At 42.6% G+C, this 143,602-nt stretch overlaps 6 protein-coding genes across 19 annotated transcripts; 5 read left to right on the top strand and 1 right to left on the bottom strand.

The window, feature by feature from the left end:
* Window positions 1–13,349: 13,349 nt before the first annotated feature.
* crabp2b (cellular retinoic acid binding protein 2, b) lies at window positions 13,350–16,467 on the bottom strand. Its single transcript, XM_046360955.1, has 5 exons — window positions 16,342–16,467; window positions 16,108–16,222; window positions 14,821–14,999; window positions 14,312–14,428; window positions 13,350–14,171 (listed from the first exon to the last, which is right to left on the bottom strand). The coding sequence occupies exons 2-5, from the start codon at window positions 16,187–16,189 to the stop codon at window positions 14,121–14,123; spliced, it is 429 nt and encodes a 142-aa protein (XP_046216911.1). The 5' UTR covers window positions 16,190–16,222; window positions 16,342–16,467; the 3' UTR covers window positions 13,350–14,120.
* A 3,796-nt stretch (window positions 16,468–20,263) lies between these two features.
* mrps21 (mitochondrial ribosomal protein S21) lies at window positions 20,264–24,916 on the top strand. The gene is made up of 2 exons (XM_046362511.1): window positions 20,264–20,406; window positions 24,351–24,916. The coding sequence occupies exons 1-2, from the start codon at window positions 20,324–20,326 to the stop codon at window positions 24,529–24,531; spliced, it is 264 nt and encodes an 87-aa protein (XP_046218467.1). The 5' UTR covers window positions 20,264–20,323; the 3' UTR covers window positions 24,532–24,916.
* Window positions 24,917–31,052: 6,136 nt separating this feature from the next.
* LOC124042827 (circadian-associated transcriptional repressor-like) lies at window positions 31,053–35,662 on the top strand. The gene is made up of 5 exons (XM_046360954.1): window positions 31,053–31,311; window positions 32,266–32,609; window positions 32,728–32,882; window positions 32,996–33,140; window positions 33,265–35,662. The coding sequence occupies exons 2-5, from the start codon at window positions 32,268–32,270 to the stop codon at window positions 33,679–33,681; spliced, it is 1,059 nt and encodes a 352-aa protein (XP_046216910.1). The 5' UTR covers window positions 31,053–31,311; window positions 32,266–32,267; the 3' UTR covers window positions 33,682–35,662.
* Window positions 35,663–44,132: 8,470 nt separating this feature from the next.
* rprd2a (regulation of nuclear pre-mRNA domain containing 2a) lies at window positions 44,133–85,638 on the top strand. Of its 5 annotated transcripts, XR_006840361.1 has the most exons (12): window positions 44,138–44,527; window positions 56,619–56,748; window positions 61,695–61,843; window positions 62,030–62,082; window positions 62,338–62,464; window positions 62,793–62,968; window positions 64,747–65,092; window positions 68,666–68,896; window positions 72,914–73,090; window positions 76,340–78,518; window positions 83,616–83,706; window positions 85,369–85,638. XR_006840361.1 is itself a non-coding variant. In XM_046362502.1 (10 exons), the coding sequence occupies exons 1-10, from the start codon at window positions 44,305–44,307 to the stop codon at window positions 78,175–78,177; spliced, it is 3,450 nt and encodes a 1,149-aa protein (XP_046218458.1). In that variant the 5' UTR covers window positions 44,138–44,304; the 3' UTR covers window positions 78,178–79,429. The 5 variants fall into 5 exon arrangements, 1 of the variants encoding a protein (XP_046218458.1); XR_006840360.1 differs by having other exon boundaries at window positions 83,616–85,638; XR_006840362.1 differs by lacking the exons at window positions 83,616–83,706; window positions 85,369–85,638 and adding an exon at window positions 79,071–79,429.
* Window positions 85,639–86,211: 573 nt separating this feature from the next.
* On the top strand, window positions 86,212–109,040 carry celf3a (cugbp, Elav-like family member 3a). Of its 7 annotated transcripts, none has more exons than XM_046362508.1 (14): window positions 86,229–87,395; window positions 87,928–88,200; window positions 88,768–88,850; window positions 102,835–102,883; window positions 103,596–103,721; window positions 104,086–104,165; window positions 104,351–104,494; window positions 104,690–104,825; window positions 105,034–105,174; window positions 105,390–105,449; window positions 105,561–105,665; window positions 105,856–105,999; window positions 106,217–106,365; window positions 108,202–109,040. In XM_046362508.1, the coding sequence occupies exons 2-13, from the start codon at window positions 88,056–88,058 to the stop codon at window positions 106,342–106,344; spliced, it is 1,341 nt and encodes a 446-aa protein (XP_046218464.1). In that variant the 5' UTR covers window positions 86,229–87,395; window positions 87,928–88,055; the 3' UTR covers window positions 106,345–106,365; window positions 108,202–109,040. The 7 variants fall into 7 exon arrangements, with proteins under 7 accessions (XP_046218461.1, XP_046218460.1, XP_046218459.1 ...); XM_046362506.1 differs by having other exon boundaries at window positions 86,790–87,395; window positions 103,593–103,721; XM_046362505.1 differs by having other exon boundaries at window positions 86,212–87,395; window positions 105,390–105,665.
* An 8,850-nt stretch (window positions 109,041–117,890) lies between these two features.
* Window positions 117,891–136,053, top strand: cers2a (ceramide synthase 2a). 4 transcript variants are annotated; one of them, XM_046362500.1, is made up of 11 exons: window positions 117,891–118,270; window positions 123,889–124,071; window positions 124,336–124,453; window positions 124,723–124,841; window positions 125,358–125,415; window positions 125,562–125,612; window positions 125,867–125,959; window positions 127,797–127,925; window positions 128,200–128,306; window positions 128,655–128,808; window positions 134,552–136,053. In XM_046362500.1, the coding sequence occupies exons 2-11, from the start codon at window positions 123,890–123,892 to the stop codon at window positions 134,699–134,701; spliced, it is 1,161 nt and encodes a 386-aa protein (XP_046218456.1). In that variant the 5' UTR covers window positions 117,891–118,270; window position 123,889; the 3' UTR covers window positions 134,702–136,053. The 4 variants fall into 4 exon arrangements, with proteins under 4 accessions (XP_046218456.1, XP_046218454.1, XP_046218455.1 ...); XM_046362498.1 differs by having other exon boundaries at window positions 117,891–118,333; XM_046362499.1 differs by having other exon boundaries at window positions 117,896–118,048.
* Window positions 136,054–143,602: the final 7,549 nt, after the last annotated feature.

Raw genomic sequence — 143,602 nt, 5'->3', positions numbered from 1 at the left:
TGGGCAAAATTATAGATGGACTATGTTCAGGTGCAGTAATCTGGTGACAGCTGGTGCTTAAAGCTAGTGAGTGAGATATGTGTTTCCAGTTTCAGAGATTTTTGTAGTTCGTTCCAGTCATTGGCAGCAGAGAACTGGAAGGAGAGGCGGCCAAAGGAATAATTGGTTTTGGGGGTGACCAGAGAGATATACCTGCTGGAGCGCATGCTACGAGTGGGTGCTGCTATGGTGACCAGTGAGCTGAGATAAGGGGGGACTTTACCTAGCAAGGTCTTGGCTGCTAGAATCCTGACTAGAACCAAACAATTTGATCATATTACTCCAGTGCTAGCCTCTCTACACTGGCTTCCTGTCAAAGCAAGGGCTGATTTCAAGGTTTTACTGCTAACCTACAAAGCATTACATGGGCTTGCTCCTACCTACCTCTCTGATTTGGTCCTGCCGTACATACCTACACGTACGCTACGGTCACAAGACGCAGGCTTCCTAATTATCCCTAGAATTTCTAAGCAAACAGCTGGAGGCAGGCTTTCTCCTATAGAGCTCCATTTTTATGGAACGGTCTGCCTACCCATGTCAGAGACGCAAACTCTGTCTCAACCTTTAAGTCTTTACTGAAGACTCATCTCTTCAGTGGGTCATATGATTGAGTGTAGTCTGGCCCAGGAGTTGGAAGGTGAACGGAAAGGCTCTGGAGCAACGAACCGCCCTTGCTGTCTCTGCCTGGCCGGTTCCCCTCTTTCCACTGGGATTCTCTGCCTCTAACCCTGTTACGGGGGCTGAGTCACTGGCTTGCTGGGGCTCTCTCGTGCCGTCCCTGGGGGGGGGGGGGGGTGTGTCACCTGGGCGGGTTGATTCACTGTTGTGGTCAGCCTGTCTGGGTTGCCCCCCTTGGGTTGTACGTGGCGGAGATCTTTGTGGGCTATACTCGGCCTTGTCTCAGGATGGTAAGTTGGTGGTTGAAGATATCCCTCTAGTGGTGTGGGGGCTGTGCTTTGGCAAAGTGGGTGGGGTTATATCCTTCCTGTTTGGCCCTGTCCGGGGGTGTCCTCGGATGGGGCCACAGTTTCTCCTGACCCCTCCTGTCTCATCCTCCAGTATTTATGCTGCAGTAGTTTATGTGTCGGGGGGCTAGGGTCAGTTTGTTATATCTGGAGTACTTCTCCTGTCCTATTCGGTGTCCTGTGTGAATCTAAATGTGCGTTCTCTAATTCTCTCCTTCTCTCTTTCTTTCTCTCTCTCGGAGGACCTGAGCCCTAGGACCATGCCCCAGGACTACTTGACATGATGACTCCTTGCTGTCCCCAGTCCACCTGACCATGCTGCTGCTCCAGTTTCAACTGGCCTGGGCCCTAGGACCATGTCCCAGGACTACCTGACATGATGACTCCTTGCTGTCCCCAGTCCACCTGGCCATGCTGCTGCTCCAGTTTCAACTGTTCTGCATTACTATTATTCAACCATGCTGGTCATTTATGAACATTTGAACATCTTGGCCACGTTCTGTTATAATCTCCACCCGGCACTGTCATGTTTTGTCTTATATTGTCTTGTCATTATGCTTTCCCTTCTGTTCGTTTCCCCCTGCTGGTCTTATTAGGTTCGTTCCCTTTTTCTATCCCTCTCTCTCTCCCTCCCTCTCTCTCCTCTCTCTATCGTTCCGTTCCTGCTCCCAGCTGTTCCTCATTCTCCTACTCACTCATTTAGTCTTTCCACACCTGTTCCCTATCTTGCCCTCTGATTAGAGTCCCTATTTCTCCCCTTGTCTTCCGTTTCTGTCCTGTCGGATCCTTGTATATTGTTCGCCGTGCTGTGTCTTGTTTCCCTCAGATGCTGCGTGTGAGCAGGTGTCTGAGTCTGCTACGGTCGGTGCCTTCCCGAGGCAACCTACAGTTTATGGTCGAGTCTCCAGTCTGTCCTCGTCACTACGAGTGGAATTAGTTTTTTATGTTTTGTTTTCTGCTCTGATTTGTCAAGGAGTACTGCCTATTTCCTTTACTGGAATAAAGACTCTGTTTTCACCAAGTCGCTTTTGGGTCCTCATTCACCTGCATTACAGAATGATCCGACCAAGAATGGACCCAGCGACTATGGATTCTCTCTACTCTACTCTCGAGTTCCAGGGAGCGATGCTCGGCAGACACGAGCAGGAATTGTCTGCTGCTCGGCATGCCGTTGAGACCCTGGCCGCTCAGGTCTCCGACCTCTCAGGACAGTATCAGAGTCTTCGTCTCGTGCCACCAGCTACTTCCGGGTCTTCCGAGCCTCCGGAACCTAGGGTTAATAACCCACCATGTTATTCTGGGCAGCCCACTGAGTGCCGCTCCTTTCTCACCCAGTGTGATATAGTGTTCTCTCTCCAACCCAACACATACTCAAGAGAGAGAGCTCGGATTGCCTACGTCATATCACTCCTTACTGGTCGGGCTCGGCAGTGGGGCACAGCTATCTGGGAGGCAAGCGCTGAGTGTACTAACAATTATCTGAACTTTAAAGAGGAGATGATAAGGGTTTTTGATCGTTCAGTTTTTGGGAAAGAAGCTTCCTGGTCCCTGTCTTCCCTATGTCAAGGTAATCGATCCATAACGGATTACTCTATAGAGTTTCGCACTCTTGCTGCCTCCAGTAACTGGAACGAGCAGGCGTTGCTCGCTCGTTTTCTGGAGGGACTCCACGCTAAGGTTAAGGATGAGATTCTCTCTCGGGAGGTTCCATCCAGCGTGGATTCTTTGATTGAACTCGCTATTCGCATTGAACGACGGGTAGATCTTCGTCACCGAGCTCATATAAGAGAGCTCGCGTTAACTGTGTCTCCCCTCTCTCCGACACTACCATCTTTCCCCACTGACTCAGGTGTTGAGCCCATGCAGCTGGGGGTATTCGCATTTCGACTAAGGAGAGGGAACGGAGAATCACCAACCGCCTCTGTCTCTATTGCGGTTCCGCTGGTCATTTTGTCATTTCATGTCCAGTTAAAGGCCAGAGCTCATCAGTAAGCGGAGGGCGACTGATAAGCGCTACTAGACGGTCCTCTCCGTCAAGTACCTGTACTACCTTACCGGTCCATCTACGCTGGACCGGATCGGCAGCTTCCTGCAGTGCATTAATAGACTCTGGGGCGGAGGGCTGTTTTATGGACGAAGCCTGGGCTCGGGAACATGACATTCCTCTCAGACAGTTAGGGAGCCCACGGTCATGTTTGCCTTGGATGGTAGTCCTCTCCCCAGTATATTATGTGAAACACTACCTTTAACCCTCACTGTATCTGGTAACCATAGTGAGACCATTTCTTTTTTGATTTTTTGTTCACCTTTTACACCTGTTGTTTTGGGTCATCCCTGGCTTGTGTGTCATAATCCTTCTTTTGATTGGTCTAGTAATTCTATCCTTTCCTGGAACGTTTCTTGTCATGTGAAGTGTTTAATGTCTGCTATTTCTCCTGTTTGTTCTGCTCCCTCTTCACAGGAGGAACCTGGTGATTTGACAGGAGTGCCGGAGGAATATCATGGTCTGCGCACGGTCTTCAGTCGGTCCAGAACCAACTCCCTTCCTCCTCACCGGTCGTATGATTGTTGTTCTGATCTCCTCAAGAAGCGTTTTGCATCCGCTCCTATCCTTGTTGCACCTGACGTCACTAAACAGTTTATTGTCGAGGTTGACGCGTCGGGGTGGGCGTGGGAGCCATTCTGTCCCAGCGCTCCGATACTGACGATGAGGTCCACCCTTGCGCGTATTTTTCTCATCGCCTGTCACCGTCGGAACGTAACTATGATGTGGCTAACCGTGAACTGCTCGCCATCCGTTTAGCCCTAGGCAAATGGCGACAGTGGTTGGAGGGGGCGACCGTTCCTTTTGTCGTTTGGACTGACCAAAGGAACCTTGAGTACATCCGTTCTGCCAAACGACTGAATGCGCGTCATGCTCGTTGGGCGTTGTTTTTCGCTCGTTTCGAGTTCGTTATTTCTTATTGCCCGGGTACTAAGAACACCAAGCCTCATGCTTTATCCCGTCTCTTTAGTTCTTCTGTGGCTTCTACTGTTCCCGAGGGGATCCTTCCTGTTGGGCGTGTTGTCGGGTTGACTGTCTGGGGAATTGAGAGACAGGTTAAGCAAGCACTCACGCACACTGCGTCGCGCGCGCTTGTCCTAGTAACCTTCTTTTCGTTCCTGTTTCTACTCGTCTGGCTGTTCTTCAGTGGGCTCACTCTGCCAAGTTAGCTGGCCATCCCGGCGTTCGAGGTACTCTTGCTTCTATTCGCCAGCGCTTTTGGTGGCCTACTCAGGAGCGTGACACGCGCCGTTTCGTGGCTGCGTGTTCGGACTGCGCGCAGAATAAGTCTGGTAATTTTTTTTCTGCTTCTGCTCCTGGTCTTGCTGGGTCTCAGTCTGTTCCCTGCCACCGCTCTCTCCTGTTCTTGTTCCTGTTCTTGTTCCTGCCCTTGCTGTGTCTCAGTCTGTCCCTAGTTGTTACTCTCCTGGCCTGTTTGGTCCTGTTTGCTCTAAAGCTTTCAGTTCTCTACCCGTGTCTCATTTTTTTTTTTAGAGTAGTACCCTAGTTTCCCTTTTTATCGTTTTCCATTACGGTCCTGAGGAGAGGAGTTGGGTTCTTTCTCAGGACGTGCTGGACCGTTTGTGATCTATGATTTCCTCCGTTGCCGCCAGTGTTCCTCCTCGAGAGCGCCAGGAGGCGCTCGGTGAGTGGGGGGGTACTGTCATGTTTTGTCTTATATTGTCTTGTCATTATGCTTTCCCTTCTGTTCGTTTCCCCCTGCTGGTCTTATTAGGTTCGTTCCCTTTTTCTATCCCTCTCTCTCTCCCTCCCTCTCTCTCCTCTCTCTATCGTTCCGTTCCTGCTCCCAGCTGTTCCTCATTCTCCTACTCACTCATTTAGTCTTTCCACACCTGTTCCCTATCTTGCCCTCTGATTAGAGTCCCTATTTCTCCCCTTGTCTTCCGTTTCTGTCCTGTCGGATCCTTGTATATTGTTCGCCGTGCTGTGTCTTGTTTCCCTCAGATGCTGCGTGTGAGCAGGTGTCTGAGTCTGCTACGGTCGGTGCCTTCCCGAGGCAACCTACAGTTTATGGTCGAGTCTCCAGTCTGTCCTCGTCACTACGAGTGGAATTAGTTTTTTATGTTTTGTTTTCTGCTCTGATTTGTCAAGGAGTACTGCCTATTTCCTTTACTGGAATAAAGACTCTGTTTTCGCCAAGTCGCTTTTGGGTCCTCATTCACCTGCATAACAGGCACAGCCAGAAGAGGACTGGCCACCCCACATATGCTCTCTCTAATTCTCTCTTTCTTTCTCTCTCTCGGAGGACCTGAGCCCTAGGACCGTGCCCCAGGACTACCTGACATGATGGCTCCTTGCTGTCCCCAGTCCACCTGACTGTGCTGCTGCTCCAGTTTCAACTGTTCTGCCTTATTATTATTCGACCATGCTGGTCATTTATGAACATTTGAACATCTTGGTCATGTTCTGTTATAATCTCTACCCGGCACAGCCAGAAGAGGACTGGCCACCCCACATAGCCCGGTTCCTCTCTAGGTTTCTTCCTAGGTTTTGGCCTTTCTAGGGAGTTTTTCCTAGCCACCGTGCTTTTACACCTGCATTGTTTGCTGTTTGGGGTTTTAGGCTGGGTTTCTGTACAGCACTTTGAGATATCAGCTGATGTACGAAGGGCTATATAAATACATTTGATTTGATTTGTAGATGACCTGGAGCCAGTGGGTTTGGCGACGAGCATGAAGCGAAGGCCAGCTAACGAGAGCGTACAGGTCGCAGTGGTGGGTAGTATATGGGGCTTTGGTGACAAAACGGATGGCACTGTGATAGACTGCATCCAATTTATTGAGTAGGGTATAGGAGGCTATTTTGTAAATGACATCGCCGAAGTCAAGGATTAGTAGGATGGTCAGTTTTACAAGGGTATGTTTAGCAGCATGAGTATAGGATGCTTTGTTGCGAAATAGGAAGCCAATTCTAGATTTAACTTTGGATTGGAGATGTTTGATGTGAGTCTGGAAGGAGAGTTTACAGTCTAACCAGACATCTAGGTATTTGTAGTTGTCCGCATATTCAGAGCCGTCCAGAGTAGTGATGTTGGACAGGCGGGCAGGTGCAGACAGTATTCGGTTGAGGAGCATGCATTTAGTTTTACTTGTATTTAAGAGCAATTGGATGCCACGGAAGGAGTGTTGTATGGCATTGAAGCTCGCCTGGAGGGTTGTTAACACAGTGTCCAAAAGAAGGGCCGGATGTATACAGAATGGTGTCGTCTGCGTAGAGGTGGATCAAAGAATCACCCGCAGCAAGAGCGACATCATTGATGTATACAGAGAAGAGAGTCGGTCCAAGAATTGAACCCTGTGGCATAACCATAGAGACTGCCAGAGGCCCGGACAACAGACCCTTTGATTTGACACACTGAACTCTATCAGAGAAGTAGTTGGTGAACCAGGCGAGGCAATCATTTGAGAAACCAAGGCTGTCGAGTCTGCCGATGAGGATGTGGTGATTGACAGAGTCGAAAGCCTTGGCCAGGTCAATGAATACGGCTGCACAGTATTGTTTCTTATCGATGGTGGTTAAGATATCGTTTAGGACCTTGAGTGTGGCTGAGGTGCACCCATGACCAGCTCTGAAACCAGATTGCATAGCGGGGAGGGTATGGTGGGATTCAAAATGGTCGGTAATCTGTTTGTTGACTTAGCTTTCGAAGACCTTAGAAAGCAGGGTAGGAAAGATATAGGTCTGTAGCAGTTTGGGTCAAGAGCGTCCCCCCCTTTGAAGAGGGGGATGACCGCAGCTGCTTTCCAATCTTTGGGAATCTCAGATGACACGAAAGAGAGGTTGAACAGGCTACTAATAGGGATGGCAACAATCATTTTAGAAAGAAAGGGTCCAGATTGTCTAGCCCAGCTGATTTGTAGGGGTCCAGATTTTGCAGCTCTTTCAGAACATCAGCTGACTGGATTTGGGAGAAGGAGAAATGGGGAATGCTTGGGCGAGTTGCTGTGGGGTGTGCAGTGCTGTTGACCGGGGTAGGGGTAGCCTGGTGGAAAGCATGGCCAATCGTAGAAAAATGCTGATTGAAATTCACAATTATAGTGGATTTATCGGTGGTGACAGTGTTTCCTATCTTCAGTGCAGTGGGCAGCTGGGAGGAGGTGTTCTTATTCTCCATGGACTTTACAGTGTCCCAGAACGTTTTTGAGTTTGTGTTGCAGGAAGCAAATTTCTGCTTGAAAAAGCTACCCTTGGCTTTTCTAACTGCCTGTGTATATTGGTTTCTAGCTTCCCTGAAAAGTTGCATATCACGGGGGGCTGTTCGATGCTAATGCAGAATGCCATAAGATGTTTTTGTGTTGGTTAAGGGCTGGTTCTAAATTTGTTGAATGGGGCATGCTTATTTAAGATGGTGAGGAAGGCATTAAAAAATAATAACCAGGCATCCTCTACTGACGGGATGAGATCAATATCCTTCCAGGATACCCCGGCCAGGTCGATTAGAAAGGCCTGCTCGCTGAAGTGTTAGGACAGAACACTGCAGGCTATCTTTGCAGTAGATTGCAACACCACCCCCTTTGGCTGTTCTATCTTGTTTGAAAATGTTGTAGTTAGGGATGAAAATGTCTTAATTTTTTGTGGTCTTCCTAAGCCAGGATTCAGACACGGCTAGAACATCCGGGTTGGCAGAGTGTGCTAAAGCAGTGAATAAAACAAACTTAAGGAGGAGGCTTCTAATGTTGAGGCTTCTAAACATGCATGAAACCAAATCAAATCAAATCAAATTGTATTTGTCACATACACATGGTTAGCAGATGTTAATGCGAGTGTAGCAAAATGCTTGTGCTTCTAGTTCCGACAATGCAGTAATAACCAACAAGTAATCTAACTAACAATTCCAAAACTACTGTCTTATACATAGTGTAAGGGGATAAAGAATATGTACATAAAGATATATGAATGAGTGATGGTACAGAGCAGCATAGGCAAGATACAGTAGATGGTATTGAGTACAGTATATACATATGAGATGAGTATGTAAACAAATTGGCATAGTTAAAGTGGCTAGTGATACATGTATTACATAAGGATGCAGTCGATGATATAGAGTACAGTATATACGTATGCATATGAGATGAATAATGTAGGGTATGTAACAATATATAAGGTAGCATTGTTTAAAGTGGCTAGTGATATATTTACATCATTTCCCATCAATTCCCATTATTAAAGTGGCTGGAGTTGAGTCAGTGTCAGTGTCAGTGTGTTGGCAGCAGCAACTCAATGTTTGTGGTGGCTGTTTAACAGTCTGATGGCCTTGAGATAGAAGCTGTTTTTCAGTCTCTCGGTCCCAGCTTTGATGCACCTGTACTGACCTCGCCTTCTGGATGATAGCAGGGTGAACAGGCAGTGGCCCGGGTGGTTGTTGTCCTTGATGATCTTTATGGCCTTCCTGTAACATCGGGTGGTATAGGTGTCCTGGAGGGCGGGTAGTTTGCCCCCGGTGATGCGTTGTGCAGACCTCATTACCCTCTGGAGAGCCTTACGGTTGTGGGCGGAGCAGTTGCCGTACCAGGCGGTGATACAGGCCGCCAGGATGCTCTCGATTGTGCATCTGTAGAAGTTTGTGAGTGCTATTGGTGACAAGCCGAATTTCTTCAGCCTCCTGAGGTTGAAGAGGCGCTGCTGCGCCTTCTTCACGATGCTGTCTGTGTGAGTGGACCAATTCAGTTTGTCTGTGATGTGTATGCCGAGGAACTTAAAACTTGCTACCCTCTCCACTACTGTTCCATCGATGTGGATAGGGGGGTGTTCCCTCTGCTGTTTCCTGAAGTCCACAATCATCTCCTTAGTTTTGTTGACGTTGAGTGTGAGGTTATTTTCCTGACACCACACTCCGAGGGCCCTCACCTCCTCCCTGTAGGCCGTTTCGTCGTTGTTGGTAATCAAGCCTACCACTGTTGTGTCGTCCGCAAACTTGACGATTGAGTTGGAGGCGTGCATGGCCACGCAGTCGTGGGTGAACAGGGAGTACAGGAGAGGGCTCAGAACGCACCCTTGTGGGGCCCCAGTGTTGAGGATCAGCGGGGTGGAGATGTTGTTTCCTACCCTCACCACCTGGGGGCGGCCCGTCAGGAAGTCCATTACCCAGTTGCACAGGGCGGGGTCGAGACCCAGGGTCTCGAGCTTGATGACGAGCTTGGAGGGTACTATGGTGTTGAATGGTGAGCTGTAGTCGATGAACAGCATTCTTACATAGGTATTCCTCTTGTCCAGATGGGTTAGGGCAGTGTGCAGTGTGGTTGAGATTGCATCGTCTGTGGACCTATTTGGGCGGTAAGCAAATTGGAGTGGGTCTAGGGTGTCAGGTAGGGTGGAGGTGATATGGTCCTTGACTAGTCTCTCAAAGCACTTAATGATGACGGAAATGAGTGCTACGGGGCGGTAGTCGTTTAGCTCAGTTACCTTAGCTTTCTTGGGAACAGGAACAATGGTGGCCCTCTTGAAGCATGTGGAAACAGCAGACTGGTATAGGGATTGATTGAATATGTCCGTAAACACACCAGCCAGCTGGTCTGCGCATGCTCTGAGGGCGCGGCTGGGGATGCCGTCTGGGCCTGCAGCCTTGCGAGGGTTAACACGTTTAAATGTCTTTACAAACCTCGGCTGCAGTGAAGTCAATAATTAAACCCAATTTTGTATTGCTGATTCAACTTGTTAGCCAGGGTTTGTGAAGATAACCAAGAATTTACAACTTTCAGATGAGACTGAATTAAGGTAACGATTAATATTGACTGCTATTGATGTAAAATATTACTAGGTCTTTAAGAATTTATTCGGAAGATAACAGCTCTATAAATATTATTTTGTGGGCCCCGACTCTCTAGTTAATTACATTTACATGATTAGCTCAATCAGGTAATATTAATTACGGATAAATTATTTTATACAATAGCATGTCATATCACTTAATCCAGCATAGCCAAAGACACGACACTTTCTAGAAGTCATAGAGGGTGCATGGAGGGACATGTGATAATGTCAAAACTTAGCAAGTCTTTATTCATATTGGACATCAGATTTATTGAATTCTCCATGTGTTCTATAGTAGAAGGTACTTCATTTAATATAACAGGCTTTTAAAATTCAATATTGGTGCATAACTTCTACTTAACATATCAAAGTGACACAAAAGGCATTAATTTCATGGAACAACCCAATACACGTTAAGTTCTGCCCGTTGGACAATGGTTGCAATGCTCTCATCAAGTTAGATTGTTTATTTGGCATAAGCACATGAACGAAATGGAGTCACTACTTGACCGATAATGTGTAATGTTTGTAGTAAAATGTTTTGTAGTATTTTTGTTGCAATTTTAAAAAATGTAAATGTATGTTACTGCTTTTGGTATGTTTTTTGTATGTGTCAAGTACAATGAAAATGCAGCAGCCTATTAGAAGACTTGGAGGCATGGCTTGTTGGGGTTATGGCTTTGGCTTAGTGCTTTTTGGCTTCCCTCAAATGATCATACCAGTTAATGTGTTTTATTGTGTTCTGTGATTAAAGGTTAAGCTTGTATGTTGTCAGTTTTGCAGTCTTAATAAGATTGACATACTGTAAGTGCATGTGATAAGAGTGACCATTTTGTTACAATATGATTTCACTAAACATTTCCAAATTTATCAGTATATCAGTAAATTAATCAGAAAATAGATTATTTAATGTATGTCAGAATGTATTTTTAAATACATTAAATACATTTTCTGATGCTTTTGATATATATTGTGATTACATTTGACATACATTGATATATAGATTTGAAATACACTTTGTAATATACACCCATTTAGTAGGTTGAAGGATTCAAGTTCCTTGGTGTCCCCCTCAAGAGACCCCTGAATATTTGATATTGGTCCTCAGATCCTCAAAAAGTTCTACAGCTGCACCATCGACTGGTTGCATCATCGCCTGGTATAGCAACTGCTCGGCCTCCGACCGCAAGGCACTACAGCGGGTAGTGTGAACGGCCCAGTACATCACTGGGGCCAAGCTTCCTGCCATCCAGGACCTCTATACTAGGTGGTGTCAAAGGAAGGCCCTAAAAATTGTCAAAGACTCCAGCCACCCTACTCATAGACTGTTCTCTCTGCTACCTAATGGAAAGCGGTACCGGAGTGCCAAGTCTAGGTCCAAGAGGCTTCTAAACAGATTCTACGCCCAAGCCATAAGACTCCTGAACATCTAGTCAAATGGCTACCCAGGCTATTTGCATTGCCCCTCCCCTCTTTTACACCGTTGCTCCTCTCTGTTGTTATCATCTATGCATAGTCACTTTAATAACCACACCTACATGTGCATATTACCTCAACTAACCTGTGCCCCCGCACATTGATCCTGTACCGCCCCCCCCCCTGTATAGATTCTCGCTATTGTTATTTTACTGCTGCTCTTTAATGGTGGTCACACCAGCTACTGACTGGTTTTCTGATCCATGCCCTACCTTATTTTTCAAGGTATCCACGACCAACAGATGCATGTCTGTATTCCCAGTCATGTGATATCTATAGACTAGGGCCTAATTAATTTATTTCAATTGACTGATTTCCTGAAATAAACTTTAACTCAGTAAAATCTTTGAAATTGTTGCATGTTGCGTTTCTATTTTTTGTTCAGTGTAGTTATGAGGTTGAGAGATTGGGAACCTATATGGGCTAGCTAAAGCCAACTTCATAAAATTGCTAGGTGGCTAGTATTATTACAGAGAAACAATAACAGGACAAATCTGGTGGGGCACATGCCCCTGTGCCCCCTATAGACATGACGCCTCTGATCGCATATACAATGCATTCGGAAACTATTCAGACACCTTGACTTTTTCCACATTTTGTTTTGTTACAGCCTTATTCTAAAATGGATTAAATAAAAAATAGTTCCCCATTTCGCTACACACAATACCCCATAATGACAAAGCGAAAACAGGTTTTTAGACATTTTTGCAAATGTATTAAAAATAAAAAACAGAAGTACCTTATTCACATAAGTATTCAGACCCTTTGCCGTGAGACTCAAAATTGAGCTCAGTTGCATCCTGTTTTCATTGATCATCCTTGAGATGTTTCTACAACTTGATTGGAGTCCACCTGTAGTAAATTCAATTGATTGGAAATTATTTGGAATGGCACACACCTGTCTATATAAGGTCCCACAGTTGACAGAGCAAAAACCAAGCCATGAGTTTGAAGGAATTGTCCATAGAGCTCTGAGACAAGATTGTGTCTCAACACAGATCTGGGGAAGGGTATAAAAAAAAATGTTGGCAGCATTGAATGTCCTCAAGAACACAGTGGCCTCTTATCATTCTTAAATGAGAAAAGTTTGGAACCACCAAGACTCTTCCTAGAGTTGGCCACCCGGCCAAACGAAGCAAACTAATTTTCAGACCAGAGCGGAAGGACCTTTTAAAAAAATATATACATATACGCATATCAGTTTGAGTATGGATTAATTAAGTTTGGATGAATGCATCAACACTTTTGACTGAACTGTCTGTTTGAAATGGAAGCTATGCACCTCAGGTTACATAACTCACTCTCACTTCATTCATTCACTCACTCACTTACCCAGTGAGTTTATTGTGAAAACACAGTTTGGGGAAATGAAGCCCAGGAAACCTGATGCTGGCTCAGCACAGTGAGTAAATCTGAGGAGGACCTCAGAGGGCTTGGCTGCGTTCAAAATGGGACTCTATTCCCTACATTCTTCACTACTTATGACCAGAGCCCTATATAGGCAATAGGCTGCGATTTGGGACCCTTGGCACACAGTCTGCAAATCTGGAAAAAACATCACTGCCTATGGACAGAGTAAGCATTCTCTCTCCTCAGGAAGTGCACGAGAGATCCTGCACTGTTCAATCCATTCTTCAGTCCATTATTTTCTAAGAACTGAACCGTCCTCCCAAGTATGTGTTAATGTAAGTGTGACTGTATTTTGTTTCGGCTGTCCAGTTCAGAAGTGCGTGGGAGAGTCGGAGAGCAGCTACAAGCGTCTTCACACAAATCAGAGGCAGTCATTTTACCCTTTGATAACTGGGTGCCGGCCGAGTCCAGGGAAGAGGGGGTGGGGAACCTTTTATTGAGCTCATACTGTAAGTAGGTACACCTGGGAAGGAGAGCGGAGGGAATAGCATCGTTCTCAATATGAAATGATTTTGTTATTGTCCCTCACACTCTCATTCTTTCCCTACCGCTCCTGTTTTTTCCCCTTGTTCTTGCCAAATGTCTCTCATTTGGCAAGAACAAGGGGAGTATAATAATGTTGTTCATAAAATATGGATTCTCTCTTGGAGTATAAAAACTTTAATGAACAAAATGGTAAGGGATGAGAGCACATAGAGAAAAGGGTGTGTAGGAGAGAAGGGCAGCAGTTGTCATTGGGGGTTAACTGCCTTGCTCAAGGGCAGAATGGCTGATTTTTCCACATTGCTGGCTCGGGGATTTGAACCAGCAACCTTTTGGTTACTCGCCCAGCAAAATTGACTGCTAGGCTACTTGTCAAAGAGGCCCAGTGGCATGGAAGTAGCAGGGAGGGGTGGAAAATAAATGAGGGATGCAAACAAAGATCTTAGGCAGAGGATAGAAGTTGAAAGGAGGTGGTATGGAGAGAGAGAAAGTCAGAACAGCGGTGATGGACAAGGTCTCGGTTTGAATCAGAAAGCTGATAAAAAAATCAGGTTTTGGAAATACATGAGCAATTTGTAATTGTTTTAACAACATTTTGAGGATGGTTTACAGTTGCTTTGGTAAAAAATAAAAAAATAAAAATATGGATGAGTTTTCATGCGGTATACTGAGAATGAATACAGCTTTGGTTGTGTAGGAAAAACGATACCATTACAAGCTAATACGAGAACATAAAACGGACACAACATCAAAATAAACTGACACAAGGCTTTCACAACAGTCAAACTCTGTCTGACAAAAAGCACACCACTGACATCTTGTTAACCACAATCTGAATGACTGGAAGATGAAATAAGCAAACAGAACAGGTAGAAATGAAGAAAAGTGAAAAAAGAGGCACAAAATGAAACGTTTGACAGTCTTGAAAGTTTTCATTCTCGTTGATACACTCTGGTGCACACGACATCCCCAGCACTCATTATCTGAAAGAAAATTATAACTAAATTAATACAAAACTCTGATAAATCAAACACATATATTTGCCCCCATTTACAGTTAAAGCCTAACATGCAAATACAGGAGTAGAATTACCGTTTATAGGCAATAAAAATGGACTCTTTACCAAAATCAGTTCACCATCATTGGTCACTTCACGGGTCCAGGCAGTCTTAGGACCCTCCCCTTTCTGCAAAATCTGCTCACAGCTGATCTTGCTATCTGTCTCCCAGCGAGGGGTACTCTGGAGATCATAGGAGGAAGACCAAGCAAGGATTGAATAGATAAATGACACTGCATGTTGTAGTGAAGTGGTTAGATAGAAAGACACAGTAGATCTGTGTGTGACCCTGAGGCTTCTCATTTGGTACTCAGTACTGTTGCAGCATGTTACTGCTTCCTCAAGTCTGTTAGACGGTATGTTTGCTGCCCTCTACAAACCATATAAAAAGTAAGAATAGTAAACCATTACCAAGAACAACTATCAAGTTACACACAGATTATTTCCACATGCTTATACAGACCCCTAATTTCATACACTGAGTCCTGGCAAAATATGCACATATGGTAACAAAAATATTTCATGCAACATATGTGGAGATGAAGATGATGAAGAGTGTGGAAATGGAGTATTACCGTGCAGAGGCGTCCATCCACTGTGGTCTCATTGAAGGACTGTCCCACGGTGAAGGAGACATGGGTGGTGCGTACGCTGGTGGAGGTCTGGATGGAGAGGCTCTCTCCCTGCTGGGTGATCTCTACTGCAGGCCTGGAGGCTGCAGCCACGGCTATCTTCCTGATAAACACGTTCACACCTGGTCATAGGGGACCAATAAGGTATCACAGGAGTAGATGGAGAATGGAGACCTTGAATGCATCCTAAATGGCACCCTATTCATTACATAGTGCACTACTTTTGAACAGGGCCCTATGGGGCTTTTGAATATATATATATAGGGAATACAGTGCTATTTGGGATGCATCTATTGATGAAAAGCCATATCACAGCCATCATTCATAACCATTATTTTATGGGTAGTGGGAAAGACATCAGAGGGGAGGGTTTGATCTCAGACAGAGCTCTCATTCATTCAACCTTAAGGGATGATTAGCATAGACTTTCATACAATTAACAGGATGTTACTCAACTAAATGAATGAATAATCAGACTGAATTTAATTCCTCTCGCCTAATCAAATTAACATTCTTATCCCTAAATAAAAATCTGACAAACCTTCTCATTTGAAAGATTATTTTTTGCCTGGAGCGAAATTGCTCTTTGGAGGGATATATTTCAGGGGGCCCATTTCAAGGGCCCCTGAAAGCAGTTTACACTGGATTTAATTACAATCTCATGAGGAATGGGTAATAACTAGGTAAAATATAACATTCCTCCACAGGTTATTTGTCTTTACATTTTAATGGATGCCACTGACTGGCCCTTGTGACCTTTCTGTGTGTGCGTGTATGCGCGCGTGCATGCGTGCAGGAGTGTGTAGGTGGATGGGTGCCTCAAAAAAGATAACCAGTGACTTTTAAAACAATAGATCAAGCAAGATAATTATTAGAAATAATATGGCTAGCTCATAATTACCCATAAAACCAAACACATGCACAGAGGAGAAGAAACACTTGAGGGGTGTGTGCGGCCACAGACCAAGCTGGTTTAACATTTCACCCATAGCCCAGAGTGGGATACATGACCAAAGGCTTGGGCTCCATAGTTAGAAAAAATAATAATAATTGCATAAATATGTGCAACAGTGATTTGTAGAATTTATGATAATCTGAGACTATATCAAAGAGTCGATACATTTACAGACATGTCTACTACAAACATATTTATATATAGAGTTAGTTAGTTAGTTAGTTATAATAACCAAAAGGCTACGTCCATGTTCATAACAGTATGAAAATGCTCACCCAGTGCTTTCAGGAGTTCTTCAAAGTTTTCAGAAGTCTTCATTTTCCACGTCCCAGAGAAGTCTGCAATTTTACGGTCCATTTCAGATGTAACTGTTTGCTATAGTAGTCGATACTTACAGAAGAAAATAGATAACGTTACTATTCAGTTCTCTGCTGACCCTGTGAAAATAAACTGTTTGCAGCTACTTTGATTTTCCTTTGCATTTCGTCTCTCAGGTTGGGTACCGTTACCTGGTCCTCTCTGTTTACTCTATCCCCCCTGCCTCCTTCAGAGGTTGATTCAATCTGGTCGCCGAACTCCCTTCTTTGTCTTATGTTTTGCTTGGTTTAAGCGTGCCGAGCGCGCCCTGGGTGGTAATGAATAGCAATAATCCATCATGGAACCAAAGAACACGTTCCTCTTCTCGAGCAATTGTGGAAGAATCTAGAATTGTGGCTGTAAATTCACGTAAAATAGCCGACTGAGATATCTAGACCCTATATATATATTACTATTACAGTATATAATATTGCGTTTTGTAAGCTAGGCTAGATACATTTTCATTAGGTTACAATGTAAACTTTTATATAGTGCCAGTTCTATCGAGTGGGATTTTATTGCCAAACAAACTGCAAGAACATAACCCCTAATTAAGAAAGTATGCTTGCACTTTGAAGTTGAATGGCGCCAGTGCGGTAAATCAGGTTGTGGAACTCAAAACAAGAATTTGGGCAAGTAAGTGATAGGATAAGAAAGGGGTATCATCGGTCCTATTGAAAACTTCACGTTTGTTAAAGAGGATCCCATCGTAAAGAAGATTAAGATTTTGGAATGTGAAATCAGATAGGTTGGGTTAGCTCCTGTAGAAAGAGGAGAGAAGGAAGTGCAGAGAGCAGTGAGGTGATGCTGATCAATGACCCATGGCAATCATCTATATGAGGCTATTTCCTATCATGGGCTAGCTCTTCTCAATGAGCACATTAGAAAATTGCATATTCCATATTGACAATATATCAATGAATCAATCAAAACATAACAACATCACCTCTCTGGAACAGGACACAGTTTCATGTCTTTACATGTCTATGTGTTTACAAAACAACAGACCACTATTATAAGTAACTGTAGAAAGACCACTATCTCCTCCTTATACAGTTGAAGTTGGAAGTGTACATACACTTTAGCCAAGTACATTTATACTCAGTTTTTCTCCATTCCTGATATTTAATCCTAGTAAAAAATCCCTGTCTTGGGTCAGTTAAGATCACCACTTTATTTTAAGAATGTTAAATGTCAGAATAATAGTAGAGAGAATTATTTATTTCAGCTTTAATTTCTTTCATCACATTCCCAGTGGGACAGAATTTTACATACACTCAATTACTATTTGGTAGCATTGCCTTTAAAACTGTTTAACTTGGGTCAAACATTTTGGGTAGTCTTCCACAAGCTTCCCACAATACATAGGGTGAATTTTGGCCCATTCCTCCTGACAGAGCTGGTGTAACTGAGTCAGGTTTGTAGGTCTCCTTGCTTACACACGCTTTTTCAGTTCTGCCCACAAATTTTCTATGGGATTGAGGTCAGGGCTTTGTGATAGCCACTCCCATACCTTGACTTTGTTGTCCTTAAACCATTTTGCCACAACTTTGGAAGTATGCTTGGGGTCATTGTCCGTTTGGAAGAATCATTTTCGACCAAGCTTTAAACTTCCTTACTGATGTCTTGAGATGTTGCTTGAATATATTCACATAATTTTCCTGGCTCATGATGCCATCTATTTCGTGAAGTGCACCAGTCCCTCCTGACGCAAAGCTCCCCCACAACATGATGCTGCCACCCCCGTGCTTCACGGTTGGGATGGTGTTCTTCGGCTTGCAAGCCTCCCCCTTTTTCCTCAATGGCCAAACAGTTCTATTTTTGTTTCATCAGACCAGAGGACATTTTTCCAAAAAGTATGATCTTTGTCCCCATGTGCAGTTGCAAACCGTAGTCTGTTTTTTTATGGCGGTTTTGGAGCAGTGGCTTCTTCCATGCTGAGCGGCCTTTCAGGTTATGTCAATATAGGACTTGTTTTACTGTGGATAAAGTTACTTTTGTACCCATTTCCTCCAGCATCTTCACAAGGTCCTTTGCTGTTGTTTTGGGATTGATTTGCACTTTTCGCACAAAAGTACGTTCATCTCTAGGAAACAGAACGCGCCACCCTCCTGAGCGGTATGACGGCTGCGTGGTCCCATGGTGTTTATACTTGCATACTATTGTTTGTACAGATGAACGTGGTACCTTCAGAAGTTTGGAAATTGCTACCAAGGATGAACCAGACTTGTGGAGGTCTACAATTTTTTTTCTGGGGTCTTGGCTGATTTCTTTTGATTTTCCCATGATGTCAAGCAAAGAGGCACTGAGTTTCAAGGTAGGCCTTGAAATACATCCACAGGTGCACTTCCAATTGACTCAAATGATGTCAATTAGCCTATCAGAAGGTTCTAAAGCCATTACATCATTTTCTGGAATTTTCCAAGCTGTTTAAAGGCACAATCAAGTTAGTGTATGTAAAACCTCTGACCCACTGGAATTGTGATACAGGGAATTATAAGTGAAATAATCTGTTAACAATTGTTGGAAAAATGACTTGTGTCACGCACAAAGTAAATGTCCTAACCAACTTGCCAAAACTATAGTTGTTTGTTAACAAGAAATGTGTGGAGTGGATAAAAAACAAGTTTTAATGACTCCAACCTAAGTGCATGTAAACATCCGACTTCAACTGTACCTCTCTCCATCCCTTTGGTTGCACTAGTGAAAATCCTCTCTCCCAAAATCATGACATTCAAGCCACTCACTTTTCATATTGCAATTCTAAAATCTAGGGGAACGTGAGCAAATGAGTTTGCAACCATACAATTTGTCAGCATTTAAAAGTGTTGCATAGAGATCAAAGTCAAATGGACCCCAACAACAGAGAAGAGACAGGGTGATGGTTTAAAATTAAACAACCCTCTCAATTGAATTTCAAAGGGCTTTATTGGAATGGGAAACATATGTTTACATTGCCAAAGCAAGTGAAATAGATAATAAACATAAGTGAAATAAACTATAACAAATGTACAGAAAACATTACAATCACAAAAGTTCCAAAAGAATAAAGACATTTCGAATGTCATATTATGTCTTTATACAGTGTTGTAATGATGTGCAAATAGTTAAAGTATTTGTACACCTCTCTCTCTCTCTCCAAATGTCAAGAGGTAATTACCAACCAATTCTGTCCCGCTGGTTCCGTCTCCTCCACATCCTCTTACAACCCCCCTCCCTCTCCTCTTTCTCCTGCCAAGAACATTTCAACAAGTCTGGATCAGAACTAATACTCCTGGAAACCTAATACTGTGTATTCTACCAACCCCCAAAATTCAACCCAAAACATTTATCTATGTTGTTTGCAGCAGTTCACAATGTATGCAATAGGGTGGCACTTGGACATAGCCTATGAGGCTAAGAGGCTCAGCTGAGGACTGAGTTAGATAAAGGAGAGGAGAAGGTCCTCTGAAAAAAAATGTGAGGACATCTAGTCCCTGTTGTTATGACGACCAGTATCCTTTCAAATCTCTTGATTGTTCATGTTGCCCCTGAATGCGTTCTCATTTTACAGGACATAATCACAGAGGCGCAATTGAGGGTAACAGTCATTCCCAATGTATGAATGTGTCTTTGTGTCTTCACAGGGCAAATTCCATTTCAATTCAGATGATGTGATGATTGAAATTCTATTCAAGAATTGAAAAAAAAGCCTAAAAAAATATTATTTTCATGAATTCATGGATTTTATTTGAATTATTGGATGACCTGAACTGAATGATTTAAAACGGAGCTGAGTGTAATGAATATTGCTACATTAATTATGCATTCCATATGGCCATTTTGTGTTGAGAAATGTTAGTAACAAGACTAGTACCAACATATTGATATAGCTTTTATAAAACAGAGCTACCTGGTTAGTAATAAATCAATATTTAATTACATGATTATGAAACTTAAATCTTATTTTGTCGAATCAAATCAAATGTATTTATATTTAGTTCAAGACAAAAGTCAAGCTTAAGCACAGGATAGGATGTCCATGTAGCGCCATCTAGTGTTGAATGTGATTATCTGATTCCAATTTCATATTAGTGCGGAACATAAGACTTTGTAGTCTTTTGCATCCACCCGGACGACTGCATCAGTCAAAACATGGCGAACCACCTTCGTTTCGTTGCTCGGACGGTGATGGTCCAAGAGGGCAATATCGATGCAGCTTACAAGGCTCTAAATAGGTATCGTATATCCACATGTATTTTTAAGTTACTGAGATAACTAATGTTAGCTATTGTACGTCGGGTTATTATTTTGAACATCGTCGTTCAAACGTAGCTAACATGATCAATGTCATCGACATGACTTCCGGTGTAGACGGAATCCATAAGGTAAACGTTGAATTTGGCCATTGTCCTTTAAACCCAGGAAGCAGACATTCAACTTGCCTTTCGCCAGTTTTTCAAGCTTAAATGTCAAAATCCATTAGGTAGGCTACTTACCAAAGGACGGACGATAGTTGCTCATCTTAAAAATATGTCTACGTGACCAATACAATTGGATTTAGGTATGTGGAGACACATTGTACAATATGAGGATGAAATTATAGTCCTAGAAAAGCTTTCCAGTTTCACTGACTCGCCCAATGATGTGCAAGTCACTCAACTGCGATGGCCGATTAGCTCCTGCTAAAAACCTGTCTCTCTCGTTTTACTTAGTAAAAACAATGCTCTTCACTCAATAGGCCTATTTGGAAGATGATACACACAATGACTCAGCCGCGAAGTGGTAAGCCACATAAGCTCACAGAAAGGGACCACCGCATGCTGAAGCTTGTAGCTCATAAAAAAATCTGTCCTTGCTTTCAACACTCACTATGGATTCCCAAATGGCCTCTGGAAGCAACGTTAGCATAAGAACTGCTTGCCGGGGGCATCATGAAATGGGTTTCCATGGCCAAGCAGCCGCACAGAAGCCTAAGATCACCACGCGCAATGCCAAGTATCGGCTAGAGTGTGGTTTGAAGCTTGCCGCCATTGGCCTCTGGAGCAGTGGAAACCTGTTCTCTGAATCACGCTTCACCATCTGGCAGTCCGACAGCTGATTCTAGGTTTGACAGATGCCAGGAGACCGCTACCTGCGCGAATACAAAGTACTAACTGGAAAATTTGGTGGAGGAGGAATAATGAAATGGGGATGTTTTTCATGGTCCGGGCTAGGCCCCTTCGTTCCAGTGAAGGGAAATCTTAACCCTGCAGAATACAATGACATTCTAGACAATTCTGTGCTTCCAACTTTGTGGAAACAGTTTGGGGAAGGCCTTTCCTGTTTCAGCATGACAAAGCGAGGGCCGTACAGAAATGGTTTGTCGAGATCGGTGTGGAAGAACTTAACTGACCTGCACAGAGCCCTGACCTCAACCCCATCGAACACCCTTGGGGATGAATTGGAACGCTGACTGCGAAGCCAGGTCTAATCACCCAACATCAGTGCCTGACCTCATTAATGCTCTTGTGGCTGAATGGAAGCAAGTCCCTGCAGCAATGTTCCAACATCTAGTGGAAAGTCTTCCCAGAAGAGTGGAGGTTGTTCTAGCAGCAAAGGGGAGATCAACTCCATATTAATACATTTGGAATGAGATGTTTGACAAGCGTATGTCCACATACTTTTGCTTATGTAGTGAATTTGTTAGCCTACTGACAGATATTTGTCTTCACTTTTCAGCAGGAGCCATTTGCTTTCCAATCTGTGTTTCCCCACGATTGTGTGAAACCTGAATGTGACCCCCCCCCCCCCCCCCATTTAATCTCTGAACTGCCTCTATGCTAACCCACGCCAACCTATGTGAGAATGCTATTCATTGACTACAGCTCAGCGTTCAACACCATAGTTCCCTCAAAGCTCATCACTAAGCTAAGGACCCTGGGATGAAACACCTCCTTCTGCAACTGGTGGTAAGGGTAGGTAACAACATATCCGCCACGCTGATCCTCAACACGGGGGCCCCTCATGTACTCCCTGTTCACTCATGACTGCATGGCCAGGCACGACTCCAACACCATCATTAAGTTTGCCGATGACACAACAGTGGTAGGCCTGATCACCGACAACGATGAGACGGCCTATAGGGAGGGGTCAGAGACCTGGCCGTGTGCTGCCAGGACAACAACCTCTCCCTCAACAGGATCAAGACAAAGGAGATGATTGTGAACTACAGGAAAAGGAGTACCAAGCATGCCCCCATTCTCATCGATGGGGCTGTAGTGGAGCAGGTTGAGCGCTTCAAGTTCCTTGGCGTCCACATCACCAACAAACTAACATGGTCCAAACACACCACGACAGTCGTGAAGAGGGCACAACAACGCCTATTCCCCCCTCGGGAGACTGAAAATATTTGGCATGGGTCCTCAGATCCTCAAAAGGTTCTAGAGCTGCACCATTGAGCATCCTGTCTGATTGCATCACGGCCTGGTACGGAAAACTGCTCGGCCTCCGACCGCAAGGCACTACAGAGGATAGTGCGTACGGCCCAGTACATCACTGGGGCCAAGCTTCCTGCCATCCAGGACCTCTATACGAGGAGGTGTCACAGGAAGGCCCTAATAATTGTCAAGACTCCAGCCATCCTAGTCAGACTGTTCTCTTTTCTACCACACGGCAAGCGGTACCTGAGTGCCAAGTCTAGGTCTTAGAGGCTTATTAACAGCTTCTACCTCCAAGCCATAAGACTCCTGAACAGCTTATCAAAGGCCTACTCAGACCCCTCTTACACTGCTGCTACTCTTTTTATTATCTGTGCAAAGTCACTTTAACTCTACCTACATGTACATATTACCTCTGTTACCTCGACTAACCGGTGCCCCCCGCACATTGACTCTACCGGCACTCCCTGTATATAGCCTTGCTATTGTTATATACTGTTGCTGTTAAATGATCTGTTACTTGTATTTGACATTTTTTACTTCACTCTTATTTTTCTTAACTTCTCAAAGCATTGTTGGTTAAGGGCTTGTAAGTAAGGTCTACATCTGTTGTATTCTCCGCATGTTACAAATAAAATTTGATTTGATGCCGTTCACTGAAAGATTTTCCCGACTGTAGGCATGCTTTGTGATTGGACTACACACAATCCACGGCTAGGCAATTGAAAGAAAAAAAAGCTATTGATTCTGTGGCTAAATGATAGGCCTACTCCTGGTGTAGTGTTCTGAACTGTTGCATTTGTTTCTGAACAGACAGCAGTAGTTCTTTGGCAGATGTATTTCAATTCATCGGGTCATTTCATCAGCGCCTACAGCACCCTTCCCGACGCTAATGCTTCTATAAGGAAGAAAATGAAGTGCATAGCTGGAGAGAGAAGAGTTACAGGCTCATGTCTATCAGAGCAGAGAGAGGGAGCAACGTCATAACGTGAATCTCATTCTAGTTCTGTGAGCAACACGGCCACGCGTTGGAAATGTTGTGCAAACATAAACCCGTGCCGGCCCAACACAATTTATGTATTTTTTTCGTTGAATATCAGGCACGTTTTCACATTGTTTCTTTTGCGGGCATGATAATTAGAGGCGGCAACTTTAATTAACTCTGATTGCAATGTAACATTTTTAATAAAAGCAAACAGTCCCAAAAAAAATTCATGCCACATGAGGTACCGGATTATGGCAAATGGGTTCTGGAACGAAATGGTCCAAAACGGAGCGCTGCCAGATCTTGTTCTCAAATTAGCGAACTGAAGATTTAACTTGCTACTGTGTTCACAATCACCAAATCAGTATCTCCCAAAATTGCTACCATTGGGGAGGGGCTATTTTCTACTGCTTTCTCCCCCTTCCTGCTTGGTTGTCTACCTTTCCCTAAGCCTCTCCATTTCCTCTTGCATATTAGAAATTCCTATTTTTACCTAAAGCCTGTGGCTTTAACGTTCTGATGCATTGCATTTTAAGACTAGTTAAGTCCTATGAAAACCCCCTTATGTCTTATCCGTGTGTGATGCTGAGTTAAACAGCCATTTGAGATGGATGAATATTTCCTACTACTCAGACATTATATTATAAGCCTTTTAATGAGACGTATAATGGCTAACACATCCTCATATCAAAGAATAAAACATTTTACATGGAAGGTATACAGGTATAGGCCTAGTTCTAACCCATTTCTCTCTGCTCTCTCATTTTGCACCCTTAAGAGTGCTGTCTGTGGATGGAATTATCGAAACGGTGAAACGAAAGCGCTACTATGAGAAGCCCTGTCGGCGCAGGCAGCGAGAGAACTATGAGAACTGCAAGAGGATCTATCATTCTGAAATGGCCAGGAAGATCTCCTTCATCTCCCGGACGCAGAGACAAGACCCCTGGGTCGGCTCCTAGGTGGAGGACTATGTTCCGTCTGTGTGAAGAGGACCGTTAGGAGTAAGAGCTCACTGAGTTAGCGCTACCCAGCTGGAAGATCAAGATTTGTATTCCACAATCCAAAGTGTTAGGATTCGTGGCAGACACTTTGAAAAATTGTTTATCGTGGAAATGATATCTTCGGTTTTGAATGGTAATTTTCCCTGTTCATTATAATGTGCCAGAGGCGAGCATGTCTATGTCTTGTTTGAGAAATGAAACCTTCATTCTCGTATGAAACCTGACAGTAACTATTTACATCAAACTATTGTTAACATTTTAGACACAAAGCCAAATTGATGTTTCGCACATGGATCAAAAGTTGTGGTAATACTGACGTTAAATAAATTCTCTCATTATGTAAGTTTGTTTCTAGTACGTTTGTTTCTGAGATTAAATTAACCAATTTTGCTTGCTCCCACCACTTATTTTCGTTAGTTTTGTGCCATATTGCACTATTTTTGAGGTATGCCATGTTCTATAAATGAAAATGTCCTTTATTCAACTTTTTTAGAGTATTGTAAAAAATAATGGCATTTGTTGTGGAATGAACAAAAAATGTATCAATAATTTAATTTACAGATTAGGTTGCAAATTGATAACAATATGTTCATTTTATCATGTAACATTTTAAAAGGAGAATTTGAACAACAGTGTAGTTATGCATGACAGCAGGATATCAGTCTTCTAAGACATTGGTTTCATCCCAAATTGTACCCTATTTCCTATATAGTGCACCCCTTAACGGTCCATTTAAGTCCATTCCTTGCCAGAGATGCATAAACTACGGACGGGTTGTCACATCCACTGGTTTCTCTAAATGGGGGCCCTGCAAATGTGAGCTTGTGCTCTTGCGCCCATAAAAGCATAAGCACTTGCTGCTCTGCAGAGGTTGCTGGCCAGAGCAAATCATCTTGGCATTGTGGAGTAGGGCAATACATGATCTATGATGGATTTTCAAGTTCTTTGGATGGCGGCTGACCTACCTCCAATAGAGAAGTGGCGGAAGTCAGAATCAATGATTTTGGAAAGCGGGCTATAGATAGACCATAATATAAATTGTGGAGACTGTTTAAAAGGTAAATCTACAACATGTTGGCCACTCATTTCAAGCAATATCTCATGATACACTTGTCTCAAGAAATGGCCTGAAATTCTGATATTCTTATTGTTTCAAATAAAATATTATTGGTTATATACGCAGCGCCACTCGGGCACTTCATCTCAGTGCAAGAGGCGTCACTACAGTTCCTGGTTTGAATCCAGGCTGAATCACATCCGGCCGTGAATGGGAGTTCAATATGGCGGCGCACAATTGTCCCAAAGTCGTCCAGGTTTGGCTGGGGTAAGCCGTCATTGTAAATAAGAATTTGTTCTTAAATGACTTGCCTAGTTAAATAAAGGTTAAATGCATGTTTTTTGCTTATGTTAACATAGGTGTAGCGAAATGCTTATGTTCGCAAATCAAAAGCATTTAAAGTAAATAATTAACAAATATTAGAATGAGTAATCCCAGAGTCCGGAATATAACTAGTACCTTGGTGTGTGCAGCAGTAATTATATTGTATGAGCCTTAACTAGAATACAGTATATGCATATGAAGTGGGTAAAACAGTGTGTAAAATTATATTGTAGTAACCAGTTGTCAATAACTTTGTACATACGACAGCAGTCTCAAAGGTGCAGGGTTGAGTATCGGATGGTAGCCAGCTAGTAACAGGGACTAAATTCAAGGAAGGATACTGGGCGGAGGCCAGCTAGTGGTGACTATTTAACAGTCTGGTGGCCTGGAGATAGAAGCTGTTTTTCAGTCTCTCTGTCCCAGCTTTGATGCACCTGTACTGTCTCTAACTTATAGATAGCGGGATGAACAGGCGATGGCTCGGTGGACCAAGCCAAATTTCATCAGAGTCCCGAGGTTGAAGAGGTACTGTTAGGCCTTCTTCACCACACTGTCTATGCATGGACCATTTCAGGTTGTCAGTGATGTGTGTGACGGCGAGGAACTTGAAGCTTTTCAACCTCTCCACTCCGGCCCAGTCAATGTTTTTCGGGGCATGCTCCCTCTGCTGGTTCCCAAAGTCCATGATCAACTCTTTTGTTTTGTTGACGTTGAGGGAGAGGTTGTCCTCCCTCTAGGCTGTCTTGTCGTCGTTGGTAATCAGGCCTACCACTATTGTGTCGTCCAAGAACAAAATGTTTGATTAGGAGACATGCGTAGCCACTCTGTCATAGATGAACAGGCAGTACAGGAGGGGGCTAGGCACGCACGCACCCTTGTGGGGACCCCGTGTTGAGGGCCAGCGTAGCCTACCTTTAACACCTGGGGTCGGCCCGTCAGGAAGTCCATAACCGAGTTGCGCAGGGCAGGGTTCAAATTCTGTGCCACGAGCTTAGTGATGAGCTTGGAGGGCATTATGGTGTTGAAGGCTGAGCTGTAGTTGATGAACAGCATTCTTACGTAGGTTTTCCTCTTGTCCAGGTGGGAGAGGGCAGTGCGATGGTGATTGCGATTGCTTCATCCATGGATCTGTTGGGGCATGATGAAAATTGTAGGGGGTTTAGGGCACAGGTGTCAAACTCATTCCGTGGAGGGCCACGTGTCTGTGGTGTTTCGCTACTTCCTTGTACTTGATTGATGAATTAAGTTTGATAGTTAGTAAGGAACTCCACAACTGGTTGTCTAGGGCTTAATTGAAAGGGGGAAAAAACACTAGGCTCTCCATGGAATGAGTTTGACACCCCTGGTCTAGGATGTCAGGTAAGGTGGCGGTGATATGATCCTTAACTAGCCTCTCAAAGTACTCCATGATGACGGAAGTGAGTGTTACAGGGCGAGATGAGTCATTTAGTCCAGTTACCTTCACTTTCTTGGGTACAGGGACAATGGTGTACATCTTGAAGCAAGTGGGGACAACACACTGGGATAGAGAGAGATTGGGTATGCCTGTAAACGCTCCATAACAACATTGTGGAAGGACCTCAAATATAATTGCTTGATTTAATTAGGCCTTTTCATTTCTGGATCAGATGATAGGTTTTAGGAATGGTTAGGTCATCCAAACAAATGTAATTGGCTATTATAGGGTATAATTTATCTACACCAGTGGTACCCAAACTTTCTATAGTCCCTACCCGTTCAAACATTCAACATCCAGCTGCGTACCCCCTCTAGCACCAGGGTCAGCGTACTCTCAAATGTTGTTGTTTTGACATCATTGTAAGCCTGCCACACACAAACTATAAGATACATTTGTAAAACATACGAATGAGTGTTTTTGTCACGACCCGGCTCATGGGAAGTGACAAAGAGATCTTACAGGACCAAGGGTACAAATAATAATATAATAATTCATAATTTTGTTCTTTATTTAGCCATCTTACATAATTAAAACCTCTTACATAATTAAACCTTATTTGTTCATCAAAAATTGTGAATAACTTGCCACAGGTTAATGAGAAGGGTGTGCTTGAAAGGATGTTGGGTTGTTTTGGAGAGTCTCAGTCTTCAATCATTTTCCACATACAGTCTGTGCCTGTATTTAGTTTTCATGCTACTGAGGGCCGAGAATCGTACGTAGAATGTATGCACACATGACTGTAAGTCGCTTTGGATAAAAGCGTCTGCTAAATGGCATATATTATTTATTATTATATTAATCCACTCTCACATAGGTACGAGGTTGGAAAGGTCATCAGTGTCTTAACAGCACGATTTGCCAAGGCAGGATACTCTGAGCACAGCCCAATCCAGAAACCTGGCAGTGGCTTCTGATTAAGTGGACTGGAGGCAGGGCATGAACGGGATAACGAATCCAGTTGTTTGTGTCGTCTGTTTTGGGAAAGAACCTGCGTAATTGCGTACCCAGCTCACCCAGGTGCTTTGCTATATCACATTTGACATTGTCTGTAAGCTTGAGTTCATTTACACACAAAAAAAATCATACAATGATGGAAAGACTTGTGTGTTGTCCTTGTTATTAATGCAGACAGGAAAGAGCTCCAACTTCTTAATCATAGCCTCAATTTTGTCCTGCACATTGAATATAGTTACGGATTCCCTGTAATCCTAGAGAAAAAACATCACATCTGCTTGCACACGCTTTACCACTCCACTATGTCTCCCTGTCATGGCATTTGCGCGATCAGTACAGATACCAACACATCTTGACCACAAGTCCATGTGATGTTACAAAGCTGTACAGTACTTTAAAAATATCCTCTCACGTTGTCCTGGTTTCCAGTGGTTTGCAGAAGAGGATGTCTTCCTTAATTGACCCCCCATAAACGTAACGGACATACACTAGGAGCTGTGCCAGGCCCGCCACTTCTGACTCATCCAGCTGTAACGCACAAAATTCACTGGCTTGTATGCGAATTAGTCCTCCACAATAGTATGGGGATTGCCTGTCCTAGCCACTCGGTAGCTCACAATATAAGACGCTTCTAGCCCCTTCTTCTTATGATGTCCCAGATGTGCTCAATTGGATTCAGGTCTTGGGAACGGGCGGGCCAGTCCATAGCATCAATGCCTTCCTCTTGCAGGAACTGCTGACCCACTCCAGCCACATGAGGTCTAGAATTGTCTTGCATTAGGAGGAACCCAGGGCCAACCACACCAGCATATAGTCTCACAAGGGGTCTGAGGATCTCATCTCGGTACCTAATGGCAGTCAGGCTACCTCTGGTGAGCACATGGAGGGCTGTGCGGCCCCCCCAAAGAAATGCCACCCCACACCATGACTGATCCACCGCCAAACCGGTCATGCTGGAGGATGTTGCAGGCAGCAGAACGTTCTCCACGGCGTCTCCAGACTGTCACGTCTGTCACGTGCTTTCATCTGTGAAGAGCACAGGGCGCCAGTGGCGAATTTGCCAATCTTGGTGTTCTCTGGCAAATGCCAAACGTCCTGCACGGTGTTGGGCTGTAAAAGCACAACCCCCACCTGTGGACGTCGGGCCCTCATACCACCCTCATGGAGTCTTTCTGACCGTGCAGGACGTTTGAGTAGACACATGCACATTAGTGGCCTGCTGGAAGTCATTTTGCAGGGCTCTGGCAGTGCTCCTCCTGCTCCTCCTTGCACAAAGGCGGAGGTAGCGGTCCTGCTGCTGGGTTGTTGCCCTCCTACGGCCTCCTCCACGTCTCCTGATGTACTGGCCTGTCTCCTGGTCGCGCCTCCATGCTCTGGACACTACACTGACAGACACAGCAAACCTTCTTGCCACAGCTCGCATTGATGTGCCATCCTGGATGAGCTGCGCTATCTGAGGCACCTGTGTGGGTTGTAGACTCCGTCTCATGCTACCACTAGAGTGAAAGCACCGCCAGCATTCAAAAGTGACCAAAACATCAGTCAGGAAGCATAGGAACTGAGAAGTGGTCTGTGGTCCCCACCTGCAGAACCACTCCTTTATTGGGGGTGTCTTGCTAATTGCCTATAATTTCCATCTGTTGTCTATTCCATTTGCACAACAGCATGTGAAATGTATTGTCAATCAGTGTTGCGTCCTTTGATTTCACAGAAGTGTGATTGACTTGGAGTTACATTGTGTTGTTTAAGTGTTCCCTTTATTTTTTTGAGCAGTGTATATTTAAATGTGAATCACATTTTTATTTGGCGTACCCCTGACTGCGTTGTGCTTACCTGGGAAAACATGATCTACTCTAAATCACTCATATCCTTCTTGCTAAAATTGTAATAGTTGCATAATTTCAGTTTGTGACAAAACAAGCAAGCGGAATGAACGTGCCTTAGGCATGCTGCAAGGAGGCATGAGGACTGAAGATGTGGCTGGGGCAATAAATTGCAATGTCTGTACTAATGAGACGTCTAAGACAGCGCTACAGGGAGACAGGACGGACAGGACTGACACTTTTGATTTTGACACCCCCTTTGTTCAGGAACACATTATTTCATTTACGTTAGTCACATGTCTGTGGAACTTGTTCAGTGTATGTCTCAGTTGTTGAATCTTGTTATGTTCATACAAATATTTACACATGTTAAGTTTCCTGAAAATAAACACAGTTGCCAGTGAGAGGACATTTCTTCTTTTGCTGAGTTTAGTTGGTAGCCACCCTAACTCGACCATTATCCAATTATTTATTGCCCCAGCTCTAGTGCATCATCATCAGGCTGATCCATAGCTGATGACATCAGTTGTTGTCCCGTGTTCTACACAGTGGATTCCGAAACCGTAAGTACCGCCTAATCACTAGCCTTACATTATGATAATGCAGGACAGGACACCTCAGCCACACTATTTAAACCGTGTGGTTACTGCCTCGTGTTTTTCCTTGCTGACGATACAGCCACAGCCTTTCACACGTCTGACACGTGCAGTGAGAGAAACGCGTGACAAGTAAGTTACTGGGCCAATCAGTATTTACGAAGTCACTGAGTGGTTATATTCTCAACCAATGAGAGCGTTTTTTTTACCAAGTGCTAACCAATCGCGGCCGTGCACACAGTTCAGCACGTGTAGCGCATGGTAGCAATTCACATGTTGCCCCTCGCTGTACTGAGCACTGAAAGGTAAACGGAATTTGAAAGGAGGAACTGGAGGAAACAGTACGGAGACGTTGAGAATAGAGGACTCTTACAACTAGAGCGCGCAATCAACATCAGTGTTAGTCAAATTTTAAAATAAGATCTTATCAGAATTGCAATACGAGAAGGAAATAGCAGATATTCAACTAGTTATCAATTTGACTGTTTTATTTGATTGTTTTGATATCGGCTTCAATCCTAAAAGGTAAGAGATATATCGGCTATAGCCTACTGTGCCTTATGTTTTTCTTTAGAGATGTTTTTACCCCAGTCCTATTTAAGCTCGATTTGAACTGTCAAATGTGCTCTGTTGGTTACAATAATTAAGCAAATAGTAAAATCATTATTGGTTGTGCCTGAAGTATGCGCTGGTTCAGGATCAGCTTTTCCAGCTCTAGCCCGAACCTTCCTTTGGTTAACGCCTCAAACCAACCTGGAATCAGTTCATGGCTTTAGTTCTCTATGTATGTCATCTATATATTATTTAATAACTGAATACAGTAAGTATTTAAAGAAAAGGCATAGGGGATTTATGAGAAGCGTTCAATGAACATTGGCAACTTTATAATGCGTGAAACAATGTAGTGTGATGCAGCCTCTGGCCTTTTGTTTCAGGGTAGTCAATTAGTTTGATGTTAAAATGGTCAGATGTTTGAAATGTAACTAATAGCTGACATAAAATCAAAGAGCGATACAGCCAAATCCCACTGGACAGGGTGCGTCACCCCTCCACACAGCACACGTATAGATAGCAACGCAACAGCTCGTGGAGTTTGAACCAATATCAGTGACTAACAGCATTCCTTCTTGAATATTTATTAGGGGACACACCTACTAGTATTCTGGAACGTGACGTGAAACCCATGAATTTGCGTTGTTATTGTTTTTGATTTGTTATTGTTTTTTTATTGATCGTTTTTTACATTTTAAATTGTGATATAGGTATGTCTGACTATGTCATTTTGTTAAAGGAGGGGTTTACTACATGCCGGACTTGTTGTAATGCCTAGGTCACCATTAACTCTACATCAGCTATTACTAATTGTAATATCCCTTGGCACTGACCTGGTATGTTCTCTCTCTCTCTCTCTCTCTCTCTCTCTCTCTCTCTCTCTCTCTCTCTCTCTCTCTCTCTCTCTCTCTCTCTCTCTCTCTCCAGGGATGCATTTGTTGAGCATGTCCACCAAATGGCCGTCCTACGACTCCCGCTCCTCAACCCCCAGCTTCCTCCTCAGCGAGAGCGACGTGACGGAGGACGAGGCAGACATTGATGTCTTCACCTCCGAAAGCGAGGGAGATAGCTCAGGGGGTGGCAAGACCTGCTCAGTAACATTCCCCCTGGCCGGGGGTGGCGAGACAGCCCCTAGGTTACACTGGTCCATGGCTGGGAGTCCCCACACCAACATCTACCCATCCATGGTGGCTTCCTCTTGCAGTGCTGCATTCTGCACAAAGGAAAGCACAGAGGAGACCACACAAGGAGACCTGGCCTTTGCTCAGAAAGTGAGTTTATTTTTATTTTTTAAGACTGATTTAAACATACTTTGTTACTGATTTTCTCACCCAGGGACATTATCAGACAGAAGATATTGATGTTTTCTGTTTCCCTTCTCTCTCCTAGTGTTCAGAGCTACAAAAGTTTATCAGACCCCTGTTGGAGCTTCTGAATGGACTCAAGACGGGGAGATTTGAGAGAGGTCTTAGCAGTTTCCAGTCGAGCGTTGCCATCGACAGACTACAGAGGATCCTGGGTATTCTTCAGAAACCTGACATGGGGTAAGCAAACCATCATGTGCATAGTGAGCAGGAACTTATGGTGTAGTCACACATTTACTTTAAATGTTTCATGTCGTAACATGTTATTAATGACAGAACTCCTCTTTTTCCAGAGAAAAATTCCTCCGCACCCTCCTGCAGGTAGAGATGATGCTGAAGATGTGGTTCCCCCATGTGACCCCTGTCGCTGCCACCCAGAACCCCACACCCAGTCTTCCGCCACGATGGCACCAAAATCAGCTGTGTATGCCAGTCAAAGTGGGTCTCTTACTGCTCTAGCTATCACTGTTTAATATATAATTGTCATAATGATTCCCACAGCAATCTATAATATGTAAGACTTTTATCTAATTTATGTTTTTCTTCACTCTTGCTCCATCAGAAGCGCAAGCTTAGCTGGTTGGACTCTGATTTCCCCAGTGCTGCCCCACCCAGCTGCAAGCGCCTGCAGTGTGAGGACAACTACCAGGAAGTGACCTCACAAGACTTTAGCCTTTTGAGCACAGACACTTATAGCCCATCATGTCTGACTGTCAGCAGGAGAAGAAAGGGAAATAAGAGGCTTGAAATTTCACCTTGCTCTGCATGTGGTAGCCCAGCCACACAAGACAGCCGTGTCTCCTCCACCCATCTGGTCTTTCACTCACATCAGCTCTCCCTCCATGGACATCAGCCACAGAGGTACCACAGCGGGCCTGGCACAGTGAAGACACAGACCAATATTACATCAGTGGGAATTCAAAGGAGGAGTCAATCTATCCCCACATTACTAAGGTCTATGAAACAAGAGCCAGAGTAGAAGCACAGACGCATAAAACTGAACTCTGAACTCATTGCACCTTTTAACCATCTTTCATCCACTTTTGTCTGTGTTGGAGAGTTCTTTTTTAATTATTTTTTTAAAACTGAAATTTACCTGGGAATATTTTTTTATGGTTGAAATGATAAAGCAGTGTTTAGTAATAAATAAAACAAATATATACTGTTACATTTTTATTTTATTTTAGACTTGTCAACAAAAATAGACATACAGTCCAATCACATGAAATACACTAAAAAAAGATTGACCTCTAACCTAACATCAACTCACAGTTATGATAAAGTTATCAATAGTAGTAAATCTTAAAACATACAATGAAAAACAATACAAGAACCTTTAATCATTTAGCTGATGCAGCACAGTGAAAAAAGGCAGCTGGATGTATAAGGCTTGCTATACCACCTCATTGATTGCAAACCATGCCATACATCTGGCACTAAACCACTGCCAACCAGTGGCAACAAAGCCATTTATTTATTTCACAGTTTAATGTAACTATTGACTAAATCCACCTCAGCGTGAATACTAACTACACCAGTAGCATAAAACTGGAATAAAGGCAACTATTAAAAACTACAAAAGAGGAGGAATAACAACTGTTATTGTATTTCTCATAAAATAGGTCTGTTGGAATGGGTCTGTTCTGAAAAACCTGGAAGCAGACAAGAGCCAGAGATTCCCTATTACATTCTAATTGGCTTTATAACTTTATTTATTTGATAGTTTACATTTATCATCTTTTTACCTTTAAGTCAGTTAAGAGCAGAACGACAGATTTGTACCTTGTTAAGAGGCACAGAACGACAGATTTGTACCTTGTCAGCTCAGGGGTTTGAACTTGCGGTTACTAGTCCAACACTCTAACCACTAGGCTACCCTGCCGCCCCTTTACTTTTTGATACATTTGATGTCAGGTTTATTCTTCTATGGTGTGAAAATAAAAATATTTTGAGGAATACAATGCCCAAAAGCGATTTGCACATGAGTATTTTACTTTTTTAATTTATTGATAAATGCTAATATTGTGATGATGCAAAACACCTACTTTTTAATCTTCTAGGAAGGTTTCTATTAGATTGGGAGAAAATCCCTAAAAAAGATTTCATTAGGCCATTTGAACCACAATGTTTTTGCTTAGCAAATATCATTCATGTTGAATGCCACTTTATCCCTGGCCACTTTCAGAGAGTCTCTCTTGAGTTGTAACTACCTCGATGGGTACTGTCTTGATCTACCAACTTAAAGAAGATTTCTGGATAAAAACGAATACAGACAACTGAAGCTGGTATTATGTGTTATTGCTCCTAACCATGCCGAGGAAGGCCCAGGTCGTGGACAGCATAGGAGAGAGATCACTGCAGTTGTAAACACAGGTAACTGTGTTGAGGCAATGCACAACCCTTCCTAAAAGCTGGTCATACATCAGCCAATTGTGGAGTTGTTTATTTAGATATTTCCCGTGAGGAAATATTGCAATTTCATGTGATGTTTTTGGTGTATGTAGCCTAATACTCCTGCTTAATTAATCGTGTCCCGTGTGGCTCAGTTGGTAGAGCATGGCGCTTGCAACGCCTGGAGAAGCATGTCTGTTAAATGACTAAAGTGTTACATTAAAAAAATTGAAATAAAATGTACATATCCAAATAAATAGGGCCCATATTTTGGACATTTTCTCTGTTTATCAAAAGAAGACAAATGGTTAGGCTGAGAAGGATACTTCGCTGTTTTATGTTATCTTCCTTTATTCAAGCCATTTCCTTTGCCTCTTTTCTTCCAACCTATTTACCCAACACCCTCCATCACATTTTTGGGTTGGACATAATATAATTGTTTTTTTTGGTTACACACAATGTACTTGTGCATAATATTTTATATAAAATTGTTTGAGACCTATATTGTTTTTGATAAATTGTACCCTTTTTGCTAAAATAAAGGAACGTGTTGGTTCATCAGAACTTGACGTCTGACACATACATTCAAATTATTTCCCCGAACATCTGAGCTGATGTAGAATTGATTGTGGCCCTGCTAAACGAGTTCAGGTAGGCCTCCGCGCTACAGCAAGAAAGTAGAAGGGGTGCTTGACAACAATGACAAAAATACAACAAAATAGCCTACCAAGAAAAACTTCCAAAAGGACAACCGGTAATTTGAGGCAGGAAGGAGTTGGGAGTACTCAACAAAAAATGCAGAGATACATTTCTTATTTGCTGAAGCTTTATTCCATTGTAAGGATGAGTGCAGGTGACTGATGTCAAGCTGTCAGTCACCTGGACTCGTCCTACTTCTTTCAGAGGAAGACATCAGTTTGGCGTCGAAGCGTCAGTCACCTGTACTCATCTCAATGATGGATTAAAGGGGCAATCTGCAGATGCTATATTTGGGGATTTATAAATTAGTGATATATACCCATTGATTCTTGAAGAATGTAACTTTTAAATGCCTCATGGGCTTTACACCCCATCAGAACCTAAAATATAAGCTTTCTTTAAACCAATGTTTACTGTTTACTCCAATGTTTGTACTCCAGTAAATTACTCCAGTATATTGTTTCAACTGTGGATAGGTCATTTAAAGCCTGAGCAATCTACAGTATCCAGCTGCAGTCCTGCAGCATGGCCTGTCACTAAAAGTGTCCTTTCACATAAACCCTATACTATTAACTAGCTACTTTTCCTTTCCTCCTTTCCTAGTTCTCTTTCTTCCTTTCCCTTCCTAGCTCCTTTCCTCCTATCCTTTCCTCCTCTCCTAGCAAAATTCCCTTTCCTCCTTTAATAGCTTACTTCCCTACTTTCCTTTTTCTTATTTCCTTTCCTAGCTTCCTTTCCTCTTCTCCTAGCCCCCTTTCATCTTTTCTTTCATAGTTCTCTTTCCTACTTTCATTTCCTAACCTCCTTTCCTAGCCCAGTTTCCTCATTCCTTTCATAGCTCCCTTTCCTTTCCTTGTTTTCTAGGTCCCTTACCTTAACTCCTTTCCTAGCTTCCTTTCCTAACTCCTTTCATAGCTTTCACACATGTGGATACAGTATAATGCCATTAAAATCATTGACGATGACACAAAAATGATTATTATCCATTGTGGAAAGAAGGAAAAGACATTAAGAAAAGGAGGAAAGGAAGATAGGAAAGGAGGAAATTAAGCTAGGATAGGCAGAAAGGAAAGAGAGTAAGGAAAGGAGGAAAGGGAGCTAGGTATGCCAAGAAGGGGAGGAAAGGAAGCTAGGAAGGAAGGAAAGGAAGATTGGAAAGGAAAGGGAGCTAGGAAAGGATGTGAGGAAAGGAAATGAGGGGAGGAAAATAAGGAAAAGCTAGGAAAGGAGGAAATGAAAGGAAGCTAGAAAAGGAGGAAAGTAAAGAGAGTTTTAGCAAAGATGATAGACTTTTCTCATTTGCGCAACAGGCTACCCTCCACTCTCTCTCCTCTGTGGGCCTCCTTGAGGTCAGGCCTCCCCCTGATAGAGTATGAACATGTCGGTTGGGGGCCCCTCCAGATTGAATGTGGCAAAATGTGTATAATAGCATGAGATTAGCTACAAAACTGTACATTTTTCTGTCTGCCCATGGCAAAAGTGTAGAATTGCACTTGTTTTTGTGACATGCAATGATGAGCTGGAGGACTGTAGCTATTTAGGCACAGGGTGGCGCTACATTCACATTAGTCAGTTTTTAGGTTTCTTGTAGCGACCAACCAACTCTATAATAAGACAGAAACTCGATAAATTCCTTTGTTGCTGAATTTGTTGAAATAAAAGCAAGGACATAATAAATACTATCGTTAGTAAATACTGAAATAACTTTATGTACTGTTAAAACAATAGCAACTGATTTATGCATACAGCCAGCGCGGCACCATACTTTTTTCCGTATAACTAACCGAAGATAGACCAGACCCTGTCGTTGGAGGGGCACAGGGTCTGAGCAAGCGAATCGAGGAACTCGGGAGAAAGAGAGCGTGCTTGTTTGAAATGGAAAAACGTTGCGGCAGCAATTGATAAAGAATAACATCAAGACGAAGCAGCTGCTTCCTGGGGGTTCGTGCTGATCGTACGGAGATTGTGACAGCCGGTTAAATGGCATCCCTTGACAAGGCAAGAACATGTACACTACAGTTTCACATTTTTACTACACCTACTAATTCAAGGGGTTTAATTTATTTGTACTATTTTTTACATTTGAGCAATGGAAATTTGTCCTTTGGTCTGAGTCCAAATGGGAGATTTTTGGTTCCAACCGCCGTCTTTGTGAGGCAGCGTGGGTGAATGGATGATCTCCGCATGTGTATTTCCCACGTAAAGCATGAAGGAGGAGGTGTTATGGTGTGGGGGTGCTTTGCTGGTGACACTGTTATTTATTTAGAATTCAAGGCACACTTAACCAGCATGGCTACCACAGCATTCTGATGCTGTTGGATGAATGAAGGAAAAGCAGCCAACAAGTGCTCAGCATATGTGGGAACTCCATCAAGACTGTTGGAAAAGCATTCCAGGTGAAGCTGGTTGAGAGAATGCCAAGAGTGTGCAAAGCTGTCATCAAGGCAAAGGGTGGCTATTTGAAGAATCTGAAATATAAAACATATTTTGATTTAACACTTTTCTAGTTTCTACATGAGTCCGTATGTGTTATTTCATAGTTTTGATGTCTTCACTATTATTCTACAATGTAGAAAATAGTAAAAAATAAATATAAAAACTCTTGAATGAGTAGGTGTTCTAAAACTTTTGACCGGTAGTGTATGTCAGGAGAAGTGCAGTATTACCATAAGGAGACTTATACTTGGAATACGGAGGAGGAATTAAGGGAAAATGAGAGGCAGAGGAGGTCTAAGAGAGACAGGGAGGAAGAGGACAAGCTTGAGTCGATAAAAAATGGTTAGAAAAGGAGAGATGGTTTGTTAAAGAAGAATGGTAGAAATTGTAATCAGAGTGAATTGAAGACAGGAGGAGAAATGGAAGTGAATGAGGGTGAAGTATCGGAGGAAGTAGGTGTGTTGAAGTTCTTGGAGTCCGAGGCTTGCACCGAGGGTCAGGATATAGATGAGTCTGTGACAGGAGGAGTGACGTTTTTGGATAAAGTGGACCCTTGCCTTTTGGCTCATCCGTTTATGGTTTCAGGGTGGCCCGAAAACAGAGTTGGGTGCTGTGGAATCAGTGAGGGTAACCAGAAGTGGTCTTATGATAACTGTTTGTGTTTCTGCTGGTCAGAGGGAGCAGGCCCTCCGTGTTAAACGAATGGGGGCAAGTGATGTGAATTGTTTTGCTCTCCAGAAATGGGTGCCACTGAAAGGAGTGATTACCGGGGTAACGGTAAATGTGAATGCTGACCAACTGAAGGTTAAGATTCCTGGTGTTTGTGATGCTAGTTGTTTGGTGCGACGCAGACAGGGTGGCGTGAGTGGAGATCCCAACAAAGTGATGTTAGGATATATACAGTTGAAGTCAGAAGTTTACATAACCTTAGCCAAATACTCAGTTTTTCACAATTCCTGACATTTATTCCTTGTAAAAATGCCCTGTCTTAGGTCAGTTAGGATCACCACTTTATTTTAAGAATGTGAAATCTCAGAATAATAGTAGAGAGAATGATTTATTTCAGCTTTTATTTCTTTCATCACATTCCCACTGGGTCAGAAGTTTACATACTCTCAATTAGTATTTGGTAGCATTGCGTTTAAAATGGTTTAAATTGGGTCAAAAGTTTTGGGTAGCCTTCCACAAGCTTTCCCACAATAAGTTGGGTGAATTTTGGCCCATTCCTCCTGGCGGAGCTGGCGTAACTGAGTGAGGTTTGTAGGCCTCCTTGCTCGCACACGCTTTTTCAGTTCTGCCCACACATTTTTTATAGGATTGAGGTCAGGGCTTTGTGATGGCCACTCCAATACCTTGACTTTGTTGTCCTTAAGCCATTTTGCCACAACTTTGGAAGTATGCTTGGGGTCATTGTCCATTTGGAAGACCCATTTGCGACCAAGCTTTAACTTCCTGACTGATGTGTTGAGATGTTGCTTCGATATATCCACATAATTGTCCGCCCTCATGATGCCATCTATTTTGTGAAGTGCACCAGTCCCTCCTGACGCAAAGCACCCCCACAACCTGATTCTGCCACCTGCGTGCTTCACGGTTGGGATGGTGTTCTTCGGCCTGCAAGCCTCCGCCTTTTTCCTCCAAACATAACGATATTCATTATGGCCAAACAGTTCTATTTTTGTTTCATTCAGACCAGAGGACATTTCTCCAAAAAATACTATCTTTGTCCCCATGTGCAGTTGAAAACCGTCGTCTGGCTTTTTTTATGATGGTTTTGGAGCAGTGGCTTCTTCCTTGCTGAGCAGTCTTTCAGGTTATATCCACATAGGACTCGTTTTACTGTGGATATAGATACTTTTGTACAGGTTTCCTCCATCATCTTCACATAGTCCTTTGCTGTTGTTCTGGGATTGATTTGCACCTTTCGCACTAAAGTATGTTCATTTCTAGGCCTTGAAATACATCCACTGGTACACCTCCTATTGACCAAATTATGTCAATTAGCCTATCAGAAGCTTCTAAAGCCATTACATAATTTTCTGTTTAAAGGCACAGTCAACTTAGTGTATGTAAACTTCTGACCCACTGGAATTGTGATACAGTGAATTGTAAGTGAAATAATCTTTGTTGGAGAAATTACTTGTCATGCACAAAGTAGATTGCCAAAACTATAGTTTGTTAACACTTCTTGCCGCACCGATCCCTTTAGCAGGATCATTTTCGTCAACATCCGCTGAATTGCAGAGTGACAAATTCAAATTAAATTACTAAAAATATTTACTTTTCATGAAATCACAAGTGCAATATACCAAAACACAGCTTAGCTTGTTGTTAATCCACTTGGCGTGTCATATTTCAAAAAAGCTTTTCAAAAAAGCAAACCAAGCGTTTATGCTAGGACAGCTCTCTCAGCAGACAAAACATTACAAACAGCTAGCAGCAAAGTAGATTTGTCACGAAAGTCAGAAAAGCAATAAAATGAATTGCTTACCTTTGATGATCTTCGGATGTTTGCGCTCACGAGACTCTCAGTTACACAATAAATGTTTGTTTTGTTCGATAAAGATTATTTTTATATCCAAAAAACTCCATTTGGTTTGGCGCGTTTTGTGGAGTAATCCACAGGCTTGTGCAGGTCATGACGGGCAGACGAAAATTCCAAATAGTATCCGTAAAGTTCGTAGAAACATGTCAAACATTTTTTATAATCAATCCTTACGTTGTTTTTACAATAAATGATTAATAATATTTCAACCGGACGGTAGCTTTTTCAATAGTGGAGAGAGAGAAAAGGTCTGTGCAAGCAAGAGAGAGAAAAGGCGTATGCGAGCAAGGAGGCCTACAAACCTCACTCAGTTACCATGTGGAAGCCATAGGGAAAGGAATCTGGTTGATATCCCTTTAAATGGATGGAAGGCATGCAATGGAACAGAGAGGTTTCAGAAAAACAACACTCCCTGGTTGGATTTTCCTCCGGTTTTCGCCTGCAATATCAATTATGTTATACTCATAGACAATATTCTGACAGTTTTGGAAACCGTAGAGTGTTTTCTATCCTAATCTACCAATTACATGCATATTCTAGCTTCTGGGCCTGAGAAATAGGCAGTTTCATTTGGGTACATTTTTCATCCAAACATCAAAATACTGCCCCCTAGTCTCAAGAGGTTTTTTAACAAGAAAGGTGTGGAGTGTTTGAAAAATGAGTTTTAATGAGTCCAACCTAAGTGTATGTAAATTTCCGACTTCAACTGTAAGTTATCAGAGCCCTGGACGTTCCGCCACCCTAGGTGAGACAAAAATCTTTCATAAATGCATGTAGGGCCTAGTTTGCTGGAGCTGTGTAAAATAAGCTTTCTGTCAATGACCCAGCCTTAACGAATTTTGTTTATTTAAATATTAAATTTGATTGTCCAATATACATTTCAGCATTTTTTCATTTTGTGGCCCGCCTAGAGTGACCTCTTTCCTCTGCTGTTGTGCTGCATTACAGTCATCAATGTTTTCTCTCAGTAACTGTCCATGGTCCTGAAATCAAATCAATGATACCCAGAATTTCCACAAACTTCAGAAAGTTCCCATTATTTGGCTCGTTCAGCCTGTCAGTGGTCCCACGTAGTGCAATGTTCTGGGTGGCCATTACGCGTATCAGGGCTATGAGCCTCTGCAGCACCTGCTGACAGTGGAGAGTCTCTCCGTCAATAGCCTGTTGGGCTTGGGCATCGATAGTTTGCTTGGACACCAGTCTGATCTCCAGCTCCTTCCACCTCTGGAAACTTTCTAGGCTGTCATGCGACTTCTCTTGAGAGCTGAGGAGGTGGGACAGATTCTTCCAGCTCTTGGTTCCATCCCTGACCAGCGCAGATTTGCCCTCATGTTAAAAAAAGTTTGCCACAAAAACAGAAGGCTGTATCGTTTTGCTTGGAATAAATGAGCCATGGTCTCTCCCCTCTCGCCATCCTCCTATTGCAGTGGGCCACAGAAAATATTTGTTACCCCTCATCTCTTGGGAAATTCCCCTCCTTTTCCTGATATGGCCCAGCCTGCACTAAAATATACCGTAAAGATCCATTCATATCCTTTGGCCACTCGCCGGGATCTTTTGTTTTTTTATGTCATCAGCGACGTGGAGTAACAGATCTGAGTCCAGGTCCAGATAGTAGGGTCTCCGCCGGCATTGTTTGGAGGTGTGGTTAGGCCTGGTGCAACCACCTGTCCTTGTCTACCCAGAGAGCTGTCATCATCAGTGGAAGTGGATGGCTCGGACTGCTCTGGTTCGCCCTCTTTGCTGCTAGAACCAGCGAACGGGGGCTCGTCCGTCTCTGCGAATGAACGTCCTTGGAGGCTTGTTCTTCTCCACACCGGCTGATGGACATCGCTTCCTGATAGTTTTTGTCTCTTTGACGTGGTAGCAAATTTGGTTGCAAATCTCTGTAGCTTACTTTTAGCGAAAATGATTTCCACTCACCCCTGGTGGTCTAGTAGCCAATCAGGGGCGCGGGAGGGCGGCAGCCAATTTCCAAAATGTCGCCCCAAATTCCGATGTTACAGGTGTCGAGCTTAAGGGCATGTGACAGTAGTGTGTAGGAGGGAGGTTCCTAAGTGTGAGAAGTGTTCAGAAGGGCATGAGACAAAGGAATGTGTAGTGTTGGGGGAAGTAGTGGTACGTGTTAATTGGGAAAGGGGGATACCTCGTCAGTTGTCCAACTGAATGTATTCAACTGAAACGTGTCTTCCGCATTTAACCCAACCCCTTTGAATCAGAGAGGTGCGGGGGCTGCCTTAATCGACATCTACGTCTCCGGCGCCCGGGGAACAGTGTGTTAACTGCCTTGCTCAGATGCAGAACGACAAGTTTTACCTTGTCATCTCGGGGATTCAATCCTGCAACCTTCCAGTTACTGGCCCAACACTCTATCCACTAAGCTACTCCATGGGCGGGGTGCCGTGCAAGAGAGGCAGGTTGAGGTTTTCAGGGTTAGACTAGTGCAGAAGTTGTCATGCTGAGCCAGGAAAGAAAGTATAGGAATAGGGATCAAGTGGGAGGGATCCTGAGAGGAGTGGTATGAGTAGTTGATCTGTACCAGTACAGAGGGATAAACCAACAAGTGATATATGTTTCAGTAAGATTGGATTTTTGGCATTTATAGCAATGGTTATCAACTGTACTGCAGGGAATGTAAAGTCACAGAAAATAGAGGTTGTGGTGGGCGTTGCAAAGAGGTATTTGAGTGTGCAAGACTTGACATCATAAGAGTTGCAGGGTGTGTTAAGTGGTGGTGTCTCTTCCTTTCAGGCTGTTGGCCTGAAGTAAGACTAAATATATTTAAGTATTGGAGTATGGTATATTTGGATTTTTTTTTCTGAGTGTAGTGTTTGGTAAGGTATTTGTTTATTTTTTTTTCAAGCAAATCATAAGGGAGTTATACTCCAGTCGAGTAGGTGGCGTAATGCAACATTTATTGGACCTCATCGAAGAAGAATACCCTGTCGTTTCCAACGGGAGCAAATTAATCATAGTGCGCAGAACAGGCAATGAGGTGGGGCGGCAGCGAAGCCTAGTCTGTCTGAACGACAAATCTGTCGTTCTGCCCCTGAACCCACTGTTCCTAGGCCGTCATTGAAAATAAGAATTTGTTCTTAACTGACTTACCTAGTTAAATAAAGGTAAAATATATATTTTTTAAAGATGGGCAGAGCCAAGCACGAGCTAGTGAGATGCTATTGGCGCGTTCTAGCATTTATTTGTATATTTCCGTTAGGGAAAGCCTACTCTATGAAGTGCGCGTGTGCAATTACTACATTCCCCCTTCCACTTTAAAAAAAAACTTTGGCAAAGGGTGAAGTCTACAACACGCAGTCCAATCTGTTTGTTACAGATTATAGTTTTGGAAATAGAAAACTGTATGGAGATGAAATGTTTAATCGAAGAGACATTTTGTAGAATTTCGCGCCATCTTCTCCTACTGCCGGCCATTGGGCTTTCTCTCGTCACCATATTTGGTAGTGAGTGGAATCGACGCCAAACGGATGCTTCACGTTTATACATCCGCTAAAATATCTGGCTCATTGTTTTATGTGTGGCTTGGCAGTGCAAGGCCCGAAGATGGCTGCAGGATCAGGCGCGTCAAGCGGCCAAAGTCGTGGTTTGTCTGTGGCTCTGGAGTCAACTTTGGACCGACGGTTTCAAGGAGTGTCGAACACAATGGAATCAATTCAAGGACTATCAAATTGGTGCATTGAGAACAAGAAATACCACAGCCTTATCGTGCGTTACTGGATTAAATGGTTGAGGAAATGTGAGTTGCTAATGTTAGCTAGCTAACGATAGCTGATTTGCCTGGCTAGCTTAGCGCTCGTTATATTGCTAGGTTAGCTCATTTTAACTAGGTAACTGTTAACGTAAGTAGCTAGCTATGTTTAGCGAATGTTAACAGTATCTAGTTAGTGACACTGGTGCACAAACACAGGAATTTCATGTAAAATGTAATCATGTAATGTATCTTATAGTTAGCTTCTTGGGTAACATTAAGTAACGCGGGAGTGCGCCTATGTGGAACTAGTTAGTTAAAAAGTTAGCTGACTGACACTGCAAGTCAACATTAGCTATCACTAACGTTACTAGTTGTGATGTCTAGCAAATGTTTGTTATAACGTGTCTGGTCATTTGTTGACAAACAATGGCTTTATTGAGCAAGTATTCTACGCATAGAATTAACGTTAGTGTTACGTTTTTAGCTAACGTTAGCTATTATTCTGTTAAGACTGTCACATTTCTTGAAGCCTTTGCCATCCTTGGTTTAACACCTTAAATCAATTGCACTTAGATGTGTCAAACCGTAACAATCAAAATACATGTAACTAGCTAGATAAATAGTTCAGTAATTAGCCTACACGTTTATAAAATATGTTATTGAGTTTACTGTAACTTCCTGTTAACTACATAGGAGTTTTTGCACAATACAAATAGGTACGTTTTGAGGAGCAGACTAGCCTACCCCAGGAAATGACCAAGTGTATAAAATAGGGAGTGTATAGTGCTTGTATACGATAATTGAAGATGCCTGAATGTGTTGTTGTTCAGGTCTCCCGGAGACCGGAAATATGCTGTGCTGCTTTTGCTATATGCTTTCCTCTGCTTTTTTGTTAGTGACAGTGAAGCTTTGGCAGTCCATATTTATGTTATGTGCTGTGTGTTGTTTTAGAAACTTAAAAAACATGTTTTTTAAAGAGTATAGTTATTAGTAAAGTATTCCTAACATGCAGACCAGACTGCTCGCAGGCATTTTGATTTTGTCCTCCAACTCCAATCAGGACTAACAGGTTGAAATATCACAAAGTCTGAACCAACTATATTAATTTGGGGACAGGTTGATAACCAAACATTTATGGTAACAGCTAGCTTGCTGTTGCTAGATAATTTATCATAGGATATAAACATTGGGTTGTTATTTTAACTGAAATGCACAAGGACCTCTACTCTGACAATGAATACACAGATACATCTGATTTTAGTTGCTAGTAATCGCTCCTCCTTCGGGCTTCTTCTTTGGACTTTATATGGCGGTTGGCAATCAACTTTAAGGTGCATTACCATTGCTGACTGGCGTGAGGACCTCTGTTCATTTGACCATCACCCACGTGGGTCTATGTGCCTAAAAACCAATGAGGTGATAAGAGAGGCGGGACTTAATAACGTAACTGACCTCACTGCTCGCGTTGCAAAATAAATGTACCCATACATGTTATTCAATCATTGCACCCACACTGCTCACGCGCGTAAACGAGAATCTGTGTAGCCAGGCGCTAAAATAGAACTTGGTTCTATTTGCAATGCGCTGCAAGTCCCGTCTCTCCCATCTCCTCATTGGTTTTTAGGAGCGTATACCCATATGGGTGAATTGAAAGATGAACTGAGGTCCACACTCCAGCCCAGTTTGTAGTGGTAATGCACCTTAAAGTTGGTTGCCAACCGCCATATAAAGTCAGAAGAAGCCTGAAGGAGGAGAGATGACTAGAACGTATCTCAGTTCACCCTTTTATCTGTGGATTAATTGTCGGAGTAGAGGACCTTGTGCATTTCAGGTAAAATAACAACCCAATGTATTTATCCAATGACAAATTAGTTATCAACAGCAAGTTAGCAAGCTAAATTGCCTTAAATGTTTAATGCTTTTCAACCTGTCCCCAAATTAATATAATTGGTTCAGATTTCGTTGACACTTCAACCTGAGTGTCCTGATTGTGGGTGGACAAAATCAACATGCTTGCGTGACTGGTCTGGTCAGCATGTAACTCCAAATGACTGTTTGATGCTGTTCATGTGTAGTTTTTAAAGCCTCAATAAGCAGTTGAAACAATAACAAGAATTGTCTCGGCCAATGTTTATGTAAAATATGATGGATTTGGCTGGGTAAATGTAACCACTCTCAAATTCATAGACAAAGCTATGGATGAAAGTACTGACCATCCATCATAGCATTAGTTTTGAAGAGGTAGAGTTGGTTTACATTTACAAACATGGGAGCTTATATTTTGGGTTCTAATTGGGGTATGACCGTTGAATTAAGCCCATTGGGGCTTTTTTTATAGGTATTCAAGAATCAATGGGTAGGTCTACATTTCATAAATTTATAAGTCTCCAAATTGATGTAGCAACTGCAGGTTGCACCTTTTTTTAAGGTCATTTTCTTTGAGTTAAAAATGTGATTGTGTTGCAATTGGGGATTGTGAGAGCGAACAAGGTACTGCTTGTGAAAGCCTGGGGGGGACTATTACACACCTCATAATATTTAAGTATGTTGGTGGTTGTGAAGGATCCACTGGATGGATTGGTTCATTGTGCTTTATATTCGTCCACTTTACTCTACCTTGGTCAATGCTGTTATGCTTTTTATGAATTCACAGCACTACACATGCACTAGATTCAAGCATCACTCAAATTCAACGATTTAATATTCAGTCAGGTGGCAGGCCCTGTGTTTGCAATGCCATTTGTGAATAGCAGCCCCTCCCTGACATTCATTGCGGTGTTAAAGCTTAATTAGGCTTATTCTGTGTGCATTGTTCAAAGACAAATGCTGATAGAACCTGAATCAACGGTGATGGGCTTTTATTACGCTGATCGATAATAATAATAATAATATATGCCATTTAGCAGACGCTTTTATCCAAAGCGACTTACATAGGCTACACTGAAGGGCCAAGCCACAGCCGATATGTGCTAAAGGTGTATTGCCGTGCAACTTGGAGAAGGGGTCTTTGTGTGATTCCTTCATGGACTTAGTTTAGGAGCAAGTGATTGTTCACTCACTCCAAAATGAATCGCCTGCTAATTACTCCTGTTAGTTTATACTTATTGCCTGAGGAAGAGTACAGTGTTAGGTTGGTATGCCTGGTCTTGTTACTACAGCAGTGAATTAGGTATTTTCACCCAGGCTTAGATGAGTATCAGGATGTTGTTGTGATTGCCTTGGAGGCGGAGCTCTGAGTTTTTCAGCCACCATGACTGTTTGCTGGTGCTCCTGCCTTTTCAGCGCCAGAAGCTGATGTTGGCAATGCTTAAAAATGGTATAATGTAGGTGGAATGATGTAGGCTTAAATGGCGAGTTTGTTGTGCATGGCCCGGTGCCCCGGGTGGTGAAGATTTTACTTAAGGAACAATGTAGGCCTGAAACCCTTAGAGGTTCTTCCATTGGCACTTTAAAACCAACCCAGGTTGGGCTGCACTTGGCCTAGCTCAAGTTGTTTCCACTGCTTCCAGATAATTATAAATGACGTCATGTTGCTAGTTAGCAAAAATGTGACTGCAGCTGGCTTCACTAATGTTGCTAGCTAGCAAGATGTTGAATAATTTAATTCACCCTCACTATACTGTAACTAACATTACCCTATACCCCTGCCAGTACAAGCCAGACTCGGAGCGATGTATTTAGCTTGCTGAAGTGAGCTAGCTAACCGATTAGTGTCGTCACTAGCATAACATGCTAGCTAACATAATTCCTACCGGGGTAGGCCGTCATTGTAAATAAGAATTTGTTCTTAACTGACTTGTTAAATAGTTAAATAGAAATATCAAGCCCACGTGCTAGTGATAAGCCAGCTAATCTTTATTTCCAGTTCAGCTAACTTTGATCTATTTGCTAACTAACAAGGTTTTAATTTTTTTTTTAAACCTTTATTTAACCAGGCAAGTCAGTTAAGAACATATTCTTATTTTCAAAAACGGCCTGGGAACAGTGGGTTAGCTGCCTTGTTCAGGGGCAGAACGACAGATTTGTACCTTGTCAGCTCAGGGGTTTGAACTCGCAACCTTCCGGTTACTAGTCCAACGCTCTAACCACTAGGCTACCCTGCCGCCCCAGGTTGAACAGTTGAATTATGAACACCTTCTTGTCTGTTTGCAAAGCATGTTAGCCTGTCCACTTTGTTCAGATGTTGAACTCAAGTGGCCTACCTTATTTTTCAGAATGTTAACAAGTTGTGTGTTATGGTCATTGCACCTTTAATGAAAGACTAGACAGCTAGTATAAGTGTTTGGCTAAAATGCTGCTAGCGGTACCCCAATGCATTGCGCGATAAACTGAGCATATATTTTTTCAATATTCATTGATACACTCGTTTTAGTAGTGTCAGCTCTGTGCACAATTTGAGTTGTTGAGACATAAAAAGGGCATCGTGAAGTCAACTTATCCTCTATCACAGTCAAAAAATATCTCAATGTGTTTTGGTATCCATATGACAGATTCTGTTGGACCAAATTCAAATAGTGAGTTGAAACCACTTGTCAGAGTGAAATATGTGATCTCAACTTTGTTGGAGTGAGAGGCAGGCGTGAGGCTTGTGTGTGTAAACCATAGAGGAAGAGGCGACAAGTGGTCCAAAATAAGTCATGGGTTTCTATGGGCTTAAGCTTGTCGCCTGCCTTCCCGACTTTTGGATAACTGTCTCCCATTGTTAGGGCGGAGACGTGCATCTCGTCATTCATTGTATACAGATCTCTGGCGTAAATGGGATGGTGCGCGAAGGAGAAGTGACCAAAAATACAACAGGAGAGCAAGCGGACATAAACACTCCTACATAAATAGCTTGCTGAAGTGGAATATCGCAAAAAATATATTTAAAAAAATAGATAGTGTCTGCCTTTTATGGCGTGACAGAATAAACGTGTTGACGTAGGCTAATAGAGGCTAATTGCCTCCCTCTTTAGCCTATATGACTACAGAACACCTGTGTTGATGATCTTATTGTGGCTAAGTGTCTTGCCTGGCTGTATGTGACCTGAATCACAGTGTTGATGTCATAGTGGCTAATACGGCTGGTAATTGCCAGGGACCTCACGATACTTAGGTGCAACTCAATATTCATGTTTTGTACACTTGGTGTGTGTCGTCTGCAGAGGGACGTGAGAGACCCCCATCACTAGTGGCTACCTGCCTTTATAATGTCACAATATAACTTATTGGTCGTGTTCAAGAGGACCATCGTTGATCACCAGCTTTCAAAGTGTTGCAATATGGTTATAAAAATGGTCCGTCTTGCGACATGTTCACTGCAGCTTTATACTGAGCTTTACAAAACCCATGTGGTCTAAGGTCATACAGTTTGATGAAGTCACCTTCAAGTCGCTTCAGTTGCTTCTCGCCAATTGCGCTATGCAGCCTTGACCTGCATTGTGGTTGACAAATAGTGCCTCCCAATCATTTGTGTGTTTTTGTTTGACCAATGCAAACTTTGCCAAAGACATGACTGAAACAGGAACCAACTTCCACAATTCTAAATAATTCCTCCAGGACTTCGTAGGGATATTTTTGCGATTATGTGCGGGCAGAAATGCTTGGTATTGCAGAGTCAATTCTGGTATTTTGCATGGGCTGAAGGAATAAGTTTGTTGACGTGTGGCTTGATTGAACCATATTGTGCAGTATAAGTGTGCAGTATTGGTTAAAATTCCGAGTCCCTTTATTTTATTTTTCATACTGCGGAGATGGGTCTTTTTATATATATGTATATGTATATGTATTTTTTTATATATTTTTTTATGTGGAAATAATTCAGTGATTGGTCAAATGAGCAGGCACTCACATAATATGCAGGAAAGTATTGATTTAGCCAAAAATTGTGCTCGGAATACTGGAGGAACTGTCAATTCCCCTGACTGTTTATACAGCGCCTTCAGAAGGTATTCATACCCTTGATGTTTAGCAAATTTTGTTACAGCCTGGATTCAATTGAGATTTGTTTGTCGCTAGCCTACACATAGTAACCCATAATGTTAGTGTTTTGTTTTTACAAATTAATTAAGTTCTGTCTTGAGTCAAGTATTCAACCCCTTTTATGGCAAGCCTAAATAATGTAAGTCCAGGAGTATAAATGTGCTTACCAAGTCACAAGTTGCATGGACTCTGTGTGCAATAATAGGGTTTTAAAGTGGAACTGACAGTTTTAACAACTTTGCCGGTATGAAACAGACAGTCAAATCAGTAAAAAAAAATCCCAGTTTATGCTTCAAAACCAACATTTATAAGAGGGTTTTAAAATGCCATTTGGTTAGGTAGCAAGAAATGTAAATCGTTTTGCTAGCTAACTAGCGAGCTATGCTGAACTTGAACTGTTATCCACAGTTAACATATATTTTAGTTGTCAATCAAATGTATTTGGCATCGATCAAATTGGTGTGCAGACAAGTTCCCATTGTCAACTTTGGTTGGGACAAGCATGCATAGGTGAGCAAGCTGCAGAAGTACTAGCAGGCTACTAATTTCCCCATTTGTTTAGCTATTTTAACAGCCAATTAACAACCTCGTTTAGATTTTAGCTCATCTCACTCTGGCTAGCATTAGTTGTTAATCTTATTCATGTGCATCGGCAACTGATGGAGAAAGAGCCTACCTTATTTTTTTTATCAATAAGATTGTGACTTTCCCAAATGTGGCTCCTGTGGTGTTTACTTATTTGCATAAATCCATTCAGCTGTATTTTGCAGCTTTTGGCAAATCAAATTGTATTAGTCAGATGCGTTGAATACAACAGGTGTAGTATAGTGAAATGCTTACTTACAAGCCCTTAACCAACAATGCATTTTTAAGAAAAATAAGTGTAAGTAAAAAATGGATGAGAAAAAAATAAATTAAGAAATAATTATAGAGCAGCAGTAAAATGACAGTAGTGAGGCTATATACAGGGGGTACCGGTACAGAGTAAATGTGCAGGGGCTCCGGTTAAATGAGATGATGTGTAGGTCGAGGTCAAGTGACTATGCATATATTAATAAACTGAGTAGCAGCATAAGAGGGGGGGGGGGGCAATGCAAATAGTCTGGGTATCCATTTGATTAGCTGTTCAAAAGTCTTATGCCTTGGGGGTAGATGCTGTTTAGAAGTCTCTCGGACCTAGACTTAGTGCCCCGGTACTGCTTGCCAATACAGTAGCAAAGAAGTATGTGACTAGGGTGGCTGGAGTCTTTGACAATTTTTATGGCCTTCCTCTGACACGTCTAGTACAGTGGTCCTGGATAACAGGAAGCTTGGCCCCAGTGATGTACTGGGCCGTGCGCACTACCCTCTGTAGTGCCTTGCGGTCGGAGGCTGAGCAGTTGCCGTACCAGGCAGTGATGCAAACAGTCTGCTCCCGATGGTGCAGCTGTAGAACCTTTTTGAGGACCCATGACACATCTTTTCAGTGTCCTGAGGGGGATTAGGCATTGTCGTGCCCTCTTCATGACTGTCTTGGTGTGCTTGGACCATGTTACTTTGTTGGTGATGTGGATACCAAGGAACTTGAACCTGCTCAACTACAACCCCGTTGATGAGAATGGGGGATGCTGTGTCTTCCTTTTACCTATTGTCCATAACCATCTCCTTTGTCTTGATCATATTGAGAGAGAGGTTGTTGTCCTGGCACTACACTGCCAGGTCTCTGACCTCCCTATAGACTGTCTCATTGTTGTTGGTGTTCAGGCCTACCATTGTAGTCATGGCAAACTTAATGATGGTGTTGGAGTCGTGCCTGGCCATGCAGTAATGAGTGAACGGAGTACAGGAAGGGACTGAGCACGCACCCCTGAGGGCCCCCGTGTTGAGGATCAGCGTGGCGGATGTGTTGTTGCCTAACCTTACCACCTGGTGGCGGCCCGTACAGGAAGTCCAAGATCCATTTGTAGAGGGAGGTGTTTAGTCCCAGGGTCCTTAGCTTAGTGATGAGCTTTGATGGCACTATGGTGTTGAGCTGTAGTCAATGAATAGCATTATCACATAGGTGTTCCTTTTGTCCAGGTGGGAAAGGGCAGTGTGGAGTGCAATAGAGATGGCATCATCTGTGGATCTGTTAGGGCGGTATGCAAATTGGAGTGGGTCTAGGGTTTCCAGGATGAGGCTGTTGATGTAAGCAATGACCAGCCTTTCAAAGCACTTCATCGCTGCCGGTAGTCATTTAGGCAGGTTACCTTCGCATTCTTGGGCACAGGGACTATGGTTGAATGCTTGAAACATGTTGTTATTACAAACTCGATCAGGTTGAAAATGTCAGTTGGTCAGTGCATGCTTGGAGTAGACATCCTGGTAATCCGCCTGGCCTTGTGAATATTGACCCTTTAAAGGTCTTACTCACATCAGCTCTCATCTACTCCCTTCACAGAACAGCGCAAACTAGCTCTAACCAGAATAGAAAGAGGTGTGGGAGGCCCCGGTGCATACCTGAGCATGAGGACAAGTACATGAATGTCTAGTTTGAGAAACGGATGCCTCACTAGTTATCAACTGGCAGCGTCATTAAATAGTACCTGCAAAACACCAGTCTCAACTTCAACAGTGAAGAGGCGACTCCGGGATGCTGGCCTTCTAGGCAGAGGTCCAGTGTCTTTTTTTTTTTTTTTTTTTGCCCAGGTTAATCTTTTATTGGCCAGTCTGAGAGATGGCCTTTTCTTTGCAACTCTGCCTAGCATCCCGGTTTGCGCTGTTCTGTGAAGGGAGTAGTACACAGCGTTGTATGAGCTCTTCAGTTTCTTGCCAATATCTTGCATGGAATAGCCTTAATTTCTCAGAACAAGAACAGACTGAAGTTTCCGAATAAAGTTATTTGTTTCTGGCCATTTTGAGCCTGTAATCGAACCCACAAATGCTGATGCTCCAGATACTCAACTGGTCTGAAGGTCAGTCTTATTGCTTCTTTAATTAGAACAGTTTTCAGCTGTGTTAACATAATTGAAAAAGGGTTTTATAATGATCAATTTGCCTTTTAAAATGATATACTTGGATCAGCTAATATAACGTGCCATCAGAACACAGGAGTGTCGGCCTCTGTATGGCAATGTCAATATTCCATTACATCTGCCGTTAACAGCTACAATAGTCATTTACAACATTAACATTGTCTACACTGTATTTCTATCAACTTAATGTTATTTTATTGGACAAAAAAATTGCTTTTCTTTCAAAAACAAAGACATTCTAAGTGACCCCAAACGTTTGAACGGTAGTGTATGTACTGTCACTGGTGCACTGTCACTTATTGATAAAGCCAGTGACTGATGTGGTTACCTCAATGCCATCGGAGAATCCCGTTACATATTCCTGTGTGTGCTAGCAAAATAGTCCTGTAGCTTAGCACCTGCTACATCTGACTACTTTTTTTTATTGGCGCTTCCTGCTTTAGTTTTTGCTTGTAAGCAGGACAGGCTAGAATTATGGCGAAATTTGCCAAATGGAGGGTGAGGAAGAATGCGTTCTCATGATCTAAAGTCTCGTGGTTGCTACTGCCTGAAAACATAGTCCAGTTCAAAGTGAAAGATGGCACCCCCGTGTGGCAAATGGCTTTTTAGCATAGACCTAACTGTCGCTCTGATTGGCGCACCTGTCTGGGTAGAATGCAGTCCTGGACAGGACAGATGTTTTATTTACTGCTGTGTATTAATTGTCCAAACGCACGCCTGCTTTCCCACTATATTGCTATAGAATTTTCACAAATGCCTGACTACGTAATTCCCGACCGTTCTATGAATTTATGAAAACGTGAAAATGACCATGTCCAAGTGTGCGCTTGTCAGAATTTTTTTTTTTTTTTTAAAGTGCTGTTCTTTCTGTGGATTTATATGAACAGATTTGAAGATTTTGTGTTGAAAATCCTGTCTGTTCCACTTTAACTTGATTTTTTGAACGACCACCTCATCTCTACCCTACACAAGATCCCTCCAGTTGAGCAGTGAATTTGAAACCGATTCAACCACAAAGAGCGAGGTTTTCTAATGCTTACATAGAAGGGCACCTATTGGTAGCGAGGTCAAAATAGAAAAGTAGACACTGCGTATCCTTTTGAGCATGTTGAAGTTATTACTTACACTTTGGATGGTGTATCAAATCACCCAGTCATTACAAAGATACAGACGTCCTTCCTTACCCAGTTGTCGGAGAGGAAGGAAATCGCTCAGGAATTTCACCAGGAGGCCAATGGTGACTTTGAAACAGTTTTTTTAATGGCTGTAATAATAGGAGAAAACTGAGGATGGATCAACAACATTGTAGTTACTCCACAGTTCTAACCTAATTGACAGTGTGAAAAGGAAGCCTGTACAGAATATAAATATTCCAAAACATGCATCCTGTTTACAACAAGGTACTAAAGTAATACTGCAAAGAATGTGGGAAAGCAATTCACTTTCTGGCCTGAATACATAGTGTTGTGGTGTTAGATTTGCCCCAAACATATTACTGAATACCACTCATACCACTCCATATTTTCAAGCATAGTAGTGGCTGCATCATGTTATGGGTATGCATGAAAAGAAAAATGGGAAAATGTTGTACAATCCAGGTGTGGAAACCTCTTCGACTTTCCCAGAAATCCAGAAAGGTGCTTCTACAAATACTTATCATTATGGGGTATAGGTATATAGGTCCATTATCCTTTTCTATATACTTTAGATTTGGTTTGTTGTTTTAAGTTTAACAGAGTTATTCCCATCCTGAAAATTAAATATATTTATGAAAATAAATCTTTGAATGCTAATGAGACCCTTGAACAAATGTAATCTTGGTTCTTGTGTAAAAAAAAAAATGTGGCATTGGCATCATAGACCGTTTGGATTTGTCCTGTATTTGCAATGCTTTGTCTTGGTGTTATCGGTGACAATGATGCCGTCATCACCTGCTAAATGTATTGGCAAGTTGGGATTAGTTTTGACGAGGGAAAGCAGGGAAAATAAGCATTGTTTTGTCGTTTTTAAATATTTAGCTCTGTTTTATGCTTTTCACATTTTTTTAATGTTTTGGAGTGGCTCCAATGACCCTTTGAGGTGTCTGCCCAGAGCCTATTTGGCCTTGGGAAAAACATTCACTGCCTTTTAAACTGGGGTTCCACTTTCAATCGCCCTAGGCCAGGGTATCTTGGACCCGGTGCAAGGTAAGGCTTCAGGCCTGCATCTGAGTTAAACCTCCCAAAACATGGCGTCAATCCATGCAGGACAGGATGAAGAGTATCCTAGTTGGTACGAAACACAGGAAAGTTACCCTTCGGTTACAAGAAGACAATGTACAGGTAACTGCCAAAATTAAGGATAGACTTCAGTATATGATGTATATTAAGTAAATTGATATGAGGTGGGGTGCATTGTCCTGGCAAGGTTTAGGTCCGCTCAACCCCTTAGAGGGCAAGGTAAACGCCAGTAAATACGCAGCCATTCTGAGTGATCATCTTCAACTTATGGTGAAGCATTTTTACACTGATGGGAGTGATCTCTTCCAGGATGACAATTCCCACAAGGCACGGGGGGGTCACTGAATGGTTTGATAAGCATGAAAACTATGTAACCATATGCCATGGCCGTCTGTCAGCAGATCTCGACCCAATTGAACATTTATGGGAGATTGAGGAGTGGTGCCTGAGATGGCATTTTCCACCATCAATAAAACTCCTATTATGGAATTTCCAGACCATTTTAAAAAAATGTGTTATTTTTTGTTCTTGTGCTTTTACCCCTTTTCTCCCCAATTTTGTAATATCCAATTGGTAGTTAGTCTTGTCCCATCGCTGCAACTCCCCTATGGACTTGGGAGAGGCAACGATCCAGAGCCCTGCCAAGCCGCACTGCTTGAGTTCCAGACACTTGTCGAAAATATGACGAGGCTCATTGAAGCTGTTCTGGCGGCTCGTGGTGGCCCACTGCCCTATTAAGAGACTTTGTTGGTTTTGCCTTTTATTTTGGCAGTTACCAGTATAAGCCTAATGCTGTAGTAGTGGCAGTGTCAGGTACTGGAAGGCTAAACATGAAATTGTATGGGATTTTGTTTGTGTAACACTTGTCATGCTCGCAATTTTTACAGCCCCACCACTGTGTGGTTTACAATTCAACTATTTTCTCTCTCCCTCCCCCTTTTTCCTGCTATTTTCTCCTGGCAGCTGAGGCTTCTCATCGGCTCAATTTGTTCTACCTCGCCAACGATGTCATTCAGAACTGTAAGAGGAGAAATGCCATCGTCTACCGTACTGCCTTCGCCGACGTACTCCCTGAGGCCTTCCAACTGGTCAAGTGAGTAAACCACACAGTTAGTTGAAGTGGCCCCTAGATGCTGATCATGGGTTATGCACTAATGGTTATGCACTAATGGTTAAGGTTAGTATTGAGGGAGAGGGAGCAGATCATAGATGTTTCTTCTAGGGGGGCAAAATGTAGCATTGAGGGGGAAAAGATCTCTTGGGAGTCCTGTTTCTAGAACTTGCATAAACATTCTAATGTAGGGCTACCTGTAAGGGTAACTTGGGGTATACCGCCACCCTGGGTAACACGCCCCCTGCCCGTACTTCTCACAAAGTGCTTCATGTCCAATAAAATACCCCCAAAACTTTACTGCTCTTGCTCTTCTAAAAATGTCCTGTCTCATCAAAATTTGGGTCACTCTCCCAAAAATGATTTAGGAGTAGGGTGGTGGTTTACCCCAAGTTACACTACAACAGACGTGTTACATTTAGCCCCCCTCTCCCCTATGCACTCAAAGTGAATTGCAGAGCGATAATGTGCTTAACCAAGCTGTTGCTATTAACTCCATGTTTTAAAATAGTGCAGTTCGAGGATATTTAGGAGTTGAGAAATAAAGTAGGAATGAAAAGCTGTTTCCCCTGCGATAGCAAGAATTGTTGTGCCTTGACTGCTTGTCAGAATACCTGTTTCCCTCCCTATGGCAGTCGTAACATGAATACACCTCAAATAATTTTAAATGACTGCAATAAAAACATTGATCCTGTACCTATGGGAAACTTCAGCCCGGCGCAAGCCACGCGGTCAGAGCTAATGTCTTCAATGTTTTTGTTTGTCCACCATACAAGTCAATGACTGTGTCTCAAATGGCTTCATATTCCCTTTTTATAGTGCACTACTAAACCAGGGCCCATTTAGCTCTGATCAAAAGTCGAGCACTATATACGCAGTTTATTAGGTACACCACCCCGTTCACGAAAATGAATCGCTCCTTCAGACCGTGAGTCACGTGGCCGTAGCTTGCTATATAAAGCAGGCAGACGAGCATTGACTGTCTAGGGCAGGCCTGGGCAAGTATTTTCCATGGAGGACCACATTAGAATATATTTTTGCCATCACTGGCCCGAATCGTATTACAGGATTATACATGTGTATGGACATGACTGCTATATCTACTGTAAATTAAGTCCAGATATGCTACTTATTTTACTTTTTTAACATGCACAGAAATAAACCACATCCATGGTCTCCTTTTGGTAGGTGTTTTCATTATTATACATGCAATGAACTACACGAAGGGAAAGGTACACTGCGTTCAGCACCACGGACAGATCTCTTGTTAAAACCTCTTATGGATAGGGGAGACACTAGCGTCTCAAGTGGCCAATAGCCTCGGGGAAATGCAGAGCGCCAAATTCAAATAAAACGCTATAAAACTCCAACTTTCATTAAATCACACATGCAGGAAACTCAATTAAAGCTACACTCGTTGTGAATCCAGCCAACATGTCAGACTTTTACAAATGCTTTTCGGCAAAAGCATGAGAAGCTATCTGATAGCATGCACCCACCTGAACCAGTTGTAAACAAAAGAACTAGCGTAGCAGGCGCTACACAAAATGCTGAAATATAAAACATGTATTACCTTTGACGAGCTTCTTTGTTGGCACTCCAATATGTCCCATAAACATCACAATTGGTCCTTTTTTTTCAATTAATTCCATCCATGTCTACCCAAAATGTCCATTTATAAAGCAGTTTTGATCCGGAAAAAAACAGCTTGCCAAAACACAACGTCACTACAAAACATTTCAAAAGTTGCCTATAAACTTTGCCAAAATATTTCAAACTACTTTTGTAATACAACTTTAGGTATTTTTAAATGTTAATAATCGATCAAATTGTAGACTGGGCAATCTGTATTCAATAGAGCAAGTAAACAAAGCATGCCCCTTTTTCCCTCTTGCGTAACTTTCAACAGTGTAACTTTGTTCCAGGATGTGCCTCTTCTTCGTTGCACCAATGATTAACTCCAACCCAATTCCAAAGGCTGGTGACATCCTGTGGAAGTCGTAGGAACTGTAAAATGGCCGCTAATCAAATATCCCTTGGCAAAGAGAACTGAGGGAATGGTCAGAGGCAAAAAAAATAAAAAATCGGAACCATTTTTCCTCTGGGTTTTGCCTGCTACATAAGTTCTGTTATAGTCACAGACATGATTGAACCAGTTTTAGAAACTTCAGAGTTTTCTATCCACACCTACTAATCATATGCATATAATATATTCCTGGCATGAGTAGCAGGAAGTTGAAATTGTGCACACTATTTATCCAAAAGTGGAAATGCTGCCCCCTATCCTTAAAAGGTTAATGGGTATGCACAAAAACAAAGAACGCTCAACATTCCATATAAACTACTCAATCAGTGTGAGTAGTGAAGTCTCTGATGGGCATTGACTAGAATAGTAAAGGGAGAGGAAACCAACAGCATGTAATATTCCAACACTTTGGAATCCTCAAAATGACGAAAAAACTCACCGTTCAAAGCACGCAGCAGTGATGTATACTTCTCCCGCTGGTCGTCTGACAGGGAACAGACTAGTAGTGTCAGTAGTTGGGTGAGATTGTTGGTTTCTACTTGGCGGGTAAGGAGGAGTAATCTTTCCTTGAAGGCTTTGACAAGGCTGTACATCTGATGTGCAAAAAGGTCATTCTGTTACAGTTTTGAATTCATGAGGGCCATGATGTCCACTGTGAAAGCAAAATCAGCCAACCGTGTTTTATCTTGCAGTTGAGGGAGAACCACTTTTTCCGTTCATTTGCAAAAACTCAGCAATCTCCGACTTCAGGTCCCACACCCTTTTAAGCACCTTCGCCAAACTCGGCCGTCTCACCTTTTTTGGTAGGGGAGATCTGCATGACCCGACTCTCTGTTGGAAGAGACAGTGAGTCAAACTGCCTGTGGTTGAAAGATTTTGCTCTTATGAAGTTTACCACTTTAGTGACTGTATCCACAACATGGCCCATTTTCAGAACATCTTCACAGAACACCTCATGTTGAATAATGCAATGCAGGATTTTGTGATCTGGCTTCAGCTCAGCTACTTGATCTTGAATCCTTTTCAAAAGGCCAATGTTTTTTCCTGTCAAGTTTGGGCATTCATCAGTGGTCACACAGGATAACTTTTCAAAACTCAATCCCAGCTTTGACCCATACTTATTATACTCCAATAAATCTTTCCCTGTGGTTGTGCTCTTCATTGACTGCACTAAAGCGAGCTCTTCCGTAATTTAAAAGTCTGGGGTTATGCCTGGTAAGAATATCAACAACTGCGCCGTGTCACGTACCTCGCTGCTCTCATCCAGGGCCAATGAGAAATAGGTTAAATCTTTCAACTGTTCCATATTCTCTGCGATGTGCTCAGCAACTGGCTTGCTATGTTTGGCAATTTTGTCGGGCAGTACATAGCTAGCTCTCGCAATTCCATCGTTTGCTGAATGCAGTTTTGTGAAAAGTCCTTGCTGCTTTTGCAACTGAGAAAGCAACTCTTTTTATGCACTTGCCCTCCTTTCAGAAGACATCATCCTATATTTCTCTGCATGATTTGTCTGGAGGTGTCTGGACAAGTTGTAGTCTTTCAAGACAGCGATGCTATCTTCATACACTAAGCACACAGCTTTCCCTGATACCTCAAATAAATATTTCGATGTCCACACTTGCTGGAACACCTTACATTCATTGTCTACTTCCCTTTTCTTTGAAATCTTTGGAGAAACTCATTTTTGCCCTATTTCTAGATGGCTACTATTTGTAACTGTTACGTGTGTGTCAGTCACTGTATGTCCTCGTGCAGTTGTTATTTATACGTGTCTTTTAAAATAAATGTCCCACAAGAGGTGGGAGTTAAAGCATTACACAAAGGTGCGTATTCATTGGGCTTTTAATTTGAATAACACATACAGTGGGGAGAACAAGTATTTGATACATTGCCAATTTTGCAGGTTTTCCTACTTACAAAGTATGTAAGAGGTCTGTAATTTTTATCATAGGTTACACTTCAACTGTGAGAGACTGAATCTAAAACAAAAATCCAGAAAATCACATTATGATTTTTAAGTAATTAATTAGCATTTTATTGCATGACATAAGTACTTGATACATCAGAAAAGCAGAACTTAATATTTGGTACAGAAACCTTTTGTTTGCAATTACAGAGATCATATGTTTCCTGTAGTTCTTGACCAGGTTTGCACACACTGCAGCAGGGATTTTGGCCCACTCCTCCATACAGACCTTCTCCAGATCCTTCAGGTTTCGGGGCTGACGCTGGGCAATATGGACTTTCAGCTCCCTCCAAAGATTTTCTATTGGGTTCAGGTCTGGAGACTGGCGTGGCTACTCCAGGACCATGAGATGCTTCTTACGGAGCCACTCCTTAGATGCCCTGGCTGTGTGTTTCGGGTCGTTGTCATGCTGGAAGACCCAGTTGAAGTGTACCTATGATAAAAATTACAGACCTCTGCCGATTTTTCCTACTTACAAAGCATGTAATGTATCAAATAATTTTCCATTACATTTAAGTCTTACGCTCTTATCCAAGACTTACAAATGTAATCCAGTATCAAATCTAAAATTTTTGTTCTCCCCACTGTACGTCGCAGCATACCTCAACATTGTTGCTGACCAATCCCAATAGAGCATCTTTGGTATGAGAATGGAACGGGTTGTTTGCAGCATGGATGTACCACCGTCAGATCTGCCACAACTGCGTAATGCTATTCCTCCATACACCTTTTAGAGTTAATCCCCCAAAGAATTTGGGCTGTTCTGGAGGCAAAGGTGGTTCCGACACGGTACTAGATGGGTGTACCTGCTACCTAATAAACTGAACACTGAGTGTATAGGAAAAAAGGTTTGATCTGCTGGTCAGGGCTACACTGACACTTTACACATCAGTGCAATGTCAGTGATGACCTATTCTGTCTTCTCCTGTCCTGCAGTAATGTCGGAGACTCTAAGGTGATGAAGTCGGTGGACAGGATATTAACCATCTGGGAGGAGAGGAGTGTGTACACAGAGCAGCTTATAGCTGAGCTGAGGTCCAGTCTTGTCAAAGAAGAGTCACCTGCTGCTGTGGAGACACCTAAAGGTGAGTAAATCTGTGCCAAACATGTACTACCAGCGGAGTTCATTGTGATATACTGCTTCTTTTGAATATCATGAAGTATCTTTTGAAATTGCACAAATGTCAAATTTAATTTGGCATCATGTTTATTGTTGTGCAGTTCAATGCTTGTGTATTGTGTTAAGAAATTACTATGTTATGTAATTTCAGCTCCAGTCAACCCTAAGGCTGCTCTTCAATCTAAGATTGTAGCTGAATTTGTCGTAAGTGTCCACGACCCACTGTTCAGGATAATTGTGTATTCAGAAGATTTCAACTGCATATCCTCTTGATACCAAAACATACCAAATGAACTAACTACTGTACTATGAGAACTGTAAATATTTCAAGTAAATGTTTGTACTCCAAAACTACTATGTTGAGTTGAAATAGACCCTGACGGGAATCAGGCCACACAACTGCCAGCCACAAAACTGCTATGTATTGTGGTGTGACTCTCTGACTGTCCTGTCATGCAGCCCCAGGCTTTCATCGATCACCTCTCGAAGTACCACAGCTCTGTGGAGGAGGTGTCACTGAAGGAGAAACAGCTGGTAGCCATGAGGGTGGACGTTTGCAGCACTGAGGCCCTCAAGAGACTGAAAGGTAACAATAGCCAAAGTTTTTAAGATTAACACACAACCTGCTGCAAAGTTATCCATGAGCATTGATGCTGTTTGTCCCAAATTGCACCCTAATCCCTATTTAATGCACAACTTTTGACCAGGGCCCACATCCTCCTGAAATGTTGTCAATGAGCATTGGCCCAGTAACTGGAAAAGGCATGAGGCATCTCTTACAGATCTGAAAGAAACCTTGACCCTTGTCTGGCCACTCTAGCCTAGGAGGAGATAACAGTAGTTTTTAGACTGACCAAGGTTGTGTTGTGTGTGTTTCTCTTTCATTTCCCTCTCGAAATCAACCACCCATTCAGATAAGGCAGGAGGAAAGAGGCACTCCAAGGACTTTGAGGATGGCAGTGCGAAGTTAAAGGAGTTTGTTGCCTTCCTTGACCGGCAGATCAAAGGAGGGCCCCCTCTGTTGGATGCTCTTGGCAACGCAGATATTTTCTACGAGATGCAGTATAAGGAGGTCAAGATAGTCGCCAATGTGAGTAGCTGAATAAAATCAATCAAAAGTATTTATAAAGCCCCCTTTTTTTTACGTCATTAGAAGTCCCGAAGTGCTTATAAAAACTAAAACTCCAAACGGCAACTATGCAGATGCAGGCGGGAACCTAGTAAAAGAAAGGAACCAGGCTCTGACCGGTGGCCAGTCCTCTTCTGGCTGTGCCAGGTGGAGATTCTAAGAGTACATGGCCATTAAGGCCAGGTAGTTCTTACCCATGTTCATAGATGACTAGCAGGGTCAACTAATAATCAGTGGTTGTAGAGTGGGAACAGTTCAGCACCTCCAGAGTCAATTTCAGTTGGCTTTTCATAGCCGAGCATTCAGAGTTTGAGACTGCAGGTGCGGTGGAGCGAGCTCAGGAGAGAAAGGGAGGTTGAGAGTAGAGGTCAACCGATTAATTAGGGCCGATTTCCGATTGTTAGTTAACCTTAGTTAACCTTATAGTTAACTAGTCCAACGCAATAACGACCTGCCTCTCTCGTTGCACTCCACAAGGAGACTGCCTGTTACGCGAATGCAGTAAAGGCGAAGTTAAGTTGCAAGCTAGCATTAAACTTATCTTATAAAAAAATTTGCTGTGCGTCAAGCATTGCACTGTTTATGACTTCAAGCCTATCAACTCCCGAGAAGGCTGGTGTAACCGAAGTGAAATGGCTAGCTAGTAAGCGCGCGCTAATAGCCTTTCAAACGTTACTCGCTCTGAGCCTTCTTGTAGTTGTTCCCCTTGCTCTGCATGGGTAACGCTGCTTCGAGTGTGGCTGTTGTCGTTGTGTTCCTTGTTCGAGCCCAGGGAGGAGCGAGGAGAGGGACGGAAGCTATACTGTTACACTGGCAATACTGAAGTGCCTTTAAGACCATCTAATAGCATTTGAAATACAAATGGTATAGTCCTATAATTCTTATAATAACTACAACCTGAAACTTCTTACCTGGGAATATATGTTAAAATATATAATATGTTAAAATTAACCACCAGCTTTCACATGTTCTGAGCAAGGAACTGAAACGTTAGCTTTCTTACGTAGCAGATATTGCACTTTTACTTTCTTCTCCAACACTTTGTTTTTGCATTATTTAAACCAAATTGAACATGTTTCATTATTTGAGGCCAAATTGATTTTATTTATGTATTATATTAAGTTAAAATAAGTGTTCATTCAGTATGGTTGTAATTGTCATTAGTACAAATAAACAAATAAAAATCGGCCGATTAATCGGCGTTGAAAAGTCATAATCGGTTGACCTAAGCTCACACAGGACACCAGATAAGCACTGTGGCCCTGTCTGACTATACCCCTGGACAGGGCCAACCAGGCAGGATATAACTCCACCCACTTTGCCAAAGCTCAGCCCCCACACCACTTGAGGGATATCAACAGACTACAAACTTACTACCCAGAGTAATGCCAAGGTCCTAAACCGTTTTATTTGAGGTGACTGTACTTAAGATTAATTGTCAGATCAAATAGCACATCGCTTTGTTTCTTGGGACCTAGAACTATAATTTCTCGTTTGTCTGAGTTTAAAACTAAAACATTTTCCGCCATCCACTTCCGTATGTCTTAAACACAGGCTTCCAGGTAGGACATTTTGGGGCCTTGCCATGAAGTGTACGAGATGGTGTCCTTAATAATGCCTTGTATCTGTTGTTGTGAAAGGTTGAAAGAGATTTTCTTTGGTTTTGGTGGAGGGCTTTGGTAGTAAGTTGCATAGATTTTTTGTGTTCGAGTTTTTTTTTTTTTTTTTTACTTCCCAAGGCCTACAAGACGTTTGCCAACAGAGTGTCCCACCTCAAGCGTAAGCTGGACAGCCTCAAGGCCACCTTACCAGACCTGGATGAGTCGCCCATCCCCTCGCCCTCGATGGACGCACCCTCTCCCAATGGCTCAGAGTCCCCGTTCCATGGCCTGGCTGACCCAGACTCTGACCTGGATGGCCTGGCCATGGATGACGAGGCGGACATCACTTTAGGGGAAGCACCAAGCCCCCTGTCCTCCCCTGGTGGCTCCCCCGAGCAGGGCTTCACCGTAGGGGAGTCAGACAACCGCGACGTGGAGGACATGGAGCTCTCGGATGAGGAGGCAGAGAACGTCAATATCATAGGTGAGGGTAATGACATGCGATGCAGAGCGTAGATGGGGTGAAGGTGGTTAAGGGACAGGATCTATACTGAACAAAAATATAAACGCATCATGCAACAATTTGAAAGATTTTACTGAGTTACAGGTCATAGAAGGAAATCAGTCAATTTAAATAAATATTTTAGGCCCCAATCTATGGGTTCCAAATCACTGGGCAAGGATGCAGCCCTGGATGGGCCTGGGAGGGCATAGTCCCACCCACTGGGGAGCCAGGCCCAGCCAATCAGAATGCATTTTTCCCCCCACAAAAGGGCTTTATTAATGACTGAAATACTCCTTGGGCTGGCGTGGTTCTGATGCCGGTTGGACCTACTGCCAAGTTCTCTAAAAGGATGTTAAGGATGGCATATGGTAGAGTAATCAACATTAAATTCTCTGGAAACAGCTCTGATGGACATTCCTGCAGTCAGCATGCCAATTGCATGCTCCCCTGAAACTTGAGACATCTGTGGCATTGTGTTGTGACAAAACTGCACATTTTATGGGCCTTTTTATTGTCCCCAGCATAAGGTGCACCTGTGTAATCATTTACATTTACATTACATTTAAGTCATTTAGCAGACGCTCTTATCCAGAGCGACTTACAAATTGGTGCATTCACCTTATGACATCCAGTGGAACAGCCACTTTACAATAGTGCATCTAAAGGATTACTTTATCCTATCCTAAGTATTCCTTAAAGAGGTGGGGTTTCAGGTGTCTCCGGAAGGTGGTGATTGACTCCGCTGTCCTGGCGTCGTGAGGGAGTTTGTTCCACCATTGGGGAGCCAGAGCAGCGAACAGTTTTGACTGGGCTGAGCGGGAACTGTACTTCCTCAGTGGTAGGGAGGCGAGCAGGCCAGAGGTGGATGAACGCAGTGCCCTTATTTGGGTGTAGGGCCTGATCAGAGCCTGGAGGTACTGAGGTGCCGTTCCCCTCACAGCTCCGTAGGCAAGCACCATGGTCTTGTAGCGGATGCGAGCTTCAACTGGAAGCCAGTGGAGAGAGCAGAGGAGCGGGGTGACGTGAGAGAACTTGGGAAGGTTGAACACTAGACGGGCTGCGGCGTTCTGGATGAGTTGTAGGGGTTTAATGGCACAGGCAGGGAGCCCAGCCAACAGCGAGTTGCAGTAATCCAGACGGGAGATGACAAGTGCCTGGATTAGGACCTGCGCCGCTTCCTGTGTGAGGCAGGGTCGTACTCTGCGGATGTTGTAGAGCATGAACCTACAGGAACGGGCCACCGCCTTGATGTTAGTTGAGAACGACAGGGTGTTGTCCAGGATCACGCCAAGGTTCTTAGCGCTCTGGGAAGAGGACACAATGGAGTTGTCAACCGTGATGGCGAGATCATGGAACGTGCAGTCCTTCCCCGGGAGGAAGAGCAGCTCCGTCTTGCCGAAGTTCAGCTTGAGGTGGTGATCCGTCATCCACACTGATATGTCTGCCAGACATGCAGAGATGCGATTCGCCACCTGGTCATCAGAAGGGGGAAAGTAGAAGATTAATTGTGTGTCGTCTGCTCTCTCCTCTTCCATCCTATCATCTCTTCCCTCTGCTCAAACCTTCTCCAACCTAGGAGAGACCATGTGAGGTTATGACAGAGCCAAGTGACTTGGTGTATAGCGAGAATAGGAGAGGGCCTAGAACAGAGCCCTGGGGGACACCAGTGGTGAGAGTGCGTGGTGAGGAGACAGATTCTCGCCACGCCACCTGGTAGGAGCGACCTGTCAGGTAGGACGCAATCCAAGCGTGGGCCGCGCCGGAGATGCCCAACTCGGAGAGGGTGGAGAGGAGGATCTGATGGTTCACAGTATCGAAGGCAGCCGATAGGTCTAGAAGGATGAGAGCAGAGGAGAGAGAGTTAGCTTTAGCGGTGCGGAGCGCCTCCGTGATACAGAGAAGAGCAGTCTCAGTTGAATGACTAGTCTTGAAACCTGACGGATTTGGATCAAGAAGGTCATTCTGAGAGAGATAGCGGGAGAGCTGACCAAGGACGGCACGTTCAAGAGTTTTGGAGAGAAAAGAAAGAAGGGATACTGATCTGTAGTTGTTAACATCAGAGGGATCGAGTGTAGGTTTTTTCAGAAGGGGTGCAACTCTCGCTCTCTTGAAGACTGAAGGGACGTAGCCAGCGGTCAGGGATGAGTGAGGTGAGGTAAGGGAGAAGGTCTCCGGAAATGGTCTGGAGAAGAGAGGAGGGGATAGGGTCGAGCGGGCAGGTTGTTGGGCGGCCGGCCGTCACAAGACGCGAGATTTCATCTGGAGAGAGAGGGGAGAAAGAGGTCAGAGCACAGGGTAGGGCAGTGTGAGCAGAACCAGCGGTGTCGTTTGACTTAGCAAACGAGGATCGGATGTCGTCGACCTTCTTTTCAAAATGGTTGACGAAGTCATCTGCAGAGAGGGAGGGGGATTCAGGAGGGAGGAGAAGGTGGCAAAGAGCTTCCTAGGGTTAGAGGCAGATGCTTGGAATTTAGAGTGGTAGAAAGTGGCTTTAGCAGCAGAGACAGAGGAGGAAAATGTAGAGAGGAGGGAGTGAAAGGATGCCAGGTCCACAGGGAGGTGAGTTTTCCTCCATTTCCGCTCGGCTGCCCGGAGCCCTGTTCTGTGAGCTCGCAATGAGTCGTCAAGCCACGGAACGGGAGGGGAGGACCGAGCCGGCCTGGAAGATAGGGGACATAGAGAGTCAAAGGATGCAGAAAGGGAGGAGAGGAGGGTTGAGGAGGCAGAATCAGGAGATAGGTTGGAGAAGGTTTGAGCAGAGGGAAGAGATGATAGGATGGAAGAGGAGAGAGTAGCGGGGGAGAGAGAGCGAAGATTGGGACGGCGCGATACCATCCGAGTAGGGGCAGTGTGGGAAGTGTTGGATGAGAGCGAGAGGGAAAAGGATACAAGGTAGTGGTCGGAGACTTGGAGGGGAGTTGCAATGAGGTTAGTGGAAGAACAGCATCTAGTAAAGATGAGGTCGAGCGTATTGCCTGCCTTGTGAGTAGGGGGGGAAGGTGAGAGGGTGAGGTCAAAAGAGGAGAGGAGTGGAAAGAAGGAGGCAGAGAGGAATGCGTCAAAGGTAGACGTGGGGAGGTTAAAGTCGCCCAGAACTGTGAGAGGTGAGCCGTCCTCAGGAAAGGAGCTTATCAATGCATCAAGCTCATTGATGAACTCTCCGAGGGGACCTGGAGGGCGATAAATGATAAGGATGTTAAGCTTGAAAGGGCTGGTAACTGTGACAGCATGAAATTCAAATTCAAATAATCATCATGGTGTTTAATTAGCTTCTTGATATGCCACACCTGTCAGGTGGATGGATTATCTTGGCAAATGAGAAATGCTCACTAACAGGGACGTGAACACATTTGTGCACAAGGTTTGAGAGAAAATAAGCTTTTTATGCGTATGAAACATTTCTGGGATGTTTTCAGCTCATGAAACCAACACTTTACTTGTTGGGGATATGTTTTTGTTCAGTGTAGTACTTTCATGTGCCTCATTTATACCTGTACGGCTCTATTGTGTTGCAACTTAGCTGTTTCGATTGAACATTTCCTCTGTTTTCAGTTGAGGAGCGAGTTGAAAGTCTCATCCCAGCTCCAGTCCCCATTCCTGTGCCTGTTGTCACACAACCCCCACTGGCCACAGAGGTAAAGTCTGTTCCACAGGCCACACCCTCCCCAGCTCTCGTGACCCCTTTGACCCATACAACCAACATATCAGGCAACCTCGCCAATGTTGACCTGGGTAAAATTAGCTCCATTCTCAGCAGCATCACATCTGTCATGAAGAAACCAGGTGAGAAACTTCAGCTATTGTAACATCATAAAGGCACTACATGCAGGCAGCCACTGTTGCATCATCAACACTGCTATTCTGATGGCCCATCATAAAGACACCATTACATCATCAGCACTGTTATTCTGATGTTGCATCATAAAGGAAGCAGTCTAGATTTTAGGGTCAATTCTGAATTTAATTCAATGCAACCCTTGATTTAAATGTCCAATATGAATAAGACTGGAAGCATAATTTTAATTTGAAGTAGAATTGAATGAACCTTTTCACATGTGGGTTCCAAATATCTCTTAATGGTTCCCCCAGCGTGAGTTGTTTTATGCACGTGATGTCAGAATGCACCTACTGTTCCAACATGTGATTGTTTCTCAAAAGGACAGTTAACACACGCTGCCTGCTAATTATCTATAGGCTCTGTTTTAATTGGTCAATTTCACAGTATTTTCTAACAGATTGTATTCTCTAACAACAGTTTGAATGAAGTGTGTTCCACAGAAGCCATGCCAATGAGGCCTATTTGTTATATGTACAGTAGGGGTGCGTGGTTCAGCTGTTTATTGACCCGCACCTGTCCGCAATTGCTAACAACCCATCCACAACAGCCGACTACATGAAAATCTGAGGCACCCAATCCTAACACGGAAAATATAGTAATGTGCTTTAGGCGTCAGACAGACTGCAGAACAATTTTTGGGACATGGTGCAGGATTTTGTTTTCCCTGATATGTTAGATGTTTCTGCTTAGAAGTTCTGACATTTTGGAAGACTATTTGTTAGTGAAGTTGTCTAATTAGATTACATGTAGCTTCTCTTATCATGTGTTGCCTTAGAATACTTCATTAACCATTTCTCAACATAATGTAATAGATGGATAGAATGAATACAATAAAGAAAAAATATAGGGATTAGGTATTCTGTGCAAAATGTCCAAATGATATCAGTTTGACTGGTTCTAAGGAAAAAGAAAGCTGTGAAAACGACCCAACTTGTTTTCTGATAAGATTTCAGTTTGGCTTCGATGCATGTTTTTGTGGTTGAAATACTATCAGCTTTTATGAAGACTGCACAGCTACAGATCGTATCTAACTGAGCATTGCCTTCTCTCAAGATCAAATATCTCCCCTCCTGTTCCAAGTCCAAATTTTGTGTGCTGCTTTTAGATCTATTAACAGCAAGGGTTGCATTAAATCAGCGCAATATTTTTTCAATGAAGCCCTTGTCGACTTTCAATTAGTTCAGCACAGAGCGTATAAACGAAAGCATTCACTGTGAAAGTTTCTAGTTGTAAATGAGAGCTTGTTCTGAACTGGCCTACATGGTTAAATAAAGGTGACATGATAAATAAGTGATACATATTGACCCATCATACACAGGCTATGCGCTGCCCTTTGTTCAATTTATTGAGTCAGTTTTCTTGATTCAACCGTGAGCAACACCTGTGAAACGCAGATATTTTTTCTCAGAACACGGGGCTGTCGATTTCCACGGGACTGGGACTAGTATCATCAGAGGACTTTGGCGTTTGACTAACCAGAATAGCCTACTGTGTTTTTTTTAATGTACATATTTCAATATCCATTTAACCATTCTAAACAGTAAGCTACAGTGTCTTTGACATGCACATGCCTATTTGAAGTCTCATCTTGTGACTAAATAAACATTACAAAAAATAGAATCACTTATGTAGGTAGCCTTACCCGCCTTTTATCTGCAAGCAGTTGGCTTTAGCGAATATGTCAAGAGCCTCCCTTCACTCACACACTGAGGATAAACCTTAACCAAACTCTATGGTCCACCACCATTAGTGTGCCCACTAACCATTTAGTTAGTTTGTAGGCCAAACTGTTTGTGAAAGCTACAGACGATTTTGTGAGGAGACTGCTTTTCAGGATGTCTCATGGTCTGACAAACACCCCTCTAGCTCTTTCGCCGTTTCACTGGAAGTGTGACATAGGCGGATACGGTGGATTGAGACTGATCCGATGCCCAAAAAGACAAACATATCTCTAGCATGAAATGGCAGATTTTTATGGGGATTTATTTTAATGCTAATTAATATCAGTGGGGTGCGGATATCGACCTCATTGGGTTTTAACCTGTGTTCTCCTTTTTAATCTACACTGATTTTGAAGTGGATTTAATAACTGACACCAATAAGGCATCATATCATGGCTTTCGCCTGGTCAGTCAGTCATGGAAAGAGCTTACACTCTGTGTATGTGGAGCAAAATGTTAGAATCGCAAAAAACAGTATGCAATACATATAGAATTGTGAGAATCGCAATACATATCGGCACTTAAGTATCGGGATACTATTGTGAGGTCCCTGGCAATTCCCAGCACTATTAGCCGCTGACATCAACACTGTTATTCTCAAGAGATGCTATAGGTTATCAATATAAAGCCACAAGGTGCAGAGCAGAGCGTTCAATTTGCCTGCTAGGGGGCAAGGAGACCCCCAGCTCTGCTAAAACCATGGACGACTGCGTGCTGTTTAAGTGATTGTTAAATGTATCCTCTTGAAGGGCATAGTCAGAACTATACGTTTCTGATTACATTTACATTTAAGTCATTTAGCAGACGCTCTGATTATTCCATGCAAAACAATTGCGCACCTTTAGCTCTATCAGAGTTATACAGCAAGTAACTGGCTGCTTTTCATAATCGGTAAACCTCAATTGATCACGTAATTTTGGATACTTGAGGGTTAGACGTATTTACTATTATATTGTTAAATAGCATTTGTCACAACACCTTGAAGTCCGTTTAAATGAGAACCCACTATTTAGAGCAGTGGTCACCAACCTTTTTCTGAGTCGATCACTTTCGCAGTCAAAAAGCAAGCTGAGATCGAAGACTCAGATTTTAAAAATTATATATGTATGTGTGTATATGTATGTGTGTATATGTATGTGTGTATATGTATGTGTGTATATGTATGTATATATGTGTGTATGTGTGTATGTGTGTATGTGTGTGTGTGTGTGTGTATGTGTATGTATGTATATGTGTATGTGTATGTGTATATATGTATATGTATATATATGTGTGTATATGTGTGTATATATGTATATATGTGTGTGTGTGTGTGTGTATATGTGTGTGTGTGTGTGTGTGTGTGTGTGTGTGTGTGTGTGTATATATATGTGTATGTATGTAACATTAAAATGTAACATTAACCAAATAAAAAAACTAGCCTACATCATCACAGTATTTTGGCTATATGCCTGGCCTGCCAATATTGTTCTTCTCAGACCATATTACATTTCAAAACTCGAGCTATGATAATATAATAGATCAGTTTGTGTAGCACTTGCAAGGTACATCTGAGCATAAATAGAAATGTTCAAGTATTTGCTTTTTTATTTTACTGCACTGATGTTTCCTGTATCTGATGGTCATGGTGCTTTCAAGACAACTGAACTCGGGGAAACAACGAGGTCAAATCACGACGTCAGTCATCTTCATGTCGGAAAGTCGCAGCTCAAGGCAGGTGCCCAAGTTTCCGACTTGGAATTTCGAGTTGGATGCCTTTTCAAAATTATTTTTCCCAGTTGGATCTCGTTTTCCCACCCGAGTTGTCAGTTGCCTTGAAAGCACTGAAGTCGGCGATTTCGGAGTTCCCAGTTTTGAACACGGCATTATTCTCAGCGGAGGGAGTAGGAGAGGATCCGCCTCTCACGGTCCCTGCTCTCTCCTTCCTTTCTTCTGATGAGACTGACCAGAGAGAGGGAACAGTCTTCCACCTGATGGCGAAACTCGAGTCTCACAGCATCTGCACAAATTCATGTTCATATGACCAGAGAAAGTGAAATATTGCTAATAATAAAAATGCAGGGTGTTCGATATACTTGGCTACTCATTCAATGCAGCTGCAGCTCAAGTGGAAGTAGAGAGAAGCACATTTTATGTTTTGTAATGGTGTTGAATAGAACTTACATGAACTCATAAAACCAAAAGTAAATCTCTCTGGTCATGGTTTTAACAAATTTAAATCGATTTTCCTCTTTCCCCTAGGAGTGAGTCCAGGTGGTTCTTTGGTCTCCCCCTCTCCAGCCAAGACTATCCCTCCTGCCCCAGTAGCCCCCCAGGTAGCCAGCCCTCTGACCAGCATCCTGTCCAAAGTGGACATGACTCCTGAGGAGCTCTTCGGTGCACTGTCCGAATCCCAGGGGCAGGCCAGCGGGCTTAAGGGTGAGAAACCGTGTGGTAAAGCAAATTTTAAAGAGCGACTGGGCTCATCGTTTAGCTCATTAAGAAAAACTAGATATCAGTCCTGGTGGTGTGGTTCGATGTGTGTTATCGTACCCTGTCAGTTACTGGTGTTAGTCGCTCTTGAAACACCGTAGCAGCAACCGCTAATAGCCTACCACTTCCTCCAACTTTTTTGCAGAGGATGATTTAGTTGCACAATTTTGCATCTAGCTAAGTTGTTTGCGGATTTTGGTATTTCTCGAGTACAAAAATGTGTGTGAAAACTAGAGTGCACTTTAGACTATCAAGTCTACTGCTACTATCTATGACCAGAGTATGTGTCTGTCTGATGCTGTTTCCTAGCGAATCATGTTACAAAACAGGGCACGGCGGGACACGATGCTTGCGAATGGGTTTAGAATTTTTTGAATAAGAAGTGGCAGTTGGGATACAAGTAAGTGTGCATCGTCTCAATTCTCATTCTGCCCAAAACAGTTAGACTCCTCAGTGCTTGACTTGGGCAGGTCATAGAACTCAGTACCAGCACCTCACATTATCTACTGCACCTCTAAGTGGCCACTCCAAAAAGGGCTTAGGGGCCAAATGTTCTTTAAACATACACTGAATAAAAATATAAAGGCAACATGCAACAATTTCAAAGAATTTACTGAGTTAATATGTAAATTTAAATAATTTAATTAGGTAATCTATGGATTTCACATGACTGGAAATACAGATGCATATGTTGGTCACTTTATTTATTTCAATGGTGGAAACTGGAACATGCTTTTATACACCTTTTTGATCCAGAGCATCCCAAACAAGCTCAGTGGTGACATGTCTGAGTATGCAGGCAATGGAAGAACTGGGACTTTTTTAGCTTCCATGAATTGTGTACAGATCCTTACGACATGGGGCGTGCATTATTGTGATGGAGGCGGATGAATGGCACGATAATGTGCCTGAGGATCTCATGGTATCTTTGTGCATTCAAATTGCAATCGAAGGTGAATATTTGCCCACTCAAGTCGGTTAGGACGCCGAACTGCAGTCCGGTCAAGACCCTGGTGAGGATGATGAGCACACAGACGAACTTCCCTGAGACGATTTGTGCAGAAATTCTTCGGTTTTGCAAATCCGCGGCTGGTCCCAAAAGATCCCGCAGGTGAAGAAGCCAGAGGTGGAGGTCCTGGGCTGCTGTGGTTAAACGTCTGCGTTTGTGAGGCCGGTTGGATATACTGCCAAATTCTCTAAAATGCCGTCGGAGGCGTATTATGTTAGAGAAATTAACATTAAATTCTCTGGCAACCGCTCTGAACATTCCTGCAGTCAGCATAACAATTGCATGCTCACTCAAGTTGAGACATCTGGTATTGTGGTGTTATAAAACTGCTCATTTTAGAGTGGCTTTTTATTGTCCCCAGCAGAAGATGAACCTGTGTAATGATCATTGTTTAATAAGCTATTTGATATGCCACACTTGTCAGGTGGCTGGATTAACTTGGCAAAGGAGAAATGCTCACTAACTGTGATATCAAGAAATTTGTGCACAACATTTGAGAGAAATAAGCCTTTTGTACATATGGAACATTTCTGGGATCTTTTATTTCAGCTCATGAAACACTTTACATGTTACGTTTGTATATTTTTGTTCAGTGTAACATTGGCCGCGTGTTGTCTTATGTAAACTAGTCAGGCGCTGTGTAATGTGGGCAAGTCTTGTGTCTTCTATGGGGAGGATACAGCACAATCTGCAAAACTGTTTGTCCATACATGACAATTTTCCTTAGCCGCAACAATCCCGTGTTAGTGGGCATCGAAATCAAAACCCAAGTACAACCCCATGTAATTTGTGCCTAACTCAGTTACACAAATCTCACAACTCCGTTTGGAATATACTGACTTCTTACCCTTTTTAGTCAATTTTGCCACTGGAATAAATGTTTCTGACTAATATTGAGGCCACATAGACCGCCGCGCCACTCGGGAGCCCTGAGGCATTGCATCTCAGTGCTAGAGGAGTCATTACATACCCTGGCTCGATTCCAGGCTGTATCACAACCGGCCGTGATTGGGAGTCCCATAGGACGGCGCACAATTGGCCCAGTGTCGTTAGGGTTTGGCCAGGGTAGGCCCTCATTGTAAATAAGAATTTGTTCTAAACTGACTTGCCTAGCTAAATAAAATAAGCAGGCTATTTTCAACCAGAGAAGTTGGCTGTTGTATTGAGTTGCCCTTTAACCCTTGTGGGAATTGGCCTATATGGATAGGACTACATTAAATGTTTCTTCCAGAAGAAATATGAAAGGCATAACCATGGTAGCAATTGAAAGGGAACAGTTTGGAGACCATGGGAAAATTAAGTCCAAAGGTGAGGATACAACAGTTCACCTGACACAAGACTGAATCCAAACATTACACTGTTGATTTTGCTGTAATTTTTGTCGCATTTGTTGATAACAAGATGTGAAAATACCCTGGATTCATTCAGTAGCATAAGACTATTCCTGAAAAATGTTAGGTTGGTCCAATATAAGGCAACAAAATTACAAGGATTTGAGTGAGAGGACTAACTGGTGTCTCCAAGTAGCCACAGAGTTCCTATGCAGTTTCAATTAACTTTAATGTTTTTTTTGTTAGCTCTTCTAGCTTTCTAGTTGAGGAACTAGAGCAAGCACACTTCTAGTTGTTTTGCATCACCGCCATCACACAATTACGGTTGTTATTTACGCAATCCAAAAACGGTCCATTATAAATCGCAATCTGGGTCAGGTGGGCATTTGAAAGCTTGTTCTATTGCCAACATGGCTAGTAAGTGATAAAATGTGGTCTTAATGTTAAGCTTTCACAAGGCAAATCAAAGAAACCGGTTGTAATTGATGGACAAAGGAGTTGCGAGTGCATTCGGTTGCTTGTGCTTCTTCAAATGTCTTCACAAACAAGCTCATTCTGCTCAGAACAACCCAGGTTATGGCGCCATATCGTCTTGTAACGAACTGTACATCAAACCTAGTGATCATAAACGTTGACACTATCACAAGTTTTAGGATTTGGAAATGTGATGTGCACATTTTGGATATCGTTGTTCTTGACTGCTATTTGAGTAGCAGAGGTGGTGACAGACAGGGAGTGTACATCTTTATTCTGCTATCACTAATTTTATTGTATTGGGTGAGAATCATTCAGATTCGTACAATGGAGTTCGCTATTCATAGTTGTCATGTATTTTAACACGCGTCTCCTTCTTAGGCCTCTCCACTCGTCTGAACAGTCCAGCGGAAAACCTCTCCTCAAACTCCCCCAGTACAGGCAAGCTCCCTCCCTCCGCCTCCACCCCTACAGCACCCTCTCGAGGCCTTCCTCTCACCTCTTCTACGCTCGAACCAAACCCATCAGCCCCTGCAGTGGGCAACACCACCGCCGTCCCTCAGGCAGCGTCCCTTCCCCAGTCCACACTGCCTTTCGCCATCGGCCCTCATAGGGTCCTGGGGCAGGAGAAAGAAGAAAAGCCTTCCGCTTCCAGCCTGGAGTCTAAGATCCACAGCTTCCTGCAGGGTAATCCTGGCTTTAATGCCTTTAACCTGGGTTTGGCTAGTGTGGCCGTCCAAGCGGGAGGCAGCACACTCAGCCCCTTAGCGGGTACAGAGACCCAGGGGGGCACTCCGGTACGGGACGAGGCCGGGGGAGGCACCCCCACCCTGGATGAGATCATGGACACTCCGGGAGGAGCAGAGCCCTTCCTGGCCAAACAAGGTCAGGTCTCTGGGGTTCCTAAACCAGAAGATGGCAGCCTGTCTCTGTCTCCAACTGCCTGCCATAACCAAGCTTGGCAGGACCCCAACACTCATGGCCATTTAGGACTACATCCAGGAGCGCCTAATGGTCAAGGGTACCACCAGTTGCCTTATGAAGGGAAGGAAGAAATGCATGGAATAGCTCCTTCTCTCAGAGAGTCTGGATTGGCCCATTACCAGCCCATCACGGCACAGGTGTCAGCCCCAACCCTTGGGGAGGGGTTACTCAGTAACACACCAGGAGGGCCTCCGGCAGGGCCAAACGCTGTCGTGAGTGAAGGAGGATGGTATGGTAATCCCTACCCAGAGGGACAGGCCCTGCATCCCAGCAACCACAACATGGCTGCCTCAGGTGCAGGAGATGGCAAAACCCCCATGTCAGGACTGTATGCATACCAGGGGCAGACTCAGACGCAGCCCTACCAAACAAGGGATCCTCATGCTCTGCCTTTCCAGCAGGGGGCAAACCCCTCAAGCTTCCTCAACAGCCCCCTGCCCCCCATTCCCCAGCTGCCCCCACCGCCCTTCCCTGGGATACCAGCCCCACTGCAGGACTACCAGGGCCCGCCCGCGTCTGTGATGGTGCCTGTGGAGGCAACTTCACCAAACCCTGAGATTGAGGATGACAGGGCGGGCATCAGTACATTGGGTGGTCCGGTGATTATCAGTGACCCCTATCACCCTGATGACTTTCGCCGTCACCCAGATGTCCTTCATCGCCACGCGGATGACCCATATCACCCTGACGATTTCCGTCGTCACCCTGATGACCTCCACGGCCACTCCGATCTACTCCGTCATCCTGACAACCTGCATCACCTTGACGACTTCCATCGCCATCCCGATGACCTCCGCCGGCACCCTCACGATCTCTGTCACCCAGACGATCGCTATTATCACCCAGATGATTTCCACCATCTACCTGTAGACGATCCTCATTATCCTTATAGAGTCAGAGAGCGCCTCACTCCCCCCCTCTCTCCCTCAGAAGACCCTTACTACTATAACTACCCGCCACGCAGCCCTTCCCCTCCATATGGTCACAGACACCCCCTTCCCCCTCACATGAACCTGCACCACCCTGACCACATGCCCCTGCCTCCCCATCCTCTCCACCTAGCTCGCCATCCACACCTGAGAGGCCTCCCGCGGGGACCCCCACGCCCACCTCTCTATAGCCCCATGTTCAGGGGGAAACGGCCTGGGCCTCCTTTCGGTGGACACCCCAGAGGTGGGGGGCCAGGTGGTCCGTTCTTTCCCCCAAAAAGACCACACCTACCTCCGCGGTTCTGACTTGTCAACTGACTTGGTTCACATCAAATTAGTGCTTAGTCTACCGGAATGTCATTGAGGCAGGCGACGTGACACATGGAGTGGTAGAAGAGGAGGCGGATAAGAAATGAGTTTGGGAAAGAAGCTGAAGACTTCAGGTGTACTTTTTAAACAAATAAGGGGAGCGGAGAAGAGGCCTGAGGAAGAGGGGAATAGATGAGTACAGTTTAAGGAGAAGTGGAGGAGTAAATTGGGAGGATCTTAAGGAAGAGAGGATGAGTGAAGACGTGGATCTGGAGCAAGAGGGAATGGAGAAGTCGGCCTGAACAACGGAGATGCAGCGGAATAAAAGAAGATAAGAGGTGGATATATAATTCAGTTTGATTATTGTTCTCATATTTGTTTGAGTATAAAACATTGCATTAAATCTTTAGTTCATTTCCCCCCTCTGAATTAGCTCTAAGCTTGCATATATGCTTGTGTGCATGCGTTAGCGTGAGTTACATCTAAGACTACTGTTCATTATTTAAACTGCATTTTAAGACGTTGTTCTTTTGCAAAGTAGGCTTAAGTGTCAGAGAAAGGTAGTTACTGCTATGTTTCTCTTGTCATTTTTCAATTAAAAGTTGAGGTCTACTTTCCCTTTGCAAAGACCTAACCGAGATCCCAACAGCTGAGATAATTGCTCCTAAGTGGTCTCTTTTTGTTTACACTACATTTTATGTAAGTAGACACAAAGAGAACGTAAACGTAATGTTCTACAATATCCGTTTGTGTAGCCGGGGGACAATGATAAATTCCATAAATGTTATGACTTTGAATATTATAATTGTTAAGCAAAACTTTGTTCAGTGTGCATAGTGCGAACGATTTAACCCTTTACTGGCTGTGTCATCACTTCTCTCATTTCTCAGAGAATGATGACACCGGCACAGGGCTAATAGAATAAAATGGGGGGGTGATTGTTGCCCCTAAACGACAAAGAAGAAAAGAAAATTTTGGAGCTGGATCAAGAAACTCCACTTTCCGTCTTCAACTATCTTTTACTTGTACCGGCTTTAATAAAAACCTGAGTTTGAAAACCGCAGTGGGAGGTTACTTTCTTTCTCAGTCTTGGGAAATGCCTCTCGCCTGAGTCATGTTTGCCTTTAATTCTTCCTCCATGATTCCTTCCCATCACCACTTCCACAGTAACATTGATGCCCCTCTGGGTTGTGGTCAATTCAAGTTGTAAACTGATGTTCCAATTCAATAAAAAATGCATTATTGAGAAGCTATTTTCAATGACTTCTCTATATCGAAAGGGAAATGGTATATGTTTTGGATTTCAATTCAAATAATTTCCTGGGTTTGTTGACTTCTGTTTCTGTTCTAACTGACCTCAACCACGATGCTCATGCACTAAATGAAAATCTAACATAAATGTAAGTGCGTAGTCATCTGGTGTACTGTAGGAAGCGACTAGCCTAAGTGATTCACATCTGTTGCCATGCAACGTGCTGCGTAATTCATTTACTTAGAATGGGAGGTTTAGAAATTAGATTTGAGAACGTGGCCATGTAGGAGTAGCCCACTGGTGCCTGATACAAAATGGTTGAGACACACCAGGAGACTCATTCTGTGAACACAATGCAAACATTCACTGACCTGTTACAAAGATATATAGTGCCCTCTGTAATTATTGGGACAGTGAACAATTTGTTCTACTTTTGGCTTTGTTCTCCAGCACTTTTGTATTTGAAAGTATACAACGGCTGAGGTTAAAGTGTAGACTGTCAGCTTTAATTTGAGGTTATTTTTATCCATATCAGATGAACCATTTAGAAAATATAGCACTTTTTGTACCTAGTCCCTTCTCATTATAGGGGATCAAAAGTATTGGGACAAATTAATGTGTGTTAAAGTTGTCAATTTTAGTATTTGGTCACATATTCCAAGCACACAATGATCACATCAAATGTGTGACCCTACAAACTTGTTGGATGCATTATATTATTGTTGTGGTTGTTTCAGATTATTTTCTGCCCAATAGAAATTAATGGTAAATAATACAATATGTTTCTAAACACTTCTACATTGTGGATGCTACCATGATTATGGATAGTTCGACGCACAAATATCATCCAACAATTTGAGTCCAGCTTGGCGTAGTCATTGCTTGCTAGGAATATGTGGCCAAATACTGAACTTTTGACTACTTTTAATACGCATAGGTAAATTTGTCCAGATATGGGGGGGGGAGAGACTATGTACAAAAACAGTGCTGTAACCTCAACGGTTCACCCGATAGGGATGAAACCTCAAACTAAAGCTGACAGTATGCACTTTCACCTCATCGTCATTGTTTGATTTCCAGACCCAAACTTTGAGTATACAGCCGAAAGAAGGGAAAAAATGCACATTACGGAGGGCAATGTAAAATAAGTGACACAGAATGTTAATACACGATTGGTTAGAATGACCTTTTGATTGGCTTTTAGATGGGGGGGGGTCTTACTCATAAAGCATCTCAGAGTAGGAGTGTGGATTTAGGATAGGTTTTGCCATTTTTGATCACAAAGATTTTATGGACATTTAACCTGATCCTAGGTCAGTACTCCTACTCTGAGACACTTGATACAAATGGACCCAGATTGAATTGGTCTTTCAATCGATTTAGAAAATAAAAGTACATCCAAAAACAGCTGGATCTGCTGTTCCTAGATGTTTGTGAACAGTAACTTATGTTAAATAATGAATGTGGTTAGTGAAGGACCTTTTAAGGTTACCTAAACAGGACGAGACAATGCCCTGCCTTCGGTTTAGGTTTTCGCTGCCTGTGATCACTATTATTAGAGAACGGCCATCACCCATGGCCTGATTCACTATGCTTCCTTGGAAAATAGTACTTATAGGCCTGGGGTCATATATAGGAGTGCTTAGAATCAGTTTAGATCACAAGAATGGACCTGGGGAAACGGATCCTAGGTTAGCACCACTACTCTTGACACGCTTTTATGAGTCTTGCAGATCCTCTGTAATGTTGCAGTGCTCTTATGCTTTACTAAAAAGATGAGCTTTGATCATCATTGGTCCTTCTGTAGCTCAGTTGGTAGAGCATGGCGCTTGTAACGCCAGGGTAGTGGGTTCGATCCCCGGGACCACCCATACGTAGAATGTATGCACACATGACTGTAAGTCGCTTTGGATAAAAGCGTCTGCTAAATGGCATATATTATTATCAGTTTTGTCATTTAAATGACTTGCAGCCAGTTCTACAGTGCTGTTTTAAATTCTGGCCTTGACCATGGCTTCAATAGAATACTTTATCTATGACATGATTCTTTACAATACCAAAATAAACCAAACACTGAAATTGTGTCAGAGCTAATATGTCTGAGTAGGCATTGAATAAATAATGCAGGAATAATCTGTGGTGTAAAAAGTACTCAATTGTCATACTTCAGTAAAAGTAAATACCTTTTTTTAATAGAAAATTACTCAAGGTAAAGTGAGCCACCCAGTAAAATTCTACATGAGTAAAAGTCTTAAGTATTTTGTTTTAAATATACTTGTGCCAAAAGTAGCTAATTGCCCAAATATATTTTATCAAACGTGAAAGTATAAATTTAAAATGTCTTAAGCAAACCAGACCACCATTCTTGTTTTTTAAAATGTTTATTTATTTACGGATAGTCAGGGCCACACTCAATCACTCAAATAATTTACAAATGAAGCATGTGTGTCTAGTGAGTTCGCCAGATCAGAGGCAGCAGGGAATGTTCTCTTGATAAATGCGTGAATTTGACAATTTTCTTGTCCTGCTAAACATTCAAAATGTAACGAGTACTTTTGAGTCAGGGAAATGTAGGGAATAAAAAGTACATTATTTTCTTTAGGAATGTAGTAAAGTGCAGGTTGTCAAATATAAGTAGTAAAGTACGGATACCCCCAAATACTACTTAAGTACTTTACACCACTAAATAATATGTTATGAAGACATTTATTGAAATGTAATTGACGTATTTTTTTAAAGTTAATTGTATAATTTTGTGAATTTTTTTTCAGTAAGGGGAGCTACACAAAAAAACAACTATATGTGATCATTTTACATATTGTAAAATGCATCCGTGTGTCGTCCCTGACCACTATGTGAAAACGGTTTTCTCCGTTTTGCTATAAGTAATAATCGGGATGACGTAGGCCTATATAAAATGGTAATCAAAGTGTAGGGTAATATTAGACATACTGTAGATGTGTATGTTGTATACAAACAAACGTGGGCAATGTTCAGTACTCGGGCGCTAGATGTCAGTAAAGGTTCTCATAGGCATTTGTCTCGCAGTAAGAACATATGCTAATCGGAAGAACGGTCGGAATTTGAGACACGCAGCATAGTGTTTTAAATGTAAAAGTGAAATAAAAAGCACACCGCGTTTGTTCCTTTGCATCGCACGGTCTTGGTTTACGTGTAGCTTACTGTTTGTTGCCTATTCATAAGTGCCTCCTTATCTGACGAGAGCATGGGACGTTTCCCTGCTCATCTTTAGAGCCCCGCATTGTAATTTTAAGGTATTGACGAATGTTTAAAGTTGTGTACAATCAGTGCGCAGAACCTTGCATATAAAAAAGGTTTTTCGTGTGCGCGTTTTCGAACTGTGTAGGTCAGAGGCGTGTTCAGCAGGACGTAACGTTCAGATTCAGCAAATTTCTATGTTGGACAGACATGGCTACACCGACATGTAGATGAAGGAATCAAGTCGGTCCTATTCATAGAATTTCTATATGCAACGTTCAAGAACGTTTTGCAACTGAACGTGGCCCAGGCGCTGGCACATTCAAGAAAGGGATTGACGCACAAAGATGAAAGATATAGGACAAATATAGGTACAGGATAATATCCGACAAAATAGTGACGTTGTTACTAATGTTGAATGGAAAACGATAAGAGTAAAGAAATTGATATTTGAATGTTATAGCCACACTAAGTGTGCCTATAATCATAACAAAAATGTTTTTTTTTAATATAAACATCTTGTATATTTTACTTAACCTTTAATTTAACTAAATGAAATGCATCCCTCTGACATTTTCATGTTTAAATAGCCCTTCATTTAGTCCTTTATCGGTGTAGTGCTCATGGAAGGTCATTCCATGAGAGCAACATTACTTAAAATAAAAAAAAACATGACTTGCAGCGTTAACCTACCATGGTCTCGACAAAAAAAACGAAACGATAGTGTAGGTAGCCCTACAGGTTGTTAAAAAGGTGAAAACGTTGTGGGATTTTGTTTTCATAAAACAACTGTGAAGTGATGTCCAGCTCTTGATCTGAGCATTTGCCCATACTATGATAATGGTTAGCTTCATTTATCGTGTATTGTTCTATTTTAGGTGCTTTATTGATTTTTTTTTTCCCTGGCCTTACTCTGTTCTAATACCTCTTTTTTCTTTCCATCTTTCCTTTCTCCTGTGAACAGGGATATGGTGACCTGTGTAAGGAGTGGGAAACTGCTGGCATGAGTGATGAGACAACAAGGACCGATATCTCCTCAACGTCCACTAACCCGGGTAATGAAATGTTTAACATCGCCAAAGAAATACAAAATTACAGGGAAGTTTCTCTGACACAGATGAATCCTAATCATGATCTAAAATTCTAGCTCAAGTGAGAATCTCTATTGAAAATGCTTGTGTGTCCAGGATTAGGCATAATCTGTGTGGGATATCTCCCATGTATGACTGGCCTTGTGTTGGCTGTAATTTTATTGATCGTTTCCACGGGTTTGTGAAACAATGTAAGTCAAGATACTGTACGTAGTTATTCAAGCACCCTCTAGTGGTGCAATGTGTCTTATTTGAGAAGAACCACAATGATATTGTCAGGGTGGTGGTATGATTGGCTAAGGCTGCTTCCCAAATGGCACCCCGGTCAAAAGTAGTGCACTATATAGGTAACCTCGTTCCCAGACACTTCTGCCCAAATGCATGGAAGGTCTAGTGGACCAATATGTCAAACTAAGCATTCGTTAGACAATAAGATAGATGTGAATCTCCCGGCGTGATAGGCATTTGCTTAATCTACCAACCAATCATCTTCCCATGCAGCTTCCCCCATGTGTCTTGTGCACCTCTGTCGTATCAGAGAGGACGAGGCGAAGCGAAAGATTTTAATCCTCCCAATCTGTCCACGAAAAATAAGCCCACAAGTTGAGTAATTTTTGTATGGAGGTAAATGAGTGTCGAATTTGGTCAACAACATTTTTTTATTGCTAATTTGCTACTTGAGGCTTATTTGATCTAATGTAAGTCTAGTAATGGTTAAGTTGTTACGAATGGCATGTCGGCAACTTTGAAAAAATTTACTTTATATCGAGTTAGTGGAGTCATCATGGACATAACCCGTTTTAACATGGTTACTGCCCTCACCGTTTTAACATGGATACAGCCATTGAAGGCTTCCACAATTCCACCATGGGTGGGAAATCTTCTGAGCCAATAAAGATTGCCTCAATGGCGCTATAATGGCACAGCTACAAAGATGAGTCCTCTGTCTAGCTCTATGGCCTCTTCACACACTTATCTCCTTTTTCATTGGCTAGAATGATCCCACCTGATCTCGCTTCCTCCCCCCTTGCCTTCCATGTATTTCCATTGTTGGAGTGGTATATCTACTATCTTGTCAATATAATAGACAATCTTTGGTTGTATCGGTCTGATGTCTTGGCAATAAAGAGATTGTAACTCTTATTGGGATAGTCCCCCCCCATGCGACACACATCGACCACAGATTTTAATGGTGTAGGCTTTCTTCTCTGTGAAGCCATTGGCTGGCTAGCTAGCTGTTTTCTTTGCTAATTAGCAAGCTGGAAGTTTTGCTAGCACACTGGCACAAGTTTCTGCCCGGGTCATGCCTCCATTTGGAGCAACGCCTTGCGGTCGTGTGTTTCGCTCAAGTTAAATGATGACAAATACTTTACTCAATAAGTCACTCACATAGAATTGCATGATCATTCACACTAGGCCCACTTTGCATCGTTGATATCCTAGGCTCATATGCGATGTGCGCAATAGCCCTGTAATGAGGTTACTATAAATTGAATAGGGGCCCATTAGGGACACATTGAGCCTAATGTGTACCTGCTAAGCTCAACTGGCCAACTGGCTGTATTGTTATGACTGATTTGCTGTGTGTAACTTTGTCCCATCTCTTTGAATGTCTCTTGAGGAAAGAGGTCAAAGTGAGGAGGAGAACCAGAGGGGAGCAGAGTGGTTGAGAGACGGCTAAAGGACATGTCACTTAGCCAGGGACAGGAAGTACAGCCAGAATGAGTGAGCTTGGTGCCGCAAACATGAGACCAGACAGGTTAAGCTCTCTGTTTCACACACACACACACACACACACACACACACACACACACACACACACACACACACACACACACACACACACACACACACACACACACACACACACACACACACACACAGTATTCTACTTTGGAAAATTCTGTACATTTAAACCATGTATTTTTAATTAACAGATTTGATTCAAATAAAAGCAATAATATGTATGCTTCTCTTTACACAATAAAATATGTATGATCATAACTCTTTTTATTGCTCAGTTACTTGTATCTTTTGCTTATACCTTAAACTGACATGTCCATTGTTGATGCATTATGAGGCACAGTGAGTGACAGTCTAGGTAGTGTCCCAACTGTGTTGATAGGATCATCATATTCATATTCGTTGGATAGATCACACTTTTACATTTTACAGAAAGTGTTCAATCTTGAGAATGTCACCACTGACATCAAGCAGTAGAAAATGTGAGGTGCAGGTACTCTGCTTAAGTGAGCCCCTTCTCAAGTCAAGCCCTAAGCCTAACTTTTTCTTCTTCTTGTCAATTGACATGCACCATCTGAAATAATCACCTGCCAATTTCAACTATTTTCTAAATGTCAACCATTGTATTGTATCATCAAGATGAGTAAGATAAAGTTTAGTCTAAAGTTCTTAGTCCATGCATGTGCTTAGGGATGGAAGTGGGGACATGATTTAAGGAGGGATGATAGATGGCAAATTTAAGAAAAGGTTTGGGTTGGGTACAATAAATATTGAGGGGAAAAAAGATAACACCACTGGCTATTTAAAACTGGGATAAACCCAGTGGGGGTTTCGGCAAGAGCTCATACAACTATCTGTTTTTCATTGTGAGAAAATCTTGTACTGTACGTGTTTATTTGAAGTGCCATGATTAGGTATGTGCGCATAAGTGAATGATGTCATGTGGGCCTATAAAGTGTAAAGTGGGTGTGTGCAGCAGAACCATTCAAATGACTTATGACATATGTCAAATTTTACAGAGATTTATGTTTTTATTTATTTTTTGTCAATCGAAGTTTCAGTCAGCGACCGCGTCTACAACCATTTCAGCACCGCGGTCAGCTCTCACTACTAGAACAAAAGACAGATTTGCATCCCTTGATGTCAGGCACCGCCAAAAAGTGCATGGCTAAAATGGACGAAAACATGTCAAAACCAAAAATCCCTCTCATAGATTATAAAAGTATCATTTAGTCCAATAAATGTTAAGTATTATGTGATTAAGTAATCAAATTTGTATCATTATGTTGTCTCATTCTGCACAGTCAAAAAAATTAGAATGGAGGAAATGTCGTCTTAAGTAAGACCAGTCCTGGTAGAATTCTTAGACGCTTCCTAACGGCAGACATCACGGCTTGTTACAACCTAAGGGAGCATATAGATCGACAGGGAGGGAGACACCGGTTTACGACGTCAAAGGCAACGGAGTACACAGAGCCAGCCAACGCGGGAGCGAGCGGCAGCAATAGTCTACCATTTCCTGTGTTTGATCATAGGGAGCATTTTATTATAACCACAAACCGCTTGAGAAATCCCAAAGAGGTCATTTTTTTTTCGAAAATCCATTTTTTCTGTGTATTTAGTGGAAAACCGGGTTTGTACACATAACACAAATCAAAACTACGAGATAAAGCATCACACGCTCATGTTTATGGATAAAGGACGTCGTCGCTTGGATTTGTTCGGTGCGCTCTTTTGGGGGTAACTTGTCAAGGCACGGATTCAGAGGGGTCCTACATTAGACAAATTTAATTGAACAGGAGAATAGACAGAAACCGAAAATAAACCCTATTTGACAAGGGACAGAGGAGAACGGGTGATTCTGCTCTCAACTAACTGCGAGACGAAGGAGAGAGGATCAAGGAGGAATAGTAGGTGATGATTTTGTTCTCTTAACGTATGTACAATTATGTTCAATTCATTGTTATCGTCACCCCATCTTGACAAAGGGACCAAACAGGCCATACGTTGACACAACGTGACAGTATAGCCTATGGGTTTAAACAAGCAGTTGAGACCCATAGAGGGTTGAACAAAGGAGTACTTCGATGTCTGTTTATTTACATTAATTTACCCGTGTAAACAACGATGTTAGTCAGAACCTAATAATAGGTTATCAGCTCATCAATTTCCCGATTTATTTATTTTTGGTGCGGGGACTGATTACAAACAATTACAGGGAAAACCATTGCAAGTCATTTAGAATTGCAACATTCCAATATGTTTTGCATGGCTATACCAACCGATGACCGTGATAGCTCCTGCTATTCAAAACATTGAAAGAAAATGAAAGTAGCTATGCATTTGAAGAATAAATGAATAATTTAGACTAGACCTCTTCTTCTCATCTGTTCCTCTTGTCGTTGTGTTCTAAACACCTTCCCTCGCTCTCCTCGTCTCCAGGACCGAGTTGAAACCTTCGCCCGTCATCTCCACATTGTCCGAAGATCTATAGGTCCTCCCCGCTCATTCTGACCACATTTCCAGTGTCCGTCCTCGGTGCGCACATTCCCGCTCCCTACACCGTGTCAATGAAGGAGGCCGACGCAATCAAGCTCTTCATTGGGCAGATACCCCGAAATCTTGAGGAGAAGGACTTGAAACCGATCTTCGAACAGTTCGGGAAAATCTATGAGTTGACAGTGATAAAGGACAAGTACACGGGGATGCACAAAGGTAAGGGGAGAGGAGACAACACTGTATAGGCTAGGCTGTAGGAGCGCACGGAAATACTTAGTTACAATACATAGTCCTGCTGTCAGGGATTAGACGTTGTTTAGGCTATATGACTGAGCATATTTAGGCTACGAGACCTATGTAACAGGTGCATGGCCACTGGCAGTTAATTCCTTTCTGGCCAGCAGTAAATGTGTTTCATCAGTGCACCTTCCAGCTTGTCTTTGTGGTTGTACCAGCTGAAGCAATGGTTACATCTCAAATGACACCCTATTCTGTATGTAGTGTACTACTTTTGACAAGGGCCCACAGGGCTCTGGTTAAAGTAGTGCTCTATATCGGGAATGGGTGTCATTGTAGAAAATGTAACTTCTCCCGTCCATAGGCTTAGTAGCCTATATTCATTTATTTTCTACAACAGAATATTAAAAGTAACAGTGCAACCTGCTGCATTTTCTCTCTGCCCATTTGTTGCATCACGGTAAACTAATACATTCCACTTATAGACCTAGTGTTATGCACCGATCTTTGTTTAATGGTATAATAAACCCTCAATCCTCCCACCAGGCTGTGCCTTCCTGACATACTGCGAACGAGAGTCTGCCCTCAAGGCCCAGAATGCACTGCACGAGCAGAAGACGCTACCAGGGGTGAGTGCTCTCTCTGACGTTCAACAGTACACACTGGCCGAGTCCCAAATGGCATCCTGTTCCCTATGTAGTGCACTATTGGCTAGAGCCGTATGGGCCCTGGTCAAAATTAGTGCACTAGTACTACGTAGGAAAATCGGGTCCCATTTGGGACGCAACCATTCCCATGAGCACAAGGCGGAACAAGTGGCAGTCTACCTCACTGCACTACACACACACACACACACACACACACAGACACAACAGTGTGCCACAGAAAAAAATAACTCACTCTGACATGTGAGCTCCACTTCCCTTTGAGTTGATTTGCCCAAGAGGAAGGTCAGGGGCAGCTTTCCTATATTTCCCTGTACATGGCGCATCCAGTCAGCGTCTTAGTCATCATCCTACGTCTTGGTGGGTTGGGAGTGACAGCTTAGGGGCATGCCGGAGTTACTTTGCCCTCTCTCGCGTCCCGCACATTCGAAATCAAAGTTAGAGCAGCTTGTTTAGCATAACCAGGCAGCAGGTGTGCTGCCAAGTGACATTTATGGAGCAGAATGTGACATGACAGGCGCTCTCTCTCGGCAGTCTCTATAGAAACAGACGAGTATTGCGTTCCGAATGCCATTGCCTCCAGTGCCTTCAGAAAGTATTCATACCCCTTGACATAATCCACATTTTGTTGTTACCCATCTAGACACAATATCCCATAATGACAGTGAAAACATGTTTAACATTTATTTTTTAACAAATTTATTGAAAATGAAATACAGATCTAATTTATATACAGTACCAGTCAAAAGTTGACACATTTGCTCATTCAAGGGTTTTTCTTTATTTTTACTATTTTCTACATTGTAGAATAATAGTGAAGACATAACTATGAAATAACACATGTAGTAACCAAAAAAGTGTTCAACAAATCAAAATATATATATCTTTTTTGAGATTCTTCAAAGTAGCCACCCTTTGCCTTGATGACAGCTTTGCACACTCTTGGCATTCTCTCAACCAGCTTCATGAGGTAGTCACCTGGAAAGCATGTAAATTAACAGGTGGGCCTTGTTAAACGTTAATTTCTGGAATTTATTTCCTTAATGCGTTTGAGTCAATCAATTGTATTGTGACAAGGTAGGGGTGGTATACAGAAGATTTGGTAAAAGAACAAGTCCATATTATGGCAAGAACAGCTCAAATAAGCAAGGAGAAACAACTGTCCATTACTTTAAGACATGACGGTCAGTCAATCCAGAAAATAAATTCTTCAGAGTTCAAGTAACAGACACAACTCAACATCAACTGATCAGAGGAGACTGCATGAATCAGGCCTTCATGGAAACCACTACTGCAGGACACCAATAAGAAGAGACTTGCTTGGGCCAAGAAACACGAGCAATAGACCAGTGGAAATCTGTCTTTTGGTCCGATGAGTCCAGATTTGACATTTTTTGTTCCAAACGCTGTGTCTTGTGAGATGCAGAGAAGGTGAACGGATGATCTCCGCATGTGTGGTTCCCACCGTGAAGCATGGAGGATGTGGTGTGGGGGTGCTTTGCTGATGGGACTGTCTGTTATTTATTTAGAATTCAAGGCACACTTAATCTGCATGGCAACCACAGCATTCTACAACGATACGCCATCCCTTATGGTTTGGGTTTAGTGGGACTACCATTTGTTTTTCAACAGGACAATGACCCAAAACACACCTCCAGGCTGTGTAAGGGCTATTTGACCAAGAAGGAGAGTGATGGTGCTGCATCAGATGACCTGGCCTCCACAATCACCCGACCTCAACCCAATTGAAATGGTTTGGGATGAGTCGGACCGCAGAGTGAAGGAGAAGCAGCCAACAAATGCTCAGCATATGTGGGAACTCCATCAAGACTGTTGGAAAAGCATTCCCTCAGAAGCTGGTTGAGAGAATGCCAAGAGTGTGCAAAGCTGTCATCAAGGCAAAGGGTGGCTACTTTGAAGAATCTCAAATATAAAATATATTTTACAGTTAACACTTTTTTGGGTTTCTACATGATTCCATATGTGTTATTCAATAGTTTTGTTCTCTTCACTATTATTCTACAATGTAAAAAATAAAAAACCCTTGAAATGAGTAGGTGTGTCCAAACTTTTGACTGGTTCTGTAAATATTCACACCCCTGAGTCAATACTTTGCAGAAGTACCTTTGGCGGTGATTACAGCTTTGAGTCGTCCTGGGTGTGTCTGTATCAGCTTTGTCATCCTCGGTGTGTCTGTATCAGCTTTGCACATCTGGATTTGGGGATTTTCTCCCATTCTTTCTTGCAGATTTTCTCAAGCTCTGTTATGTTTAGATGAGGAGCGGCGGTGAAAAGCAATCTTCAAGCCTTTCCACGGATTTTCAATGGGATTGGCTGGGCCACTCAAGGACTTGAATATTATTGTTCTGAAGCCATTCCAGCGTTGCTTTGGCTGTATGCTTGGGGTCATTGTCCTGTTAGAATGCAAATCTTCCCCCCTAGTCTAAGGTCGTTTGCTCTCTGAAGCGGGTTCTTATCAAGGATTTGCCTGTATTTGGCTCCATTCATTGTTCCTTCTATCCTTAGTCTCCCAGTCCCTGCTGCTGAAGAGCATCCCCATAGCATGATGCTGCCGCCACCATACTTTACAGCAGGGATGGTGTTAGATGGGTGATAAGCTCTGCATGGTTTTCACCAGACATAATGCTTTGCATTCAGACCAGAGAGTTAAATGTGTGTCTCATCGGACCACAGAATCATTTGCCTTATGTCTTTTATGTGCCTTTTGGTAAACTCCAGGTGTGCTGTCATGTTCCTTTTTCTAAGGAGTGGCGTCCATTTGGCCAATCTACCATAAAGCCCAGGTTGGTAAAAGTGCTGTAGAGACTGTCCTTCTGGCAGGCTCTCCCATCTCAGCCAATGAACTCTGTAGTTCTGTCAGTGGTTATTGGGTTCTTGGTCACCTCCCAGACCAAGGTCCTTCTTGCTCGGTTGCTCAGTTTGGTTGGACGGCCAGCTCTAGGCAGTCTGGTAAGTTCAATATTTTTTTCATTTCCCAATGATTGACACCACTTTGCTCTTAGAAACACTCAAACCCTGTATAAATTGTTTTATACCCTTCCCCAGATATATGCCTTATCACAATATATCTCGGAGCTCTATGGATAGTTCCTTGGACTCTATATGGTATAGTTTCTACTCTGACATGCACTGTCAACTGTGGAACCTTATCTAGACAGGTGTTCTTTTTCTAAATCATGTCCAAACAATTGAATTGGACACATGTGGACTCCAAGTTGTACTGACATCTCAAGGAGATTGGATGCACCTAAGTTCAATTTGGAGTGTCATAGCAAAGGGGTATGAATACTTATTTAAATGAGTGATTTCTGTATTTAATTTTAAATAAATGAGCTAACATTTCTAAAAACATGTTTTCTCTCTGTCATAGATGGGTGAGGACCTATTTAATCCATTTTGAATTCAGGCTGTAAAGCAAAAAAATGTGTCAAGGATTATGAATACTTCCTGTAGGTACTGTATGTACTGCACTACTTTTGACCAGGGCCCATAGGGTTCTGGTCAAAAGTAGTGCACTATGCAGGGAATAGGGGCCACCATTTGGGACTCTAAATAGGCTATATGCAACACAGCTAGGAATTATTATTGGACAAACCTGCTTTCCTCCTCCACTCACCTCGCCTCCTCTCAATATCTCCCTCTTCTTTTTATTGAGGTTTACTGAGTTGTATTCTTTTGTTGGGTTTTATTACCAGTATTCCCATTTTAAGATGGTAGTGGGCCAAATCAAAGTTTTATTTGTCATTCGCCCAGGACACAGCGTAGTGTACTCAGTACAATGAAATGCTTACTCGCAAGCTGAGACAGTGAGGGGCATTTGGGAGCCAGAGAGGTAGAGTTAGCACTAGCAGCAATATACTGTAAATCCTATTATTAGCATGACAGTAGTCTGGCCTTCCTGACCTCTCAGAGAGGATCAGCAGGCAGGTTCCCCGTCGTTAAACCCCGTCTCCCCCGTCCATCTCCCCAGTGACTCGCTTCCCAGACCTTCTCACCTAAGCCATGTACAACCGTCCAAGAACAACCTCCCCCTCGTGTCCCCCATCCCAACCCCCGCAATGATGAAAACCACCTTATTAGCTAGACACTGACTACCCCACCCCCACCCCCGGACAAGTAGTATCCCCACCCCCACTACCAGCTGTGGTGTAATCGTTATCTAATAGCACCTGCACTGCCAGAGAATAATTAACTTCACCATCCCCTTGTCAGGGACGCTATAAAGGAAAAAACATGAAAGTAATTGTAAGACACGAATACACCAATGTGCTTCTGAATACAGAAAGCTGAAGCATGTCATTATCTCTCTCCTTGTGCGTTTATATTCAACATCCCTCTGTCTGTAGTGAGCTATAAGCAGCCTGGAAAGGGTGGGAAAAATGTCAGTGCTTTTAATTGTCCTCACAATACACAACTACGGCCAAAAAGTAGATGTAAATAGGAGTAAGGGGGTGGGGTGAACATATGGTCTGATCTGAGTGGCACCTGGCCTTGTGTTTAATTTCAGGTGAGAGACACTCCGTCTCACCGACATGGAGGCAGAGGATAGTGTCAAAAGGAGAATCTGCTGGTCTCTCTCTCTCTCTCTCTCTCTCTCCTCCCGTCTTGTACTCATGTCCTCCTGTCTCCTCTGTTTCTCCATCTCCCCGCTGCGATCTCTCGCTGTCTGAATTCTGTTTTGTTGCCATCCCAGTGTGTCTGGTCAACTTCACTGGTACAGCGGCTGGAGACGGATAAACATGACCCTACAGACACGACATGGACCGACTCACAAATTGAATATGACCTATATATCCCCTTTCCTTGATTCCCCTTTATCTACATTTTGGATCTAGATTGTATGTGCTTTCGCAATAGTCATCCCCACTGGTAAGGGTCAAATGCTTGTTTCAGTGCTTTGTTATGATAATGTTTCACTGAAATCAGAACCGGACATTGCCCTTCATTAGCAAGAAATAACCAGGTGACGATGGATTTAGTGAAGTCTGCTTGTGAATGATATTCCAATATTTTAGGACTAATTTTGAATAATGAACTGTACGTACACTTCATTTTTTTTGGTGTGCAGATTGCTGGGGCATGTCTCCAGAGATGGAATGAGACTACGTGTGACTGTGTGTGTCTTGTGGGGGAGGGGGAGGGCAGGTGTTCAGACTGACATGGTTAGCTGAAGGGGGGATGGACTGTGTGTGCTCGGGAAGAAAACATCCAGAGATGTGGACTGGAGATGTTGACGTCTTCATAAAGGAAATAACAACGTACACACTGCTCTTGTCAGTATCAATAGTTTATTTAGCTTCGTCAGAGCTTCTTTTCTTCTTTTTTTAAAGATCTTCATAAAGAATAGATGCTCTCCCTAAAAAATGTTTTTTTTAACGTCTGACTAAGCTTGACATTTTACTCAGCCATGAGTCAGACACATTATTTTGCGAATAGTCTGAAAATGAATGAATTTATGACTAACAATTGAGCATACACACTGTGTGTGTCTATTATATACATACATACATACATACATACATACATACATACATACATACATACATACATACATACATACATACATACATACATACATACATACATACATACATACATACATACATACATACATACATACATACATACATACATACATACATACATACATACATACATACATACAGTGGGGCAAAAAAGTATTTAGTCAGCCACCAATTGTGACGATCTCCCACTTAAAAAGATGAGAGGCCTGTAATTTTCATCATAGGTACACTTCAACTATGACAGACAAAATGAGAAAAAAAATCCAGAAAATCACATTGTGTGATTTTTTTAAAATGAATTTATTTGCAAATTATGGTGGAAAATAAGTATTTGGTCAAAAACAAAAGTTTATCTCAATACTTTGTTATATACCCTTTGTTGGCAATGACAGAGGTCAAATGTTTTCTGTAAGTCTTCACAAGGTTTTCACACACTGTTGCTGGTATTTTGGCCCATTCCTCCATGCAGATCTCCTCTAGAGCAGTGATGTTTTGGGGCTGTTGCTGGGCAACACGGACTTTCAACTCCCTCCAAAGATTTTCTATGGGGTTGATATCTGGAGACTGGCGAGGCCACTCCAGGACCTTGAAATGCTTCTTACGAAGCCACTCCTTCGTTGCCCGGGCGGTGTGTTTGGGATCATTATCATGCTGAAAGATCCAGCCACATTTCATCTTCAATGCCCTTGCTGAGGTTTTCACTCAAAATCTCACGATACATGGCCCCATTCATTCTTTCCTTTACACGGATCAGTCGTCCTGGTCTCTTTGCAGAAAAACAGCCCCAAAGCATGATGTTTCCACCCCCATGCTTCACAGTAGGTATGGGGTTCTTTGGATGCAACTCAGCATTCTTTGTCCTCCAACCACGACGAGTTGAGGTTTTACCAAAAAGTTCCATTTTGGTTTCATCTGACCATATGACATTCTCCCAATATTCTTCTGGATCATCCAAATGCTCTCTAGCAAACTTCAGACGGGCCTGGACATGTACTGGAGGGGGACACGTCTGGCACTGCAGGATTTGAGTCCTTGGCGGCGAAGTGTGTTACTGATGGTAGGCTTTGTTACTTTGGTCCCAGCTCTCTGCAGGTCATTCACTAGGTCCCCCCGTGTGGTTCTGGGATTTTTGCTCACCATTCTTGTGATTATTTTGACCCCACGGGGTGAGATCTTGCGTGGAGCCCCAGATCGAGGGAGATTATCAGTGGTCTTGTATGTCTTCCATTTCCTAATAATTGCTCCCACAGTTGATTTCTTCAAACCAAGCTGCTTACTCATTGCAGTCTTCCCAGCCTGGTGCAGGTCTACAATTTTGTTACTGGTGTCCTTTGACAGCTCTTTGGTCTTGGCCATAGTGGAGTTTGGAGTGTGACTATTTGAGGTTGTGGACAGGTGTCTTTTATACTGATAAGATCAAACAGGTGCCATTAATACAGGTAACGAGTGGAGGACAGAGGAGCCTCTTAAAGAAGTTACAGGTCTGTGAGAGCCAGAAATCTTGCTTGTTTGTAGGTGAAATACATACATACATGCATACATACTGCTCAAAAAAATAAAGGGAACACTTAAAAAACACAATGTAACTCCAAGTCAATCACACTTCTGTGAAATCAAACTGTCCACTTAGGAAGCAACACTGATTGACAAATTTCACATGCTGTTGTGCAAATGGGATAGACAAAAGGTGGAAATTATAGGCAATTAGCAAGACACTCCCAATAAAGGAGTGGTTCTGCAGGTGGGGACCACAGACCACTTCTCAGTTCCTATGCTTCCTGGCTGATGTTTTGGTCACTTTTGAATGCTGGCGGTGCTTTCACTCTAGTGGTAGCATGAGACGGAGTCTACAACCCACACAAGTGGCTCAGGTAGTGCAGCTCATCCAGGATGGTACATCAATGCGAGCTGTGGCAAGAAGGTTTGCTGTGTCCAGAGCATGGAGGCGCTACCAGGAGACAGGCCAGTACATCAGGAGACGTGGAGGAGGCCGTAGGAGGGCAACAACCCAGCAGCAGGACCGCTACCTCCGCCTTTGTGCAAGGAGGAGCACTGCCAGAGCCCTGCAAAATGACCTCCAGCAGGCCACGAATGTGCATGTGTCTGCTCAAACGGTCAGAAACAGACTCCATGAGGGTGGTATGAGGGCCCGATGTCCACAGGTGGGGGTTGTGCTTACAGCCCAACACCATGCAGGACGTTTGGCATTTGCCAGAGAATACCAAGATTGGCAAATTTGCCACTGGCGCCCTGTGCTCTTCACAGATGAATGCAGGTTCACACGGTGCACGTGACAGAGTCTGGAAACGCCGTGGAGAACGTTCTTCTGCCTGCGACATTCTCCAGCATGACCGGTTTGGCAGTGGGTCAGTCATGGTGTGGGGTGGCATTTCTTTGGGGGGCCACACAGCCCTCCATGTGCTCGCCAGAGGTAGCCTGACTGCCATTAGGTACCGAGATGAGATCCTCAGACCCCTCGTGAGACCATATGCTGGTGCGGTTGGCCCTGGGTTCCTCCTAATGCAAGACAATGCTCGACCTCATGTGGCTGGAGTGTGTCAACAGTTCCTGCAAGAGGAAGGCATTGATGCTATGGACTGGCCCACCCATTCCTCAGACCTGAATCCAGTTGAGCACATCTTGGACATCATGTCTCGCTCCATCCACCAACGCCAAGTTGCACCACAGACTGTCCAGGAGTTGGCAGATGCTTTAGTCCAGGTCTGGGAGGAGATCTGCCACCTCATCAGGAGCATGCCCACGTGTTGTAGGGAGGTCATACAGGCACGTGGAGGCCACACACACTCCTGAGCCTCATTTTGGCTTGTTTTAAGGACATTACATCAAAGTTGGATCAGCCTGTAGTGTGGTTTTCCACTTTAATTTTGAGTGTGACTCCAAATCCAGACCTCCATGGGTTGATAAATTTGATTTCCATTGATCATTTTTGTGTGATTTTGTTGTCAGCACATTCAACTATGTAAAGAAAAAAGTATTTCATAAGAATATTTCATTCATTCAGATCTAGGATGTGTTATTTTAGTGTTCCCTTTATTTTTTTGAGCAGTATGCATGCATGCATACATGCATACATACATACGTACATGCATACATACGTATGTACGTAGAGTTGAAGTCGAAAGTTTACATACAGCTTAGCCAAATACATTTAAACTCAATTTTCCCAATTGCTGACATTTAATCCTTGTTCAAAATCCCCGTCAATTCGGATCACCACATTATTTAAAAAATGTGAAATGTCAGAATAATAGTAGAGAGAATTATTTATTTATTTCATCACTTTCCCAGTGGGTCAGAAGTTTACATACAGTCAATTAGTATTTGGTCATTGCCTTTAAATTGTTTAACTTGGGTCAAATGTTTCGGGTAGCCTTCCACAAGCTTCCCACAATAAGTTGGGTGAATTTTGGCCCATTCTTCCTGACAGAGCTGCTGTAACTGAGTCAGGTTTGTAGGCCTCCTTGCTCGCACACTTTTTTTCAGTTCTGCCCACAAATGTTCTATAGGATTGAGGTCAGGGCTTTGTGATGGCCACTCAAATACCATGACTTTGTTGTCCTTAAGTCATTTTGCCACAACTTTGGAAGTATGCTTGAGGTCATTTCTCCAAAAAGTATGATCTTTGTCCCCATGTGCAGTTGCAAACCATAGTTTGGCTTTTTATTGGCGGTTTTGGAGAAGTGGCTTCTTCCTTGCTGGGCGGCCTTTCAGGTTATGTCGATATAGGACTCGTTTTACTGTGAATATAGATACTTTTGTATCAGCATCTTCACAAGGTCCTTTGCTGTTGTTCTGGGATTGATTTGCACTTTTCGCACCAAAGTACGTTCATCTCTAGGAGACAGAATGCGTCTCCTTCCTGAGCGGTATGATGGCTGCGTGGTCCCATGGTGTTTATACTTGTGTATTATTGTTTGTACAGATGAACGTGGTACCTTCAGGCGTTTGGAAATTGCTCTCAAGGATGAACCTTGGAGGTCTACAAGTTTTTTTTCTGAGGTCTTGGCTAATTTCTTTTGATTTTCCCATGGTGTCAAGCAAAGAGGCACTGAGCTTGGAGGTAGGCCTTGAAATACATCCACAGTTACACCGCCAATTGACTCAAATGATGTCAATTAGCCTACCAGAAGCTTCTAAAGCCATGCCATCATTTTCTGGAATTTTCCAAGCTTTTTAAAGGCACAGTCAACTTAGTGTATGTAAACTTCTGACCCACTGGAATTGTGATACGGTGAAATAATCTGTTTGTAAACAATTGTTGGAAAAATTACTTGTCATACACAAAGTAGATGTCCTAAACCCGACTCGCCAAACTATAGTTTATAGTGTGTAAGCATTAAAAGCAGTGAGTAGTCTGACCAGGGATGATTATTATAACGAGTGCATATCTGAGCACACTTATCTGATTGATCTATTAAAGTGTGTGTGTACATTTGCATATGTATGCATATAATTACGGGCTGATATCAATGTGTGCAAGCCAAGGGATAGTACAGATGTCATGCACACTGTAGAAAGACTCAACAGCTGTCACTTGGGGAGACTGTAGGGATGAATGTAGAATAGATTCAATTTGCGAGGAGGGTAAATGGGTGTGAATTGAAGAGAAATTGGATGAATGGTGGGGAGGAGGGTGGGGGATGGGGTAAGAAATTAATGAAAGTTTGACATGAGCAGCGGGTGGGGGGTGGGTCAGTGGGGGTTGTGGGACGAGGGTGCATTGAGGCAGTACGTTTATCAGCTTAAATACAGACATCTGTTACAGAGAACGATGGTGTTTTGTCGGGGGGTGGGGGGTACGAGTGTGTGTGCGTGTATGTGGAGTTGAAAGGGGCTCTTATGACAACTCCTCAGGCTCTGTGAACTCAGGCGCACAGAGCAGAGCCAGCGTTTAATCTGATGGACATGCATCTATATATATATCGCACTTAGGTGGAATTAAACTGACTAAACCTAAAAATAAAAAAAAACTAGGACGCAGCTCTATGAAAACAAGTCCAGCTCCCACAATTGTAGTTTTTTACCCCTGTGCAATATGGACAAACATAACATATGGTTAACATATACTTCCAACATTATGCACAGAGAAAATGGTTGACGATTCAGAATCAACTCGCCTCTGACTGTACAGTACCTACTTCCGTATATATCTCTACTTTTAGAGATCTACTCTGTGTCTTCGGACGAAGAAAAGCAACGAGGTTGTATTTCAATGTATGACCCCACCCTAGAGAGCGCTGAATGTGTAAACAGGCCGAGCATGACCAGCAGTGACATACTGAAGACAGGCTTGCTCATTGATTACAGATTGTTGACGTGTGTGTGTGTGTGTGTGCGCGTAGGGAGATTTCCCATCTGTGTTTGCGATTGTACCTTTTTTTCTGTGCCTGCCTTTTTTGCTTTGTTTATCTCTTTGTGTGCCTGAGTGTTTTTCTATGTCAGATTTCTTTCTCTTTGTTTGCATCTGCGAATAGAGATATAGCCTTATGTCTCCACCTGTGTGTTTTCTGTGCTCTGTAATTATCTCTGTACATGTTCTGTGTACATCTGTGTTCTGGTGTATGTGTCTGATGGGGGGGGGGGGTTGATTATAGTCGCAGGTCTCGTTGCCAGGAGACGGTGGGGACGAGGGATGCCAGGTTGCTAGGTAACCGGCGCGATGCAATGACCGGCGCTGTGTGATGGAGCGGAGGGAGGCGAAAGGGAAAATTGTCTTTGTGCCCCCCCCCCCTTCCCTCACTCCCACCCTCCCTGTACACACTCTTGAGAGAGACGGAGATGGTCTCCGCTGATATATTTACCTTTCAGTCACTGCTTTTCGGGCAGACTGGCAGAATGGACTTGAATTAGAGAGAAATGTGTAACCCTCTTCACTGCAGCCTGTTTGGGGCTTATTGATACAGTGAGCGAGTGGAGGGTACAGAGATTATCAGCTGTCCTCTGGTTTGGAAGAGGGCAAGAGAGGAGAGAAATGTGATGAAGAATGTGATTAACAGGGATATACACACCCTGTCTCTGCTATCATCTCCCAGCCCACATTCACGCTCCTCTATAAATATGAGCGTGTGTGTGTGTGTGTGCGCATTGAGGGGATGTGGTCAGGTGTGGGGGAGGGGTCTTGCTGTGATTTGGTTGGATGATCTATGGATTTAATATCTCATACTGTAATCCTAGCGAAATCCCTTTTGGCATCACAGGGGGAAAAATTAACTGTGTGTGTGCTCACATCAATGTAGGCAAGAGTGTTTATACATAGGAGGCTGCCATGAACAGACGGTGCATGTGTCTACAGACTGCATGTGTGGACATTTGTGTTTGTGCCACTGTGTTTGTAGAGTTTGAGAAATAATCATAAGGTCACTGTAGCTTTCGATTTAAAAAAAACGGGAACATGAACATTGAGAGATAAAATGGGTCACAGATACGGCCGGTTTGGCCTTTTGGCTGTATTTTATCTGTGCTGTTTTTTTTTTTTTAATGAGCCTGTTGATTTGCAGAGAAAATGTAGAAGAGGAAAAGTATGAAGTGGCTCAGCTCGCACAGTGGAATAGGTGGAGACATTTTCTTGGTCCCCACAGTATCTGCCCTTGTGGCAGCAGTTAAATGCAACAGGCACCATCCCATGTCCCCTTGTCCCTAAAATTCCAGTTCTCCCCCAAGCATCCTTTCTCCCTCGCGACATACACTTCCTAATAATCCCAATGTCTCTCAACCTAGTACCACCCTTTAGTCATTCGTTTTTTCCCCTTCTCCTACGCGCGTTGTTCGGGGCAACCTTGTTTACCTGCTGTGGATATCGTCGCAAGGGTGTCATGGTGACCGCAATGCGAGGTGGAGACGTTGTCAGAGGAGCAGGGCTGGTTGCCGTGCCGATGTCGAGTGCCACTGCCTCGATGGCCTCCCCCCTGATCCAAGCCTTGCTCTTGTATACTCTTAATTCCTGTCTCTTGTGCCATCTGCTCTGCTTCTACTCTCCTTATCGTAACCGTGGTAGCACTCAAGTCATAGATTGACTAACCTAGCGTTTATATGAAGTACTCTGTTTTATTCAGGCTGTTGTAATATCCTGAAATTCGATTTGAGATGGGTTTATACAAACAATCTATCAAACAATTGTTGCGTCATGAGGTTGTCATTGAAGTCCAAGTGTTGGCTAAGACGTGATATTTTGGCTTTGTGTGTTTTATTACAGTCATCTTTAACCCGATGCAAATTAAATTAACTCATTTAGCAGGTGACTTTATCCAAGGTGACTTTGTCGAACATTTTGAGGCGTGTAGAAAAACATCACCTCTGAGAAGAAAATTCTATTCTATTTACTGACTTCCGGAAACATTCACCACGTTCACATGCGTTTGAATTACCGCTTTCATTCCTTCCCGGTAAACAGATGCTTCTCAATCCACACGGTCATCGAATTCATTGTCGTAATCAATGGCTCATTCTCCATCAGAAAACACCAGGCCTGCTGGTGATGGTGTTTGTGCATGCAGGTGGCAAGGGCCCGGCCAGCACTGATCAATACTGTCGCCCAGTGACTGATCACAACTGATCAATCAGAGACTGGGATCAGTGACTAGCTCAAATGTCACCAGCTCCATAATTAAGACCTTCATTAAGCCAGCGGTAACACACTGTCACTCTGCCCTGCTCCTTTCTGCTCGCCAATCCCTTTCCTCTCTGCACCCTCCACCCGCTCTCCTTCTCACTGCATCACCAAACATTTGAGAGTCATTTTTGCGGATTGGGTTTTGATGACGTGTGAAAGGTGGTCTGTTTCTTACTTTGTTTTGGTTGCGCTCTCCTCATTCTGGTCTGATTCTGATTTCTATCCATTCCTCTACAGCTCCTTCCCCCTCTCGCTCTGCTCAGAATCTTTCACCATTCTAATCCAGCATGCTTTGGTAATCCAGATTAGCTGGCGAGCATTCTTAATCTTATCACTTGCCCAATCCCGCGTGGGTGTGTGCTTTTCCTGTTTTTTTTGTGTTAATGCCTGATAGGAGAGAAGAAACGATAGAGGACAGGATTAGATAAGGGTGTTTGAGAGACGAGAGGGAGGGGGACAAGAAAAGTGAATGAGATCTTGAACAGTATCACTGACAGACTCTGGGAGGGAATATAATTGATAGGGAATGAGAGGAGAGGAGAAGGAGAGCAGTAAACCAGGAGGGTGATGGGTCGAGGCAGGGCTTCATCAGAAGCCCAGGGAGTGGCCAGCTCACATTCCAGCTCTTTTTCTTGTGTTCTACTTACATATGCACAATATGCATGTATGTACAGTACATATGCAACTAAACAAGCATCTGCTTAATTATGGATGTGCCTTGGGTTAAGAGCAATTTACTTACTGACCATGTAATGTGGGCTTTCAATTTCAGATGAACCGGCCCATTCAAGTGAAGCCAGCAGACAGCGAGGGCAGAGGGGGTAAGAGACATCCGTCCATAGCAACACCTGTTCAAACAACACCTCTCAAACACCTGTCTAACATATTACCCTTTTGAAACAACACTCTGTCTCAAACAAACTGCAATGTCTCAAGACAAAAGCCTGAAACAGCTTCCCGACCAGCTTCAACAAAAATAGCCACTCGTCACTGCTGCTGAGCAACTCCTGCTTCTAAACCATACCTATAGAAAAATGAGTAACTCAAGAATGCTACTACTTTAATATTTGAGTGCCTGACTAGAGAAAGTAATTATAATAAGGATTTCAACCAACTGCGTATTTCATTATGTCACCGAGCATACAGAACAGTGGATGACGAAGGAGCATTCCAGTCACAGCCAGATCGTGCTCTTTTATGCAGCACGATTCCTTGATACTGCACTCTGGTGGCCTTTTCTGTATATAGCAGGGTTATAGCACAATAGTCACAGGCATCAACATACTGCATGTTGTAACACCCTACATGAATGCCTAACAATTTAGCTGATCGATTAACACACATTGGGTTTATGAAGCACTGTAAAACAATTAAATCATTCAATTATAATCATTCAATTTTGCCTCTGCCTGTTCTTGCCCTCCCCCCCAACCAACCACTCTCTCTGCCCCCTCCCTTCCCCCATCACTCTATGTCCAAATTCCTTTCTCTGCGTTCCTATCTTGGCCCCTCACCTCATCTTCCCCTTAGAAGACAGGAAGCTGTTTGTGGGCATGCTGGGGAAGCAGCAGTCTGACCCGGACGTGAGGAAGATGTTTGAGGAGTTTGGGAACATTGAAGAGTGCACCGTGCTCCGCGGCCCTGACGGCACTAGCAAAGGTAGCTCACACCATTACTGACCGCTGCAGCATTTAGCCTTACATCGACGCCGCCACGTCAACAGCACTAATATTACCATTAAGGTCAGGAATCGGTCACATCAAAACTCGTGGCACTGCATAGATGCTTGATTTTCTGTGTTGTATGAGGCATGACTGATGATGCAATATGTTTTATAGATCATAGGTAATGATGCGGAAACGCAGTTTATGGGTTGTGATTGATGACGTAGTGAATGTTTTGTGGACCACGGTTCATGACGTGGCTATAACTGATGAAGTGCCGATTGTGAGATGCACGTTGTAGGCCGTAGCCGTGTCACACGAGGGGAGGCCAGGGTTTGACGATGTGTCATGTTTTGTAGGCTGTGCCTTTGTGAAGTACCAGAACAATGCAGAGGCTGCGGCAGCCATCAGCACTCTGCATGGGAGCCGCACTCTACCGGTCAGTCAGTCACTCTCACACACACACACACACCCTCCAAAGAAGTCATTTAGACATAGAGACTGTAGTTTATAGGAGTGGAGACAATGTATGCTCCTCAGTCCTTGTGTTAACAGTGATGTAGGTAATTTGGTACAGTGACGTGTGTAATTTTCACCGTGTAATGTCCCCCTTTCTCCCCGCAGGGAGCCTCTTCCAGCCTGGTGGTGAAGTTTGCCGACTCTGAGAAGGAACGAGGGATAAGGCGCATGCAGCAGGTGGCATCCCAGCTGGGGGTCATCAGTCCCATGACCTTACACCTCGGGGCTTACAATGCCTACACACAAGCAGTGAGTACTAGTAGTACTGAACCCCAAGCATAATACTCAAGCCAACACACTGGTGGTGAATGGCTACACCCCAAAATGGCACCCGATATTTCTTATACGGGTCATAAGTAGTGCACTACTATAGGGGATAGGGTGCCATTTGGGATGTGATCCTGACGGTGAATGAGACGCCTTCGCTTTTTTTCTTCTTTGTAGCTGGTGCAGCAGCAGGCTCTGGTGGCCCAGTCGGCGTACTTGTCTCCTGTGTCCACCATCACCATGCAGCAGTTGGCTGCCCTCAACCCGAGCAGCCTCATTGCCACGCCCATCGCATCACTCACTACCTCCTCAGGTACTTAATAACAAGCTGCCGTCCTCTGCCACTTTTACATCCCCTCCCACGGGATTCTCTGCTTGGCTCAGTTTCTCTCTTTATATATACGTTTCGTTTCTCTAAGTCTTGGCCCCATTTAGTCTGCTTTTGGTTCCATTTTATTGCATTTGTTCCTGCGTTTTGTTTAACCGTGTCTGCCTGTCCCCTGAACGGTCGTCCTGTGCAGGTACCAGCACTCCGCCCACCATGGCAGCCACACCGGTGCCTGCTCTGCCTCCACCACTCAGCTACCCTCCAGTCCCAGCTCCACCCAATGGACAGTCAGTGTCTGAAACCCTGTACACCAATGGAGTTCATTCTTACCAAGGTATCTCACTTACTCTGACTTTGCTTCCATCAGAGTATCATTATGAAAATGTAAGCAAATGAACCTTATCTAGCATGTTTGTTTGTTTACTAAGGGTGTAAGCTGTTGCACGGCACCAAATGCCATTTAGAGCATGTAGCACCCGCCAAAAAAGCATGTTTGTATAGCAGTTGATAAATCGGGCTGTTGTTTTTCTTTGATTTTCTCTCTCTCAGCTCAAACTCCAGTTTTGGATTCTCTTCAGCAAGCATACGCTGGGATGCAGCACTACACAGGTGGGACAGTAGTGAGTCCATTTGAGTCCTTAAAATTTCCTGGAGGGAATTTTAGGTTTGAAATGCCCTCTCAACAGTCCTTAATGTTTACTTATGCAAACACACCCACAGCAACCTACCCTTCTGCCTATGGAATGGTGGGGCAGCCATTCCCACACCAACACACAATGGTTGCACAGCAACATCAGCAGCCTCAGCAACTGCAGCAACGAGAAGGTGATTTCTACCTACTTGTCCACCCTTCTATGCATTCTCTCGTTTTGACTATGTTCAATGTTGGTTCCCCCACAGAGTGAGACAGTCTAAAATCACTACCTCATCCTGATCATCTCAAGTCACGTTAGAACCCCTCAGGGAGCCTTGATGGTCTAACCTTCCACTGTCTTCTTCTTCTTCTTCTTCTCAGGGCCTGAGGGGTGTAACATCTTCATCTATCACCTGCCTCAGGAGTTCACTGACTCTGAGATGCTGCAAATGTTCATCCCCTTCGGCAACGTCATCTCAGCAAAGGTCTTTGTTGACCGTGCCACCAATCAGAGCAAGTGCTTTGGTGAGTGACGACGACAACGGATGTGTCCCAAATGGCACCCCATACCGTAGGCGGTGCACTACTTTTGACCGGGGCCCATAGGGAATAGTGTGCCACATTGAGAGCATAGTAAATTATGAGGAGGAGGCAGTGCTGGGAAGGATTATACTCCCTTCCCGTAGTTTAATACTTTCACAGAATTGGCCATAAGGTTTTGCTTCTGTTTGCTTCTCTTCAGGTTTTGTGAGTTTTGACAACCCGTCCAGTGCTCAGACGGCAATTCAGGCCATGAATGGTTTCCAGATTGGCATGAAGAGGCTCAAGGTGCAGCTCAAGAGGCCCAAGGATGCCAACCGACCCTACTAAATGAGCAAGGGAGATGAGAAGGTGAGCAAGGGGGGGGATGAGAATGAGGCGTGAGATGGAGGGTCAGGGGGACTGACAGGCAGTGAGAAACTGTGAAAGGTAGGTTATGGGATCATTTGTTAAAATTTTGTGGAAGCTCAGTATTAAAATAATGACTTATCAACTGGGATAAAATAAGTGGACCAGATCCACACATGAGTAAGGTGACAGTCTACTAAAAGCAGTAATTGTTTAAAACATTACATTTAGACACAATCATAGGACTACTTGGTTTGTTGAGATAAGGCCATACCAATGCCGTGACAAATGGATTGACAACATGTTTCATTATTCAAAAGCAGATTTAATATAGTCCAGACAAAATGTTTCATTAACAAGTGTTGTATGATTAGGTTGAAGACAATAACTATTATACGTCATTAATTTATTTTTTACTTTTTATTTATTGTTTTTGTGCTGTGTCATATGTCATTTTCCTGAGAAAAAAAACATCATACCACACTCAAGACTGTCCTGTCCATACATATATCGTGGAGACTACGTCGCTATGGTTGCCTAGCAACCGCTAAAAAAAACCTTCCTCTCACAGCGTTGTAAGTTAATTGGCCTGTGTTGGTTGCTGTGGCGATATTGCCTGTGATGGTTGCCATTTAGCTATTTTATTTTTGGCCGTTGCCTTTATTCACCATGCTCAACTGCATGGCGAGTTGCTGTGGCGACCATGAATTGTGTTTGGTGCGTTGTGAGTTTCCTCTATTATTTTGTCCTGTTTTTATCCTTACAAACACTGATAAATTACTGTCACTGTACCTCAGATTTTGTAAGCAATTGATTATCATGACAGGCTATTATATTTTTTTGCAATATATCTATTTCATTGCACAGAGCAATATTAAGCATTAACCGTAAATCAAACATGTATCTAAATATTTTCTTTGGATTTTGTTTTTTGATTCGTTTCCTTTTTGTTGTTTGTCATGATTATCATTCTTACATATCCCCCATGTTTAGTTGGTCGCTGTTTTAGTTTTGGTGAGTGCAGGGTTTTTGTGCAGTCGTAATTGAATCCAAGTGACTTAGTGCCTGAACTTTGTTTGTTTTTGGTATGACTGATTGTGACCTACAGTGCAAGTTAGTGACATAATGATGCTATGTGCGTGTGCGGATCCACACGAAGTACTTGTGTGTATTAATTCATAAATAAAGTAGTGTGTGTGTAGTTGTGTGTGTACCACGTGAGATACCGTTCATGTGGGGGTTTGGGTAAAACTGTATGGTTGTCGTTGTGACATGTCACATGTGCTGCTGACTGAGGAACAGCATTAATCTGTAGGAATTCTGGGTTATTTCGATTTTCCAATCAAACGTAAAGCCATAGGCTACGGTCTCACGAGGAACCTTTGATTTAACAGCTTTAGAAATAAAATCGAAAAAGGTTCTCTTATCTCTGAAAATGATTTCAGAAGAATTTTGAATCTCCTTTGACTCAATTGTTTGGTCAATGCGATGTAACATTAGACTCGAGTATTACGAAGAGATACAAAAACCACACTGCCCAGAATTCCTCTTGTGCATGTTTTGACATTTATTTGCCTGCCAAAACAATACAAATATTTAAGAAATGCACACCAATGCAGCAGTATGGTTGTCACTGTATGAGTTGCATGGACACTAGGCGTGCTTGTGTAGTTATCAATGAAGACATCCATGTGATATGTGTAACCAACGTGTTTGCAGATGTTTTTCCCATACTTCCAAAGACTGTCAACATACTCCATATATATGCTCATCTAAACGATTTTAATATTTGTGTTTCTTTGTATTCATCCTCTCTTTCTGTCTCTCTCTCTTCCCCAGGGAAGATATAAGAGTTCTATCAAGAAACTGCTTGGGACGTTCCAGCCTTTTTGGTTGTTTCGCCAACCGTATAGCACAGGGAGCAACAACACTTCTCAGAAAAATATGATAAATATATGTATCTGCAACAATAACAAAAAAATCTGTAACGACAAAATAACAAACGTGTGGTGGGTGGTTGAGTACAGATACCATTCCACAGCTGGATTCAGTCATATTATGTACAAACTGTATTGTCAGCTACAAGGTCTACATGAAAAAGCATATCACTTATTCTACTGAACAGGGTTTTACTGTATAGTGTGGTTTGTGGTCCATAACGTAAGGGGGGAAGGGCAATGTCTAGGGTTGAAGAAGTGGGATGGTAACCTTTATCGGGGGGAAAAAATCATATTCTGTATGATTACCATTGGTCGATTTGGTATGTAGATTTAGTTTATTATTTAAAAGTAAATGATAGAAGGGGTAAGTAAACAGGAAGAAAATCTACTTCTTCTCACTGTACATATCTTTGTTTTAAATGGAGTCAAATAATGAAAATGTGTTATTCTAACCACTACTACTGGTATTGGCATAATGGTGGGAGGGAAGGTAATTGGGTGGAATTTTTGTATCTACATTTTTTACATTTAATTTATTTGTTAATGGCGATTTTCTTTTCTTTTTTTTCTTCATTTTATTTTAGAAAATAGATTCCTGTGGTCTACAAGACTATGGATAAACTTATTGTAGAATGTTTAATTACATAAATGTAATTATCAAAAAATCATTGTTTGATTATTTATTCCCTACAATTGCTGTTTTAAAACATGTCTTTAAGAAAAAATAAAGTAAAATTTAGAAAATGATGTGTCCGTATGTGGATATGCATTGATGTGCAACAGAGAGCAGTGGGTTTTTAAATACATACCCCCAAATATATTTTTTCCTGGCTTTCACTCTACTGTAGGAAACTACACTGTTAGTAAATATCTGAAGCCTGCTTGTCATATGAAAGCATAACCAATCAACCCCACATTTCTTTTTTTTTTTTTACCTGGTCAGAGAAAGTCATTAAAGTTGTTAAGTTTATGTCCCATCCTTTCATCCTGATGTTACCAGGTTCTGACCACTAGATCGTGCTGTTCCTGCTATAATGTAATTTATTTAAAGCTCAATGTTATAGGGATAGTTCACTCAAATTCCGAAATTACACTGGTTTCCTTACCCTGTATACAGACAGCTACCAATGCTTTGGTTTCAGATGCTAACATTGAGTAGTAACATTGAGTATCACAATCCATTTTTACAGTGCCTTCGGAAAGTATTCAGACCCCTTGACTTTTTCCAAATTTTGTTATGTTACAGCCTTATTCTAAAATGTATTCAATTGAATTGGGGGGGGGGGGGGGACAACCTACACACGATATCACAATGACAAAGCAAAAACAGATTTTAGAAATGTTTGCTAATTTTAATTTAAAAAAAAAGATATTCCATTTACATAAGTATTCAGACCCTTTACTCAGTACTTTGTTGAAGCACCTTTGGCAGCGATTACAGCATCAAGTCTTCTTGGGTATGACGCTACAAGCTTGGCACATCTGTATTTGGGGAGTTTCTCCCATTCTTCTCAGGAGATCCTCTCACACTCTGCCAGGTTGGATGGTGCAGCAACTCGCCCAGCTATTTTCAGGTATCTCCAGAGATGTTCGATCGGGTTCAAGTCCAGGCTCTGGCTGAGCTACTCAAGGGCATTTAGAGACATGTTCCCGAAGCCACTCCTGTGTTTTCTTGGCTGTGTGCTTAGGGTCGTTGTCCTGTTGGAAAGTGAACCTTCGCCCCAGTCCGAGATCCTGAACGATCTGGAGCAGGCTTTCATCAAGGATCTCTCTTTGTACTTTGCTCTTTTCATTTTTGCCTCAATCCTGATTTGTCTCCCAGTCCCTGCCACTGAAAAACATCCCCACAGCATGATGCTGCCACCACCATGCTTTACATTTACATTTACATTTAAGTCATTTAGCAGACGCTCTTATCCAGAGCGACTTACAAATTGGTGCATTCACCTTATGACATCCAGTGGGACAGTCACTTACAATAGTGCATCTAAAACTTAGGGGGGGTGGGGTGAGAGGGATTACTTAACCTATCCTAGGTATTCCTTAAAGAGGTGGGGTTTCAGGTGTCTCCGGAAGGTGGTGATTGACTCCGCTGTCCTGGCGTCGTGAGGGAGTTTGTTCCACCATTGGGGGGCCAGGGCAGCGAACAGTTTTGACTGGGCTGAGCGGGAGCTGTACTTCCTCAGTGGTAGGGAGGCGAGCAGGCCAGAGGTGGATGAACGCAGTGCCCTTGTTTGGGTGTAGGGCCTGATCAGAGCCTGGAGGTACTGAGGTGCCGTTCCCCTCACAGCTCCGTAGGCAAGCACCATGGTCTTGTAGCGGATGCGAGCTTCAACTGGAAGCCAGTGGAGAGAACGGAGGAGCGGGGTGACGTGAGAGAACTTGGGAAGGTTGAACACCAGAGGGGCTGCGGCGTTCTGGATGAGTTGAAGGGGTTTAATGGCACAGGCAGGGAGCCCAGCCAACAGCGAGTTGCAGTAATCCAGACGGGAGATGACAAGTGCCTGGATTAGGACCTGCGCCGCTTCCTGTGTGAGGCAGGGTCGTACTCTGCGGATGTTGTAGAGCATGAACCTACAGGAACGGGCCACCGCCTTGATGTTAGTTGAGAACGACAGGGTGTTGTCCAGGATCACGCCAAGGTTCTTGGCGCTCTGGGAGGAGGACACAATGGAGTTGTCAACCGTGATGGCGAGATCATGGAACGGGCAGTCCTTCCCCGGGAGGAAGAGCAGCTCCGTCTTGCCGAGGTTCAGCTTGAGGTGGTGATCCGTCATCCACACTGATATGTCTGCCAGACATGCAGAGATGCGATTCGCCACCTGGTCATCAGAAGGGGGAAAGGAGAAGATTAATTGTGTGTCGTCTGCATAGCAATGATAAGAGAGACCATGTGAGGTTATGACAGAGCCAAGTGACTTGGTGTATAGCGAGAATAGGAGAGGGCCAAGAACAGAGCCCTGGGGGACACCAGTGGTGAGAGCGCGTGGTGAGGAGACAGATTCTCGCCACGCCACCTGGTAGGAGCGACCTGTCAGGTAGGACGCAATCCAAGCGTGGGCCGCGCCGGAGATGCCCAACTCGGAGAGGGTGGAGAGGAGGATCTGATGGTTCACAGTATCGAAGGCAGCCGATAGATCTAGAAGGATGAGAGCAGAGGAGAGAGAGTTAGCTTTAGCAGTGCGGAGCGCCTCCGTGATACAGAGGAGAGCAGTCTCAGTTGAATGACTAGTCTTGAAACCTGACTGATTTGGATCAAGAAGGTCATTCAGAGAGAGATAGCGGGAGAGCTGGCCAAGGACGGCACGTTCAAGAGTTTTGGAGAGAAAAGAAAGAAGGGATACTGGTCTGTAATTGTTGACATCGGAGGGATCGAGTGTAGGTTTTTTCAGAAGGGGTGCAACTCTCGCTCTCTTGAAGACGGAAGGGACATAGCCAACGGTCAGGGATGAGTTGATGAGCGAGGTGAGGTAATAGGGATGGTGCCAGGTTTCTTCCATATGTGACTCTTGGCATTCAGGCCAAAGAGTTCAATTTTAATTTCATCAAACCAAAGAATCTTGTTTCTCATGGTCTGAGAGTCTTTAGGTGCCTTTTGGCAAACTCCAAGCGGGCTGTCATGTGCCTTTTACTGAGGAGTGGCTTCTGTCTGGCCTCTCTACCATAAAGGCCTGATTGGTAGACTGTTACAAAGGTTGTCCTTCTGGAAGGTCCTCTCATTTCCACAGAGGAACTCTGGAGCTCTGTCAGAGTGACCATCGGGTTCTTGGTCACCTCCCTGACCAAGGCCCTTCTCCCCCCGATTGCTCAGTTTGGCTGGGCAGCCAGCTCTATGGTGGTTACAAACTTCTTCCATTTAAGACTGATGGAGGCCATTGTTCTTGGGGACCTTCAATGCTGCAGAAATATTTTGGTAGCCTTCTCCAGATCTGTGCCTCAACACAATCCTGTCTCGGTGCTCTAAGGACAATTCCTTTGACCTCATGGCTTGGTTTTTGCTCTGACATGCACTGTCAACTGTGGGACCAAAAGACAGGGGTGTGTCCCTTTCCAATCAATATAATTTACCACAGGTTGACTCCAAGTTGAAGAAACATCAAGGATGATCATTGCAAACAAGATGCACCTAAGCTCAATTTCGAGTCTCATAGCAAAGGGTCTTAATACTTACGTAAATATAAGGTATTTCTGTTGTATTTTTTAAATTTTTATAAATGTGCAAAATGTTCATTTTTTTTGTTGCTTTGTCATGATGGGGTATTGTGTGTATATATTGCTGAGGATTTTTTTTTAAGTAATACATTTTAGAATAAGGCTGAAGGCACTCTAGATACTTTTAGGATGTTTTGAACATGGAGCGTGAAAGAGCTAATATACAGTGCCTTCAGAAATTCACACCTCTGGACTTTTCCACATTTTGTTTCAGCCTGAATTTAAAAATTAATTAAAGTGCTAATTATTATTTATTATTGTTTTGTTCACTGGCCTACACATAGTACCCCCATAATGTCAAAGTGGAATGATGTTTTTAGAAATGTTTACAAATTAAAAATTAAGCTGAAATGTTTTGAGTCAAGAAGTATTTAAGCCCTTTATTATGGCAAGCCTAAATACGTTCAGGAGTAAAAATGTGCTTAACAAGTCACATAATAAGTTGCATGGACTCATTCTGTGTAATAATAGTGTTTAACATGATTTTTTAAATTACTACCTCATCTCTGTATCCCACACATACAATTAACTGTAAGGGCCCTCCATTGAGCAGTCAATTTCAAGTGAAGATTCAACCTCAAAAACCAAGGAGATTTTCCAATGCCTCACAAAGAAGGGTACCCACTGTATTGGTAGATGGTTAAAAAAAAAACAGCATTGAAAATCCCTTTGAGATTGGTGAAGTTATTAATTCTGCTTTGGATAGTGTATCAACACACACAGTCACTACAAATATACAGGCGTCCTTCCTAACTTCGTTGCCGGAGAGGAAGGAAATCGCTCAGGAATTTCACAATGAGGCCAATGGTGACTTTGAAACAGAGTTTTTAATGGCTGTAATAGGTGAAAACTGGGGATGGATCAACAACATTGTAGTTACTCCACAGTACTAACCTAATTGACAGAGTGAAAAGGAAGCAAATATTTTTTTTTGTCCTGAATACTAAGTGTTATGTTTGAGGCAAATCCAATACAATACATTACTGAGTACCACTCTCCATATTTTAAAGCATAGTGGTGGCTGCATCATGTTATGGAAATGCTTATAATCTATCAGGACTGTGGAGATTTTCAGGATAAAAAAAGAAACAGAATGGAAAAGCTGGTTACGTCTGCTTTCCACCAGACACTGGGAGATGAATTCACCTTTCAGTAGGACAGTAACATAAAACACAAGGCCAAATCGTCGACAACAGAGTTGTCCAAGAAGACAGTGAATGTTTCTTAAGTGGTTGAGTTACAGTTTTGACTTAACCAATTTGTCAGAGCTTGAAGAATAATGGGCAAATGTTGCACAATCCAGGTGTGGAAAGCTCTTCGACTTAGCCCAGAAAGACTTTGCAGAAATCGCAGACGAAGGTGATTCTAACATGTATTGACTTGGGGTTGAATACTCATCTAATCATGATATACGCAGTGTTTTATTTTTCATGAATTATTTACAAACGATTGAATTTTTTCTTCCACTTTGACAGTATTTTGTGTAGATTGTTGACAAAACATCAGAATTAAATTAATTTTACTACCACTTTGTAACAACAACGTGGAATAAGTTTAGTATGAATACTTTCGGAAGGCAATGTAGACACCATTGACATGCATTAGATTTGTGCCACAAATTTATAAGAAGTTAGCATTTGAAGCCGTGGCCAACAAAACCAATGCAAAGGTTGCCGTCATACCTTGTCAATAGACTACTTACTAAAGAAACCAATTGAATTTTGTAATTTGTGTGAACTATTCCTTTAACATCGAGGGGAGGGGGGATTCCTCATGTTTAATTTTTTTTTGTTACCTAATAGCAGTAACAGCACCTGGTAGCACCGGGATGTAGGATGGGACCTAAACTTCAATGACTAATTTCTCTGAACAGGAAAAAATAAAAAGATCAGCCAATTCTTTGGGAATACATTACACAGGATGAAGAAACAATACTTTAGAACTGAAGCTCCATACTACTTGTCAGACACAGAGAACTGATACTATATACTTGTTGTTGACCTGGGATTGGCGTGGGGGGTTCCATTGGGGGCTTTTGACCATTCCTATGGATTCCTCATGTCTTTCTTAGTGTTATAAAAAACATTTGGTCCCAAGCTGGATGTTAGATACTATATTTATTGAATATTCTATGAAATCTATCAATTAAAATGGCCAATTTAGATGCAATCAATTACTTTAGTTTTTCAGACATCAAATTAGATTTCAAAATAACGTTGCTGGAATGCTAATCTTATATGTTTCTAACAACAAACGATTCCAGAACAATCTGAGATGGTGGGTGTCGAAATCCTATTTTTTTGTGCTTTTTGGAGGTGGAACGACGCAAGACACAATTTAAGGATTATTGTAACGAGTTGGGGGGGGGGGGGTATACAACACTGAGAGTCCCATTGCCCCTAGACCTAGCCAATCCATATTGAACCTCCAGGGTTATAGCTAAACTATATTGAACAAAACTATAAACGCAACATGCACAATTTCAATTATTATACTGAGTTACAGTTCATATGAGGAAATCAGTCATTTTATATACATTCATTAGACCCTAATCTATGGATTTCACATGACTGCCACTTTGTTTACTTTGTCTACATACTCATCTCATATGTATATACTATACTCGATACCATCTACTGTATGCTGCTCTGTACCATCACGTATTCATATATCCTTATGTACATATTCTTTATCCCCTTACACTGTGTATAAGACAGTAGTTTTGGAATTGTTAGTTAGAGTACTCGTTGGTTATCTCTGCATTGTCGGAACTAGAAGCACAAGCATTTCGCTACACTCGCATTAACATCTGCTAACCATGTGTATGTGACAAATCAAGTTGGATTTGATTTGATTTTGACTGGGAATACAGATATGCATCTGTTGGTCACAGATACCTTTAAAAAAATGGGCCTCACAATGGGACCTTGTCACAGTATTTATGTTCATTCAAATTGCCATCAATAAAATGCAATTGTGTTCATTGTCTGTAGCTTATGTCTGCCCATACCATAACCCCACCATGGGACACTCTGCTCACAACGCTGACACCAGCAAACCGCTCCCCAACACCATACACACGGTCTGCGGTTGTGAGGCCAGTTGGACGTACTGCCAAATTCTCAAAAATTATGTTGGAGGTGGCTTATGGTAGAGAAATGAACATTCAATCAACTCGCAACAGCTCTGGTGGACATTCCTGCAGTCAGCATGCCAATTGCACACTCCCTCAAAACTTGAGACATCTATGACATTGTGTTGTGTGACAAAACTGCACATTTTAGAGTGGCCTTTTATTGTCCCCAGTACAAGGTGCATCTGTGTAATGATCATGCTGCCAGGTGGATGGATTATATTGGAAAAGGAGAAATGCTCACTAACGGGCGGAAACAAATTTGTGCACATTTTAGAGAATTAAGTTTTTTGTGCATATGGAAACATTTCGGAGATCTTTTATTTCAACTCATGGAACATGGTACCAACACTTTACATGTTGAGTTAATATTTTTGTTCAGTGTAGTTTGTACTAGAGGTCGATGTGCTGGTCCAATGAAAGCATGGTAAACTTATTTTCAACCAACCATTACCTGGCAATACTTCATTCTTGATTTGGAAGGCACCGGTGTCTTATAAACATTTGTTTATAGTTCCAGGTGGAACTCCAAAAAAACAAGATTAAATAAAATATGAAATCAACTTTTTGCACTGTGTGAGGAGGTTCCTCACCATCTTAGCTGCTAGACATCTTGCCTTTCCCAACATCTTTGCTAGAACTAGTCATTTCTAAGCAACAATGTCACGTGTAGGAGAAGATGACAGCTAGTCACACAGTGTGACCCAAACAACACAAACAAGATCTACACATGCAGGAAGCATTTCTCAGTCAGTACAAAAAGTGGATTGAGTATACTTCCTTGTTATCTGAGTTCCACCTGCTACTGGGGAAAAAACAAGTTTATAAGATACCGATGCCTTCCAAGTTGAGAAATAAGGAAGTATCTTCAAGTAAAGTTGAACATTTTCCCCCTATCCATAACCCATCCTAAGCTAAAACCCTGTACATAGTAGGCCTACGGGGATCTAACTAACTTTATCACTCCTAATGCAGCCTAGATAATAGGCTACCATTTGGTTTAAATTTGAATAATTTTAGCTCTAACCCCAACAATTTGTTCTATAGTGATTTCTTTCAGGTCAGCCCCATAGACTCTCAGCAGATCTGCAGATAACATTAACACCGTTCAGTGAACTGGGACTATTTCAGCCACCATCACTCACTGAGCTAGGGCTTGGCAGACGCATCCCAACCAATAACTTATATAAACCCCAGAAGACTGGTAGGGGGCACTGTGTTGAAGCCGTTGTGCCTCCATCTTGGTGTGCCTCCATCTTGGCACTACTCCAATATTCTAAAACATATTTTGGAAGCTACAGAAATTAATGTATTAACGTCTACATTCGTTTTGCCACATTTATTATATCACAGACACCTTAATGCATACTTTGAAATTATATTATGTGAGCTTAGCAACAAAAAAAATGAAGAAATATGAAAAATGTTTATTTTAGTCTTTAAAAAAATTATTACTAATGTGATATATTCTGATGTATTATTGTCTCTACCTTTTTACCCTTCGTGATGTTGTCTGTGCCTAACAATGTTTGTACCATGTTAATGCTTCTACCATGTTGTGCTGTTGCCATGTTGTGTTGCTACTATTCTGTGTTGACGTGTGTTGCTGCCATGTTGTGTTGTCTTAGGTCTCTCTTTATGTAGTGTTGTGGTGTGTCTCTTGTCATGATGTGCGTTTTGTCCTACATTTTTATTTTGAATCCCATCCCCCAGTCCCCACAGGAGGCCTTTTGCCTCTTGGTAGGCAGGCTGTCATTGTAAATAAGAATTTGTTCTTAATTGACTTAATGGAGCAGTAACATCATGGGTGGTCAGACCTTGCATCCATAGCTCTGTCTATGAATTTCAGAATGATTAGATTTCTCCAGCCGCATCCCTCAGCTTTTTACTTAAACTGTGGCAGGGAAGCAATTTGTTCTTGTTTCAACTGCTGATTGGCCCTTAAACGACTAAAAAAAATGTTTATCTTCATTTTAATTTTTATGTTTAGCTCACATATAATGTAAAAGTATGCATTAAGATGTCTGTAATAAAATGAACATGTGAAAAACGAATGTAGACATTAATAAATGCATTTCTATAATAGCTTCCAAAATAAAAATGTTTACAAAGGAGGAGTACCAAGATGGCTGCGGGAAGCTTCAAAACAGTCATCCAGGGATTATACAGGGTGTAAACACATTGGTTCCAACACGCCGGAGCCTTTTCACACGGCGTAAAACGTCACTTAACCGTTTGATCCCCGCCCACTCTACCATCTTCTACTTCCATTCGGTTTGGCCAACTAAGAAACAGGGATAACAGACGCCTATTCCCGGCAAACATCTGTCATATTGCTCTGAGCAAACGGAAAAGTAAAATTATTGGTTGTGTTATATGCGGGCCCTCATCCCAACGAAAAGTAAGTCTTTCAGACGGGGGAAGTGCTACAAGGGGAAGTATTACATTTCCTTCGAAAATGCAGAGAATTGGTGGAGATCGAGAGGCCGGATAATAATATTCAAAGCAGACTGCAGCCCATTTTCATCAACATACTGGATACTCTCAGGTGGCGTCTTCGGTATAGAGCAGAAGTGATTATTCTACAAGGGGACATACAGAACTCTTCAATATTCAAGGGACGGTAGGAGTTTCCACCTTTTCACACCGCGCGGTGAACAGGCCTACCTGTGTGTAAGATCAGAAGGTACATTTGTCCACCGTTATGTTTAATTAGATGTGATACCGGTTTTTGTTTCAGTTTTACAATTGACATTTCAAAACAGGCAATGTTATCACTTCGCCCTGATTAGTATTTACAGATTCACTCAACCTTGGATAGCTCGTGGTCACAGAAGATGCGCCTATATTCACCCATCCTCAAGCGGAGCTAAACGGATGTAGGCTAAATTAATAAGTGAAATCAGAGATCTGGTCCAACTGGATCGGCTTGTGCAACACACATATTTGAACGTTTTCACAAACTATTCAGGATGACGACCGAAACTCCAATCAATTCAAGTTTCCCGGAATAGGTGTAGATTGATCTTGTCTGATCTCACGGCGATGACGTTTGTTTAGGAATACGGCAATACATGAAGGTCATGGTTTGAAACAAAACCATGAACATTCGCACAATAACACCGGTTGGAAACAAGAAGGCGTCTAAACGAATGTTTTGGATGTCCTTCGTTTGAGTTTCCATGGTTTCGGGGTAAATAGCCTAACATTACTGATGATGAAACGTAAAAAGTTACATACCCCCAGAGAAAGTTTACGGAAATCTTGTTGAGATGGATGTGATTGTGGGGCGTTCCACCCAAACCACTAATTCCTATGATTTACCGTGTTAAATAACCAATAATATGTGAAAATAATATTTTTTTGTGAACAAATGTGTCATTTTGTCTTTATAACAAGCAGTAGCAGTGCGTGGGTAAAATCACTGTCATACAGTACATGCTTTTATTTTGTTTTCCTAGGCTACCTGGTTAAACTGCTTGCTCGCTAGCCTAACTTCAAATCCAACTCAAATTGTATTTGTCACAAGCGCTGAATACAACAGGAAGAAGGCCAGCATCCCAGAGTCGCCTCTTCACTGTTGAAGTTGAGACTGGTGTTTTGCAGGTATTATTTAATGAAGCTGCCTGTTGAGAACTTATGAGGTGTCTGTTTCTCAAACAAGACCCTCTAATGTACTTGTCCTCTTGCTCAGTTCTGCACTGGGGCCTCCCACTCCTCTTTCTATTCTGGTTAGTGCCAGTTTGTGCTGTTCTGTGAAGGGAGTAGTACACAGCGCTGTACAAGATCTTCAGTTTCTTGGCAATTTCTCGCATGGAATAGCCTTAATTTCTCAGAACAAGAATAGACTTATGAGTTTCAGAAGAAAGTGCTTTGTTTCTGGCCATTTTGAGCCTGTAATCGAACCCACAAATGCTGATGCTCCAGATTTTAAAAAACATATTTCACCTCTATTTAACCAGGTAGGCTAGTTGAGAACAAGTTCTCATTTGCAACTGCGACCTGGCCAAGATAAAGCATAGCAATTCGATACAACAAAACAGAGTTACACATGGAATAAACAAAACATACAGTAGAACAAATTAAACAAAAAGTTTATATCCAGTGAGTGCAAATGAAATAAGATAAGGGAGTTAAGGCAATAAATATGCCATGGTGGCGAAGTAATTAAAATACAGCAATTAAACACTGGAATGGTAGATGTGCAGAAGATGAATGTACAAGTAGAGATACTGGGGTGCAAAGGAGCAAGATGAATAAATACAGTATGGGAATGAGGTAGGTAGATAGCTCATCTGTAAACAGCCCATCTATGTGCAGTGATCTGTGAGCTGCTCTGACAGCTGGTACTTAAAGCTAGTGAGGGATATATGAGGCTTCAGAGATTTTTGCAGTTTGTTCCAGTCATTGGCAGTAGAGAACTGGAAGGAAAGCTGAGATAAGGCGGGGATTTACCTAGCAGAGACTTGTAGATGACCTGGAGCCAGTGGGTTTGGTGACGAGTATGAAGTGAGGGCCAACCAACGAGAGCATACAGGTTGCAATGGTGGGTAGTGTATGGGGCTTTAGTGACAAAACCAATGGCACTGTGATAGACTGCACCCAGTTTGTTTAGTAGATTTGTTGGAGGCTATTTTATAGATGACATCACCGAAGTCAAGGATCGGTAGGATGGTCAGTTTTACGAGGGTATGTTTGGCAGCATGAGTGAAGGATGCTTTGTTGCGATATAGGAAGCCGATTCTAGATTTAATTTTGTATTGGAGATGCTTAATGTGAGTCTGGAAGGAGAGTTTACAATCTAACCAGACACCTAGGTATTTGTAGTTGTCCACGTATTCTTCGGTGCGCACTGTCACGGTGTCTGTTTTATCTTGTCCAGCTCTGGCTAACATTTCACGTAAACCCTGTTTGTTGTCTGCATCAATGTAGCGGTCCTTGTACCTAGCATTGAGCATGGTGGCAACACAGTAAAGCGGCTCAGAGAGAATGCCACCAAATTGCTTGTTCACGGCCTCTAGTAGAGTACTTTTGCAAGTTTTAACCCCACGGTTTATCTCCAGTTTTGTTGAGCAGGCGTTTCAATGCCATGACAGAGGGTATCACGTCTGCTGCAGACGCAGTTGATAAGTTTATTTCTCGAGTCAGTTGTGTTCATGTTTTCAATAACAAATTTTTGTTCCAGCAGGCTCTACATCATTTAAAAAGTGCTCTTCTGGCATCCCGGGTGGCGCAGTGGTCTAAGGCACTGCATTTCAGTGCTAGCTGTGCCACCAGAGACTCTGGGTTCGAGTCCAGGCTCTGTCGCAGCCTGCCGTGACCGGGAGGTCCATGGGGCGACGCACAATTGGCCTAGCGTCGCCCGGGTTAGGGAGGGGTTGGCCGGTAGGGATATCCTTGTCTCATCGCGCACCAGCGACTCCTGTGGCGGGCAGGGCGCAGTGTGCGCTAACCAAGGTTGCCAGGTGCACGGTGTTCCCTCCGACACATTGGTGTGGCTGGCTTCCGGGTTGGATGCACGCTGTGTTAAGAAGCAGTGCGGCTTGGTTGGGTTGTGTATCGGAGGACGCATGACTTTCAACCTTTGTCTCTCACGAGCCCGTACGGGAATTGTAGTGATGAGACAAGATAGTAGCTACTAAAAAAAACAATTGCATACCACGAAAACGGGATAAAATTCAAAAAAATAAAAATAATAATCTTACTCTTTCAAATGACTGCTCGACTTGAAATTGTTTAGTTGTTGGAAGTGTGCGCTTAGTTTTTTTCTGCTTTTGTTCTAAGTAGTAGCTGAACGTCTGGGTGTAATGCACTTTCAAATGAGTAATTAGGTTTGGTATTGAAAGATCACTTTCTCCCCCCGGGAAATAATAGCAGCACAAATGTTGCATAAGGCCTTTTTGTTATCTTCCTTTGAAATCTCAAAATTGATCCACACCGCAGACCTTGTGGGCAAGGTTAGGAATGCTGTGTTGCACGTGTAGCGCAGTATTTTGTGTGACGTCATTACGTCATCTAGCTGTGTTATATAGGTATGCACGTCAGCTTTGACATCTGTTTTGCACATCGACGTTAAAATAGACATCGGGCCAATGCCTGATGTTGTCATTTTTGGCTAATATCGGCCGATTCTGATATTCTCACTCATATCGTGCATCCCTAGGTATGTATGCAAGGTCACTGTGGGGACGACGTCATCGATACACAGCTAGTGACTGATGTGATGTACTCCTAAATAGGGGTTGACCGATTTAATCGGCATGGCCGACTTTAATTATTCAAAACAATCGGTAATCTGCATTTTTTTATGGCCGATTACCTTGCAATCCACGGGGAGACTACGTGGCAGGCTGACCACCTGTTACGTGAGTGCAGCAAGGAGGCAAGGTAAGTTGCTCGCTAGCATTAAACTTGTAAAAAAACAATCAGTCTTCACATAATCACTAGTTAACTACACATGTTTGATATTACTAGTTTAACAAGCTTGTCCTGTGTTGCATATAATCAATGTGGTGCCTGTTAATCACAGCCTACTTCGCCAAACGGGTGATGATTTAACAAAAGTGCATTCGTGAAAAATTGCACAATTGTTGCACCAATGTACCTAACCATTAACATCAATGTCTTTCTTAAAATCAATACACAAGTATTTTTTTTAGCCTGCATATTTAGTAAAAATAAATGCATGTTAGCAGGCAAAAATAACTCGCGAAATTGTCACCTCTGAGATTAGGCTGGCAATACTATAGTGCCTATAAGAATATCCAATAGTCAAAGGTATATGAAATACAAATAGTATAGAGATAAATACCCCTTTTGTTAAATCTACAACCTAAAACTCCTAAACTGGGAATATTGAAGACTCTCATGTTAAAAGGGACCACCAGCTTCCGTATGTTCTCATATTCTGAGCAAGGAACTTAAACGTTAGCTTTTTTACATGGCACATATTACACTTTTACTTCTCCAACACTGTTTTTTTCATTATTTAAACCAAATTGAACATGTTTAATTATTTGCGGGCCGCAAAGAGGGGTGCTGTCAAACAGTGACTGGTTTGTTTGGAGTATCTCTAGTATAGCTGGCACTGAGGCTTCCCTGTGCGAACACTCTTTAACACTTTTGTACCAAGAAATGTCATCGTAAGTGAAAAATACAAAGGTGCCTCAGTAGATTGAGAATCAGGCCTTCTTGTTCACATGCCGTCTCTAACAAAACTAGCGTCCACAGGTGACTAAAGAAAACGCATTCAAAACCTGCCAGTAATGAGTAGCAGTGATGTCGTAGTGGCTCTGAGAGCCTTTCACAGCAGATCTCATTGCCTGTGTTGTAATTAAGCCTACACTGCATGTTGCCCACTCAACTAGTATCAATACCTGCATCTCTGCCACAAGAGCTGCTCTGCACTGTCAAAGCTTGTAATTTATCTAGCTAATGGATTCATCTGGGGAATGTCAGGAAGTCCTGCAGTAGGTGTTTGAAGCAACTATATATTCTTCTTTGGGTTCAAAGTTCTTACACACCAGGCCATTGCATTGTTGGATGTGTTGATGCTCATGTTTTCATGGCTATGTAAATCTGGATGGACGCACCTGCACACCAAGATCAACATGGCATAATAATCGGATCACAAATAGTCACATACAAATTATGGATGCAAATAGTAGTCCTCTTTGACCTATTGTCTAATGATATTTAACCTCCTCAATTTAAAGTAGCAATATGTCATTAAATCGCCAACCCGGCCAAGTTCATATTGAGATGTGAAATCATTCTACTTGAAAGCAAGTCTAAGAAGCTGTAGATCTGTTCTATGTGAGCTACTTCTATAGTTCCAGTTCTTAAGTTTTATTTTTGTCTTTTTACTTTCAGTTTTGTACACCAGCTTCAAACAGCTGAAACAACAATATTTTTGGTTATGGAAAATATATTTCAGTGGTACAATCATTCTCTATACTACCTTATTGTGTCACAAACTGAAATGAGACAAAGCATTAGAATTTTAGCAACCAGTAAATGGCAGAGCGATATCTACATAGTGCAACTTCAAACGCAACAATACTTTCCCTACAAATATTTGCGGCAGCGTTTCTTTTATTGAATAATTTTTGACATTTTCATTTTGGTATGGGATCTACCAACGAAATGTCCTGTCAGACTGTACAAGGCTTTGGCCTTCACCCCATTTTGTCTGAATGTTTCTTACATGTTTATCTCTCTTTTCCTTTTCTTTTTTCTCAGAATGTTGACCTGGCTCAGGGAGCTCAGTGACTGGGTCTGGCAGGACCGGCTGTGGTTCCCTGCGGGCCTGGGTTGGGCCGACCTCAAGGACCGGGATGGCCTAGTCTTCGCTAAAGGAAGTGATCTCTGGGTCATCTTCCCTATTGCAGTATGCTTCCTGATTATCCGACAGATATTTGAGAGGTCAGTACTCCAGGCCCAAGGCGATATGTTCGTCCCGAAATGTTGAGGACAAAACCAATACCTCCCTCTCTTCACATTGCAGTGGCCTCGCTATGTTTCATTAGCTTGCTGTTGTTGTTTTTTTAACCTGTATTGCTCAAATCTCATTTGCTTGTTCATCTAGCCTTGTTGACTTGTGTTCACTGCAACAACAACAACCAGACCTGATTTACAGTCCCTAACCACAATTTCCTCTCCTCCTTTGCCTCCTCTATGACTATCCAGGACCGTGGCCGTTAAACTTGCCTCTTTACTTAGAGTGAGGGAGAAACCTCGTGTCAGAGCTGCTCCCAACACCACACTGGAATTTTATTTCTGCAATGCATCGAAGTTCCCCTCACAGGTAATTGGACAGCATTGCTATAATGCTACATAATGTTGTTTAATGTCAACTCCTTCCTAATCCTCCATGTAGGAAACTACCATACAATTCCATTGACCAAATCCAAGTGACCACTCAGTTCAGTAGTTCACACAACTCCTAAGTCAAATCCCTGCACAATTGCTACATTAAATCAACCATTATTTAAAATCGCAAACACATTTTACAGTAATACAATTAAAGATACATTAGCGCTATATTGCCCCATAACCCCTGTCTCTTTCTGACAGAGTTCAGTGGAAGAGTTAACGAAGAAGTCAGGTTGCTCGGTGCGGCAGGTCCAGAGGTGGTTCCGGCGGCGGAGGAACCAGGAACGGCCCAGCCAGATCAAGAAGTTCCGGGAAGCCAGGTACCCACAGCAGCCAAGTGGAAACCCACAATACTTTTGTGCTGTTACAATCCGAGATGTAGGCTACACTCATTTCTGTATTGAATATGGTTGAAATAAATTGTCTTAAGCAAAGAAAGTAGAGTACTGCGAACTGAAATGAATAGTAGCAGAGCTGTTAGCAACAGCAGATGGGAGCAGGTGAACATGGTTGAATGGAACTTGCACCTGCCGACACGTAATTAATGAATGTCAAAACAACCCTTTATTTCCGACGCGGGCATATTTCTACTGTGCAACAGGTATCGTGTGCCTTCTGTAAAAGAGTCTTGTGATCTGCCTGTTATTTTCATATTCACCTGCTCAAAATACAACCACTGATAGTTTACAGGTGGCTGTAGCTTATGCTTTACTTTGTCTTTGAAGGAGCCCTCGTTTGTATTGTGTGTGTGTGTGTGTGTGTGTATATGTGACATTGTTGTAAGCTGTGTGAAATTGTGTTCTGTTCATATGGGGTTTCTGTGCGTTCTCTTACAGTTGGAGATTTACCTTTTACCTTCTTGCTTTCATTGCTGGCCTGGGTGCCCTAATTGATGTGAGTACCGTGATTTACCGTCGGTATATATTTTCTCTAGCAATGCTTTGCCTCTGTTTTTGTACCTTTTGGCTCTGGCGTGTGCCATTTTGTGCTTGTGTTTTGGTTTGAGACTGAAATTCTCACCTATGTGAATCTCTCCCCAGAAGCCATGGTTCTATGACATGGAGGAGATGTGGAATGGCTTCCCCACGCTGGTATGTACACTGTAAGACTGTCGGTCTCTAAATCGCAGTTGGTTTTAAATGTTTAGTTGGTCTGACACATTTCGGGACAATACCAAACATGAAGGTTTCCGGTACATGATTACAGCTTGGCATTTCTAGACACCTTTTTGTATAAATGTCACAAATGTTTGCATGCACTACTTTAAGTTGCTTTGGATAGAAGTATCTGCTAAATAGAGTATATATATTTTTTTAAATCAAATGTTTGTTCTTCCCTCTTACAGCCACTGCTGCCTTCTCAGTACTGGTACTACATGATCGAGCTGGGATTCTACATATCGCTGCTCTTCAGTGTGGCAACGGATGTCAAGCGTAAAGTAAGTGGAGCCAAATTCAGAAACGATGACAATTTTACATGCGTACCATTTAGAATGGCAACTGGATAGACCTTATCTTTGTGAGGAGGCCAGAGAGATAAGCGACAGAGCTAACCACATCTCGGCAGATGTCCGTTTGGGTATGACAACTAAATTATATGACCTTTGGTTCACCACAAAAATGATTGTAGTTTCAGTTGCAAGCTATTTCTCTTCCCTGTTGTGTGCATGTCTCAGGCAGGGAGGGGTGTTAATGTGGTTTCTCCAACTCTGTGCACGTTTTTTTTTTTTGCCTCTAGCACTACACAGCTGATTAAAATAATCAATTAGTCATCAAGCTTTGAATCGTCTATGTAGTGTTAGGGCAACAAAAAAATCTATTTGGGTCTCCCGAGGACCGAGTTTTGAGGTGCTGGTCTCGGGCATTTGTGGGTTAATGTGTGACCGGCATATTGTGGAAAGGTATCGCAGTGGAGACTGATTGACCATGTTCTCCAGCCGTATTTATTTTCCAGCTGGTGAGCCCAAATGGAAAGTGGCAACTCTTCAAACAGTCAGCAGACAAGACTGAAATCCAGTCCTGTTTGTCGGTTGATTTGACAGACACAAGGAATGAATAGGGCTGATCCAAAAACAATGGTTTTAGAGACTTGGTTGGCAGAACATTTGTGTCGTTACGTTAGCTATAATTGCTGTGGAACTCCAAATTGGACTTGTTAGTTTTCGTGCCCGCCTCAAGCTTATGGCTAGGGTGACGCTTTAGTTCAGTTGTAAGTAGGAAAAGTACACATGGATACATGCACACATTAGCTATGTTTCCGGTAAGTTGTCCAGGGATTTTTTGTTGTTGTCGACATTTGAAAAGGTTTCATAGAAAATACATTCTACAATTGCCTGCTACGGTGTGTTTCCATTGAACCGTCTCTTGTGTCAATAAAAACAGCTGGATGTCATGTCACAACCCCACCCCAAAAAAAATGGTTGAATAAAAACTAAGTGGTTTAAGAGTTTCCGTGATCAATTTAGGCAAATTGCACTTTACTAAATTGGTGACAGTCTGTATACCCTTCCCCCAACTGTTTCATGTCTCAGGTAGCCCGCAAAAGCCAGCATTGTTAGAATGCAATTTGCCATATTCAAATAATTATCATGTGCCAACATACCAACACAGGAACTTGCTTCCAGCCAACTAGAAAAGCAAGGCGAAGCGATACAGGCAGTCTTGAAAGTCAAAGACAATCCTTGTCCTGACTTGAGTTTTGTAGTTGGAATTTTTGTTGTTGTTGACAACAGTAGGCATTTAGAATTAAATGTGGAGTGGAGCTTTATAGATGTCACTTGCCCTGCGTAGGCCTACTTTAAGGTATTTGGCAATCCTCATTTATTTGAAAAACACAGTTTCCATCATTAGTCACAAAGAAAGTTAAACCAAACCAATCCACCCGTTGAACTGTAACATTTTGTCGATCTTTAGAACATTTCTCCTATAGATGGCGTTTCCATTATACATGTCGCAACTTTTTTTTTTTTTACGACAGTTTTTATCGAATAAACCTGGGTCAATGAACCTGACACCTGTCACTCATTTGTGAGTACTGGATGAATCGGTATGCACACACTCTTACGCCGTCATTAATCAATAAGTGGTGATACCAGGCGTCTGTAACAGTAGCTTAGATGTGTCCCTACAGACATTTGAAGCTATGAACGTTTTGCTGATATTCAGCGGTGTTAAACGCCCCCTCCTCCTGTTATTGACTAACTCAAGCTGATGTTCAGTGCACAAAGTAAACACAACATTTGCGTAACTGACAAACTCCCCCTTTCTCTCTTCCAGGATTTTAAGGAGCAGATTGTTCACCATGTGGCCACTATTCTGCTGATCAGTTTTTCGTGGTTGGTCAACTACATCCGTGCCGGGACTTTGATCATGCTGGTGCACGATGCCTCAGACTACCTACTGGAGGTACAGCCCCCCCCCATACCCAATCTTATTACTCCTGCAATACAATGTCACCATTACAAACCTAAAGAAACGATATCCATTCCATAATAAGTATAGAGGAATGTTATCACTATATGGACAGTTAAGGCGATTACAGTTGTATTATAGTCATAAATGGTGCTTACATAATGTCTACTCTCACAGAACTGGTCGTAGTGTTGAGCCTGCCATCCAGAGGAGAATATAGGAAACGGCAACTGAATACTTAACCCCCCCCTTCTGTTGTTCCTTTTAGTCAGCAAAGATGTTCAACTATGCAGAATGGAGAAAGACCTGCAACTACATCTTCATCCTGTTTGCAGCTGTGTTCATCCTTACCCGCCTCGTCATACTCCCTTTCTGGTAAGGTGCTCAGATCTTGGATGACACTTTTCTGCATCCTAGGGGAGGGTTTCCCGGACGTACATTATGCCTAAACCTGGATTAAAAAGCATTTTCAACTGAGTTTTTCCGTTGCGCTTGCTTTGTAGTCCAGCAGTAGGCTGAATCTGTGTCTGGGGAAACTTCTTCCGTATGTCTAAAGCACCCATAACTTTAGTGTAAAGTATTATTTTCTGGCATTTTCTTTTTCAATTATCAATTGTACAGGATGCAATGCATTCTAGTGATTTACTTAAGTCTTAAGCCAAAATGCTTTTGACTTGCCCATGCAGATCTCTATTGACTGGATCTGTCTGTTTCTTCTCCCAGGATCCTACATACTACGTGGGTGTACCCATTGACCATCTATCCCCCTTTCTTTGGGTTCTACTTCTTCAACGGGCTGTTGTTAGTACTGCAGTGTCTGCACATCTTCTGGGCTGTCCTCATCCTGCGCATGGCCATCAAGTTTCTGCCTGGAAACGTACGTATTCACAAGCCTAAACACTCACTAAACCCTAAACCTCAACTAAATCTTGTAATAAATCATGTGGAAATTGAGCAAGTTGAGATGACTAAACTGCTTGGAGTAACCCTGGATTGTAAAACTGTCATGGTCAAAACATATTGATGAGGTAGTAGCTAAGATGGGGAGAAGTCTGTCTATAATAAAGCGATGCTCTGCAGCCTTAACAACACTCAACTAGGGCCTGTAGGACCTGCCTTGTTTTGTTACACCTTGACTGTTCAGTCATGTGGACAGGTGCCACAAAAAATGACTTAGGAAAATTGCAATTGGCTCAGAACAGTGCAGCACGGCTGGCCCTTGGATGTACACGGAGAGCTAATATTAATAATATGCATGTCAATCTCTCCTGGCTCAAAGTGGAGGGATTGACTTCATCACTACTTGTATTTATGAGAGGTATTGACATGTTGAATGCACTGAGCTGTCTGTCTAAATTACTGGCACACAGCTCGGACACCCATGCATACCCCACAAGACATGCCACGAGGTCTCTTCACAGTCCCCAGGTCCTATGGGAGGCACACAGTACTACATAGAGCCATGACTACATGTAACTCTATTCCAATTCAGGTAACTGAGGCAAGCAGTAAAACAAGATTTAAAAAACACCTTATGGAACAGCGGGGACTGTGAAGCAACACAAACATTGGCATACACACACACACACACACACACACACACAGATAACATACACACTATACATACACATGGATTTAGTACTGTAGATATATGGTAGTGGTGGATTAGGGCCCTGAGGGCACACAGTGTGTTGTGAATGTATTGTAATGTTTTTAAAATGGTATAAACTGCCTTAATTTTGCTGGACCCTAGGAAGAGTAGCTGCTGGATCCATAATAAATACAAATAGGGTGGTTTCCTGGACACGGATTGAGCCTAGTCCAGAGCTCTATACTACGTACGTGGTTTGAGGAGTTAGCTTGGTAACTTTGATAAATTCTGAGTTTGACTCTGGATAACTGGTACCAGATACATTTCTATGGAAACAAATCCTTCAGAACGAACCTACTCCCGGGCAGGCTAACTCTCAGAAAGATTGCGTCATCATCCCCTATATTTGAGGACGACAGATTAAATATTTTATTAGTCAATGTTTGTTTTTGTTAAAAAAATGTTTGTTTGTTAAAATACCTGTCACATTACACATTTAGGAAACAGATTAAATATTTTATTAGTCAATGTTTGTTTTTGTTAAAAAAATGTTTGTTTGTTAAAATACCTGTCACATTACACATTTAGGAAAGACAACAGAGTCCATTTGAAACTTCAAGCACAGTTAAACTTGTGTAAGACTTAAAGCCGCAATATGTAGCCGACCAAATTCTCATAGTAATGTGTGTTATAGATCTGCCATTCTCATTGAAAGCAAGTCTAAGAAGCGGTAGATCTGTTCTATGTTCGCTACTTCAGTGCTTACTTTTTACTAGCAGGCATGTCGCACGTGTCTAGTCGAAGACAAAACTCTTCATTGAGACAATGCTGACGCATCAATCCATTGCCGAGTCAGTGCAACACTTTCCTTTGTGCTGAAATCAAAATGAAATGTATCTTGCAAATTCAGCAGGTTATCTGGTGTGAAATAGGCTTGTTGAAGGGCCGTCTTTATTTTACTAATCGTTAATGCCGTCTTTGTGCTTATCAATGCACGAGCACCTACCGTTTTGTTCCACTCCTATCCAGGGCTGCCCGAAAACAAGTTGCGGGGTGGCATTTGCCACAGAACTTGATTTAGTTTAAAATATCAATGCAAATTGTTTTTGTTTTTGTCAACTCGTGCACAATTTCTCTGTTCTTCACATCGGAGTGCTGCTGCAGGTTCTTTGCGTGTTTTGACCAATCAGATTCACGGAAATCGCAAGTTGCACGGACTAGGCACAGTGCTCAAGGCGTGTTCTACACTTTTCTTCTGTATTTATTTAGCAAGCAAGATAACGCATCACTCCCAACAAACACAAGCAACAACTCTTACGTAAATGTCTTGCGAGTGTCTCTAAAGTGTGGCCAAATATTTTGCTGTGCGACCACAAGTTTTATTTTTGGGACCACTGTGCGATGAGGAAAAAAAATCTCCCAGATAATAATTATTGTGATAAGGCTTCGCTTTAGTACTGTTGTTTCTGAGTGCCCTAGAGAAACAACAGTATGAAGATTCAATTGTCATGGCTGCACCATTACTACAGCGGCAACTGATTGTTTCTAGCCCAGCTAGGTCAAAATATCTGACCCATAGGGCAGTAACTCGGGTCACTATCAGAGGCCTCATGATGGCGTGTCCTATTCATAAGAGTCAAGGGAGACTGGCGACAGAGGAGGTGTCACAAGGGTACTTTGTCGCATTACACTTTTATTCTGAGATCTTGCCTGACAAGCTGTGAAAATAGGCAAGTGAACAGTGAATGGAATGATTTTTCGAGGTTGTTAAACCATTGCAATCACATTGCTGGACATATTCTGATACCCACCTTTGCGCCTTTCTGGTAGGTCCTGGCATCCGTTCATGACCAGGGGATCAGTCTAGCACCCAACTGTGCACATTATCTAACAGAAAATCAGGGTCAATGTCATCATCCCTCAACTATAAACACAGTTTGAGAAATAACGTAATCTTGTTTGGAAAATTCAGGCCGGTGACGCTGACGATGCAACCAACTGTGACATGTTTTGCGATGGTCCTGGGTTGGTTTGTTGCTGATAGTGAGTACACTGTTTTAGTCAGACATGTTAGCTAGTAACATCATAGTTGCATCCAATATTTATTTATGCCCTAGACATGGGTTGCAACTCACCTCGGAGGCTAATGTGAATGTTTTGTCTAAATTACACATTTTATAGTGGCATGGAAATATGATGACATTGCTAAAGTATGCAAATAATTAGGAAATTAGGAAACATCTTTGCCTTATGTCAACCATTTTACTTTAGCGACGCCATTACTGTTACTAGCTAATGTTAGCGAAAGAGTTACTGCATGTAAAGTCAACCTGGCAAAATCACAATCGTGACATAAGGTTTTTCTACTCATTATTTGCCACCTTTTTAAATGTTATCGTGTTTCCAAGCCAAATCCAAGTTGTATTGAGGTAGGCTAGCTTGCTAACTATTTGGTAGTTAGCTAGCTAAAGTCAGCTATGCTAGCGATCGAGATAATGATTATAACGAATATGCATAACCAGCAGTCTATGGTCTAGCTATTGGTATACTCTCCACCATTGGGGACCAACAAACTCTAACCACTTATTCCGCATGATCGGGTCCTTCGGCAGGGCATGCAAACCATAGTTGTTGGCTGTGCATCCTGCTGGAAGTATACATTGCATGGTCAATCTGTAAAGGTCTTTTCAGTTTCATGGCCTTGATCCTTTGAATGCGTTGGGGGCGTTGAAACCACGGCGTCCTATTCAATGAAGGGAAGAAAAGTGGGCTTTGGGGCGATTTGCACGTAGAGCTTGGCATAAGGGGGGATGATTTGTTGACATAACTGTAATCCAAACCCAACCTTAATTTACTCGTTGTGACGCACTGAGGTTCCAAACTCTGTTTTGGATGAGACTTTATGGCCAAAATTATCCTATTTACACTTTGTAGTAAGTTTTGACACCAGATTAAATGTTTGACTCATATCAAAGCCATAGGCCATTTTCAAAGGGATTCGTTGTTTTTTTAGGGGCAGTCACTCTTTAAAAAAACATTTTCTGGTGCTCCCAACTTTGTAATGTTGGGAGAACCAGTGTTACCAATGAAAATGTTTAATTTAGAGCCCTGGTAGCAGCCTATACACCTAAACATCAGCAACCTGGCATGCTGTATTGCATGGAAACACCAAAAATATTATTCTGTCTGATAAACTGTAGGCTACTAACAGCATCTGCATAGTCTAGCCTACTATGTGCCCTGCCCCTTTGGGCAGGTTAAACGAAGCATTAACGTTGTGTATTTATAGGCCATTTGTTTGTGTGAATGGGATGAAATTTGGTTTATATATTTATATAGGCTACCTACACTTTTTAAATACAAAATGATTAACTTGAATTAATCAATAAACACAATAGCTGACACTGAGTATATTTTTTTTAATTAGGACTAGACTATGCACATAAAGCAAGCTCAGCATTCTCTGTCTGTGTATAGGACTCCTCCCTAATCCTTCTTTAAAATTACAGTATAATTAATGGGGAATAAGCACACGGTTGTGTATTTATTTGGGATCCCCAGGGCAGCAGTTACTCTTCCTGGGGTCCAAACACATTAAGACACTTACATCACACATAAAACAAAAGATAAAACAGTACATCCTATAACGTTTATTACAACACTACATATCTACAATGTATAATACCGCCATGCAACAATATTACAATGTGTCTGTATCTGTGTCTCTCTTCATAGTCCCCGCTGTTCCAAGATGTATTTTTATGTTTTTAAAATCTGATTCTACTGCTTACATCAGTTACCTGATGTGGAATAGAATTCCATGTAGTACTGTGCACTTCCTATAGTCTGTTCTGGAACTGGGGGTTGTGAAGAGACCTCTGGTGGCATGTCTTGTGGGGTATGCATGGGGTGTCCGAGCTGTGTGCTAGTAGTTTAAACAAACAGCTCGGTACATTCAGCTTGTCAAAACTTCTTACAAGTCAATGAAGAAGTCAATCATTTTGAGCCATGAGAGATTGACATGCATATTATATTATTGTTTGCTCTCCGTGTACATTTTAAGTGCCAGCCGTACTGCCCTGTTCTGAGCCAATTGGAATTTTCCTAAATCCATCTTTACCTTTACCTTTATCTTCACCTGAACACACGACTGAACAGTAGTCCATGTGTGACAAAACAAGGGCCTGTAGGACCGGCCTTGTTGATAGTGTTAAGAAGGCAGAACTTTTATTATGGACAGACTTCTCCCCATCTACTTTTGTATGTTTTGACCATGACAGTTTACAATCCAGGGTTACTCCAAGCAGTTTAGTCACCTCAACTTGCTCAATTTCCACATAATTCATTACAAGATTTAGTTGAGGTTTAGGGTTTAGTGAATGACTTGTCCCAAATACAGTGCTTTTTGTGTTTGAAATATTTAGGACTAACTTATTCCTTGCCATCAGATTTAATTTGTCACATGCTCCAAATACAACAGGTGTAGACCTTACCGTGAAATACTTACAAGCCCTTACCTTAACCAACAATGCAGTTCAAGAAATAGATTTACCAAATAAACTAAAGTTTAAAAAGTAGAAGTATACAATCAAAAAGTAACACAAGAAAATGTCAACGATAACGATGCAATACACAGAGGGTACTGAGTAAATGTGCGGGGGTACAGGTTAGTCGAGGTCATTTGTAAAGTGACTGTGCATAGAGGTGGATCAGAGAATCACCAGCAGCAAGAGCGACATCATTGATATATATACACAGAGAAAAGAGTCGGCCTGAGAATTTAACCCTGTGGCTCCCCCATAGACTGTGAGCGGTCCGGACAACAGGCCCTTCGATTTGACACAAACGAGTAGAACAGAGTGTGCGCAAAGTAAAGAATCCCACACATGTGCAGGATCCCCAGTTGCTGGGAAGCAGGGTCCAGAAAAGTCTGATCCTCGACCTTAACTTAAATTCACTGATTTGTAAGTCGCTCTGGATAAGAGCGTCTGCTAAATTATACATTTAAATGTACTCTCTCCCCCATCAGGATATCGTTGAAGATGAGAGGAGCGACAGGGAAGAGACTGATTCAGACGAGGAGGAAGAAGACCATGAGAAAACGAAAAACGGCTTTGTACAGAATGGCAATGGCCACACAGTGCTTAACAACAACCACCACCACAGCAAAACGGATTGATTTGTTACAGAGACACCAAGGAGGATGTGTCTGCAACGGTGGCCTAGTCCAAGAGGCTACAGCAAGGCAGAATTGCTGGTGGAAAGGCCACAAACACACACTCCGCTGAATAATATATACACAAATAATGCTAAAGATCACATGGACACACTCCTTACATGGGCCGGATGGGTTTCACTGCTCTGTAGATCACACTTAGTTGGAGGGAGAGGATGGGGAGTATAGGAAAGACGGCAATAGAGCCAAACACATGGTTAAATTGTGCCTTAGCAACAAACTGTTATTCCCCATTTTATTTCTATCCGTCCCTCTAGTCCTTACATTGCTAATCATTCAATAAGGTGCCTAGCCCTATTCACGGCTTCCCACCCTGCGTTATGGATAGCGCAATTACGAATTGTTGTTCACGGGGCATTCCTTTCTTGCATGCTTGGTTAACGCTCGGCGTACTGCTCGACTGTTCAAATGTTCAAACGCTGCCTTCTCTGTACTCTCTGTCCCGTCCCAAATAATAAGCGCGCCACCACCTGACACTGCCAGGAGAGATGAGGTTCTCTTAATGACCACAGCTTGGTACAGGTCTGTGAAAGTGTTCCAAGTCACCATGTCAGACCACTAAAGCATACAGTAGTGATAACGGAAAATGTATCGTTTTTTTTTTTTCACCTGCCATTTTGTTATTGGATTGCAGTGGAGCAGTCGCTACAATTATTGCCATGGCATTCCTATTCAACCTGGAATGTGCTAGTGTTAATGTTTTTGGTTTAAATGATGTTGGGGGGGGGGGGGTTATGGTGGTTAATTAAGTTTTAACTGTCTAAAGAAAATCTGGAGAGTTCGGTTTGCGTTGTGTGAATATTTTGTTTTCGTTAAAGCCGGTCTCCAAATGCAATGGCCTTTGGGGAGCAGAAATCACATGGCTTTAAATAATACTTTTAAAAAATGTTTTCAAAACAACTTTTTAGTTATCGGATTTTATTTTGTACAATTTTTTTTTAAAGGTCCAGACACTAATCCAGACAACCAGAAACCTACCAAAACCAGTCCAACCCTTAATTCAACCAGACTGGAGGAGAATTAATTCATTCAAATCAGTATTCTTCCTGCCCATTCGTCCGAAGATGCACTTTATGGGTCAGCATAGACCCAATATAAAGAAAGATGAACGTCCAGGTCATACTGTGTTTGAGTGAATTGGATTATGATTGGGGTTTACAATTACACTACAGTTAGTTTCCCATTTATTTCATTATGTTCACAAGTGCAAAGGAGCCCTTTTCAATTTCTTTTTAACGCTTCTGATTCAATTCATTAAGTTTATTGAAGCTTTAATAAAACGGGACACCAAAGTATGTTTTGCATGTTTTAGTTTCGCAAGTGCCTTAGCTATCTGTTACTTGAAAATAATAATAATAATCACCATGTCTCTTTCCTTTTCATTTTCTGTCTACCATCTTGCACTTTTTGTGAATTTTTTCACCTTCCTTTTGTCAAACTCTCCAACTACTTGACCCTGGTCTAAGGTAGTGCACTACATAGGAAATGGTGTACCATTTGGTATGCAACTTGACCTACCTACAGTGCTGTAACATGGCCTTTGTTCCCATTCCCTTCTTCACGTCTCAACGTAAAGACCACTCCCTATAATGATCTTGTATGTTGCATATATGGTCCCCCTTCCCAAAAAACTGCTTTTCTCCTACTGCAGTGTTTTTATTTTGTCATGTTGCAAAGATATAAGATAAAGGTTATTGTTGATTTAAATGGTTGTCTCCTATGATTATTTCTTTATGAATACGCTTTGTGCTGCCTGGTTCAAAGTACAAACATTGAAAAGTATTTTTTTTAAAGTGGTAGATGACCGAATGCTCCCATCTGTGTTCCATTCCTCATGCTAATTATACCGTGGCAGTCTCAATGGGAGAATCTCAATATCATACTACTCTGGTCCTCTCTCCTCGCCTCCCCAAAACCCATTGGAGGAAAGATCAGGGATCTCTGGCTTTATCATCCAATGGGTTTTGGGAAATGTGAAGAGTATGCAATTGAGATTCCCCCAGAGTCTGTTGGTAGTAAAAGACACAATCTTTAAACGCTAATTTATGCTTGATCCAAAAGTGTTGTCTGAGGCGCCGTATGGATGGTGTGACGCAATTGTGGCACGCATTGCTGTGCGCCTCTCAAATGTTGTAACAATGTGGAGGGTGCCATAGAGCTCCGCATTGACATGATTTGTTGACCGTAGGTGAGGGGCGGGAGGTCCTGTATAAACACACTCACTGCCTTGAAAACTTCCTTCACAACAGCTTTGCACTGCTCGGCGAAGCGCAGGAAGAATTTACAGTGATAGGGCATTCATACTTCTTGCGCTTCGTGGAGCAGTGCAAAGCAGTTGTGAAGGTAGTTGTCAAGGAAGTGAGTTTGTGTTAATACAGGACCTTCTGCCCTCACCTACCGTCAACCAATCATGTTAATGCGGACATCACGTGGTCTTCCGCAAAATGTAAAATTTGAGAGGTGCTCAGCGATGCAGTACGGAGCTCAATTTGGCATTTGAGTGCTTCGGGAGACGCCGCACTTGCATCACACCATCCATACGGGCACTTCCGACCACATTTTCGGATCAAGCATAAATTGGCTCTTAGTGAACGATTACTGCTGCAGCTAGCATCCCCATATTTTTTTACTCCATACATACAGCTTCGTGGATGAAAGGATCTTTTTCACTCATTTTGTCCTCCAGCCGGCTCGTTTTCTGTCTTACTTGTGTGCGGTAGCAATTGAGCCTGGGGACGAGGTCATTTATTCGCCAACATGGCTGCCACTTTTGGGGCTTCTCCCTTTTCTACCTACTATATTTGTACTTTTGATATTTCAGGCATATGAATGAATATGCCTTTGGCCATGTTATTCATGGTTTGTTTACATGACCAAATGTTACTTCTCCTTTAAGGAGGAGAAGAGTAACGTGTCTCTGGTGGTGGTGGCTCCAGCAGTCTTTGGTTTAAGTACGCACATAAGTGGTGTAAAGATAAGCTATTGGGCAGATACAGTGGGGCAAAAAAGTATTTAGTCAGCCACCAATTGTGCAAGTTCTCCCACTTAAAAAGACGAGAGGCCTGTAATTTTCATCATAGGTACACTTCAACTATGACAAAATGAGAAAAAAAAATCCAGAAAATGACATTGTAGGATTTTTAATGAATTTATTTGCAAATTATGGTGGAAAATAAGTATTTGGTCACCTACAAACAAGCAAGAGTTCTGGCTCTCACAGACCTGTAACTTCTTCTTTAAGAGGCTCCTTCTGTCCTCCACTCGTTACCTGTATTAATGGCACCTGTTTGAACTTGTTATCAGTATAAAAGACACCTGTCCACAACCTCAAACAGTCACACTCCAAACTCCACTATGGCCAAGACCAAAGAGCTGTCAAAGGACACCAGAAACCAAATTGTAGACCTGTACCAGGCTGGGAAGACTGAATCTGGAATAGGTAAGCAGCTTGGTTTGTAGAAATCAACTGTGGGAGCAATTATTAGGAAATGGAAGACATACAAGACCACTGATAATCTCCCTCGATTTGGGGCTCCACGCAAGATCTCACCCTGTGGGGTCAAAATGATCACAAGAACGGTGAGCAAAAATCCCAGAACCACACAGGGGACCTAGTGAATGACCTGCGGAGAGCTGGGACCAAAGTAACAAAGCCTACCATCAGTAACACACTACGCCGCCAGGGACTCAAATCCTGCAGTGCCAGACGTGTCCCCCTGCTTAAGCCAGTACATGTCCAGGCCCATCTGAAGTTTGCTAGAGAGCATTTGGATGATCCAGATGAAGATTGGGAGAATGTCATATGGTCAGATGAAACCAAAATATAACTTTTTGGTAAAAACTCAACTCGTTGTGTTTGGAGGACAAAGAATGCTGAGTTGCATCCAAAGAACACCATACCGACTGTGAAGCATGGGGGTGGAAACATCATGCTTTGGGGCTGTTTTTCTGCAAAAGGACCAGGACGACTGATCCGTGTAAAGGAAAGAATGAATGGGGCCATGTATCGAGATTTTGAGTGAAAACCTTCCATCAGCAAGGGCATTGAAGATGAAACGTGGCTGGGTCTTTCAGCATGACAATGATCCCAAACACACCGCCCGGGCAACGAAGGAGTGGCTTCGTAAGAAGCATTTCAAGATCCTGGAGTGGCCTAGCCAGTCTCCAGATCTCAACCCCATAGAAAATCTTTGGAGGGAGGTGAAAGTCCGTGTTGCCCAGCAACAGCCCCAAAACATCACTGCTCTAGAGGAGATCTGCATGGAGGAATGGACCAAAATTCCGGCAACAGTGTTTGAAAACCTTGTGAAGACTTACAGAAAACATTTGACCTTTGTCATTGCCAACAAAGCGTATATAACAAGGTATTGAGATAAACTTTTGTTATGGACCAAATACTTATTTTCCACCATAATTTGCAAATAAATTCATTAAAAATCCTACAATGTCATTTTCTGGATTTTGTTTTCTCATTTTGTCTGTCATAGTTGAAGTGTACCTATGATGAAAATTACAGGCCTCTCTCATCTTTTTAAGTGGGAGAACTTGCACAATTGGTGGCTGACTGAATACTTTTTGCCCCCACTGTAAGATACGTTTTGGATCCTCAGGCTTGCCTAACAATGGTACAGTCAAGTTTGAAAAGCTTGTCAGCATTTGAGTGGCAGATTGAGTAGATGCAGATCCAGCCAAGAGATAGTGGTTGAACTATTGAAGAATATAGTTTTTCAATGATTTTCTTATCCATACGTCAATGAAACTATACTGAACAAAAAAATTTTTTTAAACGCAACATGCAATAACTTCATTGATTTTACTGAGTCACAGTTCATATCCAGAAATCAGTCAATTTAAATAAATTAATTCGGCCCTAATCTATGGACTTCACATGACTGGGAATACATACAGTGCCAGTCAAAAGTTTGGACACACAAACTCATTTTAGGGTTTTTCTGCATTTGTACTATTTTCTACATTTGTATAATAATAGTGAAGACATCAAAACAACACATATGGAATCATGTAGAAACCAAAAAAGTGTTAAACAAATCAAAATGTATTATAGTTCAGATTCTTCAAAGTAGTGTAAGAATATTTTAAGATAATACACAACGCAGAGGACTAGAGGTCAATAGGGAATTGACGATCAATGGAAATAGCTGTTTTTCAGTTCAACATCTGTTTAGAATCTGTGTAGGGGTTTCAGTCCTGGACTCATAGCTACATGTGGCAAGTTTTCATTTGAATGGTCTGCAATGGGCCTGAAACAGGATACTTGTTATTTGGCCATTTGTCCAATTTTACTGCAAGGAATTCTAATTGGTCAACCACAGGCTAGGGTTGGGGGTTAAAAATTATATCCTGTCCCTTTGGTGAAAAACTAATCAACTGTGTGTTGATCCAGGGGAAAGAGAGAGGGCTGAGCACAACCCGCCACGGGCATCAACTCTTAATCTCCTGATTGATGGCATATCATATTCCTGGGTGAGTCTAGACCTATGTCATTTAAAAGAGCCAAATCAAGTTCAAATTAGTGCATGCTTTGAGTGACACGTACAGTTGAAGTCGGAAGTTTACATACACTTAGGTTGGAGTCATTAAAACTCATTTTTCAACCACTCCACACATTTCTTGTTAACAAACTATAGTTTTGGCAAGTCGTTTAAGACATCTACTTTGTGCATGACACAAGTAATTGTCCAAACATTTGTTTACAGACTACATTATATCACAATTCCAGTGGGTCAGGCGTTTACATACACTAAGTTGACTGTGCCTTTAAACAGCTTGGAAAATTCCAGAAAATGATGTCATGGCTTTAGAAGCTTCTGATAGGCTAATTGACATCATTTGAGTCAATTGGAAGTGTACCTGTGGATGTATTTCAAGGGCTACCTTCAAACTCAGTGCCTCTTTGCTTGAGATCACGGGAAAATTAAAAGAAATCAGCCAAGACCTCAGAAAAAGAATTGTAGACCTCCACAAGTCTGGTTCATCCCTGGGAGCAATTTCCAAATGCCTGAAGGTACCATGGTCATCTGTACACACAATAGTATGCAAGTATCAACACCATGGGACCACACAGCCGTCATCCTGCTCAGGAAGGAGACGCGTACTGTCTCCTAGAGATGAACGTACTTTAGTGCGAAAAGTGCAAATCAATCCCAGAACAACAGCAAAGGACCTTGTGAAGATGCTGGAGGAAATAAGTACAAAAGTATTTATATCCATAGTAAAATGAGTCCTATATCGACATAACCTGAAAGGTCGTTCTTCAAGGAAGAAGCCACTGCCTCAAAACTGACATAAAAAAGCCAGACTACAGTTTGCAACTGCACATGGGGTCAAAGATTGTATTTTTGGAGAAATGTCCTCTGGTCTGATGAAACAAATATAGAACTGTTTGGCCTTAATGACCATCATTATGTTTGGAGGAAAAAGGGGGAGGCTTGCAAGCCAAAGAACGCCATCCCAATCGTGAAGCACAGGGGTGGAAGCATCATGTTGTGGGGGTGTTTTTGCTGCAGGAGGGACTGGGGCACTTCACAAAATAGATGGCATCATGAGGAGGAAAATTTAGTGGATACATTGAAGCAACATCTCAAGACATCAGTCATGAAGTTAAAGCTTGGTTGCAAATGGGTCTTCCAAATGGACAATGACCCCAAGCATACTTCCAAAGTTGTGCCAAAATGGCTTAAGGACAACACAGTCAAGGTATTGGAGTGGCCATCACAAAGCCCTTAACTCAATCCTATAGAACATTTGTGGGCAGAACTGAAAAAGTGTGTGCGAGCAAGGAGGACTACAAACCTGACTCAGTTACACCAGCTCTGTCAGGAGGAATGAGCCAAAATTCACCCAACTTATTGTGGGAAGCTTGTGGAAGGCTACCCGAAACGTTTGACCCTTGTTAAACAATTTAAGGCAATGCTACCAAATACTAATTGAGTGTATGTAAACTTCTGACCCACTGGGAATGTGATGAAAGAAATAAAACCTGAAATAAATCATTCTCTCTACTATTATTCTGACATTTCACATTCTTAAAATAAAGTTGTGATCCTAACTGACCCAAGACAGAGAATTTTTACTAGGATTAAATGTCAGGAATTATGAAAAACTGGGTTTAAATGTATTTGGCTTATGTGTATGTAAACTTCCGACTTCAACTGTATCTGTGATGTATAGGGGTTTGGGTCCTCTATTAAAGGTTTGAGTCCTTTGTTGAAGCCCTGTCAGTTCAATAAGCCATAATTGATTTTTGGGTGTGAAACATTCTTGTTGCATAGAAGTGAGTTGCTAGTTGAGTAGCGATTTTTACATGTGTGGCAAATGTAAGCCTTGTGAGCATTGTACAAGCTTTTGAAGTTAACACAAGTTTTATGGGTGTCCAGGCCTTACAGAAACAATGTGTTCTAGAAGATGAGGTTAGAGACCTCAAGGGGTTATACACACACACACACACACACACACACACACACATATATATATATATATATATATATATATATATATATATATATTGGGGTTAAATAAACATATAGATAATAACTTTTGAAGTGAATATAAAGCCATTCTTAAGTGAGAAACCCATTCTGGAAAAGGGCGGAACGGCTGCTCCGTATGTGAACATAAAAAAATATTTTAAATTCACTGTCTAGGGATGTGAAGAACCGTTACAAAGTAGAGGGGTGTAGGCAAGAGATAATAAAGAAATATTATGTCATTGTTGACAAATATGGAGCCTGATATACAAAAAGATTGGGGAAAAATACAAACAATGTCTAACTCATTGACATTACAGAGAGATAAAGAGAGTTTGAGAGCTCTTAGTGAACAGATAGAATCCTTAAAAGGAGAAATTCAACTATTGCAGGAGACACAGGTGAAAAAGTCAGACTTGAGGCTCTCTGTTCCTTCCATCTATCCACACACTGAATTGCACAAGGCAGATCAGGTTTCAAGCATCTGGTCAGCACAGCCTGGTTTTGAGTCGACCGATTCTGACAGCGGTGACAAACTTTGTCTTAGGCCAACCAGAGCAAAGGCTGTTAAAGGAAGTGAAGACAGACCTCCAGTGACAGTAATCACACATAAATCAGCATCTCCAAAACAGTTGGATGAATGGTCAAAGACTTTGAAGCATCCACGGGACGTGGGTTTGAAGACGTGGGACCATTTGCAGCGATATAAGAAACTCTACAATCTACATCCTTATGATGGGTTACAGTTATTAGCCTTTGATTTGAACAACCGTGAACATGGCGTACTTGAAGAAAATGTTTATGGAGCTGTCGGTGGTGAAGAGCAAGATGTGGCCGATGGATGGAGAGCCATACATGCTTTCCTTAAGGTTCTGACCAATGCAACCACCGATTGGGCAGAGATAACTAAATGTGTCCAAAAACCAAAATAACTGTTTGTTGAATTTGAAGAAAGGTTTAGAGCAGTGGTCAGACACAGTGGGTTAGCTGACATGGAAGATGAAGATGCACTCAATTCCTCCAAAAAATGGAGCAATCACCCATCAGTTGACGCAATCCATACATGATGATTTGTTTCCACAACTACTGATTGGGAGAGACAAAACTACGGCGACATCATGGACAGGTTGTCACAACTGGACAGAGACATCAATCAACACGATAAGCCGGCTGTTATCAGAGTTGTGCAGGTTCCGAGTGAAACCAAACAACATGATTTGTTCAGCAGAAGAGAAACCTGGTGTATATCATTATTGTGGGATTTCTGGTCAATTTCTGGTATTTTCTTTACTATCAAATGAGGAGAGACAAACTTATCACAGAAGTCAGAGTTATACTTAAATCTTTGTTCACTTAT

This window comes from Oncorhynchus gorbuscha, linkage group LG09 (assembly GCF_021184085.1).
Source record: "Oncorhynchus gorbuscha isolate QuinsamMale2020 ecotype Even-year linkage group LG09, OgorEven_v1.0, whole genome shotgun sequence".
Taxonomy (NCBI): Eukaryota; Metazoa; Chordata; class Actinopteri; order Salmoniformes; family Salmonidae; genus Oncorhynchus; species Oncorhynchus gorbuscha.
The sequence above is the reverse complement of the archived record's forward strand: the minus strand, read 5'-3'. Positions and strand labels throughout refer to the sequence as shown.

What these genes read in the sequence shown, in the direction of transcription:
- crabp2b (XM_046360955.1), bottom strand. Translation starts at nt 16,189, where the DNA reads ATGGACCGTAAAATTGCAGACTTCTCTGGGACGTGGAAAATGAAGACT. An exon ending in AGAACTCCTGAAAGCACTGG is followed by an intron (nt 15,000 to 16,107) that starts GTGAGCATTTTC and finishes CCCTATGACCAG; the next exon opens with GTGTGAACGTGTTTATCAGG. An exon ending in ATGATGGTGAACTGATTTTG is followed by an intron (nt 14,172 to 14,311) that starts GTAAAGAGTCCA and finishes ATTTTCTTTCAG; the next exon opens with ATAATGAGTGCTGGGGATGT.
- mrps21 (XM_046362511.1), top strand. Translation starts at nt 20,324, where the DNA reads ATGGCGAACCACCTTCGTTTCGTTGCTCGGACGGTGATGGTCCAAGAG. An exon ending in GCTTACAAGGCTCTAAATAG is followed by an intron (nt 20,407 to 24,350) that starts GTATCGTATATC and finishes TGCACCCTTAAG; the next exon opens with AGTGCTGTCTGTGGATGGAA.
- LOC124042827 (XM_046360954.1), top strand. Translation starts at nt 32,268, where the DNA reads ATGCATTTGTTGAGCATGTCCACCAAATGGCCGTCCTACGACTCCCGC. An exon ending in ACCTGGCCTTTGCTCAGAAA is followed by an intron (nt 32,610 to 32,727) that starts GTGAGTTTATTT and finishes TCTCTCTCCTAG; the next exon opens with TGTTCAGAGCTACAAAAGTT. An exon ending in CTTCAGAAACCTGACATGGG is followed by an intron (nt 32,883 to 32,995) that starts GTAAGCAAACCA and finishes CTCTTTTTCCAG; the next exon opens with AGAAAAATTCCTCCGCACCC.
- rprd2a (XM_046362502.1), top strand. Translation starts at nt 44,305, where the DNA reads ATGTGTGGCTTGGCAGTGCAAGGCCCGAAGATGGCTGCAGGATCAGGC. An exon ending in AGAGAACGTCAATATCATAG is followed by an intron (nt 65,093 to 68,665) that starts GTGAGGGTAATG and finishes CTCTGTTTTCAG; the next exon opens with TTGAGGAGCGAGTTGAAAGT. An exon ending in ATCTGTCATGAAGAAACCAG is followed by an intron (nt 68,897 to 72,913) that starts GTGAGAAACTTC and finishes TCTTTCCCCTAG; the next exon opens with GAGTGAGTCCAGGTGGTTCT.
- celf3a (XM_046362504.1), top strand. Translation starts at nt 88,056, where the DNA reads ATGAAGGAGGCCGACGCAATCAAGCTCTTCATTGGGCAGATACCCCGA. An exon ending in ATGGGAGCCGCACTCTACCG is followed by an intron (nt 104,166 to 104,350) that starts GTCAGTCAGTCA and finishes TTCTCCCCGCAG; the next exon opens with GGAGCCTCTTCCAGCCTGGT. An exon ending in ACAATGCCTACACACAAGCA is followed by an intron (nt 104,495 to 104,689) that starts GTGAGTACTAGT and finishes TCTTCTTTGTAG; the next exon opens with CTGGTGCAGCAGCAGGCTCT.
- cers2a (XM_046362500.1), top strand. Translation starts at nt 123,890, where the DNA reads ATGTTGACCTGGCTCAGGGAGCTCAGTGACTGGGTCTGGCAGGACCGG. An exon ending in CATCGAAGTTCCCCTCACAG is followed by an intron (nt 124,454 to 124,722) that starts GTAATTGGACAG and finishes TCTTTCTGACAG; the next exon opens with AGTTCAGTGGAAGAGTTAAC. An exon ending in CCTCAGACTACCTACTGGAG is followed by an intron (nt 127,926 to 128,199) that starts GTACAGCCCCCC and finishes TGTTCCTTTTAG; the next exon opens with TCAGCAAAGATGTTCAACTA.